Here is a 144,179-nt window from a genome sequence, read left to right on the forward strand (position 1 = left end):
CCCGAGGATGCACATGAAGATGGTCAAGCCCCCAAGTCCACGGAAGAAGAGAACCAACGGAAGAAGGCGAGGACAGCTTCCAGGCCCCGGACATCCAGCCATGGCCCGGACATCCGGCCCCTGGAGATCTACCCCGCAGCCAGGGATCTACAGCCGAAGGTACAGGGCACGGACATCCGGCGTCCAGCCCGGACATCTGGCCCTTCGCCCTGGAAATCCAGCCCCAGCCCGGACATCAGGACAAGCCATCCAGGGAGCATAGAAGGCTGCCCAAATGGCCCGGATGTCCGGCCATCACCCCGGACATCCGGATCCTCCCGAAGCCCCGGACATCCGGCCCCTTTGCCCGGACATCCGGCCCCGCCTATCCAGAGAGCACCGAGGCCGACTCCACCAACCCAGACATCTGGCAACCTAGTCCGGACATCCGGCATCTCGGGAAGGCCCGGACATCCGGCCCAACGCCTGGACATCCGGCCCCCTACCTGCGTGCAGCGCATCCAGGCCGAGGCCCATGTACCCCTTCGCCCCTTAGGCTATATATACTCCCTCTCCACCTACGTTTTAGGGTTAGCGTTGATTTAGCTCATTTGTGAGATAGAGCCTCGCTCATCCATCCGGATCTACTCCTCATGAGGGACCGACACCTCTTCGGAGAAGATCCACCTGGATTCAAGACCTCCATCCGGAGAAGACTATTATCAAGACCTCCTCACGGAGAAGAACCGGTTACCATTTGTATCGTCTCTTGTTGGATTTGGATCTTGTACCTCTCTTGTGTTTCGATGATCTAGCACATGTGTGACTTTGTTCTTGTTGGTTGAGTGATTTCTCGTGTTTTCCTCTTGTTCCCCTCCATGTGTTCTTCGTGTTCCTCGTAGGGATCCTCTCCAAACGTGAAATATTGGCCTCTAGGGTTCTACCCTACATGAGGAACTCTAACGCAGCAATGGGAGAAAACAGAGTGCTCAAGTCAAATCCCATTTTAATTCCCCTGGAAACACCCATTTTGTTCTTGTAACAACTCCATATGATGCCCTCCATTTGTGAATGATCTCACACAACAGAACCATCGGACAGTTTGAGACTAGCAATAGAATTTCTTCTGTGCCTCTCAGTAGCCATTGCATGAAAAAATGTACTTTCCCCACCAACCATTATATATCTGATTGTACCTCTTTTTTCCAATATAAAAATTGCTAGTGCAACAGCTTCTCCACATGCAATTTCAAAAATTTCCTGAAATTGAATTTAGATCTAGAGAGAGGCCTTAACTCCTCAAGTCCATCCAGCAGAAGAACTACTTGATTAAATTATGTAATTAAGTTCTTAAGCTTGGAGATATTCAGTTGCCATTTCTTTAGAGCCAATCTCAAGCCCTTAAACTTGAAGGAAATATGCCCGAGAGGCAATAATAAAGTTATTATTTATTTCCTTATATCATGATAAATGTTTATTATTCATGCTAGAATTGTATTAACCGGAAACTTAGTACATGTGTGAATACATAGACAAAACAGAGTGTCCCTAGTATGCCTCTACTTGACTGGCTCGTTAATCAAAGATAGTTATGTTTCCTGACCATAGACATGTGTTGTCATTTGATAAATGGGATCACATCATTAGGAGAATGATGTGATGGACAAGAACCATCCGTTATCTTAGCATTATGATCGTTACAATTTCATTGCTACCGCTCTCTTCATAACTTATACATGTTCCTATGACTATGAGATTATGCAACTCCCAAATACCGGAGGAACACTTAGTGTGCTATCAAACATCACAACTTAACTGGGTGATAATAAATATGCTCTACATGTGTCTCTGATGGTGTTTGTTCGGTTGGTATAGATCGAGATTAGGATTTGTGTGTTTCGGAGAGGTATCTCTGGGCCCTCTCGGTGATGCACATCACTATAAGCCTTGCAAGCAATGTGACTAATGAGTTAATTGCGGGATGATGCATTACAGAACGAGTAAAGAGACTTGCCAATAATGAGATTGAACTAGGTATTGACATACCGACGATCGAATCTCGGGCAAGTAACATACTGATGACAAAGAGAAGAACGTATGTTGTTATGCGGTTTGACCGATAAAGATCTTCGTAGAATATGTAGGAACCAATATGAGCATCTAGGTTCCACTATTGGTTATTGACCGGAAGTGAGTCTCGATCATGTCTACATAGTTCTCAGACCCGTAGGGTCCGCGCGCTTAACGTTCAATGACGATCGGTATTATGAGTTTATGTGTTTTGATGTACCAAAGGTTGTTCGGAGTCACGGATGTGATCACGGACATGGCGAGGAGTCTCTAAATGGTCGAGACATAAAGATTGATATATTGGAAGGCTATGTTTCTACACCAGAAAGGTTCCGAGTGGTTCGGGCATTTTTCCGGAGTACCGGGAGGTTACCGGAACCCCCCGGGGAGTTAATGGGCCTTAATGGGCCATGGTGGAAGAGAGGCGGAGGAGGCCAAGGTGGAGGCGCCCCCCCAAGCCCAATCTGAATTGGGAGGGGGGCCGGCCCCCCTTTCCTTCTCTCCCTCTCCCTCTTCCTTCTTCTCCTACTCCAACTAGGGAAGGGGGGAAACCTACTCCTGCTGGGAGTAGGACTCCCCCCCTTGGGAGCGCCATAGAGAGGGCCGGCCCTCCCCTCCTCCACTCCTTTATATACGCGGAAAGGGGGCACGCCATAGACACACAAGTTGATTGTTTAGCCGTGTGCGGTGCCCCCCTCCACAGATTTCCACCTCGGTCATATCGTTGTAGTGCTTAGGCGAAGCCCTGCGTCGATAACTTCATCATCACCGTCACCACGTCGTCGTGCTGACGAAACTCTCCCTCGACCTCAGCTGGATCTAGAGTTCATGGGACGTCACCGAGCTGAATGTGTGCTGAACGCGGAGGTGTCGTACGTTTGGTACTTGATCAGTTGGATCGTGAAGAAGTTTGACTACATCAACCGCGTTATTGAAATGCTTCCGCTTTTGGTCTACGAGGGTACGTGGACACACTCTCCCCTCTCGTTGCTATGCATCACCTAGATATATCTTGCGTGATCATAGGAATTCCTTTGAAATTACTGCATTCCCCAACAAAACATATCTGCAATCACAGTTGTAATATGACTTTTCCTAGATGGTTTTTTCCACATCTGCTCAACACACTCCATGAAACCATCCATATCCACCCAATAGTTTTCAAATCTAAACTGATTAGACCTAGGGATGGAAGTTTTAATAGTGACCACACAAGGCATATGATCAGATGTAGTCCTAGCAAGAGGAAGAACCTCAGTCATAGGATAGAAAGAAATCCAATCTGTAGATGTGAAAAACCAATCAAGCTGTTCAAGCAAGGGATTGTCCTGCATATTAGACCATGTGAAGGATCAGCTCTTCAGCGGCAGTTCCAGAAGACCAAGGTGCCTAATAATCTCATTAAAATGAATATATCATTCAAATCTCCACCAGTGAAGTTTCTGTTTTCAATTGATCTAATGAAGTTGAAATCACCAATGAGAAGCCAGTTTTCCCCCAAAGGAATGTTTAGGTTGTATAACCAACTAACAAAATTATCTCTAGCTTCCCCCTGACAAGGCCCATAAACAGAAACCGAAGTCCATTGCTCATTATTTTGTTTGGATGTGAATTGGACCACTACAGCATGCTGATGAACTTCCAAAAGACTTCTCACGAAAACAGATGAATTCCAAACAATTAAGATTCCCCCAGAGGCACTCACTGAAGGTGAGAAGGAAAAACTATCAAATCTTTTGGGGCAGAAAGACCTGATTGATCTAAAATTAGAGGAGCATTTGGTCTCTTGAAAGTAGGCCACAACACATTGACTTTCATCAAATTTTTGTCTGACTACCCTCTGCCTGACATCAGAATTTAGCCCCCTCACATTCCAACACAACACATTCCAGTTCTTACAATGGATACTCATTAAAAACAATGTAGCACGTAGATAATACAACATGACACATAGTATCACACAGACATAGTTCCAAAGAGAAAAATTGAACTTATTACAATATATAGCAAAAGACAATAAAACCCACAGTACAACAGATTAGCGGCCCAGCTAGACCCCTTTGACCAACAATCTATTAATCATCAGAAGGCTTGCTGGTGTTGCTCGGTGGATCAGCCATAAGCCTTTCCACAAACAAGAGCTTTTCCTCAATGCCCAGTTCCTGACCAATCAGCTTAAGTTTCTTGATGGGGGTTAGTGGAGGGACATTGGCAGTATCACCTTTGGGAAAATCTTCAGACACAACTGCAGAGAAAGTCCTTGCCTTGGGCTTATTCTTTTTGGGCTACAAGGGCGACTCGTAAAAAGTGGGTTGAACCCATCTCTCTGAGCAGATCCACGTGTGCACCACCTTAAAGATGTATCAACTAATGGTGTAGGGGCCAAAGTTTTCCTGGGCTTTCTAGCCTTCTTGGTGCACTGAGCAGAGAAAGAGAAACTTTCTTCAACCTGGGAGTTGCCCAACTAACTTTGTGATTCCTTGGCTGCAAATTGTTCTTGCGTAGAAGAAGGACACAAAGCCCTCGCAATAGGACACTGCACAATATTGCTGATAGCACACTCCTTCAATGTCAACCTCGGCACATCCATAGGCTGAAAAGCCAACTCCCACTTCCTCTTTGGTGAAGATTGAATGAACATTGGCAGAGATCGTGGGACTTTAGTGACCATTGCATAATCTAACAGCTTTTCAAATGACTGTTTGAAGACAAGCTTAGGTGGTAGTGATGGTCCATAGACCACCTTGCTAGACACCGTCTCCTGATTGATTGAATTGATCAGAGGCTGATAAACCACCAATGCCCAGTCATTTGGGTTTATACTGCTGATGCTCAACCTCATGATCCATGACATGAGCAATCTCCTGCTGCACCCCCTCTGGCTCTGTCACATTATTCATATTTTGTTGTTCATCATTAGGCACCAAAATAAAGTTCTGGTTCTGAACAAGCTTCTCATCCGAGTCCAACTGCACTGGCTGATCAATAACCATTGATTCTTGATCTTGCTCCGGTTCTTGCACTACTAGTTGTTCCTCTGCCACATTCCAGTTGTTGGTCCCCAATTATCCCCTCCAGCATCATTCTACTCATCTGGAGGCGGCGGAGGTGGGGGCACATCATTCCAACCCATGGGTGGATAGGGCGGCATGATGAACAAGGCAAGTCAGGAAAAGGAACATCAAGCATAGGATGCGGATTGTCATTGATGGGCATCCAGTCCTCATCATGCAGCATTTGCTCAGCGAAATTAGCACCTAAAATATAAATAGGTGTTGTCAAAGAAACTCTGGCACCTCCCCAAGCAGCATAGTCAGTAAAAACCACATCTCTAGGAACCAAAATACCCTCTAGAAAAGGCACAAACAACGGTGATCTGACCAGGTAGGGATCCTCACTACTCCAATGGTGAAATTTACCAAAAGTGTTACTGCAACCCTGATGTTTTCTGTGTTACACAAATCTAAAGGGATGCCCAAGAACATAAGAAATCCTTGGCAAAAGCCCTGCGCCCGTTGGAAACCGTCTCCTTCATCATGCTTCATAAACCTAACAAAATGAACGTTGCCAAGATCTTGTGGAGGTAGCTAAAGAAGGGAGAAATGCACAACTGGATCCCGAACCTCAAATAACCCGACATCATTAATACAGGGTTGCATGGAATGAACCTAAAAACCATGATCCTCGAGCCAATTAGCCACCTCCTCACAAGCTGCTCCAATCTGATCCAGAGGTGGAATCGGCATCACCAGCAAGCATAAATTGCTCATGACAATGAACAATCGGACTGTGTGGTGTCACGAACGTCCATGGCCATCGCGCTTCCCCGCCATTAATGATATGGTGCCCAGCTGGCACGTATTACAATGGGTCCATGGGGAAGTTGGCCATGGCAGCAGGCAACGCTGGAGGAGGGAAAGTAGGCGGTAGAGGTGTCGATGGTGGAATAGTCAAGGGTGTCTTGGGGCCGGTGTTGATGAAATTTGGCGAGGAGGTTAATGGGAGGGAGCATGAGGAGTCCAAGCTTGGTAATGGGTGTGTCAGAGAGATATTCTCGCTACCAACAACCTCGGCCTCGGAAGTCTCAACGTTAACGGATTTGGTTTCCAAACTAGCCCCAATTTCGTTGCAAAATGGGCACAATCCTTCCTACTATGCCCAACCCGAGACCAAGCAAGAGAGATTTGATGTGCAATTAGAAGAAAAATGTCCCTGCTTGAAACAGATCTAGCAAGTGGAAATTTTGTTGACCATATCATCCACCATTTTATCAAAAATATCATTAGCCTCTTGAGAGTTGGGCACAACATCATTAGTGGGCTAAGAAGATCCTGGCTCAGATGGGCCAGCCCGCTGCGCGTCCAAAGGGTTTGACTGTTCAGGCTCTAGAGCACTTGGGTCGGCCTGTTGGGTCACAAAGGAGTCCACATGAATACGATTTGAAGGTCCGAAAATCCCGCCCGACGAAGATGGAGCATTCTTCGTCGGTGCAACAATAGATTGAACTGTCCCAAAAGTGATCGACAGCAATGTCGATATCCACCGGAGATTAATGGAGGATGGGGGATTAACAACCACCCTTTCATGTGGGGGCTAGAATAACCAGCAATCTCAGTGGTATCAATACAATTTTGGGTGGTCGGGTTACGATAGCCTCTGCATGGAGGATACTTTTGCCGTGTTGCAAAAGATAATTTCTTTCTGATAGAAGCATCAGATTTGAATGCTGATTTAGTAGGTTTAGAATGCATAGCCAAAAGACCCAAGGCAGCTCTGTGTTTGGAAGGACTAATAATGATCCATTCAGCATCACATTCCTTCCTCCAAATTTTCAACTCATGAACCCAATTCAGACCACCATTACTCCACAGATGAAAAAAACATTTGAAGTGATCACATGCGTAAGAACGTAAATTGAGTATAATGAGTCCAACCAACTTGCAGGAGACATGGAAGGCAGAACCTTGTCCCGGATAGAAGAAACCATAAAATCAATGGCAGATCCACCAACTGCAGATTCAAGAGCGGCCGCCACAGAATCATCTGTAAGATGAAAAATATGATGACTAAAAGACACAACCATTGTAAAATGCCCGCGTTATCCGAAGGGTGCATCATAAAACCAGTAGATCTAAAAACCTTATTCGTGAAATTCAGACCCTTGGAGAAATCCAAGCCAAGGATAGATCCCCCATGAGAACCCATAAGAGATGGTATAGGGGTGTAGATCAGAGAGCACCGTTGATATTTAGTGGAGACAAACTAGATTTTGGTGGATAGGAGGAGAGATCGCCGGTGAGGTGGAGCGCCGGAGGTGGAGGTGGTGGAGCGCCATTTTCACACTAGAATTGATAAGTTGGAAGAAGTTATTAATAATCTGGGTTCCGTTTTTTCTTCTGTTAAGAATGTTAAAAGGACGACTCCTAGTAAGAATTGCAAGTTTATGTGTGTTCCTAAGAACAAGTGTACCACATCTAGTAATGGGAGTGAGGATCTTAAAATAATTAGTGTTCATCTCGACTTCCTTGATTTAATAAAGGAACCCTCTATGAAAATAAATTCCTCAAATTTGTCCCTAGGAGTGTGTTATTCAACAATATTCATGTTAAGCCTCCTAGGAAGCACGTTTGTGTAATTTAGGAATTGGGAACTAAAGATGATAACACTTGAAACTATGCATTACGCCTAGCTAGGGGCGTAAAACAATAGCGCTTGTTGGGAGGCAACCCAATCGTTATCTTTATTTTTCTTTTTTGTTTTCTGTTTTTGAGTGTGCACACAATTATGATATTGTTATGGTTGTGTTTTGTGTTTAAGTTAGTGTTTATGCTAAGTAAAGCCTTTAGGATGATTAGGTTGATAGTTGATTTGACTGGAACGTGATAAAATTCTGAAGGTTTTACACATGATTGATATACAAATTTCCCATGGTATCCTAACTTTTCAGAACTTTTGGAGTTACATAAGTATAGTCATTGTTCAGATCATTACAGACTATTCTGTTTTTGACAGATTCTATTTTTGTTGCATAGTTTGCTTGTTTTAATGAATCTATGGATTGTATTGGGGGTATAAGTCATGGAGAAGTTAGAATAAAGTAGATATCACGCAATAATAAAATATGAATGGGTTGACAACAATACCAGAAGTATATGATTTTCTTGTTATACTAAGTACTAACGGATTTCACGACTTTTTTGTTGAGTTTTGTGTGCTGAAGTTTTCAAGTTTTGGGTGAGATCGCGATGGGTGAAGGAATAAGGAGCGGCAAGACCCTAAGCTTGGGGATGCCCAAGGCACCCAAGTCAATATTCCAGGACAACCAAGCATCTAAGCTTGGGGATGCCATGGAAGGCATCCCCTCTTTCTTCTACCAACCATCAGTATATTACTTGGAGCTATAGTTTTATTCATCACATGATATGAGTTTTTCTTGGAGTGTCGTGTATTATATGAGTATTTGCTTTGTTTGATTTTTAGTTTGCCACAATTATCTTTGCTACACACACCTTTTGAGAGGGACACACATTTATTCGTGATTTGTTAGAATACTATATGTGCTTCACTTATATCTTCTGAGCTAGGCAGTTGCCCTAGTGCTTCACTTGTATCTTTTAGAGCACTGTGGTAGTTATATTTTAAAGAAATAGTTGCAGTCTCATGCTTCACTTATATCATTTTTGAGAGTCTAATAAATAGCAATAGCAATATGCACAGGTTATGAAATTGGTCCTAATATGATAGGTATTCAAGAGGGATATAATAAAAACTTTCATGTAGATAGCTGAATATGATAAGTTTGATTCCTTGCAATAGTTTTGAGATATAGAGATGGTGATATGTGGGTTGTACTAGTGAGTAATTGTGGTTTAGTAAGAATATTGGTGCTAAGGTTTGTGACTCCCGAAGCATGCACGTATAGTCTCCCCTTATGCTAAGAAGTTGGAGCACGATTTATTATTCAGTGTCTTCCTTTGTGCGAAGGTCAGGGGCACGCGATGGTTAACTCCTACCAACCTCCCTCGTAGGGGCATGCGACATAATACTTTGCTTCGAGGGCTAATAGACTTTCACAATAAGTATGTGAGTTCTTTATGACTAATGTGAGTCCATGGATTATACGCACCCTCGCCTTTCTGGAATTTGCTAGCCTCTTCGGTACCATGCATTGTACTTTATCACCTCGAGATGTGGTGCAAACTTCACCGGTGCCTCCAAACCGCGTGATATGATACGCTTTATCACACATAAGCCTCCTTATATCTTCCTCAAAACAGACACCATACCTACCTATTATGGCATTTCCATAGCCATTTCGAGATATGTTGCCATGAAACTTCCACCGTTCTGTTATAATGACACACATACATCATCATTGTCATATTGCTTCGCATGATCATATAGCTGGCATTGTATTTGTGGCTTAGCCACCCTTCATCAATTTTTATACATGTAATTCTAGATCATTGCACATCCTGGTACACTACCAGAGGCATTAATATAGAACTTCGCTTGTATATTCCGATGATGGGCTTCCTCAAATACCCGAGGTCTTCTAGAGCATGCAAGTTGGATGCACATCCACTTAGTCTTCATTTTGAGCTTTCATACACTAGTGCATCCGTTGCATGGCAATCCCTACTTGTTGCATTGACATCAATTGATGGGCATCTCCATAGCTCGTTGATTAGCCTCGTCGATGTGAGACTTTCTCCCTTTTTTGTCTTCTCCAAATTAATCTCTACCACCGCATTCTATTCCACCCATAGTGATCCATGGCTTGTGCTCATGTATTGCGTGGGGGTTGAAAAAGCTAAAGGGAATTAAAAAGTATGAAGCAATTGCTTGGCTGACACCGGGGTAGTGCATGATTTATACTTTGTGTTAAGAAGATGGAGCATGAAAAGGCTATATGATTTTGTAGGGATAGCGTTCTTCAACATTTATATTTTGAAAGGCATGATTGTTTGTTGGTATGCCTGAGTATTAATGTATTTTTGTCAAATTATGGACTATTGCTTTGAATCTTTCGGATCTAAATATTCATACCATAAAATAAAGATTACATGATAGACATGTCAGGTAGCATTCCACATCAAAAACTCTTTTTTTTATCATTTACCTACTCGAGGACGAGCAGGAATTAAGCTTGGGGATGCTTGATACATCTATAACGTATCTATATTTTTTTATTGTTCCATGCTATTATAGCATCAATCTTGGATGTTTTATATGCAGTTATATATCATTTTTTTGGGATTAACCTATTAACCTAGTGCTAGTACCATTGCCATTTGCAGTTTTTGGCTTTTCAGAAAATCGATATCGAACAGAGTCCAAACGGAGAAAAAACTTTGGATTAATTTTTCTGGACCGGAAGGGGCCTTAGAAGGTTCGGGAGAAGACAAGACAAGCCACGAGGGAGCGACAGGCTCGCTAGGCGCGCCCCTAGACTTGTGGGTCCCTCATGGAACCTCTTGACCTAATTCCACCTCTATAAATTCCTAGATATTCCCAATACATCAAAGAGCCACCCGAAATACATTTTCCGCCGCTGCAGGTTTCCGTTCTGCTGCGATCCCATCTTGAGGCCATTTCTGGCACCCTGCCGGATGGGGAATCGATCGCGGAGGTCTTCTACATCATTCTTATTGCCCTTCCGATGATGCATGAGTAGTTTACCACAGACCTACGTTTAGGAACAAAAGTATGTCTAGAGGGGGGTGATTAGACTACTTGACCATATAAAAAACTAGCCTTTTCCCAATTTTAAGTCTTGACAGATTTTAGCAACTTAGCACTAGTCAAGCAAACAACCTACACATGCAATTCTAAGAGTATAGCAGTGGAATGTAAATCATTGCATATGAAGGTAAAGGGGAGGAGTTTGGAGGGAGCAAACGTAATGTAGACACGGAGATTTTTGGCATGGTTCCGATAGGTGGTGCTATCGTACATCCACGTTGATGGAGACTGCAACCCACGAAGGGTAACGACTGCGCGAGTCCACGGAGGGCTCCGCCCATGAAGGGTCCACGAAGAAGCAACCTTGTCTATCCCACCATGGCCATCTCCCACAAAGGACTTGCCTCACTAGGGTAGATCTTCACGAAGTAGGTGATCTCCTTGCCCTTACAAACTCTTTGGTTCAACTCCACAATCTTGACGGAGGCTCCCAAGTGACACCTAACCAATCTAGGAGACACCACTCTCCAAAAGGTAATAGATGGTGTGTTGAAGATGAACTCCTTACTCTTATTCTTCAAATGATAGTCTCCCCAACACTCAACTCTCTCTCATAGATTTGGCTATGGTGGAAAGATGATTTGAGTGGAAAGCAACTTGGGTAAGGCTAGAGATCAAGATTCTTGTGGTTGGATTGGAATGCTCAACACATGAGTAGGTGATTCTCTCTCAAAAAATGAGTAGTGGAAGTGTAGGCAAGTTGTGATGGCTCCCTCACATATGGATAAGGGGGTGGAGGGGTATATATAGCCTCAACACAAAATCTAGCCATTACACACAAATTGCCAAACTCGGTGGGACCGAATGGTTAAACTCGGTCAGACCGACTTGGTTCAAAATGTGAACGTTGGGAATTTCGGTGGGACCGACAACATCAACTCGGTGAGACCGATGCGCTAGGGTTAGGGCAAAACCTCATCTTAGTGAGACCGATCACATGAACTCGGTGAGACCGATTTCAGTAATAAGCAAACAGAGACTTGGTCAGGCAAACTTGGTGGGTCCGATCGCCCACTTCGGTTAGACCGAAACGTTATGAAGGGAAACAGAGAGTTTGCATTCTCATCTCGGTGAGACCGAGATCCCTATCGGGAACACCAAGCTGATTAGGGTTTGTGGATATGGCTGTGTCAAGTGAACTCGGTGGCGCAAGATAGATCAAATCGGTGGGGCCGAGTTTGACTTTAGGTTTAGGACATATGTGGAAATGAGAAAGTGGTTGAGGGATTTTGAAGCATATCACTAAGCATTTCGAGCAAGCAAGCCATTAAGCAACACCTCATCCCCTTTTAATAGTATTGGTTTTCCTATAGACTCAATGTGATCTTGGATCACTAAAATGAAATTGTAGAGTCTTGAGCTTTTGCCAATATGAGTTCTTAGCAGTTTGAGGGGTCCACATCTCTAGTCCATGCCATACCAATCATTGAACTTTCTGAAACATTGATCTTGAAATAGTATTAGTTCAATGAGCTATATGTTGTTATGAATTACCAAAACCACCCGGGGATTAGTTGCACTTTCACTACGGGTCCATAGCTAGTAGCTAGATGGCTTCTTCTCTCTCTTTGATCTTCAATACACTGTTCTACTCAATGTTCTTGGAGTTCTTTCGATGCAATCTTCTTTTGTGGTGTGTTTGTTGGGATCCAATGAATTGTGGGTTTATGATAATATTATTCATGAATATTAATTGAGTCTTCTCTGAATTCTTTTATGCATGTTTGTTATAGCATTGTATTTCTCTCCGATCTATCCATTTTGTTTGGCCAACTAGATTCATTTTTCTTGCAACGGGAGGGGTGCTTTGTGATGGGTTCAATCTTGCGGTGCTCAATCCCAGTGACAGAAAGGGACATGACACGTATTTTTATTGTTTCCATTAAGGATAAAAGTATGGGGTTTATTCATATTGATTGTGTTTACTTTGTCTACATCATGTCATCTTGATTAAAGTGTCACTCTGTTTTTATTAACTTAATACCCTAGATGCATGTTGGATAGTGGTTGATGGGTGGAGTAATAGTAGTAGATGCAGGCAGGAGCCGGTCTACTTGTGTTGGACGTGATGCCTATATAAATAATCATTGCCTTGAATATTGTCATAATTATGCGCTTTTCTATCAATTGCCCAACAGTAATTTGTTCACCCACCGTACTTTATGTGCTCGAGAGAGAAGCCTCTAGTGAAAACTTTGGCCCCGGGGTCTACTTTTATCATATATAAAATCCAAAAATACCTTGCTGCAATTTATTTACCATTATTTTATTTTGTGTTTTATTTTATCTATCTACCACTACGAGATTTGATCCTTGCAAATAACCGCCGAGGGGGTTGACAACCCCATTATTTGCATTCGGTGCAAGTATTTGCTTTTGTGTGCAGGTGCTGCTAACGAGATTTTGTGTGGTTCTCCTACTGGATTGGTAACCTTGGTTCTTAACTGAGGGAAATACTTATCTCTATTGTGTTGCTTCATCCTCTCCTCTTCAAGGAAATCCCAACGCAGCTCACAAGTAGCATCCAACCTTCCTCATGCGACAATATTTGGCCATTTTGTTGCAGTTGAGCGCTGCCGTGCACGAAGAAATCTTGGTGGCAATGGAGTGTGTAAACACTAGTGCTTGGGCGCGAAGATGAGTACGAAGGGCATGAGAGTATAGAGCTCTCTCGCATATCACCTCATCCCTTTTATAGGGAGAGGGAAATGGAATGTTGACAGCCTGGTGTTGCCACGCGGCAACAAATCTCTTCGTTTTCCCATGTTTGGGCGTTAATGGTGTGCAGGGATCGAGAGGTTATTGTTAATCCTCGTGAGGGGAACGACGTGCACTCCCCTCTTGATGGGCATGGAATGAGTGGGCCCCTGACCCACTTCCGCATGTCACATTGACTGTCGGGTTGAGGACGACACGTGGCCATGTGGGCCCCTGGATAAGACCAGTCTAGCTTGCCAGGACCAAACCGGGTAACCTTCGTGGCGTAGCGCGATAGTTCTCCTCGTCAATTGGCTCCAAGGCTAAGACCAGTCGTGCTATGTGACTTGGCACGATTGTAACAAGGACAAGGTTTATTTACCCAGGTTCGGACTCTCCCGGAGGAGATAATACCATATATACTGCTCTTATTGGAGGAGAACCTTATCCTCGTAAATAAACCGGATAACCTACTGAGGGATCTACCGGATTTAGCTCCAATAAGGGGGATATGATGTGGAGCATAGGGTCATTGCAGTAGCTTTGACTCCATCACCGATGAACGTGTGCATCACATGTACCAAGGTGAATTTTTTTCCTTTATATATGTGTTCTTGGTTCTCTGTGGATGGTATACTACTTGACCTTCATTTCCTTTGCACCCAGATTTGAGCCGAATGGCGAACATGCAATGGAAGAGGTCATGCACAAGAGAGCGCTTATACCATCCGTGAGGGAAGCATGGAAGCGGATAAGGAACCTTGAAGGCAAAGGCGAGTTTCAGGAAGCATCGACGGGCGTTCAAGCGAAGACCAACAAGGGAAGCGCTCTCTGGACACCCCATGGCCAAGGCCTCACTGTGTCGAGCTCTTTTGGTACACCGTGCCCACAAGGTCCATAACCTCGTTCCCCCACCCCACACCCCCATTGCCCCGCAGGCATGCATGCGTGCAAAGGATGGGACATGTCCCTTGCATCCTTCACTAACCCCTCTCTTACCCACACCTATATAATTCATACCTCCTCTATTTTCTAGGATTATCAAAGCATAAACTCATTGCTCATCATAGCTCCTCTTAGTAGGATCAAGGCCTCATAATTGGAGAAGAATCCCTTTGGAATATCAAGACCTCAATATCTTTGGAATAGAGAAGACTATCTCTCTAGACCCCATCTCTTCTTCGGATTTGGGAAGAACTACCCCTTTGTCTTCCTTTATTCCTTTTGTTGTTCTTGTTTCAAATATGTTCATCTTGTTATTGACTTGAGATTTGAGGAGTACTTGGTGTGCATCTTGTCTAATAGTGTTATTCTCTTTGTGTTTCTCTTGGTTTTGTGCCTTGTTCTTATGTTTCTTCTCAAATTCATCTCCAATTTGTGTATAACAGTCCACCCCTAGGGTTTGCCCCATATCAAAAAGGGTTACAAAAGGAAAATTTGCGAAAGCGTCCTTCTGCTCCTGGGTGCAAATGCGCAAGTGCACCCACGTCACAGAGTAAAATGCATGAAAAAAAGTTCAAAAAAAACCTGATTGTTCTTTAACGATCATTGTTGACGTTTTACCTGCATGCAAAGTTCCATGATGGAATGGAATTCATGTAAATTTGGGCACAAAACCATATCTATGCTCCAAAATGCTTTGAAAGTAGCATTTTTAAAGCATTGGTTTTTGTTTGTAGTTTTTGTGTATAGAATAGTTTTTTATTACGAAACTTTGCACGCAGCTAAAACATCAATAACATCTGTCACAAAGTAATTTCAGAATTCTTTGGATTTGTTAACCTTTTACTGTTCATCCAGGGAGCAAAAACTCCATGCCCAAAAATTTCATGCTACTCGGTCTTTCTAAAAACGCAAGATAGTATTTTGTTTTTTAACCAATAATTACCATGCTAATACTTGTTATACATGGCATTGATTCACAAACATAAGTATCTATTGACATTATAGTCGCTATATATTACTCCCTCCGTTCCTAAATATTTGTCTTTCTAGAGATTTTAACAAGTGACTACATACGGAGCAAAATGAGTGAATCTACACTCTAAAATATGTCTATATACATCCGTATGTGGTAGTTCTTTGAAATCTCTAAAAAGACAAGTATTTAGGAATGGAGGGAGTACTTTTCAAAGCACGCAAATTTTGTGCCATAGTTTTATAGAAGGCAATGATAAAGTAGAAGAATTTAGGCCACAAGCTCCCACCATAGACTGATGAGAAGCAAACAGCACACCAAATTGAACGCATACTGATAGAGGAAAAGGTGTCCCGTCTTTCGATGAGATGGTGGCTATCATTTTTCTGTGGGAGTCGACCTTGACGATCCGACAATGAACGTGCGAGATGTCGCGCCTTAGCAATCGCTAAACCAACTTCCGAGGGGTTATTGACCACGCCGGAGCACGATTAACCTGACCACGAGGGTCTGTTTTCCTGCGAGCAAACGAAGAACAAGTAAGAAACTGAGATTGCAATCTGGATATTGCGAATATAAGAGGAAAACTTTATTAATGAAGGTGGGGTTATGTGACACCTTTGTCTGGTCGTTGAACACAAACGAAGTATGCGAAGTTGCAGCTATGGCGAACTTTAATCTAAACAAAACCCAAAGTCTAAACGACGCCCTAAGGGTTGTATATATGGAGGAAGAGGGGGGAATTTCGTGGCCCTTGGGGAAGGGGTCCGAAACCAACCCTATCTCTTGTTTCCCCACACATACGGACTTTAAAAACAGCCTATACTCAAGTATTTCGAAAATACATGGGCCTGGCCCAATAATAATGTGATGCAGCACCTAGAATAGCCTCTGGACGAAAGTTATGAAGTAGCATCTTGTATATTTCGTCCAAGGCTTCATGCACTCATTATGGTGGCTTCAACGTCCTGAAATCATCACTTGTAACTCCGCTCTTGTTCCCCTTGCGCATGCCATCATCTCCATGCTTGTTCTTGCTCCAATGTTCATCCTTCTCCAAGCTAGGCCCTTCATTTGTAAGCAAAACAAATGTATCCAATTTAGGCAACATCATATTCTCATGAACATTAGAATCATTACCAAGAAACAAAAGTATCTGGTAATTTAATTGGCGTGTGCGAGATCTAGTAATTGGTCCAATATGTATAGCAGCAGAGGCTGTGGGTGTAACAATGGTATTGATGTCCTCATGAACGTCCTCGAATGAAAATAATGCATCTTTGCACACAAAAGCATAGCAAACAGATTTGCTGAAATCTAACTCATCAATATCAGATTTGGTGGCAAATAAACATGCACTTTTCAATTTAATTTCAGAAGCAACACTAGATGGTTTATTATTAGACTTCATTTTTTGCTCAAATTCTTTTGCCACAATCTGATTTTCACTCTTATTCTTCTCTTGTTTTGCTTTATTAGCTCTATTAATATCATCTTTCAAAATGGAATCAGGAGTCATAGGAAGCAAAGTAATATTTTTATCCATATGAACAAGAGTATACTGATTGTTTCTACCATGGTGTACAGAATTTTAATCAAATTGCCATGGTCGATCAAGTAATAAGGAACATGCTTGCATAGGTACCACATCACAATCAACATAATCAGCATATGTAGAGATACTAAAATGCACACGAACAGTACGTGTTACCTTAACCTTGCCGCTGTTGTTGAACCATTGGATGTAGTAAGGATGTGGATATGGTCTTGTGGTGAGAGATAGCTTCTCCACCATCTCCATGCTAGCCAAGTTGTTGCAGCTCCCTCCATCTATGATGATGCGCACAAAACGTTCCTTCACAGCTCCCTTTGTATGGAACAAATTATGCCTCTGATTTTGCTCAGCTTGTGTGACCTGCACACTCAAAACACGTTGAGCAACTAAACATTCATACCTATCAACGTCTTCAGGAGCCATGTATTGCGTGTCATGATCAGAATCATCTCCACCGTGTTCTTCACGTGTAATAAGAGCCAAAGTCTCCTCATCATAGTCACTACCGGACTCATACCCACCATCCTCAGTAGCAATCATCACACGCTGAGATTTGCTTTCTCTCGCATAATGACCCCTTCCCTTACAATGACGACAAATAATATCACTTGTGTGCCCGGTTGATGCCATGGAAGAAGAAGAGCTCTGTGCAGGTCCGTTAGGTGCGCTCTTGGCAGATAGCGGTGGTTGTGCCTGCTTTCTTGTATCACGGCTGGAGGTGGCACCTGATGGAGGTGCCGGTGTAGTGGAAGTAGAAGATGCACGCTGTAACACCCACGATGCGGCTATATCTCCCACGTGTCGAAGCACGACTTAGAGGCATAACCGCATGGTGGTTTTGTCGCAAGAAGGGTCATCTTCACACAATCCCATGTAATGAACAAGAATGGAATAAAGAGAGTTGGCTTACAATCGCCACTTCACACAATACATAAATTAAGATCATACATCATTCAAATACACTCATAGACCGGCTACGGTCAAGTTCAAATGAAAAGAAGACAACCCCAAATGCTAGATCCCCGATCGTCCCGACTGGGCTCCTCTACTGATCATCTGGAAACGATACATAGTAACGACCAAGGGCCTCATCAAATTCCCACTTCAGCTCAGTTGCGCCAACTGCGCCAGTATCCTCGGCACCTACATCTGTTTTGGTAGAATCAGTGAGTCACGAGGACTCAGCAATCTCACACCCGCGAGATCAAGACTATTTAAGCTCATAGGTAGGTAAGGGGTAATATGGTGGAGCTGCAGCGAGCACTAAGCATATATGGTGGCTAACATACGCAAGTGAGAGCGAGAAGAGAAGCAACACGTCGGTCGAGAAGCTAGAAGCGATCAAGAAGTGATCCTGAAACTACTTACGCCAAGCATAACACAAACCGTGTTCACTTCCCGGACTCCGCCGAGAAGAGACCATCACGGCTACACACGCGGTTGATGCATTTTAATGAAGTCAAGTGTCAAGTTATCTACAACCGGACATTAACAAATTCCCATCTGCCTCATAACCGCGGGCATGGCTTTCGAAAGATTATATACCCTGCAGGGGTGTCCCAACTCAGCCCATCATAAGCTCTCACGGTCAACGAAGGATAAACCTTCTCCCGGGAAGACCCGATCAGTCTCGGAATCCCGGTTCACAAAACATTTCGACAATGGTAAAACAAGACCAGCAAAGCCACCCGATGCGCCGACAAATCCCGATAGGAGCTGCGCATATCTCGTTCTCAGGGCACAACGGATGAGCAAGACGTCGGGTTGGTATAAACCCTGGTTGCCCAGGGGACGCCGGACATCGCTCAGGTTGGACCAACACTCGAAGGAGCACTGGCCCGGGGGGGGGAAATAAAGATGACCCTTGGGCTCGCGAAAACCCAAGGTAAAAGGGCTTAGGTGGCAAATGGTAAAACCAAGTTTGGGCCTTGCTGGAGGAGTTTTATTCAAAGCGAACTGTTAAGGGGGTCCCATAAATCACCCAACCGTGTAAGGAACGCAAAATCAAGGAACATAACACCGGTATGACGGAAACTAGGGGCGGCAAGAGTGGAACAAGTCACCAGGCATAAGGCCGAGCCTTCCACCCTTTACCAAGTATATAAGGTGCATTAATTTAAAACAGGAGATATTGTGATATCCCAAAATATCCGCGTTCCGACCAGGAACAAACTTCATCTTCACCTGCAACTAACAACGCTATAAGAGGGGCTGAGCAAAAGCGGTGACATGGCCAAACAACGGTTTGCTAGGACAGGTTGGTTAGAGGTTTGACATGGCAATAGGGAGGCATGGTAAACAAAGGCAGGTAGAACTAACATAGCGATAGAGCGAGTACTAGCAAGCAAAGATAGAAGTGATATCGAAGGTATGATCATCTTGCCTGCAAGGTTCTCAGAGTTGTCGAAGGCTTGATCCTCGTTAGCGTACTCAACAGGTTCCTCGTGCACGTACTCGTCTCCCGGCTCTACCCAAAGCAAGAACACAAGCAAGGAACCACAATAAATCACGGTGCAATGCACAAGCAACATGATGCAATACATGTCAAGATATGCGAGATGTGGTATGCAATGCATATGCGTGCTTCGGAAGGAAAGATGATGAACAAGGCATCAACTTGGCAAACCAAGTATGCCGCTGGAAAGATGAGATGATTTCGGTTGAAATCGATATAAAGATCACCGGAAACGGATGCACGGTTTGCAAATGGCGAGCAAAACAAGAATGGTAACGACGGCGAATAACTGGCGGACACCTGGCACATCGAATCCGGGGCATTACAACACTCCTCCACTAACAAGAGATCTCGTCCCGAGATCTTAGGACCGAGACGGAAGGGAAAAGGGATGAGGTGAAACAAGAACTCAAGAGAAGAAGCAAAGAATCGAGAGCACTCGAGAAGAAGGGAAGAACGACGAGAATGACGAGAATCGAAAGCTTACGGAATCAGATAGACGATGAAACCACTCCAGTTAGAACGAGATGAGAAACAAATAGGACTAAAAGGATTTAGGCAGCACTCCGGCTGAACAAGGAAAGAATAGAACTAGAGAGGATGGAATGATACTTGATGCAGACATGACACAAAACCTCCGAAAAGAATTAAAAGAGTTGAATGAAAAGAACGGAGAAGAAAATGACAACTTGTGCCACGAATGAAATAGAAATTAACCTTAGAAGAAAAGATTGAATGGAGTTGTTGAGAAAATTCAACAACGAAAAGAATACGCTTGGCGTGGACTTATGGATAACATCTCAAAATTATGAGGTGATAACCGACCCCAAACGGAAATGATTGGATAGCTTAGAAGAACGAAGAAAAGCAAAACTCCACTTCAAAAGAATACGGAGAATTAATTGCACTTCGAGATGCGAGAAGAAAAGATACTTGAACTCCACCAACAAGAATCTTGATGAACTCTTGAAGAATGAATTAAATCATGAAGAACCACCATGGAGAACTCCGGTTACAAAAGGATGATGAGCTAAAATTGAAGGATGAAAGAATAAGATTAAAGCTTGCGATGATTTAGATGGAGGTTCCGATGAAATGGCCGAGGAAATTGAGCTCCGGAAAAGAAAAGATGGAGAACACTTGGAAGTAGAATTTATTCATCAAGAACAAACTCCGAAGGAAGGGATTAATCACTTGGATGAAATAAGAATAAGATTTATTGTATGCTTATCCTTCATCAAAATTAAATTGATGACAAGCAATGGATTTCGCCTACTACTTATTCTTCTTGAAAAGGATTGAGAAAAGACATGTCGCAAACTTGAGAAGGTCTTCATGAACCACCGGTAGAATTGAAAAGAACGAATGAAATTGAAATGATAATCAAAGACAAAGGAATCTGAAGGAACCACCGTAAGAATTCGAAAATGACTGACGAAAGAGAGATAATCACCAGAAGAATTAGAAGAACAAATATGCTTGAGGGGATTTAGATGCAGAAGAACAAAGAGATCATGATCTGATTAAAGAATACTTGAACGAAGCACCGGGATAAATAGAGAATGATAACTGGAATGATGGCCTCCGGTGAAACGAAAAGAAATCAACTCCTGAAACACTCCGGATGGGTAAGAAAAAGAATATCTGACAAATGGAATAAATCGAGAGGATAGCACGAAACTAGAACCACGAGTCTTCGAGAGAACGGACAAGATTTAGAGGAAAACTCTTCTGCGATCTTCAAATGACGACGAGAAACACCACCAAAATTACTGAGATACTCCGGTATAATGAAAAGCAGAGAGGTTGAGTCAACAATGAAATGATTTGAAATCGATCTTGGAAAAGCATCTGACTGATGAAATACATTCTTACGTCACCCTTCGAAAAGAATTGGGAATAGCTTCGGGAAATTAGAAGAGTCAGGTAAGATCCTGGAAAAAGACCTGTGGGTTAGGGCCCACTAAAGAGATAACACCGTTGGAAAGGATTGTTGAACAGATAGATGCAGCACCGGAACAATTGAAATATTTGAATGAGGTGACAACCTCAAATCAATTCAAACACAGATGAATCTCCTGAGATGTCTTGAACACTCCGGAATGACAATCTGGCGGGAGGCAAACGAGCAGGGAAAACACTTGAGCTGAGGGAAAGAATATGATCATTACCGAAGATGGAATTGAATCCAGCGGAGAAGAAAAGAGATGAATAATGACGAACGAGACGAGAATTCACCGGTTGAAATAATTGACGAAAGACTAAAGAGGCTCCACACAAATGAAATAGATGGTCGAGAGAGAGTCAGACTCCGGGAAGAGAAAGGGTGGGAGGGCGGGAAAACAAAGGCAACTTGGAAGGGGGAACTGACGAATAACTTGAAGAGGAACACCGGTTGAAAGAAAGTAAAGGCTTCGCACGAGTAGGATGGATACTCGATTACGGACTCCGGCTTCGAGAAGAAAAGGGTGGGCGGGTGGGAAAAGAAAACAACTAAGGATTGAACTTGGCAACGATGAAGAGGCTCGAGTCGACTTGACGAGAAATGCACCGGATGAAAACAACTGAGAGCCATCGATCGGAAAACCAACTGCGTGATCCTAAAGAAAAATTTGAATGGGAAGAGAAGTAATTCAAAACACCTACGTCAAGATTCCTTACCAGAGCGATGAAGGGGACTAAGGAGTAAAAAGAATTCCTACTCTCCGATATAACTAGACTCCAAAAACAGTTTTCTTCTAGACTCAACAACGGCCAAACTACACGATCAATCAAGGGGGCTCCTAAGGTCGGTCGAGGCTCTGATACCAACTTGTAACACCCACGATGCGGCTATATCTCCCACGTGTCGAAGCACGACTTAGAGGCATAACCGCATGGTGGTTTTGTCGCAAGAAGGGTCATCTTCACACAATCCCATGTAATGAACAAGAATGGGATAAAGAGAGTTGGCTTACAATCGCCACTTCACACAATACATAAATTAAGATCATACATCATTCAAATACACTCATAGACCGGCTACGGTCAAGTTCAAATGAAAAGAAGACAACCCCAAATGCTATATCCCCGATCGTCCCGACTGGGCTCCTCTACTGATCATCTGGAAACGATACATAGTAACGACCAAGGGCCTCATCAAATTCCCACTTCAGCTCAATTGCGCCAACTGCGCCAGTATCCTCAGCACCTGCATCTGTTTTGGTAGAATCTGTGAGTCACGAGGACTCAGCAATCTCACACCCGCGAGATCAAGACTATTTAAGCTCATAGGTAGGTAAGGGGTAATATGGTGGAGCTGCAGCGAGCACTAAGCATATATGGTGGCTAACATACGCAAGTGAGAGCGAGAAGAGAAGCAACGCGTTGGTCGAGAAGCTAGAAGCGATCAAGAAGTGATCCTGAAACTACTTACGCCAAGCATAACACAAACCGTGTTCACTTCCCGGACTCCGCCGAGAAAAGACCATCACGGCTACACACGTGGTTGATGCATTTTAATGAAGTCAAGTGTCAAGTTATCTACAACCGGACATTAACAAATTCCCATCTGCCTCATAACCGCGGGCACGGCTTTCGAAAGATTATATACCCTGCAGGGGTGTCCCAACTCAGCCCATCATAAGCTCTCACGGTCAACGAAGGATAAACCTTCTCCCGGGAAGACCCGATCAGTCTCGGAATCCCGGTTCGCAAAACATTTCGACAATGGTAAAACAAGACCAGCAAAGCCACCCGATGCGCTGACAAATCCCGATAGGAGCTGCGCATATCTCGTTCTCAGGGCACAACGGATGAGCAAGACGTCGGGTTGGTATAGACCCTGGTTGCCCAGGGGACGCCGGACATCGCTCAGGTTGGACCAACACTCGAAGGAGCACTGACCCGGGGGGGTAAATAAAGATGACCCTTGGGCTTGCGAAAACCCAAGGGAAAAGGGCTTAGGTGGCAAATGGTAAAACCAAGTTTGGGCCTTGCTGGAGGAGTTTTATTCAAAGCGAACTGTTAAGGGGGTCCCATAAATCACCCAACCGTGTAAGGAACGCAAAATCAAGGAACATAACACCGGTATGACGGAAACTAGGGGCGCAAGAGTGGAACAAGTCACCAGGCATAAGGCCGAGCCTTCCACCCTTTACCAAGTATATAAGGTGCATTAATTTAAAATAGGAGATATTGTGATATCCCAAAATATCCGCGTTCCGACCAGGAACAAACTTCATCTTCACCTGCAACTAACAACGCTATAAGAGGGGCTGAGCAAAAGCGGTGACATGGCCAAACAACGGTTTGCTAGGACAGGTTGGTTAGAGGTTTGACATGGCAATAGGGAGGCATGGTAAACAAAGGCAGGTAGAACTAACATAGCGATAGAGCGAGTACTAGCAAGCAAAGATAGAAGTGATATCGAAGGTATGATCATCTTGCCTGCAAGGTTCTCAGAGTTGTCGAAGGCTTGATCCTCGTTAGCGTACTCAATAGGTTCCTCGTGCACGTACTCGTCTCCCGGCTCTACCCAAAGCAAGAACACAAGCAAGGAACCATAATAAATCATGGTGCAATGCACAAGCAACATGATGCAATACATGTCAAGATATGCGAGATGTGGTATGCAATGCATATGCGTGCTTCGGAAGGAAAGATGATGAACAAGGCATCAACTTGGCAAACCAAGTATGCCGCTGGAAAGATGAGATGATTTCGGTTGAAATCGATATAAAGATCACCGGAAATGGATGCACGGTTTGCAAATGGCGAGCAAAACAAGAATGGTAACGACGGCGAATAACTGGCGGACACCTGGCGCATCGAATCCGGGGCATTACAACACTCCTCCACTAACAAGAGATCTCGTCCCGAGATCTTAGGACCGAGACGGAAGGGAAAAGGGATGAGGTGAAACAAGAACTCAAGAGAAGAAGCAAAGAATCGAGAGCACTCGAGAAGAAGGGAAGAACGACGAGAATGACGAGAATCGAAAGCTTACGGAATCAGATAGACGATGAAACCACTCCAGTTAGAACGAGATGAGAAACAAATAGGACTAAAAGGATTTAGGCAGCACTCCGGCTGAACAAGGAAAGAATAGAACTAGAGAGGATGGAATGATACTTGATGCAGACATGACACAAAACCTCCGAAAAGAATTAAAAGAGTTGAATGAAAAGAACGGAGAAGAAAATGACAACTTGCGCATCGAATCTGGGGCGTTACACACGCGGTGTTCATGATGAAGGTCGACCTGCAGAAAAGTTAGTTCGCGCCAATGCTTGTCGATCCTGCACTTCACGTTCAGCTTTACAAGCAAGATGGAATAAACGAGTGATATTAGTATACTCCTTATACTCTAGAATGGTCTGAATCTCTCTATTTAATCCACCCATAAAACGTGCAAGCATAGCTTCATTCTCCTCAACAATACCACATCTAATCATGCCAGTTTATAATTCCTGATAATATTCTTCTACAGAATTTTTTCCTTGTCTTAAACGCTGCAATTTTTGAAGCAATTCACGTTGATAATATGGTGGAACCCAACAAGTACGCATAGCAGTTTTCAAAGCAGCCCAAGTAGCTGGAATAGGATATAATCTACAATGTTCAGACCACCATACACATGCAAAACTAGTGAAAGCACAAACAGCAGCAGCAGCAACCCGTCTCTCCTTGGGATATTGTAAACATGTAAAACGTTGTTCAGTTTCTAACTCCCAAGTAAGATATATATCAGGAACATATCTACCCTCAAACGGTGGAATATTCAATTTCAGTTTAGGAATATGGTCATTATCTGGTGCAGGCCTACCGTTGCGAATATATACCTGAGGTCGACCTGCTGGTGGTGGTGCTGGTGGTTGCACGTAGTTCTGATTTTGATCAACCTCATCCTCGTAATAGTCCTCCACCTCTGCAGTAGCAGCAGGAGCTACAGAAGGACCAACAGCAGTAGCAGCGACACCAGAATTTTGTCCTGGCTCAATAGGAACACGCTGTGCTCGCCCTACTGTATCACGACGTAGAGCTGGTTGTGGGAGACGTTTGAGTAATTCATCAAACTTGGCGTCCAACTTGGTGTCAATTGACTTCTCAATGTCATCCATCTTCTCCATTGCCTTTCAAAAGCTAACCATCACGTCTTCCACCTATTGACCCAACATTTGATGAAACTTATCATGAAGCTCATTGTTCGTCATGTTCACCCAGTCAATCTCGTCGACTTGTGTTCCTGCCATAGTTAGCAGCAATAGAAACAGACAAGAATATGATCCTACAGACTGCTGGAATATGGTGGTGGTGGGGTGTCACAAATCCGTCAAGCGAATCTCAAATTCTTACCAGTTCTTACCCAGCAGCAGGTGGTGATCGGCAACCGTTGTAGTCAAAACTCTCAAAGCTTGGATAGAGCGATTACCAGGGAGAGTCAAACGCACAACGTATATGTATGTGGAGCCGGGAAGGCTTATAATATGGTAGCAAAAAGGGTCAGCAATAATCAATTCAGAGATGCAAAGTTGAATAAACGCTCAACGACGATACTGTGCTGGTCCTAGGCTAGATCGTGCTAGAGACGCGAGCCTAGAACACTAACAAAATCACGGCACTGCACGTAAACAAGGGAGGAGCACACTCTGAATTTTTTTCCTCTTTTTTTCACTTTCTTTTGCACTTTTTTTTTGCACTTTTTTCGTTTTTTTTTGCTCCGCAACAAATTTTTTTCGGAAAAGTTTACAAATGGTCTAGAAACTGCCTAGCCAGAATTTTCTAGACTTAGTTTTTTAAAAAACTGGAACTATTTTTCTACTGTGGGTAACACGGAAGTTCGGGAGTCCTTCTCTGTCACGACTCGTAGTATGGCGTGATCTCGAAATCCAAAATAGAGTAACAAAATACTGGACTCGGACTAGGACTGATAGCGAAGATGAATCTGGTGGAACTCACACTGGTGGCGGAGATGAATCTGGTGGAACTCGGACTGGTGGTGGATATATGTTGCAGGTGGACTCGGATTATCGTGATGGCGGTGGAGATGTGGTATATGGCTGCGGTGATGACGTTGGTGGTAGATGGCAGCGGTGATGACGATGGTGGTATATGGCAGCAGTGATGACAATGGTGGTATATGGCAGCGGTGACGATGATGGTGGGTATATGACAGCGGTGACGATGATGATGCGGCGGCGGCGTGACAACTTGTGAACAGAACTCGAAACTCTAAAGGACTAGACACTAAGACCAGCAACCGCAAATTCAACAATGCAAAACCCTAAAAAGATTATGCAAAGGCTCAGATTGGTTCGGATATAAGGAACTAACCCTACTTTTTTTTGGCTTTTTCGTGGACTGTAGGTATGAAGAACAGACTCGACCTAAACTACGAAAAACTGTAAAATCTCACCGAGCAACCTGGAAATCTGATACCACTTGATAGAGGCAAAAGTGTCCCGTCTTTCGATGAGATGGTGGCTATCGTTTTCTGTGGGAGTCGACCTTGACGATCCGACTACGAACGTGCGAGACGTCGTGCCTTAGCAATCGCTAAATCAACTTCCGAGGGGTTATTGACCACGCTGGAGCGCGATCAACCTGACCACGAGGGTCTGTTTTCCTGCGAGCAAACGAAGAACAAGTAAGAAACTAAGATTGCAATCTGGATATTGCGAATATAAGAGGAAAACTTTATTAATGAAGGTGGGGTTATGTGACGCCTTTGTCTGGTCGTTGAACACAAACAAAGTACTCGAAGTTGCAGCTATGGCGAACTTTAATCTAAACAAAACTCAAAGTCTAAACGACGCCCTAAGGGTTGTATATATGGAGGAAGAGGGGGGAATTTCGTGGCCCTTGGGGAAGGGGTCCGAAACCAACCCTATCTCTTGTTTCCCCACACATACAGACTCTAAAAACAGCCTATACTCAAGTATTTCGAAAATACATGGGTCTGGCTCAATAATGTGACACAACACCTAGAATAGCCTCTGGACGAAAGTTATGAAGTACCATCTTGTATATTTCATCCAAATCTTCATGCACTCATTATGGTGGCTTCAACGTCCTAAAATCATCACTTGTAACTCCGTTCTTGTTCCCCTTGCGCATGCCATCATCTCCATGCTTGTTTTTGCTCCAATGTTCATCCTTCTCCAAGCTAGGCCCTTCATTTGTAAGCAAAACAAATGTATCCAATTTAGATAGCATCATATTCTCATGAACATTAAAATCATTACCAAGAAACGAAAATACCTAATAATTTAATTGGCGTGTGCAAGCTCTAGTAATTGATCCAATATGTATAGCAGCAGGAGCTGTGGGTGTAACAATGGTATTGATGTCCCCATCACATACAATACAACTCGCCCAAAGAGCAACATCTCCAAATAACTCCTTGTATCAACCATCCTTGATCGCCTAAAAGAGGTGGCAGGTGGATGGCAAGACTCGAACTAATTTACCAAGGACTTGTAACCAAACAAAATAAACCTTATATTTCCCGACATATTTCGGTGATAAATTACGGGGATTTCTTTTAAGAATCGGAGTACAAACTCAGTTGATCACATACCCATAAATTCACTTGTATGAACATATACACATTCTATCCGTATGAGCATATACGGAAGACTGAGTCCACGAATCTTAAGATTGACAAAGACAAAGACACAACAAGCACCTCGCTATTAACAAGAACATCGTCTCACATTCAAAGAATATTTCGCTTTTACGAGACACAAGCATCAGAACAATTTGATTCTTTCTTTTGCCTCGGGTCCACCGAGGCACATTCCGCTGCGACGACAAACTGAAAGGAGATTGACGGAAGGCCATTGCCTTGTTCATCAATTAAGACTTTAATACATCCTGTCAAATGACACTTACGGAGATATATGTACAAATGAGGTTATCAGGTAAGAGCTACTCCCTCCGTTTCAAAATAGATGACTCAATTCTGTACTCCCTCCGTCCCAAAATTCTTGTCTTGGATTTGTCTAAATACGGATGTATCAAGTCACGTTTTAGTATTAGATACATCCGTATCTAGACTAATCTAAGACAAGAATTTTGGGACGGAGGGAGTACGAAGTTAGTATAAAGTTGGGTCATCTATTTTGGAATGGAGGGAGTACAACTCGAGCATATACACTTGCAACAACGAAACCTCCGTCACCTACAGTTTTTCCATGGAATAGAGACCAGTACAATTTAAAACCAATGGGAGTACAGCACGCAAGATGCAGTGCTGCAACACAGACTCTGTGCAAGCAAGGCTCGTGGAAGAATATCCTCTCGATTTGAACCAATGCAGCAGCACAACCAGAAATGGGCTAATATATTGGAATAATTTACCTCACTAAGTACTCCAAAAGTTTATGTTATCTCATTTTCTTCTTTTAGCTGCAAGGAAGAATCTGATGTATGCACTGCTGCTCTGGGCAACACCCGTTGGCTACTGGATGCTGCCTTCTGCCCTCTATGTAGTAAGCTAATGGAAGAGGATGCATTGGCACTGGCAGCAGCAGCCACGCTGCTCCTAGCTGCTGGCACATCATGGCTATGCTTGCCTTCATATGTAGTTATCACCGCCGTTGGGTCTTGCGAACATCTTTCGATATGCTTCTTTACACCGCAACCCTGGTACGTGCATTTGTAGTAACTCCTGTACAGTGCACAACTAGAGTCAATATGTCATGAATAACTTCAGAAAGAGAACAACAAAAAAGGGGGGATTACTAAACAGTGCAAACTGCTAGCTAGATATCATTTTGACAGCAGCAAACTTGCCCAAAAGAACCATAGCAAAAAAATATCCAAATGTTCTGTATATCGCTAAACAAGCAAAGTCAAACAGACTATGCCATAAAAATAATTCAACCGAATAAAGGGAACAGGCAGGTAGCATACGCAAGGGATTATTCATTCAATCTCTGACTAATTTCCTCGGAAAAAAAATTCTCTTGACTAATCAGCAGCATGGTCCATTTGATTATTTTCTGTGCTTAAAACTAAACCTTGTGGTTGTCAGTATGTCTAGAAGTCTAGGGCAGCCCAGTGCATGTAGCTCCCGCTTGCGCGGGGTCCGGGGAAGGGTCCGACCGCTTTGGGTCTATAGTATGCAGCCTTTCCCTACATTTCTGTAAGAGGCTGTTTCCGAAATACCTGATATCAGGTAAAAGCCTCTTACAGAAATTAGTACGCAGCCTTTCTCTATGTATCTATAAGAGGCTGTTTCAGATGACACTTGCGCAGCCTTGTGGTTGTCAGTATGTCTAGACGTCTATCTGTTTGAAATTTTGAGCTACGACTTAAATCTGTCGCAACCTCTGTTTGTAAAGCGTCCCTAAAGCGTCGCTTAAGCGACGCTTAAGCGTTAGAGCGCCCTCCAGGCTCAAAGCGTCCAACTCGCTTTAGACATGTGTCTAAGGCGTCCGCCTTAGACACTAAAGCGTCTGAAGCGCCTGCTTAGGCGTCCTGATTGGCGCTTTAAGGCAGAGAGGACGCCTTAGACTTGCCAGGCAGGGTACAGAGATTCCTGGCAGGGAAACAGGGCTGGGCTCACATGTGAAACAGTTACAGGAGGGGAAAGAAAGAGAGAGAACCAAAACCAGAGCGTGCAAATATCCAGGCTTTCAGCTCTTTCCTCTCTCCTCTGGCAGCAGCTTCCTCAGATCTGCACCAGCCTTTTCTGCTCTGTTGTGTGTTATGCTATGCACAACTCCTCTGCTGTTAGGTGCTACTGCCTCTCTTATAGCAATTGGCTAGTTGCTTACTGCTTAGTGGATGGATCAGAATATATGGGCTCACTGGTGGATTAGAATCAACATATATATGTCTCACTAAATGGTGCTCTATTATACTGCCCATCAGGTTCAGAGTCTGTGTAAAGCGTCGCCTCGCTTTACGCTTTATCGCTTAAGCAGTGAGGCGCCCCCCTAGCGCCCCGCTTCGCTTTACCGCTTTATAAACATAGGTCGCAACTCCGTGCAGAAGCAAAATTGTCCAGCCAATCAATAGTATTATCAAGTAGTCATGGTTAATCAGAGCTTCATACATGTATGTTTGATAATTCTGACAACAGTAGGAGTTCCACTATCTCCAGTAAGTTCATCATTGCCCTCCTAGCTATCACTTGAGAAGGACATTTGCTCACCTCCCAGCCCCTCTGCCGTAGACAACCAGAATGCGCAAGGGACATTTGCTCACCTCCCAACCCCTCTGCCCTTGACAACCAGAATACAACAAGGGGTGTGGAGGTGAGAAAGGTCCAAAATTCCAGGATGAAAGCTAGAATCCACTTTTTCAAACACCATTCTGAAAATTAAGATTCAAGTCCTCCAGTGCCAGTAAGAAGTTCCAAAAGATCTTATTCCAGTGGAAGGTTTACATATATTCTGTGTCTACAACTAACAAACAGTAGTCTTCTTCATAGTTAGTGATAAATTACATAGAGATGCAGGAAAATGTGGCATTATCTAGAGTTGGTCCCAATATGGTCCAATGTGCTTGCGCCACCGAGCAGAATGTGGTCCAATATGGCCGGGACTCAGAGCAGAACGGATAAAGATAGAGGGCAGCAGAAGGATTACCTTGGATGAGGATTCCCTTTTACCACTTTCTGCCCGTACTTGCGCCACCGGTAGCCATCATCCAAAAGATCAATTTCACTGGTTGTTTGCACGATGATTCTTTGAGCTGGCACCGGCACATGCCTGTCCAGTGAAACTAGCATTTATAGATTGAAGCTTCAAAAAATACTACTAACAAATTTTTATTCACTACATGAACCACCTTTTGTTTGCATTCACAATACCAGCATCTCCATTATCATCACCTGCTTCATCATTGTCCTCCTCTCTATCACTTGAGCCAGACGATTGATCACCTCCGTCTCTCCTCTTAGACATTGAAAGCCCTGTGATGCCATCATTTGATACCTCAACTTTTCCAGAATGATCTTGAGAGCCTGGTTCTGATCGAGTCAACGCGTCTCTGTTCTCAGGGAAATCATCTTCATTTAGTAAATTGCCACCATCTTTGGACCTCCTTTTTGGTGGACGCTGGTGGTTATGCTGGCCTCTATAAATTATTTGAGTAATCTGTCCATATGCTGAGTGCTCCACTTTCTTCTTAACTGGACAGCTCGCATGGGTGCATTTATAGTAGCTCCTTGGATACTCTCCACCCTGAACTGCCTTCTGGCCATACTTTCGCCAATTGTACCCATCATCAGCAGGTTTATCCACGGTGAGGGCCAAAGTTTGGAATCCTTGTGAAACCTCATTTGACTTAAGGTTATCATTAACTGTATGCAGTGGCAGAGTTGCTGTCTCCTTCATTGATGTCACATTTGCAGAAGATTTGATGAACTGTGATGTCAAAGCTGATGTTGCCGATGAGAAAGGGAGTGAGTAATCTGCTTGACTGCCAACAGTATACTGAGAATGGACTGCTTGTGCTGTTACTTGGGCTAACGCTTGCTGATGGGACATTTCAAAATTCCCCTGTAGAAATAAATGTATTAACATCTCTTCTTTTTTCAAAAAGAAAAGTGGGAAGAACCCCTGGCCTCTACATCAATTGATGCACACAGCTATATATATTATCTATAAGTTCAGACATGAACAGATCTTTGTCTGCCAATATAATATCTAATAAGTAGCACCAGAAATAAACACAGTGAATGATCTTCAAGAAAACTCGAGACAAAAACACACAAACTAGCATCATTGCCATTACTTCACGTTATTTAAAATATAATAATACAGCATTTGGTCAGAATTACTTGCCATTTTAGCTTCATGAACACACAAGGAGTAAGTTAACACTTAGTTTTTGACATAGTTCTTGCTATTTCTGTACACCATCTGTCTAAAACCACTACAAATAAGCAATTAGTACGGGTATGGAAGGATCTACTACTGACAACCCTAATTACTGAGGAGTAGATAAAAGTGTCTCTGCTTTATTGAGATGGGTCGGTCCCTTTATATAGTATACAATGCTTGACCAACAAGCCGGTAAATCTATTCAAACTATAATACGATCTCTAAACTTACTGGACCCTTTTCTAACAAAGTTTATTGATCAACTAGGACTCTAATTAAGGCCTCAGACTCCATGCTTGATGGCTGGCCCACATAACATCTCTCCCTTCCTTGAAAAACAGCTTGTCCACAAGCTGTAGATTGTCAATTGCCTCCTAGGGGGCCTTGGGTGCTACCAGTCATCAGACTCGACGAAGAAGAGCCACACGCAACGGTGACCCTGAACATATATCTCGCCGCAGTTGACGCAAAGGCCCCGACAACAACGTTCTTCCAACTCAGCTGGAGTCAGGTGCCGAATCTGCCGTGACGGGGTTCGCTCTGGAGTGGTTGATGGCAAAACAGGTGCTAGTGGTGCTGGCTGGAAGGTATTGTAGCTGCGCTGACAGAAGGAGGTGTTAGAGTATACGTAGTGTACCTGCGTACGGATTGTGTATACGGCACGACCTCTGGTCTGTGCGTGCGTGAGAGTGGTGGGCATGCTGTTAGCCCACGATCGCATGGTAGTGGCACATGAACCTCTGTAAAACTGTATATAACCTCAGCCTGCAGAGCTAATGAACGTGTGTTGAATCCCATCGCTTCTCCCTCTTCCATCATGGTATCAGATACCGTCGACCAGGCAAATCCCTTTGCTCCGGTCGTCGATCCCGCTTCCGCCGCCATGGGTGACAACCCCAGCCCTCCTCCCTCCCCTGCTGCTAGCGACTCTGGCGCTCCCGTCGCTCCTGCCCCACCTCCAGCGCTCCTCTCCGCCGCACCACCGGCTGCTCCCGCTCCACCCGCCGCCCTCGCGTCGGCGCCCGTGTCCCCGCTCCCCTCTTCGTTGCTCCAGACCATCGACATACGCCGCCACGTCCCCGTCACTCTCGATCTCCTCGCCGGCAACTACGCGCAGTGGCGCCGTCATTTCGACACGGCGATCGGCATGTTCGGGCTGCGCGCTCACCTTGACGCTGCGGCAGTGCCGCGCTTCGACGATCCCGAGTGGGCGATGGCTGATCATGTTGTCGTCCACTCGCTCAACACCACTGTTGCGCCCAATCTGCTGGACGCCGTGATGCAAGAGGAGGACACAGAGCTCTCCGTATGGACGTCGATCGACGGCGTCTTTCGCGACAACCAGCTCGCCCCGGCGGTCTACATCGACGCCGAGTACCATGCCGTGGTGCAGGGCGACCTGACGATCATGCAATACTGCACCAAGCTGAAGACGTACACGGACCAACTGCGCGACCTCGGCCAACCGGTGAAGGAGACGCGCCAAGTCTTCCATCTTCTGCGTGGGCTCGCGCGCCAGTACCATGGCGCCATCCCGCACATCACTTCGTGCAACCCTCTCCACGCTTCTTCAGACGCGCTCCTTCCTCCTCCTTGAGGAGCACCGTGCCGAGCAGACGGCGCGTCTCCAGGGCGCGCACGCGCTTGTCGCCGGGCGCGGCACTTCACCACCAACCGCTCCGCCTGTCGCCGCTCCCCCGCCGCTCCCGGGCATGGTGGCCGCGGGCGTCGCCGCGGGCGTCGCCGCGGGCGCGGCTCTGGCAACGGTGGCGGCTCCGGCTCCAGTGGTCTCCCTCAGCAAGCGCCTCCACGCGTCCCCGGCTTGCCCGCACCCGTGCCCGGCGCCAACTCTTGGACGGGCCTTGTCCAAGCGTGGCCCATGCCCTGGCGCGCTCCGGGTTCTGGCGTCCTTGGACCCCGGCCCGGCACTCCACCACAGAAGGCCATGTATGCTGCTCCTGCGCCCCTGTTTCCTGGCGCGTACGGCTACGGCGGCTACGCACCGCCCGGCTACGGGCCCGTGCCCAACTACACCACCGTGCCCCCGGCCTCCCTCTTCCATCAGGAGGATTGGACGGGCACAAGGGCCTAGTCCCAGAAGGCTGGTGTGGTAATGTTGGAGGAAAATGCCGCTGCTCATAGGCCTTGAGGAAGGAGATGGCGGTGTGGAGGTCAGATGGTCGTTGAAGCTCGACGTCAATGCAAAGATCACCGGGCAGCCTTGCTGTGTACAGAAACCGCTGTTGGGATGGTGTTAATAGCTCATTGTTGCGGCACACGAGCGCTACAAACCTGCTGGTATAGTCTGCTACCGAGGAAGTGAACGGCAGACATGCCAACTTGCCGAAGGGATTTGCGCAAAGTGACAGCCCAAACTGAACATGGCAAGCCTCCTTGCTCCCATGTCGGCATGCCAGAATCACGCTCGAGCTGTAAGTACCAAAATTGAGCATCATTGGTGAGATGGTAGGCTGCAGTCTAAACCTTGTCGGCCTCATCCATGCGCTGTCCACGAAAAAACTGCTCACACATATTAAGCCAACCAACAGGATCGACCAAACCATCCTATGTTGGGAAGTGAAGCTTGTGGAAGCAGGGCATGCCGGAACCCAACCTAAGCCAAGGTGATGGGAGAGGTGGATCCATAGATGGGTTGTGGAGGGGACCACAACCATAACAACATATGAAATCGGTTGGCAGGTGGAGTCATGAAGGCGGCGGCTATTGAATTCATGCTCCAGCCAACTCATCCAAAAGTCCGAACTGATGAAGAGAGGCCAGCAATATATTTGAACACTCCCCCTCACGTCTAGGCTATTTTAGTCCTTAGACGTGATCGATGTAGGCCGCAGAATTATTTTTTTAATATTGCGTTGGCAGGGTCTTGAACTTGAGACCTCTTGGCTCTGATACATATTGAAGTCATGCTCCAGCCAACTCATCCAAAAGTCCGATTTGATGAAGAGGCAGGCAATATATTTCTACAGCGGCAATCTGTTGTTGCTGCTAGTAAATCTGCTGATGGCAGGGCTGCTGCTGGTTGGTGGGCAGCAAAATTGGGTAGGGATTTGTGTTAAAAGTACTCCTTTTGTCTGTAATTCATGTAATAGGAAACTAGCACAATATCCCATCGAATATTGTTGTATGATTCGGTTGAGGATTTGCTTTCATTCACCTTGATTACCAAGGCATGTAATCCTGTATATTTAGTATACAAAGGCCGCCCCAAGTGTGGCGTGAATCACACAATCCTACTTTGTTTCTTGGTATCAGAGACTACCTACGATCCTCCCTGATCACCCCGCTTGCTCCCTGCCCCTCGCAGCGCAGTCCAGCCATGTCCACCACCCCCAACACCAGCTCCTCCCTCGCCTCCTCAACCCTCCCCGCCTCCATGAACTCCACCAACGGCAACCTGATCACCGCCATCATGCCCGCCGCTGCATCCACCGCCGTCAACGAGTGTCCACACTCATGTCCCTGTGACACTGGACCTCCACGCCTCCAACTTCACCAAGTGGAGGATGCTCATCAGTGTGCTTCTCGGCAAGTATGATCTGCTCTCCCACGTCAACACCGCCACTGCCGAGGCGGACCGCACCGCACACTGGTTTCGCGAGGACTATATTGTCCGCTCGTGGCTCTATTGGGTCCATCTCGGACGAGATACTCGGCATAATCATGGCGGAGGACGAGACGGCACAAGAAGCTTGGACGCTCATCAGCAACCTTTTCCTTGATCATCAGATGACCCGCACTGTTTATCTTGAGGCGGAGTTCCGCGGCCGCGTCCAGGGCGAGCTCTCCATCACACTGCCTACTGCCACTGTCTGAAGGCACTCTCCGGCGCCCTCAGTGACGTTGGCATCCTCATCTCCGACCAGACGCTCGTCCTCAATTGCCTCTGTGGCCTCAATCCGCGTCTCTCGGACATCACGACAATTGTCACCATGCAGAACCCCCTTCCCTCGTTCAGCCATACGAGGTCGCCGCTGACCCTCCGCGAGACCCAGCTCGCGAATTCTGTCGCGATAGGACACCAGGCGGCACTATATGGTGGTGCGCCTCCCCATGGCGCCAGCGGCTTCACCTCCTCTGGTCAGCTCCGCGCACCTAACCATGGCGACGTCGCTCGACACGGCAACGACGGCCCTCGGTACGGCAACACCTCCGGGGGCGACTCCTCCGGCGGACACCGCAACAGCGGCAACTGGTAGAAGGGCTCCGGCAGCGGGAACGGCAGCGACAAACGCTCCAACTCCCACGACAGGAACTTCCAGCGCAGGGCGCCCTCGTTCGTTGGTCCCTGGGTCTGCTTCAACCCCCATACGGGGCAGGCCCATCAGCTGCTTCAGGCGCCCCCAACAGCGAGGCCCAACGCCATTGCTGGCCTGCTCGGGCCGCGACCCCCAGTCCTTCCGCCGGCCCAGGCCTTTACCTCCCTCGCCCCGCTACACGGCCAGGCTTTCGGCACCAACGCGCCACCCACTTCTAGCTACGGCGGCATTACGGCGTGGGACTGCTCCGCCCTCCTGCTGCACTAAACAACACCTCAACTCCATCGACAGTGAGTGAATGGATAATGGACTCCGGAGCCATAGCGCACATGGCCTTCGACCCCGTATGATTCAACATCTCACGCACTCTCCCTCCTCCTCTGTTGTCACCATGGGTAATGGCTCCACCTTGCCCATATCCCACACTGGACACACCTCTATACCCGCTTCAACTCGTTCTCTTTTCCTTCGTAATGAATACTCGTTCCTCATATCGTCAAGAATTTACTTTCCGTTCACCGCTTCACCATTGATAATAATTGTTCTATCGAGTTTGACCCCCTCGGTTTTTCTGTGAAGGATCTTTGCACCAAGGCTGTGATTCTTCGCTGCAATAGTCTCGGCGACCTCTACGTCTTCCCATCATCGGTCATCCACCACAACGCCCATGGACTCCTCGCCGCAACCTCCACCGAGCTTTGGCACCGTCACTTAGGTCATCTGGGACGCGACGCCATGTCCCAACTTCATAAGAACTCCTTTATGTCATGTAATAAGGCAGCCTCGCATATTTGTCATGCTTGTCAACTTGGCAAACACGTGCGCTTGCCCTTCGCTAGGTCCACCTCAATAAGCGTCAAACCATTTAAGTTGATCCATTGTGATCTTTGGGCTTCTCCAATTTTGAGTAATTCCGGTTTCAAGTACTATCTTGTTATTGTTGGCGATATTTCTCTTTTTATGTGGACCTTTCTTCTCCAGAAAAAGTCCGACACCGCGGCTATTCTTCTTAACTTTGTTGCCTACATTCGCACACAATTTTCACGTCCTCTTGTAGCCATGCAAGCCGACAACGGGACCGAGTTTATCAACTCCACGTTCACCTTCTTCTCTACTCATGGTATTCACCTCCATTTTCCGTGCCCCTACACGTCCGCCCAAAACGGCAAGGCTGAACGTGCCATCCGCACGATCAACGACGTCACTCGCACTCTCCTCTTCCAGTCCTCCATGTCGCCCTCCTACTGGGCGGAGGCTCTTGCCACGGCAACATACCATGTCAATATACGCCCCTCACAATCCATTGGTTTTTTGATTCCCTACTTTCGTCTCTACGACACAAAACCAAATTATGGCGCTCTTTGTGTCTTTGGTTGCCTCTGCTATCCCAACCAATCTGCTACGGCCAAGCATAAACTCGCTCCTCAGTCCACTGATTGCGTCTTCCTAGGATACCCGTCCAATCACAAGGGTTACCGTTGCCTAGACATCTCTACACGCCGAGTCATTATCTCTCACCATATCATCTTCGACGAGACTGTCTTTCCATTCTCCTACTCGACTAATCGCCCCACCAACCCCCCTGGTCGCGCTCGATTTCCTACTAGACATGGCCGCCACGCAACACACACCATCAAACCCTAATCTACCCAACATGCATACGCATGCCACACCCCTTAACTCACCCACCCGAACCCCACCAGCCTCATCCCCACCGGCCCGAACCCACTCCCAACCAGCCCGCACCATGTCGCCTGGCTCTTCTGCACAACCACCCGTCTGGCTTTCGTGCGTGCCTGCAACCTGCCATGCATGCAGACCCGCCACCCACCATGCATGGCTCCCCATCCACCCCTACGTCGGACCAGTCCAGCATCTCTCCTGGGTCACTGACTCCCTCCTCGCCCGCGACCACGCATGCAACCCCGCCTGGCCCGATGCCCTCCCCTTCCTCGGTGTCCACGGACTCCTCCCCGTCGGTCGTGGTTCACCAGCCGCCATCCCCGTCCAACACCCACACCATGGTCACTCGTGCTAAGCGTGGCCTCTTCCAACCCGTCGACCCTCTTAATCTTTCTGTTACTCACTCCACTCCCTCTCCTATTCGGAAAACATACCGGGGTGCACTCCATGACCCACACTGGCGTCGTGCTATGACCGAGGAATTTGATACTCTTGTCACTAACGGGACGTGGTCTCTTGTCCCACGTCCTCCTCGTGCTCATGTTGTTTCGGGGAAGTGGATATTCAAACACAAGTTCCACTAGGATGGCAACCTTGCCCGGTTAAGGCTCAATGGGTGATACGAGGCTATTCTCAACAACAAGGCATTGATTTCGATGAGACATTCAACCCCGTTGTCAAGCCTGACACAATTCGCATTGTCCTCAGCCTTGTCGTCTCTCGGTCGTGGCCGATGCACCAGCTTGACGTCAAGAATGCCTTCCTCCATGGCAATCTTGACGAGGAGGTCTACTGCCAGCAGCCTCCCGGTTTTGTTGACGCTCGCTGCCCGGACTACATGTGTCGGCTACACAAGTCTCTCTACGGTCTTAAGCAGGCTCCGCGCGCTTGGTACCAGCGGTTCACTCTCTTTGCACATCGGCTTGGCTTCGTCGCCTCCAAGTCGGATGTGCCCCTCTTCATCTACAGGCACGGCACCGACCTTGCTTATCTACTATTGTGTGTGGACGACATTATCCTCACTGCCTCGACGGATCTACTCTTACGTCACCTGACATGGCAGCTCCACTCAAAGTTCGCCATGAGAAACCTCGATGCCTTGTCATTCTTCCTTGGCATCTCCATCACTTGGACATCCTTGGGCATGGTCCTCTCTCAGCGACAATATGCCTTGGAGTTACTTCACCATGCTGGCATGGTTTATAGTAACCCCTCTGCCACTCCGATCGGCACTAAGTGCAAGCTTTCAGCTCAAGATGGTCCTCTTCTCTTCGATCCCACCGAGTATCAGAGCTACACCGGTGCCTTACAGTATTTGACGCTCACAAGACCGAATATCGTGCATGCAGTTCAGCACGGCTGTTTATACATGCATGCGCCCAGAGAGCCCCATATGCACTTGGTTAAGCGCATTCTCCGGTACATCAAGGGCACCCTCGACCTCGGCTTGCACCTCTCGAGCTCCTCCTCCGCGGCACTTACAACATACTCTGACGCCGATTGGGCTGGGTGCCCTAACACCCGACGATCTACGTCCGGCTACTGCATCTATCTTGGTGACAACCTTGTCTCTTGGTCGTCTAAACAACAGACCACTGTGTCTCGCTCGAGTGTCGAGGCAAAGTATCGCGCGGTTGCTCATGTTGTTGTTGAGTGCTGTTGGATCTGTCGGCTCCTTGGGGAGCTCCATCACCCTCCGACGTCTGCCCCAGTTGTCTTCTATGACGACGTTAGTACTATCTACATGGCCTCTAATCCAGTCTAGCATCGTCGTACCAAGCACATTGAGATTAATATCCACTTCATCCGAGAGGTATCGCTTGGTGAGGTCCGAGTTCTTCATGTGCCATCCTCGCATCAGCACGCTGACATTATGACAAAAGGATTGCCCTCACAACTCTTCTTTGAGTTTCATTCCAGCTTATGCTTGCTTCCGTATGACGCACAAGCTAAAGGGGGATGTTAAAGTATTCCTTTTGTCTATATTTCATGTAATAGGAAACTAGCACAATATCCCACCGAATATTGTTGTATGATTCGGTTGAGGATTTGCTTTGATTCATCTTGATTACCAAAGCTAGGCAGAGATCTAGAGATAGAGATATTAAGGAAGGGATAGGAATACAGCCTACTTCCAAGTTGTAGCTAACCAAAGGAGGAAAACCATGGTCCACACCCTGGATGGCCCGAATGGTCCCACCTCTGATCATAAGGAGATGCTTGATGTAGCTGCTGGCTACTACAAAAATTTGTTTGCTAAAGAGGATAGAGAAGGCTTTTCTCTAGATGACCACTTCTTTAGTAACCAATCATGTGTGACTGCTGAGGACAACGAGGTGCTTGACTCTCCTTTCTCCGAGGAAGAAATCAAGAAGGTAGTCTTTGATTCTTATTATGATGGTGCCCCTGGCCTAGATGGCATCCCTTTCCTGTTCTACCAAAAGTTCTAGGATCTAGTGAAACCTGACATCCTAGCTATGTTCAAGGACTTTCATGAGGGAAAGCTGGACATTTTTAAGCTAAACTTTGCTATGCTCACCCTTATCCCAAAAGAACATGATGCCACAGTCATGAAGAAGTTTAGGCCCATGAGTTTGTTGAATTGTATTTTTAAGATCTTTACCAAAGTCCTCACTAAGAGGCTAGCCAAGATTATGGATAAACTCATTTCTAGTAACCAGTCTGCCTTTATCAAAGGGAGATACATTTTGGAAAGTGTGATGGTGGCACACGAGGCCATTCACTCCATATCCAAAACTGGGAGTAGTTCTTAAACTTGATTATGAAAAAGCTTTTGATAAAGTAAACCTAAACTTCTTGGAAGAGCTGCTCAAGAAGAGAGGTTTCTGATGAGGACATGGCTACCACAGTTACACCCACAACCCCTGCTACTATACCTATTAGACCAATTACTAGAGCTCGCGCACGCCAATTAAATTATCAGGTACTTCCGTTTCTTGGTAATGTTTCTAATGTTCATGAGAATGTGATGCTGCCTAACTTGGGTATATTTGTGTTGATTACAGTTGAAGGGCCTAGCATGGACAAGAAGGATGAACATTGCAGCATGATCAAGCATGGAGATGAAGGCACGCGCGAAGGGAACAAGAACAAAGTTTCCAGGGAAGATTTCTGCACTTCGAAGCCACCATGATGACATACAAGATGGACGAAATATACAAGATGCCCGTTCATAAAATTCGTCCATAGCTTATTATAGGTGCCGTGCCACCTTATTTTTGGGCCAGGCCCATGTAATCCCGAAATACCTCTTATTAGGCTGTTTCTAGAGTCCGTATTGTAAGGGGGACGACTCACGAGGTGTTTTAGTCCCACCTTGCCAAGGGTGGACGAAATTCCCTCTCTTTTCCCCTATAAATACACCCCTTAAGGCACCGTTTAGACATGGTTTTTGATGCGGAGCATCCTTTGGTCATCCCCATGGACCTACCATCGTCTCATCAAGTACCAAAAGGACCTATGACACAAGCACGAGCTAGAGCTCTCGAGACCAAGGTGACTTCCTTCCTTAGTGATATTCCACATGATCCACTCGAGACATGGTTACTACCTAAGTCCGGAATGTTGTGCATTATCAGGTACCAAGAAGGCTCTCTCGAAGATGCATGTGAAGACGGACAAGCCCCCAAGTTCACGGATGAAGAAGAACGACGGAAGGAACCGAAGAAGTCCCCAGGACCCGGACATCCAGCCCCAAGCCCCGGACATCCGGCCCCTGGAGCATCTACCATAGCCACCGCCCAGCAGAAGCTACAGGACCCGGACATCCGGCCAAGGGCCCGGACATCCGGCTCTTCCCGAGCCGCCGGATATCCGGCCTCCGGCCCGGAAATCCGGACACGGCCTATCCAGAGAACACCGAGGCCGACCCCGCCAGCCCGAACATCCGGTCCCGCGTGAAGGCCCGAACATCCGGCCCGATGCCCGGACGTCCGGCCCCGACTATCTGCGCACAGTAAAGGGCCGAGGCCCATGTACCTCTTCGCCCACCTAGACTATATATACTCCTCTTCCTTTCTAGGGTTAGCAAAGGATTAGCTCATTTGAAAGATAGAGCTTTGCTCATCCACTTGGTTACTTCTCCATTGGAGTCCACGCCCTCTTTAGAGAAGATCCCCCAAGCGAATTCAAGACCCCTCACGGGAAGACCCCCCTCAAGACCTCCTCACGGAGAAGAACTTGCTACTTGTATCGTCCTTTGTTGATCATGGATCGTGTATCTCTTTGTGTTTCGCGGATCTAGCACATGTGTAATCGAATCTTGTTGGTTTGAGTGACTTCTCTCATGTTTTCCTCGTGTTCTTCGTAGGATCCGCTCCAATCGTGAAAGATCGGCCCTAGGGTTTCCACCCTACATCATCTTGGTATCATGAGCCTTGGTTGATCACGAATTTGGAGCCCCTACCCTTGTTTTCTAGCCTTGTTTTTGTTGATTTTGTCCCAAATTCGAAAATCCCCACAAAAATAGCCCAGCCAATTTTTTTTGTGATTTGTTGGTGTGATGAAGTTTTGTTGGATTTGATCCGCGGATTTCATGTGTAGCAGGTAGATCTAGCTTTCCCCGTCTTTTCCCCAATTTCCATCCACAAAATCTCCCAAATTTTGCCCCGAATTTGTCTTCTCACCGCGAGTTCATCGAGTTCGTCCACGGATCCAGAGCCTGGACATCCGGCCCGTGACCCCCGGACATCCGTGTCACGTCCCCACCAGTGTTGGTGTCGACGGACAACAGACAAGTGGCCCCGGGTCCCACTGTGCAGAGTCAAAAGGGTGTAAGGCGTGGTGTGTGTCTGACCGTGGGTCCGGCTGGTAGCGTGTTCGATGTGGTGTGGTTATATTGTAGCTACAGAACTCTAGAGAGGCATGTTGTTTAATGTATAGTATCTGAATCTCATCTCTCCCGTGTTCCTCTCCTCCTCCTCTAGTTCCCCCTTTCTCCTCCCTATTCTTCCTGCTCCCCTCTCAAATCCTGTTGTTGATCCGTGAGACGGGCCTCACAATTGGTATTCAGAGCCTAGATCGCGACCGCTTGCGCTCTCAATCCCTCGATCGGGCTGTAAAATTCCACCGCGAAGGGTGCGAAAATTTGTTCCACAAATTGTCGCCCAAAATCCCTAGCGGGGTTAGCCTGATTTGGGGCAAGCAGCAACGGCGCCTTCGAAGCAGTCGCTTCCGTCGGCGCAGACCAAGATCGTTCTAGCCACCATGGGTGAGAATTCGGAGAGCATCCAGTCGACCTTGGCCGCGCTGCTGACCAAGTTCGAGGCCATGGATCTGCAGATGGCGAATTTGGGAAAGCAACTCGAGGCCACGCAAGAGAACGTTGACACAATTCGTCCTGGGCAGGCTGAGTTGGGCGCGACATCGACGGGATCGGGCGTGACGGAGCAGGGCGCGACCTCGACCGTTCGCCCCGTTCCGCGGCTCGCCAACCTGCATCCTCCGCTTCTGGGAACACCGGAAGAGCGTCCAGAAGGTCAGGTGTTCACTACTGCACCCCCCCCCCCCTCACCCATTGAGCAGCCATCAATCGGGATCAACCACCGGTGCAGCGTCAGGAGTTCAGACACGCGTGGGAGCCTATTCCAGAGCAGCGTCGGGAGTTTGCTGCGGCACAGGAGCGGGCGTAGTACATCAAGCCGCCTAAGCACAATTTTCCCCGTTTCGCTGGTGAGAACCCACGACTTTGGTTGGATTTGGCTGTCACTTATTTTGAGATGTACCAAGTTCAGCCACATCAGTGGGTAGCGACTGCAACTTTATATTTGGAGGGACATGTTGCGTTGTGGTGGCAAGCGTTCAAACGCCACCGCCGGTTGTGGCCCTGGGATGATTTTGCAGCCGAGGTTGCACTGGAGTTTGGTTAAAAGGAGTTTGAATCTCACATGACTCGTCTTCTGCAACTAAAACAACAGGGCACAGTGACTGAATACAAGTCTGCATTTGAGACAGCAATGTACCATTTGATAGCATTAGATCCTTCCCTAAACTCGAAGTTTTTCATATCTCAGTTTGTGTTGGATTGAAGGATGAAATTCGTGCTGCAGTCAGCTTACAGGCACCCACTAGTGTAACAAGGGCAGTATGCTTAGCTAAGATCCAAGAGGAAGAACTGGAGTTACAAAAGACTAAACTACGGTTTCCACGTCACATGCAACACCAGTCAATTCCGGCTACAATTCAGCCTATGCAACAAGGCAACAAGAAAGCAGCGGATGATTTTGGTAGGGAGCGTCAGCTGAGAGACTTTAGGTGTGCTAATGGATTATGCTATCAGTGCAAGAAGCCATTGCAACTGCTGACAATCCAGTTGGGAGAGCATGGTGAAATTTTAATTGAAGATGCAGTGCAAGCTTTGGAATTACTAATTGAACCCACCACAGCTGAGAGCTGTCAGATTTCAGCCCATGCTGTTTCAGGAGCCGACAATACAAAAACCATTCGCATAAGAGCATTGGTGGGCAACCAAGTCATGTTGGCACTCGTGGACTCGGGCAGTAGTCACAGTTTTGTGGATGAAACTTTTGCCAAGCGTGCTTCATTGGATTTGGTCTCTGTTCCAGCAGTGGAAGTTACAGTTGCAAATGGTCAAGCTATGGAATCCAAGTTTCAAATCCCTAATCTGACCTGGTGGGCGCAGGGTCACACTTTTGTGACACCAATGAGAGTGCTACAACTGGGGCCTATGATGTAGTGCTGGGAATGGACTGGCTTAAGTGTCACAGTCCGATGATTTGCGATTGGGAGGGCAAATCATTACAATTTGCACATGGTGATACTACCATCTCCCTTCAAGGTGTTCAGACTGTGTCTACTATGCAATTGCAAGCTATGTCAGTAGAGCAATTGGACAAAGCTCTACATGGCAATGATATTTGGGCTATGGTCGTGGTTGATCCTTCTTCAAGTGATGTTGTTTCGACGCCTGGCTCATATCCAGAAGATCTAAACTGCAGTTTTAACAGACTTTCAGGATGTGTTTGAAACCCCAACTGGCCTGCCTCCACATAGAGTGTATGATCATGCAATCACCTTGGAAGTGGGTCATAACCCTCCTAACTCTCGCCCTTATCGATACTCGCCACAACAAAAGGACGAGATTGAACGACAAGTGGTAGAGATGATCAAGGCAGGGATTGTGAAACCTAGTATGAGCCCGTATGCATCGCCAGTACTTCTGGTTAAGAAAAAAGACGGTAGCTAGCGTTTCTGCATGGATTACCGCAAACTCAATGCCATCACTGTGAAGAACAAATTCCCACTGCCTATGGTCGACGAATTACTTGATGAACTGGCAGGATCAAAAAATTTCTCCAAGCTGGACCTCAGGGCAGGTTATCACCAAATCCGTATGCACGAACCGGGTGAGGAGAAGACTGCATTCAAGACACATTCAGGACACTTCCAATTTCGTGTTATGCCACTTGGGGTGACCAATGGACCACCAACATTTCAGTGCTTAATGAACAACATTTTTGCAAGTATGTCATCACATTTCTGGACGACATTCTAGTTTTCAGCACCACTTGGGAGGAACCTTTGGAGCATCTCCGCTCGGTACTGCAGACCTTGCGCGAGCATCAGTTGTTTGTGAAGTTTTCCAAATGTTCTTTCGCGCAGACTGAAATCCAATACTTGGGTCATGTGATTTCTTCCGAAGGTGTGGCTACAGATCCAAAGAAGACTATGGCGATGGAACAATGGCCTCAACCTATCAACGCTACTGAATTGCGTGGGTTCCTTGGATTGACCGGGTACTACCACAAGTTTGTCCGAAATTATGGTACTATGGCCAAGCCTTTGACTCAATTACTGGCTAAGAAAGGTTTTGTTTGGACAGAGCAAGCAACTGTAGCTTTTCAGACATTGAAAACAGCTATGACTAGTACTCCTGTATTGGCTCTACCGAATTTCAGTCAATCTTTTGAAGTCGAAACTGATGCTTTTGCTATAGGAATTGGAGCCATACTCTCACAGAATAACCATCCTATTGCTTATCTGAGCAGGGCTTTGGGTGCGGCCAATCAAAAGTTGTCTGTCTATGAGAATGAATTCTTGGCTGTCATTATGGCCATTGATAAGTGGCGCCCTTACCTTCAGAGGGATCCCTTCACTATCATTACAAACCACCGAAGCCTCTGTCATTTACAGGATCAACAACTCATTACTGATCTTCAGCGCGAGGCCATGGCTAAGATGGTGGGCCTACAATTTCAGTTTAAATATCGCAAAGGCTCGAAGAACAATGCCGCAGATGCATTATCTCGTGTGGGTCATTTGTACACAATCACAGCAGTCTCGACTTGCCAACCAATGTGGATGCAGGAGGTTATGAATTCCTATCAACCTGATCAATCAGTTCTGGACCGATTGGCGCGTCTGGCAATGCATAGTCCGGATGAACACGGTTATTCACTTGATCAAGGACTGATTAAATATCAAGGACGCCTGTGGATTGGTAATAATTCTGCGCTGCAAACAAAACTAATCAGTGCTCTGCATTAAAGCGTTGTCGGGGGTCATTCAGGCGTCAGGGCCACTTATTACCGTGTGTCCAAATTATTCCAATGGTCTGGCATGAAACAACAAGTTGATGACTAGGAGAAGCAGTGTCAAGTTTGTCAGCAAGCAAAAAACGAGCACACACATCCGGGTGGTTTGCTGCAGCCTTTGCCAGTGCCTAGGCGCCCTTGGAAGGACATTACCATGGATCTCATTGATGGGCTTCAGAAATCAGAAGGATTTGAGGTAATCCTAGTGGTGGTCGATTGACTCACTAAATACACCCACTTCTTTCCTCTGAAACACCCGTATACAGCTCAGTCCGTAGCCACAGTTTTCATTGATAATGTGGTTCGCCTTCATGGAGTTCCGGCATCGATTGTTTTCGACCGAGATAAGGTGTTTACCAGTTTTTTTGGAGGAAGCTCTTCAAGGAGATAGGCACCAAGTTATGCTACTCTACGGCCTATCATCCCCAAACGGACGGGCAATCCGAGCGTGTTAACCAATGCTTGGAACAGTATCTACGTTGTACCGTTCATGACAGCCCGGCAAGGTGGAAACGCTGGTTACCAACGGCAGAGTTTTGGTATAATTCCTCTTACCACACGTCACTTGGCAACACTCCTTTTAAGGCATTATATGGCATTGATCCTAATTTTGGTACTATGCCGATTGACACTGGAGAATTACCGGCTTCCCTGGCAGAGCTAGCAGCAGATCGTGAAGATTTTTTGGCTCTGTTACGTGCCCACCTCTTGCGTGCTCAGCAGAGAATCAAGTCGCAGGTTGATAAGCATCGTACAGATAGGGAATTTGCTGTTGGCGAGGCAGTTCTGGTCAAACTCCAACCATATGCACAATCTTCGCTGGTCAACCGTCCCTGCCACAAGCTCGCATTGAAGTTCTTTGGTCCATTTCGTGTCACTGCAAGAATTGGTGCTGCTGCTTATCGTTTAGATCTTCCGGCTACCAGCCTCATACATCCTGTCTTTCATGTTTCTCAATTGAAGCCATTTACTGCAAACTACTCTCCAGTGTTTGCAGACTTGCCCGAGCCACCAGATTTGTCTGTTGTTACATTGCAGCCCGAAGCGATCCTTGAACGACGGATGGTAAAGAAAGGTAACTCAGCAATCCCTCAAATCAAGGTCCAGTGGCGCGGCATTGCTGCAGGTCATGCAACCTGGGAAGATTATTATGTTCTTCGGGCTCGTTTTCCGGCAGCTTCAATTTGGGAGGAGCCTACATCTCAAGGAGGGGAAAGTGTCACGTCCCCACCAGTGTTGGTGTCGACGGACAACAGATAAGTGGCCCTAGGTCCCGCTGTGTAGAGTCAAAGGGTGTAAGGCGTGGTGTGTGTCTGACCGTGGGTCCGGCCGGTAGCGTGTTCGGTGTGGTGTGGTTATATTGTAGCTACAAAACTCTAGAGAGGCATGTTGTTTAATGAATACTACCTGAATCTCATCTCTCCCGTGTTCCTCTCCTCCTCCTCTGGTTCCCCTTTTCTCCTCCCTACTCTTCCTGATCCCCTCTCGAATCCTGTTGTTGATCCATGAGACTAGCCTAGGGCCTCACAATCCGGCCACCCCGGATATCCGGCCCTCAAGCCCGGACATCCGGCCCCTGACAGCATCACTTCCATCCACCGCTCCGATTCCCGCCTAACTCTCGTCAATTTTTGATCGGGCATACCACCATCACTTCCGCATACCACCACCGCTTTCCGCAACCACCATTGCTTACCCGCTTCGCACTCCGACAAATTTTGACACGTTTTTTTCCTTGAAGAATTTGAGTTGCGGTTTCCGTTCCTAAAGTGTTTCGGCTACTTAGGGACGGTTCGACTTCGCAATCACCGCCGCTCATCTTCGTCATCGACCTCTCAACAATTTTGACACCTTCAACCGTAAGCAAGGACGGTAACCTCGATGACACTTTGTGTACTCCTTGCCATTGCATTGATAAACCGATAGACCATTTTGTGTACCTTACCTATCGAGACTAGCCATTTGAGTATTGCCGGCAATGTCACTTGTGCACATCAATGATCATAGCTCCCACTGCATACATACCATATCATCTTGGTACATATCTTGGTATCATCTCTTGTGTCACCAGGTTGTCATAGCATATACACAATTGCTAGCTTGGTTCGTGAAGTTTTGCATAAGTGGCCATCAAAAGAGCTCAAACGAGAAAGAGCCAAACAAGCTTTTAAGCAAACGAGAAAGATAAGCAAAGAGCTTTTAAGCAAGAACCATAGCATCATACAACATTAAGATTGTCATACTCGATCATCTTGGCTCATATCATAGGAATACCATACATATAGCATACTTGGGATAGAAGTCGTTGCATTTTTGCTTAGTAGGTTGTGCACAAGTCTCGTATCTGCCTATTGTGCAATCGTGCTAGCGTCTCTCTAGTGTTGTGCAACAAGAGCATTTTCTGTGGATTCCACATTTTTAGCTCATTTTTGGTTGCACGACCCCATTTATCTATTTGCGTGTGTTTCCGTGTGCCACATATTGCTATTGGTCTACTTGTTGCATTTGCAAATTTGCGAATCCTTTTCAATATCATTGAGTCTTACTAACAATTGCATCAAATTTTGTGCCACCATCCTCACCAGGCTCCACGCAAAGGCTTTATTTGTGTAGGTGTGAGAACCAACAAGAATTGGTACAAATTGTGCTATTTCCTTGTTACACATTTGAGTAATCATTGATCCATCTTCAACCTTGGTCAAGGTACATTTGGTATAGTTCTTCTCTTTCTCCCACTCATATATTTTGCTTGGAATGATGGATAGGCCAAGTTCCTCTACCAACCCACTCTTGATCGAGCAAGACGACGACTCGACCTCCTACGTCACCAGGAGCCACCTCTTCGGTGCACAAAGAGCTTTCCATCAAGAACAACAAGCATTGAGCGACCGCATTGACAATCTCGCACCCACTTGCGCCTCTCCGAGCAACGTACAAGAGACTACTTCGACAACAAGCTTGACGAACACAAACAAGAGAACGATGCAAGAATGGACGAGATTCGTGCCTTGTTGGTCAACCGCTCTTCTACCTCGTCGTCCTATTCAAGACGGAACCGCTCGAGTCGACACTCCGACGACACCATCTCCGGCTCAAGTACACCGACATCGAACACTCTACGTCGAGCCGCGCGCCAAGACCGTCAAGCAAACCGCAATCCTCTACACGGAACCGATCCTCAAGAGCAACTTCTAGCGCAAGAACATCGACATCATCAAAATCAAGCTACTCCTGCGCAAGCACAAGAAAGGCAACGCCTACGACAACAAGAGGAAGAACGAGCGCGCCAACACCAAGACGAGCAAGATGCCAAGGCTCAACGTCAATAACAACAACAACAACAACAACGTGAAGCCCAAGCACTTGAGGCGCAACATGCCCTCCACGACACGAGTCGCGCCGTCGCCGACCACAACCGACATACGCACGAACAAGAAGCACTTCGCAAAGAAGTTCAAGAGAGGAACTATCAAGCTCGATTGCCCCGACATGTTCCCCAAGCTCCACCACGCTCGACAAGAACCCCAAGTTCGCCAAGAGCAACATGAGGTTGACAATCCTCCATGCAAAGAGCAACATGAGGTTGACAATCCTCCACGTCAAGGGCGTCATCATCATCCTCGACCCCAACACAATGAAGAGCAACAATACGGCAAGCTCAAGTTCACCATGCCCAAGTTCACCGGAAGCAATGATCCCGAAGAGTACCTATCATGGGCATTGAAGGTTGACAAAATCTTTCGTTTGCACAACTATGAGGAAGAGAAGAAGATCGCCATGGCATCCCTTGAGTTCCAAGACTATGTACTCATATGGTGGGAGCAAGTCATTGAGCGCCGTGAGGCAAGAGGTGAACCACCCATCACAACTTGGGCGCAAATGAAGGATGTCATGAGAGCACGCTTTGTGCCAACCTACTACAACCGCGACTTCTTCAAGAAGCTCCAACTCAAGCAAGGAACAAAGACCGTTGAAGAGTACTACAAGGAAATGGAGATTGCCATGATAAGAGGCAATGTCACGGAAGATGATGAGCAAACTATGGCACGTTTCTTGAATGTGCTCAACCACCCTATCAAGAAGATCGCCGACTTCCAACCCTACTCCAACCTCATCGAGCTAGTGCATCAAGCTACCAAAGCGGAACATCAAGTGCAAGATGACTTCAAGTATGCCAAGTTTGCTTCCAAGACCTACCGCTCCTACAACCAAGCTTCAACGACTACGACGACTCCTACCTCGACAAAAGTTTCACCAAGCAACGGCGACAAGTCAAATTACAAGAAGACTTCGACAACTTCAAATCACCCTCCTACTACAAGCAACTTCAAGCCAAGGGCTTCATCATCTACAACTCCATCGGATGAGACCATCAAGATAAGTTCCATCAAATGCTTCACATGTGGCGACCTAGGCCACAAGTCTTTCGAGTGCACCAACAAGTGCACCATGATCCTCAACGACGATGGCACATACGACTCCATGAGTGAAGAGGAAAAATTAGCCATTGAGCAAGTCGCCATGCGAAGGGGAGCCTTGGCGCAGTGGTAAAGCTGCTGCCTTGTGGCCATGAGGTCACGGGTTCAAGTCCTGGAAACAGCCTCTTACAGAAATGTAGGGAAAGGCTGAGTACTATAGACCCAAAGTGGTCGGACCCTTCCCCGGACCCTGCGCAAGCGGGAGCTACATGCACCGGGCTGTCCTTTTTTTTAGCAAGTCGCCATGCACCGACGCGTGAACGAAGATGAAGATGATCAAGTCTTTTGTGACGAAGATATGAGCCCCGCTCTTGTTGTCTCCAAGGTTTTGACTCTTCAACATCAACAAGACGAAGACCAAAGATGACATATCTTCCACACCAAGGTCGGCATCAATGGAAGGTCCGTGAAGGTCATCATCGATGGAGGGAGTTGCCAAAACTTGGCGAGTGAAGAGCTATGTTCCAAGCTCCAATTGGTCAAGATGAAGCACCCACACCCCTACAAGGTCCAATGGCTAAGCGACTCCAGCACTATCCAACTCGAGCATATGGTGCAAGTTTCCTTTAAGATCAGAGCATATGAAGACACTTTGGAGTGTGATGTCGTTCCAATGTCAGTTTGCCACCTCCTTGGACGACTATGGCAATTTGACCGAGGCGTCATCCACAACGGGCGAACCAATCACTATAGCTTCAAGATGAAGGGAAAGGAGTACGTGCTACGACCAATGTCTCCAAGTCAAGTGATCGCCGACAAGCAAGCCACCCATCATGGAGAGAATAGTGAGCCACCCAAAAGGGAATGAGAGCCACAAGCCCAAATTGAGTGCCTCCACGATGAGCGATAAGAAAAACTTAGTGCTATTTGCCACCAAAAGTGAGATGAGAAAAGTGTGTGAGAACCCATCAAGTGTTATGCACTATGTCCTCTTGTGCAAGGGAGGCACCTAAAACTAACACCTCACACGATCTACCTTTAGTGTTGTCTTCTCTATTGCAGGAGTTCCAAGATGTATTCCCCGACGAGCTACCTCCGAGACTACCTCCTCTTCGAGGCATCGAACACCACATCGACCTCATCCCCGGAGCACCCCTTCCTATCCCTACCGCGTCAACCCCAAGGAAACCAAGGAGATCCAACGGCAAGTACAACAACTCATCGACAATGGCCATGTAAGAGAAAGCTTGAGCCATGTGCCATACCAGTAATCCTTGTTCCTAAGAAAGATGGCATCTACCGCATGTGTTTCGATTGTCGTCCCATCAATGGTATCACCATTAGATATCGTCACCCCATTCCACGCTTAGATGATATGCTAGATGAGCTTAGCGGGGCCACAATCTTCTCTAAGATTGGTCTTAAAAGTGGCTATTACCAAATCCACATACAAGGTGACGAATGGAAAACCGCATTTAAGACCAAATTTTGCTTATGAATGGCTTGTTATGCCAATGGGTTTATCCGAAGCACCCGGTACTTGATGGATAAGTCTGTGTACTAGGGTCCTTGTGGGGCTGCAGCACATGGTCCTTGTGGCAGTTAGGAGGATAAAGTCCTGGACCATCAAGGACTGGCTGTTAGGATAGAGTTCTGTTCTTGACCATCAAGGACTGTCAGTTAGCATCTTAGACTAGCATCTTAGACTAGCATCTTAGACTGGCATCTTAGCAGCATCTTAGCATATGCCTTGGCTGGCTAGCAGCCTATAAATATGTATCCCCAACCCCTCAGGTGGGCATGGCATTGTGTGAGAAATAAACCAACGAAAATTGTCCCAACTCTTCTAGTGTCATCCACAACTATCAATGCTCAGGTTGAAAGGTCTAACAAGTGGTATCAGAGCCAGGTTAACCTGCACCCTGAGCATTTCCTGTGAGCAGCCCAAGTCGGTAGCAGCAGCTGCTCCGTCTGCCTCTGGTTACCTTCCTCCCTCCGGACTGTCGAGCAGCAGCTCGTCTTCATCAGCCTCCTCTTCACGCAACAGCCCCCCTGCAGCGAGCCATGTCTGCAGGTCGCTCTCAGCACACGGCTACCTCGAGCATGCGGCGCCGGCAAGAGGCCGAGCGCGCCGTGGCAGATGAGCGTGAGCGAGCGGCTGTAGCAGCGGCTGCTGCGGCGGCAAGAGTGTCGAGGCTGGCTGCAGCGGAGCTGGCAGCAGCCAGAGCGGAGGTAGAAGCAGCCAGGGCGGAGGTAGAAGCAGCAGCAGCAGCAGAAGCAGCCCGTGAGGCTACGGCGGATGCCAAGGCACTCCGCGGCAGCCCCGGCAGCTCCAGCAGCTCCGCGCCTGCGGACGACGGCGCCGACGCAGATCGCGCCAAAGTGGCGCAGGAGCGGACGGCGCAGTGGGCAGCCGAGCACGCCCGCGCTCCAGGTGGAGGCGCGCACCGCGACGGCGGCTGCAACGACCAGGACCGCGGCCTCTACGAGGTCCGGACTGTGGTCAGGGATGTTGGTTCCAGTGTTGGGTGGCCTACCCTCACTAAAACCAACTACGTCGAGTGGGCCGGGATCATGAAGGTCAGGCTCCAGGTGCGGCGCATGTGGGAGGCAGTCCAGGACAGCAACGTCGACCACCTAGAGGATCGACGGGCGCTGGACGCCCTCATCGCCGCAGTCCCGCCCGAGATGCAGTTCTCGCTTTCCAACAAGCGGACTGCCAAGGAGGCTTGGGACGCCATCGCCGCAGCACGCATCGGCAGCGACCGTGCTCGCAAGTCCACCCTGCAGGCACTTCGTAAGGAGTGGGAGAACCTGGGCTTCAAGCCAGGTGAGGACGTTGATGACTTTGCTCTCCGTCTCAACACTCTGCTGCAGAAGATGGTGAAGTTTGGCGATGCCACCTACACCGAGGAGAGAGCTGTCGAGAAGCTTTTTCGGTGCATTCCCGAGAAGTACAAGCAGATGGCTCGCTCGATCGAGTCGTTGCTGGACCTCTCCACGATGACGATCGAGGAGGCGATAGGTCGACTCAAGGTCGTCGACACCGACGAGCCACAGCCCCCCTCGGGGCCCGTCACCACCGGCGGGAAGCTGCTCCTAACTCGGGAGCAGTGGGATCCCAGCCTTGGTGACAAGAAGAAGGGGGAGCCTTCCTCCTCGACGGGCGGCCGCAAGCGTGGCAAGCAGCGTAAGGCGCGAAGAGGCCCCCCGGGCAGGGCACAAGGACGTGCCGAAGGTGACGCCCGCGGAGGCGCCAAGGACGGCGCCGCTGGCAAGCCCAGGCCGGCACAAGACAACAGTTGCCACAACTGTGGCCGGTTTGGCCATTGGGCCAATGAGTGTCGGCAACCACGACAAGGCCAGGCTCACGTCGCACAGGCGAAGGAGGAGGAGACGGCTCTGTTCATGGCGCATGCAAGCATTGAGCTACCCTCGGCGACTCCAGTCGCAAAGGCTTTCATCCACCTCGATGAGCCAAAAGCACACGCTCTTCTCGGCGATGGCTCCGGGAAGGACAAGGCTACGGGGTGGTGCCTCGACACCGGCGCCACCCACCACATGACCGGTCGAAGGGAATTCTTCGCCGAGCTCGACTCCGATGCGCGAGGCTCCGTCAAGTTCGGGGATGCCTCCGCTGTGGAGATAAAGGGCGTCGGCTCCGTCATCTTCACCACCAAGATGGGAGAGCACCGGCTGCTCACCGGTGTCTACTACATCCCCGCGCTAAGGAATTCCATCATCAGCTTGGGACAGCTGGATGAGAACGGCTCACGCGTGCTGATTGAGCATGGGGTCCTACGCATCTGGGATCGCCAGCGTCGCCTTCTCGCCAAGGTGCCCAGAGGTGAAAATCGACTCTACGTCCTTGATGTGCAGGTGGCACAACCGGTCTGTCTCGCTGTCCGTCGAGACGACGAGGCGTGGCAGTGGCATGAGCGCTTTGGGCACCTTCACTTTGAGGCCCTGAAGCGTCTAAGTGCCAAGGAGATGGTGCGAGGCCTGCCATGCCTCGACCATGTGGAGCAGTTCTGCGACATCTGCGTACTGACAAAGCAGAGACGACTCCCCTTTCCCCAACAGGCGAGTTTTCGGGCTAAGGAGAAGCTGGAGCTCGTGCACGGAGACCTGTGCGGCCCGGTGACGCCAGCCACACCAGGAGGTCGACGCTACTTCCTGCTGCTCGTCGACGATCTCTCCCGCTACATGTGGGTGATGATCCTCGGCAGTAAGGGAGAAGCGGCGGACGCCATCAGGCGCGCGCAGGTTGGTGTGGAGGCGGAGAGCGGCCGCAAATTGCGCGTGTTGCGCACTGACAACGGCGGCGAGTTCACGGCGGCTGAATTCGCGTCGTACTGCGCCGATGAGGGCATCCAGCGCCACTACTCCGCGCCGTACAGCCCGCAGCAAAACGGCGTCGTCGAGCGGCGCAACCAGACGGTTGTGGGGATGGCTCGGGCTCTCCTCAAGCAGAGAGGGATGCCGGCTGTCTTCTGGGGAGAGGCGGTGCTAACGGCCGTCTACATCCTCAACCGCTCTCCTACTAAGGCACTCGACGGCAGAACTCCGTACGAGGCCTGGCATGGGCGGAAGCCGGCGGTCTCTCATTTGCGGGTCTTTGGCTGCCTTGCGTTCGCCAAGGAGCTCGGCCACATCGGCAAGCTCGACGACAGGAGCACTCCGGGAGTCTTCATCGGCTACGCGGAGGGCTCAAAGGCCTACCGCATCCTCGACCCAAAGACACAACGTGTGCGCACAGCGCGAGACGTCGTGTTCAACGAAGGGCGAGGGTGGCAATGGGACAAGGCGGTGGACGACGGCTCGACGCCGACGTATGACGACTTCATTGTCGAGTACGCTCACTTCAAGGAAGCTGGGGGAGCAAGCAGCTCCTCTTCACCGGGCACGTCTACCCCGGCCCCCAAAACTACATCGACTCCGGCGCCTGCTACACCGACGACACCACAACCGGCGACGCCGCATACTCCAGCCCCGGCGGTCGCCACTCCGGGCTCGTCTTCATCAGCACCAGCTCACGCAGAGCACAACCCGATGAAGTTCGCTTCCCCGCTCACTCACGACGAGGAGCGGGTCGACGCATGGTATGGAGGCGAACCGCTGCGGTACCGTACGATGGATAATGTGCTCGGCGACCAGCCGGTGCCAGGACTGGTGCCACGTGACCTGGAGGCGCAGCTACAGCTCGTGTGTGAAGACGGCGAACCACGGTCCTTTGCAGAGGCCGAGAGAGACGCGGCATGGCGCGCCGCGATGAAGTTGGAGATGGATGCGGTCGAGCAAAACCGCACCTGGGAGCTTGCTGATCTCCCTCGAGGTCACCGCGCAATCACCCTTAAGTGGGTGTTCAAGCTGAAGAGGGATGGAGCCGGCGCCATCATCAAGCACAAGGCTCGTTTGGTGGCCCGAGGCTTCTTGCAGCAGGAAGGAGTCGACTTCGACGACGCTTTCGCTCCCGTGGCACGGATGGAGTCCGTGCGACTTCTCCTTGCGCTGGCTGCCCAGGAGGGCTGGCGTGTCCACCACATGGACGTTAAGTCGGCATTCCTCAACGGCGACTTGAAGGAGGAAGTCTACGTGCATCAGCCACCGGGGTTTACGATTCCCGGCCAGGAGGGCAAGGTGCTCCGCCTGCGCAAGGCTCTCTATGGCCTGCGGCAGGCACCCAGGGCGTGGAACGCCAAGCTGGACTCCACGCTGAAGAAGATGGGTTTCGAGCAGAGCCCGCATGAGGCTGCCGTCTACCGACGGGGGAGTGGAGGAAATGCCCTGCTGGTGGGCGTCTACGTTGACGACCTGGTGATCACCGGCACCAAAGATGCAGAGGTGGCGGCGTTCAAGGAAGACATGAAGGCCACGTTCCAGATGAGTGACCTGGGGCTCCTCTCCTTCTATCTAGGGATTGAGGTGCACCAGGACCACTCCGGGATCGCGCTTCGACAGTCCGCCTACGCCAAGCGCATCGTTGAGCTAGCTGGGCTCACCGACTGCCATCCAGCTCTCACTCCGATGGAGGAGAGGCTGAAACTAAGTCGCGACAGCACGACGGAGGAAGTGGATGCTACGCAGTACCGACGCCTTGTGGGGAGCCTTCGCTACCTCACTCACACACGGCCGGACTTGGCATTCTCCGTCGGCTATGTCAGTCGGTTCATGGAGCGACCAACGTCGGAACACCAGCAGGCAGTGAAGAGGATCGTCCGCTACATAGCAGGGACCCTCGACCACGGCCTCCATTACCCTAGGTGCCCTGGGGCGGCACACTTCGTCGGGTACAGCGACAGCGACCACGCCGGCGACATCGACACCAGCAAGAGCACGAGCGGGATCCTCCTCTTCCTCGGCAAGTGTCTCGTGAGCTGGCAATCAGTCAAGCAGCAGGTGGTGGCCCTGTCCAGCTGTGAGGCTGAGTACATAGCGGCCTCCACCGCCTGTACTCAGGCGCTCTGGCTTGCTCGACTGCTTGGTGATCTTCTCGTTCAAGACACCAGAACGGTGCAGCTCCTGGTGGACAGCAAGTCCGCCCTGGCCCTGGCAAAGAACCCCGTGTTCCACGAACGGAGCAAGCACATCCGACTGAGGTATCACTTCATCCGCAGCTGTGTGGAAGAAGGGAGCATCGAGGCGAGCTACATCAACACCAAGGATCAGCTCGCAGACCTGCTCACCAAGCCCCTTGGGAGGGTCAAGTTCCTCGAACTTTGCTCCAGGATTGGGATGATTCAACTCTCCCACAAGACGACGTACAAGACTTAGGGGGAGAATGATGGATAAGTTTGTGTACTAGGGTCCTTGTGGGGCTGCAGCACATGGTCCTTGTGGCAGTTAGGAGGATAAAGTCCTGGACCATCAAGGACTGGCTGTTAGGATAGAGTTCTGTTCTTGACCATCAAGGACTGTCAGTTAGCATCTTAGACTAGCATCTTAGACTGGCATCTTAGCAGCATCTTAGCATATGCCTTGGCTGGCTAGCAGCCTATAAATATGTATCCCCAACCCCTCAGGTGGGCATGGCATTGTGTGAGAAATAAACCAACGAAAATTGTCCCAACTCTCCTAGTGTCATCCACAACTATCAATGCTCAGGTTGAAAGGTCTAACAGTACTTTCATGCGAGTCATGGATTTTGTTCTTCGCCCCTACATTGGCATATTTGTTGTGGTCTATTTTAACGATATTCTTGTCTTCAGCAAATCCCTCAAAGATCATGTCACCCATCTTAGAACCGTTTTGCAAACCCTTAGGAAAGAGCGCCTTTATGCTAATATGGACAAATGCCTTTTCGGTGTTGATAAGCTTGTTTTCTTGGGTTTTGTAGTATCTTCTAAGGGTGTGCATGTAGATGAAGCTAAGATCAATGCTATTAAAACTTGGCCCCAACCCACAAACTTGCAACAAGTGCGTAGTTTTCTTGGCCTAGCCGGATTTTATCGTAGATTTGTGAAGGATTTTAGCAGCCTTGCTTTACCTTTACATGCTTTGAGTAAGAAAAACGCGCCCTTTGTGTGGGGGCCATCCCAAGACACCGCATTTAATGAGCTTAAGAATTTGCTTACACATGCCCCTTTGCTTGCATTACCCAACTTTGATAAACCGTTTGAGATACATTGCGATGCTAGCGGTTATGGCATAGGAGGCGTGTTAATGCAGGAGAAGCGCCCCATAGCTTACTTTAGTGAGAAACTCTCCGGAGCGCAACTCAATTACCCTATCTATGTCAAAGAGCTATATGCTTTAGTTCCAGTATTGCATGTTTGGGAGCATTATCTCCGTCCTCATGAGTTCATTCTCCACACCGATCACGAAACACTCAAGTATCTTAAGGGCTCTGTTTTCGAGTCGAGCGACTAGTCGACGAGTCGCAAGAGCAGGAGCGACTCAGGCTGGCGACTCGACTCCTCGCATGAGTCGAGCGACTCGAGCGACTAGTCTCGACTAGTCACGACTAGTCGCCATAAGTGAGTCGAGCGACTCGAGCGACTAGTCTCGACTAGTCACGACTAGTCGCCATAAGTGAGTCGAACGACTCAGTTATTTTGGGCCCCCAACAGTTTTTTGTCTTTTAACAGTATTTGCTTGGCCCATCAGCCCATCCCAGACCAGGAAATATATAGATCGATCCATCCCCCCCTCACCCTGACCTAACCCTCTCCCTGGCGGCTGCCTTCCCTCCTACCCTGCCTTCCTTCCTCCTTTGGTTGCTGCTGCTGCTGTGCTCTTCCACTCCTCCCCTGGTTAATGCTGCTGCTCTTGTGCTCCTCCACTCCTCCCCTGATTGCTGCTGCTGCTGTGTGCTCCTCCCCTGGTAAGTACTGTTTCTGCTAGTTAGCTTAGGGCTTGATTTGGTGAGAAAAACAACTAAGTGGAGTTATCTTTCCTTCTATCATAGATTCACACCAAGCACCATGTCCTCCCAGCCAAAGATATCCCAAGTTGTTCGATCAGCTCAAGCTAATAGAATCAATTCTGTGACAATCAATAACATTTTCATAATTTATACTGAACTCATTTTGCAGCATCCATGTCTTCCGGTGACTATTTAATGGAGAAAGAACTACAATGATATAACGTGATTGTGATATACTCCCTCCGTTCCAAATTACTCGTCGTGGTTTTAGTTCAAATTTGAACTAAAACAACAACAACAACAACAACAACAAAGCCTTTAGTCCCAAACAAGTTGGGGTAGGCTAGAGGTGAAACCCATAAGATCTCGCAACCAACTCATGGCTCTGGCATATGGATAGCAAGCTTCCACGCACCCCTGTCCATAGCTAGCTCTTTGTCGATACTCCAATCTTTCAGGTCTCTCTTAACGGACTCCTCCCATGTCAAATTTGATCGACCCCGCCCTCTCTTGACATTCTCCGCACGCTTTAGCCGTCCGCTATGCACTGGAGCTTCTGGAGGCCTTCGCTGAATATGCCCAAACCATCTCAGACGATGTTGGACAAGCTTCTCCTCAATTGGTGCTACCCCAACTCTATCTCGTATATCATCATTCCGGACTCGATCCTTCCTCGTGTGGCCACACATCCATCTCAACATACGCATCTCCGCTACACCTAATTGTTGAACATGTCGCCTCCTTAGACTAAGCTCGAGGAAATTAATATGGACCAGCAAACTTACAAAAGCAGAATATAACATAATTATATTGCAGAGTGTACTAACATAATTATATTCTGGATTAAACTAATAGCACAACAATTTACAGGGTTATAATGCAGTGCACATATATATCTTAGTGGCGCAAAAACTATTTAGCCAACTTCACTAACAATGTAGAAATTGGCTTCAGTGTACTAACATAGTTATTTTGGATATAAGCAATCAGCCACAAATTTGAACTAAAACCATGACAAGTAATTTGGAAGGAAGGGAGTAGTATGAATACATGACAGCGACAAAGCATAGACACATTGGCCCACTTTTACCAGCCCGGTCTAGACAATAAGAAAGGATAGCTACATCAAAGTGTATGAAGCTCGGTTTTTTGGAAATGCAGCTGATCCAGATTATCAATTGTGAGCTAAAAAGCACGGACACGCCAGGAATCGCCGAATTGCCGTCCTGATACGGCGGGATACGGGGATACGGCGGGATACGCGAATTTTGGAGTATCCCCGAAATTCGAATTAAAAAAAAAGAAAAAACGACTGGGATACGCCGGGATACGTTAGGGATACGGCCTGGCCCAAAAACACACCCCCGGCCCAGCCACGGCCCAATATGTAACCCTATTTTGCAGGGTCTCCAGCGTGCCATACGAGCTGCTCCCTGCCTCCCAGCTCGAACAGAAGGAGCCGCCACCTTCTGGATCGAAGTTCCCACCACCTGGACTCGCCGCCGCCGGCACTGGCGACTCCTGGATTCGACGGCGACTCCTCCATCCAGCACCAGCACCAGCAGTCTCTCTCTCTCCTCGCCTCCTCGGCTCCTCGCAGCTGTAGCCTGTAGGTAACCCAGCAGCTTCTACATTCTTCAACCTCTTCCTCTTTTATTCTTCAGATTCAGATTTTGTTCCATTATTAAGGGATTAAGCTACTGGGTCTGGATGCTTGCTAGCTTGTTGTTGACTTGTTGTTGCTACCTCTCTGCTTGTGCTGCTGCTGTTTGTTATGCTGTTGCTGCTCGCTTGTGCTGCTTGGGCTGATGCTGCTGCTGCTAGCCTGCTAGTGCTATTGCCTATTTCTGAATTTAACAGCTTTTGTTGCTGCACACTTGTTGATAGGTAGCAACTAGCAAGTGGCATGGCATCTGGGAGCGCCACAACTGGTAGCCAATTTGTGTTTGATGTGTTTTGCAAGATGCGACTTACAATGAGATGGGGGGACGAGGATCGATCAAGCACTTGATAAAAGAGACACCAAATGGGGCAGTACTCTAGTCTATTCTTTATTTTGATCTATTTCTCTTTAATTTTCTGTCTTAACTCTATATTACATGGCATATTTTTATTTTATTTTATATATACTCGCCGTATCCCCGAATGGCTGTTTTTGGAAAATCCCGTATCCCGTATCCCCGTATCCGTATCCCCGTCTTTCCTTCCCCGTGTCCGTGCTTTTTAGATTTGTGAGTACTAACTAGGGACTCCCCTAGACTTCATAACAAATTGAAAAAATAAAATATTGATCTGGTACCTTGACCAGCAGGTCATCTTGACTAAAGATACTTGAGAAACAAATTGGCGGGATGCACCAAGTGTTGCTTCCGTGGCAATGAAGAGTCGATTCAGCATCTATTTCTTCATTGCCCACTTGGCACTTGCTAAGTTACTATGGCAATCGGTCCATATAGCCTTTTTCTTTGCTTTCTGAGCAGCCGTATTTCTTCATTGCCCACTTGGCACTTGCTAAGTTACTATGTCAACCACTTCTTCTTTGCTTTTTGTGCAGCCATATGTGACATTTTATGTAAGTTGATCTTGTTTGACCTCCGATGACAATAATTAATAAAAAGGTTGTGTGCATCACTCAATGCAGAGGTCAAGGGAATCCCCCTCTTTTCAAAGAAAAATTAGACTTCATAACATATTTTCCACAACACAATTGCTAAGGGTCTAGAGCAATCCATCACATCCTGCATGAGTGCACAACTAAACACTGTGAGTTACAGCACTCTTACCCCTCCGCGATGGTTCTACGCCCCAATCTCGTCACTACTACCCAGTTCAGGCACTATCATTGTACTACTAATCTAAAAAATACGCAGTACGAGTTGAAAGTAGCAGGATAGTATCTGCAACTTTAACAAACTAGCACTCTTAACGCACGAGCTGGAAACCTAAACAACGGCAAGCATGGTGCAGGAGCAAGTATAGTAAGGTTGGAGGAGTTACCATAGGGGAGAAGAGCGAAGGGGGGCCGACGAGAGCGGTGGGGCTGAGCCCCGGTGGCACGGCGAACGGTGAGGGAGGGAAAGGGGGTGCGGCTGGGGAGCCCATGGCGCCGACAAGGAGCTGGGTGAAGGAGCCGTGGAAGGCCGAGGAGGGCATGTCCGGGAAGAGCGCGGCGGCGAGGGTGACCGGTCCGGGGCTGGTCTCGGCAAAGGACGCGGCGGTGGCGCCAGAGCCGAAGAAGGATTCGACGGCGGAGCGCGGGGGTAGCGAGAGCGCGGGGCGCGGAGGAGTGCAGCGCGCACCCTCGCCGCCGCCGGCAGAGGCCTCGTGTGCCGCCATGAGAAAGGAGAGATGGTGGGCGGAGCACTTGCGGAGGGGTCTTTTTGCGGGGTTTGTGGGGAACCAAAGATACGGCGAGTCCACGGCTTTAGGGGAGACACCTCTTTTCATTTTTCAGAAGGGAAGAACAACCTCTTGATCGTCTCTCTTTTTTCTTTTCTTTTTTACAGTACAACCCCTTTTTTAGACGAAACAACATTTTTCGCAGATACGCTTGAGAGCGTATTATTACGTTGATAGAGGAAAGCAAATGGGCGCTGATCTGCGCCGGCGCACCGGCCTAAATTTGGGCCGGTCGCATCTGCGCCGTACGATGCAAGGCATCTCATCCGCCAGATCAACTTCCCTGCTTCGTTCCCCCACCCATCGTTCCAAGCGAGCAGGAGAAAAATTCCCCTCGCCCCATCAAATCGACCCGCCATGCCCCACCTGCCCCGCACCACGCAGGTCGCCGCCCCCGCCGTGGGTCGGAGTTCGCCGTCGCTGCGTCTCCACTCCCCCCCCCCCCCTCGTCTCCCCCGTGTCCATGCCCTGCAACCATGCACCTCCTCCTCCCCCTAATCCTTCGCATGCTTCTACTGCAGCGCCGGCCAACTCGTCGGCGGCAGCCCGACGATGCCCCCACGGTCGCAACTCTGAATGTGGTGCCAAAAAATAGAACATGGTGGAAGCAAAAACAATGACAGGATCCAGCAAAAATAGAATATGGTGGAAGCAAAAAAGTAGACTCGGCTGAATATGGTGGAAGCAAAAAAGTAGACTCAGGTGGGGATTCAGTGGTCGATTGTAGCAAAAAAGTAGACTAGTTCCAGCAGAAAAAACAATGACTGTAGCAAAATTAAGCACCGGTTCCAGCAGAAAACAAACTCGAACTGGGAGAGATTCAGTGGTTGATTGTAGCATAAAAGTAGACCAATTCCAGCAAAAAAAAAGCCAATGGTTGTAGCAAAATTAAGCACTGGTTCCAGTAGGAAACAAACTCGAACCGGGAGAGATTCACTGGTTGATCGTAGCAAAAAAGTAGACTAATTCCAGCAAAAAGAACAATAGCTCCAGCAAAAATAACGCACCAGTGGCGAGGGGGCATCCGGTTTCAGCACCCTGCCCACCGCTCATCTCTCGCAGCTCCGACTGGTTCGCGGGTTGAAGCTATTCCAGACCACGCTTGCAGCTCGCCGACATGTGCTTGTAGCATCTTGCATGCCCGCGTCTGCCATCCAGCAAAATGCATGGCCGCTTCCAGCAAAATGCATGGCCACTTCCAGCCAAAACCATGGTCGCTTCCAGCGTCTACCAGGGTCGGCTGTAGCAAAACGCCACCTCCGTCCCCACACCCGCCATGGCTGGTCGAGGTCGCATCTTCTTGAGCACCGGTGGTGCCCCCTCCCCCCGTGACGCCGGTCGAGGTCGTTGCAGCTCCAGCGGCCGACATCTGCAGCATCCACCGCCGCCGGTTCCAGCATCCCCGTCGTTGTCGGTTCCCACCTCCCCGTCGCAGCACCGTGGTCGTTGGTGGGTGTCGTTGTTGCCGCCGCTTGAATTGGATTGAGAGAGAGAGAGAGAGCAGGCGGTGGGGAACGAAGTGGGTGGGGATGAAAACGGGTCACGTGAAGAGATAAGATAGGTGGCCAGCGGTGGTCAAAAAGCTTCTGCACGGGTCCCACATGCCAGCGCCTCGCGCGACGAAGCGACCGGCCGAAACCCGGCCGGTCGACCGAAGGGAAACGTTTCCCAAAGCAAATACAGGGTAGTGCCCAGCCACATACAGAGATTGACATGGTCAGGACACCCAATGAGCAGAAGAAAAAGGGGGTGCTTAACCCCAAGAATGCATGTCGGGTTACAGGAATAACTAGTCTTAATCTTTGACTTCGTATTAGCCCAAGAGCAAGCCTCCTCCTTGATCACGTTGATAAGGGTGAAGGATGGCGGCGTTATCTTTTCGAAGATGATGGCGTTGTGGTGTCGCCAAATAGATGTCACGCCCAATATGCGACCCTATCCAAAAGGAACTCGAAGGTCCCACCTAGACCCGCATATTGAAACGCTTTTGCAAGGTGGATATCATTACATCAACATTACATAATAGATGGGGATACATAAATAAGGCATACAATGCCACACGAATACAACATAACAATACATAAGAGTATCATCCGACTACGGATGAAACACAAACAGAAACTCAAACGACATCCACCCTGCTAGCCCAGGCTGCCGACCTGGAACCTATCCCCTGATCGAAGAAGAAGCAGAAGAAGAACTCCAAAACAAGTCAAAATCGCTCTCGCGTCATGATCATCGTATAAACCTGTACCTGCAGCTGTTGTTGTAGTAATCTGTGAGCCACGAGGACTCAGCAATCCCATTACCATGGGTATCAAGACTAGCAAAGCTTAAAGGGGAGGAAGGGGTAAAGTGATGAGGCTGCAGCAGCGACTAAGCATATATGGTGGCTAACATACGCAAATAAGAGCGAGAAGAGAGCAAAAAGGAACGGTCGTCAACTAGTAATGATCAAGAAGTGATCCTGAACTCCTACTTACGTCAAACATAACCCAGAAACCGTGTTCACTTCCCGGACTCCGCCGAAAAGAGACCATCACGGCTACACACGCGGTTGATGCATTTTAGTTCGGATCTGGTGTCAAGTTATCTACAACCGGACATTAAAAAATTCCCATCTGCCTATAACCGCAGGCATGGCTTTCGAAAGATTATACCCTGCAGGGGTGTCCCAACTTAGCCCATGATAAGCTCTCGCGATCAACGAAGGATATACCTTCTCCCACGAAGACCCGATCAGACTCGGAATCCCGGTTTACAAGACATTTCGACAATGGTAAAACAAGACCAGTAAAGCCTCCCGCTGTGCCGACAAATCCCGATAGGAGCTGCACATATCTCGTTCTCAGGGCACACCGGATGAGCCAGATGTCGGGTTGGCATAGACCCTGGTTGCCCAGGGGGCGCCGGACATCGCTCGGTTTGGACCAACACTTAGACAAGCATTGGCCCGGGGGGGGCTAAAATAAAGATGACCCTCGAGAGGGCGACTCCCAAGGGAAAGGTAGGCGGTGGTGAGGCAAATGGTAAAACCAATGTTGGGCCTTGCTGGAGGAGTTTTATTCAAAGCGAACTGTCAACGGGGTCCCATAAATCACCCAACCGCGTAAGGAACGCAAAATCCGGAAACATAACACTGGTATGACGGAAACTAGGGCGGCAAGAGTGGAACAAAACACCAGGCAAAAGGCCGAGTCTTCCACCCTTTACCAAGTATATAGATGCATTAATAATATAAGAGATATTGTGATATCCCAACCAAAATCCTGTCCACCATGGAGCAATCTTCAACTTCACCTGCAACTAGCAACGCTATAAGAGGGGCTGAGCAAAAGCGGTAACATAGCCAAACAACGGTTTGCATAGGAAAGGTATCAAAGGTTAGAGGTTCATGGCAATATGGGAGGCTTGATAAACAGGTGATAGGTAGCGCAGCAAAGCGATAGAACGAAGCAACTAGCATAGCAATGATAGTAGTGAGATCCAGGGTAGCGGTCATCTTGCCTAAAATCCCGCAAGGAAGAAGAACAAGTCCATGAAGAAGACGAACGGATGAAGCCGAACCAAGCGTAGACGAACGAATCCTCACGGTCGCAACGAAACAGGAACTATCGAGAAGAAGCACACAACACGGTAAACACACCACACATGATCAAGACATGATGCACAAACAAGCATGATGCATGACAAAGGCTACATGAAGTTACTAATGGCAAGAGATGATGCAAACAAGAGCAACACATCAAAGCAAGTTTAAATGAGGCCGGGAACAACATATAACAATTTCGGTAAGTCCTCATATGCAAATTTCGAAATTGGTCCAGATCTGAATAAACCTTATGTTCAAGTTGTTAAACAGCAAGTTAAGATGCACAAAGATGATCTACACGAAATTCTAGTCAAGTTACATATAAAGTTCATTATATTTGGAGCTACGGCCTAGAAGATATGAGCAAAACAAGTTAAACATGTCATTGATGCAAAATGCATACAAACATCAAGCAAACACACCAAAACAAGGATGCAACATGATAATATGAAGCTATATGCAATTCTAAGCAAGTTTCATATAGAGCACACTCAAAACGGAGCAACGGTGCAACACATACACATGAAACAAGTTTAAAGGACAAGCTGTCCAAAACAGCAACTAGGCATCTTGCAAGCATCAAAACAACATGCTACAGGACCTCAACAAGAAAACAAAAAGCATAGGCATGATGTACAGGTAAAGCATAACAAAACATGAACACTGAGCTATCTCCAGAAATCACTAAAACATGCTCAAACACACATGGCAAGATTGCAAGTAATAACAGTTCAGACTTTGCAGAAAATAACATCAGGTTGCAGTGTTTAGAGCTATCAAACAACATGTTACAAGAATTTATCATGGCAAACAAAGGCATGGCATGAATCTCCTAATTACATAAAACAAAATTCCCTTACTGACCATGAGCCAAAAAGGATCAGAAGAAATGATGGCACCCATGTAAACATGGCAAGTTATATGACAGATTCAAACATGGCAGGAACAACGATAAGAAGGCATGTTTGTGAGCTTGTACCACTCACCACAGAGCAATACATGGCATGGCAAGGCAACCAACAGTAAGAAGACATATTTATGAAGCTAAGCATGGCAAGAGCAAGTTCATAGGTTACATGGAACACTAGCAACAATCATGGCAACAACTGAACTTAATGTTAACAGGCTGACAGCAACATTATTTAGCAACTTTGGAGCAAGTTTACAACAAGCTACAGCATGCTATAAATGCAACCAGGGGCATTAATGGATAGAGCATGACATGCAGAACAAAACACCCTTAGTGAACATCTCCAGATTATGCATAGAATGACTAGTAGTAGCAGGTTTACATAGCATCACGGAATAACAGATTCAGCCTAGCAAAACAGCAACAGCAAGTACGCTACTTAACAAGCTCGATTCACTCACCACAAGTCATTGCATGACAAGATAAGCATAGCATCAGCAAGAAGACATGTTTATGAAATAAACCAAGGCAAGAACAAGTTCATAGCATGCAAGGATCAACTACAACAACCTTGGCAAAATTGAATAACATGTAAACAATCTGCCAGGAAATATTTTGTAGCAAAAGTAGAGCACGAAAATGACATGCTAGACTACTCCATAATTTCAACCAGGGGCATGAATGGCTAGAAGATAACCATATGTTCAAAACATCCTTACTTAAGTATCTCAAAATATGCATGGATCTCTCTGTAGCATCAAGTTTACATGGCATCAAAATAACAGCAGAACAGGGACTAAAATCAGCAACATCACGAAGCCTACTTTGCATGCTTGTGATAGTCACCACATTGATCACAAAAATACATGGCAAGCACCTCTGTAAATAAGACATAGCATAGATCAAAACACATGTAGACATCAACCTCATAGGATGCACACATCAATCATGGCAAAAATGACAAATGAGCATGTTCTGTTAACAGACAGCAGACAACATTATGAAGCACTCTTGCAACAATGATTCAGGCATCAAGATGAGCTCAAATGAACATGATGCAATGGAATGAAATGAAGTACTCGTTGAGGCGAACAATTTGACATATTACACACATGAAACGGAGCTACGCATGCAGAGATATGATGCGATGAACATGGCATAATTATGCAAAAATATTCGGGACTTAGAGGAAAAATCACCTCCGGATCCGGGGTTGACCCGGACGTGGATTTCGAGGCAGATCCGGAGCTCGCCGGAGAAGACGACGGGGAAGGCGGTGCCGGAGACGAGGAAGGGGGCCGGAGATGGGGCCGAGGCGCCGGGGATCGCCGGAGGAGGCGGGGCGGCGCGGCTCTGGCGCGGGGCCGCGGCAGCCGGGCGGAGGCACGCGCTCGGGCGCGGCATGGCCGGCGACGAACTCCGGCCGGCGAGCGGGGAGCGGGGTGGCGGAGACAGCGCCCTGCGCGACGGAGGCGGCGATCCGGGCGCGAGAGGGCGGGCGACCTGGGCGGCGGCGGATCCGGGCGGGGAGGCGCGCGGGGCGGAGGGCGAGGCACGCCGGCGACGAACGGCGGCGGAGGCGGGCGCCGGCGAAGGTCGGCGCGACGGCGGACGGGCCAAGCGGCGGGGCGCGGGGAGCTGGGCCTGCGGGCGCGACGACGCTCGGGCGCGGGCCCGGGGAGGGCCGGCGATGGGCCTCGCGGGCTTCGGCGGCGCGTGGGATGGGCGGCGGTGATGTGGCGGCGTGGGAGTGGCTGAGGCGGCGGAGGAGGTGACGTGGCAGGCCGCGATTGGCCGGAGCGAGGTGGAGGCTGGACATGTCCGGCGGGGTTGGACATGTCCGGCGCGCGAGGGGAGCGGGGCTAGGGTTTGATCTGCGGGATTTTCGGGGAGAGCACATATAAATAGGTAGAGGGAGTTAGGAGAGTCCAAATGAGGCACGGTTTTCGCCCACACGATTGTGATCGAACGACCGAGAGCATGGAGGGGAGTTAGATGGGTTTTGGGCCAGTTTGGAAGGGTGTTGGGCTGCAAAGAGAAGGGGGGTTTCGGGCTACGCGGTTAACCGTTGGAGTATCAAACGACCTCCAAGTGGCACGAAACTTGACAGGCGGTCTATCGGTGCTATACCAAGGCCGCATGGTAAGGCTCGGTCCATTCCGAGAACGTTTAACACCCGCTCACAACGAGAGACAAAAGGGGAACGCCGGAGGACATAGGAGCGCCGGATTGCAAAACGGACAACGGAGAAAATGCTCGGATGCATGAGACGAACACGTATGCAATGCAATGCATATGATGACATGATAAAATGCAACACGCAATCAAATGACATGGCAAAGACAGTGAATAACTGGCGGACACCTGGCGCAACAAATCCGGGGTGTTACAATAGACCATGCAGCGAGCGCGGCGATGAAGGCTAGACCACGACGTAGGGGTGTCGGGGTAGCATCAATGGTCGAAGTCCACCCGTCGAAGAAGCCCAAGGAATCGTCCGGCGGGGTAACTTGAGGGCAGCGCCATGAGAGGATTTCCTGCCAAACCACTCTAGCGAAGGCGCAACCGTGTCTCTTGTTCCTGCGAACAAAGAAAGCAGGTTGGCTCATGGGGTAGGCCTCGGTAGGCCAGGCGATCGGAGGACCAACACCGGTTTAGGGATGCCAGCCAAAGGAAGAACTAAACAAGAGGGGAGCCCAAGTCTTCCAAACCAGCCGCCAATGCTCGGAAGCAGAAGAGCCCAAGAATAGTGCTTGGTAGCACGATGTCACCGAGTAGATACCGTTCTCCATCCAATGCCAACGGATCACACCCGGTCATGGAGTGAGAAATACATGCTGCACGCGGTGCCATAAGTCGACATACTCGATGGTGGTCGTCGGTCCTAGCGCTCCCTGGATGTCGAGAATCCAAGCGTAGTCCTACAGAGCCTGCACGACCGAGCTCGTACGCCTACGCCGGCATGGCACCATGGTAATCAGGGTTCGTGCAAGGTTGGAGATGGAGTTCCCATCAAGGGGCGATCTAGGTATGCTAGGAGGTGTCATTGCCAACATCCCACGTGGTGGATGCCCTGAAGAATTGCAGCACCTCAAGGTCAGAGGAAGGTTGTGTCGAAATATGCCCTGGAGGCAATAATAAAGTTGTTATTTATCATATTACCTTGTTCTTGATAAGTGTTTATTCTCCATGCTATAATTGAATTAACCGGAAACTGAAATACATTTGTGGATACGCAACAAATATTTTATCTGTAGTAAGCTTCTACTAGACTAGCTCATTGACTAAATATGGTTAAGGTTTCCTAACCATGGGCATGAGTTGTCTTTAATAATAAGGTCATATCATTAGGAGAGTGATGTGATGGACAGACCCAATCATAAGCTTAGCATCTGATCGTCTCACTAAGTTTAAATTGCTACAACTTTCTTAATGTCAAGTATATGTTCCTTAGACCATGAGATCATGCCACTCGCTAGTACCGGAAGAATGCTTTTGTGGCCATCAACCGCCACTTCGCAACTACGCGATCAAGCTACTAGTTGGGTTGCATCGATCAAGACTGAGATTTGTCACTCCATGTGATGGAGAGATATCGTTGGGCCCTCTCGGTAATACAACATCCTGAGTAGCTTGCAAGCATGTGACTATGTGTTTGGTCACGGGGGTATTTTATTACGGAACGTGTAAAGATAATTTGCTGGTGACGAGATTGAACTAGGTATGGTGATTCTGACGATCGAATCTCAGGCAAGTAACACATCGCCAGACAAAGGGAATTGTATACGGGATTATCTGAATCCTTGACATCGTGGTTCAAATGATGAAATATCTTCATGGAATATGGTGGAACCATTATGGGCATCCATGGTCCCACTATTGGTTATTGATCGAAGAGGGATCTTGGTCATGTCTCCATATTCTCGAACCCGTAGGGTCAAACACTTAACGTTCGGCGCCGCTAAGGTTTGATGAAGATAATAAGATGATGTTATCAAATTTGGATTTGGAGTCTCAGATGGGATCCCGGACATCACTAGGAGCTTCAGAATTGTAAGGAGACAAAGAAAACATAAATGGAATATATTTTCAAGGTTACCAGAAAAGTTCGGGATATGTTGGTAATGTACCGGGAAGGTTCTAGAAGGATTCGGGGTGGGACCCACCTGCATGGAGGGGCCTACTTGAACGTGGATGGTGGGCCAAGGTGCCACACCTCTGGTTCATACGCACCAAAATCCCCCCTAAAAGGAATTGGATCAAATCTCAAAGGGATAAGATCAAGATCCCTCAAAAGGAGGGATCGCGGTCGGTAGGCAAGGAAGGATGTGACGCCCCCGATTCAATCGTACACTAATCATGCACGCAAATGTGTACGATCAAGATCAGGGACTCACGGGAAGATATCAAAACACAACTCTACAAATAAAATAAGTGATACAAGCATCATAATACAAGCCAGGGGCCTCGAGGGCTCGAATACAAGTGCTCGATCATAGACGAGTTAGCGGAAGCAACAATATCTGAGTACAGACATAAGTTAATCAAGTTGCCATAAGATGGCTAGCACAAACTGGGATACAGATCGAAAGAGGCGCATGCCTTCTGCCTGGGATCCTCCTAAACTACTCCAGGTCGTCATCAGCGGGCAGCACGTAGTAGTAGGCACCTCCAGTGTAGTAGGGGTCGTCGTCGACGGTGGCGTCTGGCTCCAGGGCTCCAGCATCTGGTTGCGACAACCAGGTAGAAGGGAAGGGGGGAAAAGAGGGAGAAAAGCAACCGTGAGTACTCATCCAAAGTACTCGCAAGCAAGGAGCTACACTACATATGCATGGGTATATGTGTAAAGGGCCATATCGGTGGACTGAACTGCAGAATGCCAGAATAAGAGGGGGATAGCTAATCCTGTCGAAGACTACGCTTCTGGCAGCCTCCGTCTTGCAGCATGTAGAAGAGAGTAGATTGAAGTCCTCCAAGTAGCATCTCTAAGTAGCATCTCCAAGTAGCATCTCCAGTGGCATCGCATAGCATAATCCTACCCGGCAATCCTCTCCTCGTCGCCCTGCGGAAAAGCGATCACCGGGTTGTCTGTGGAACTTGGAAGGGTGTGTTTTATTAAGTATCCGGTTCTAGTTGTCATAAGGTCAAGGTACAACTCCAAGTCGTCCTGTTACCGAAGATCACGGCTATTCGAATAGATTAACTTCCCTGCAGGGGTGCACCACATAACCCAACACGCTTGATCCCATTTGGCCGGACACACTTTCCTGGGTCATGCCCGGCCGCGGAAGATCAACACGTCGCAGCCCCACCTAGGCAAAACAGAGAGGCCAGCACGCCGGTCTAAACCTAAGCGCACAGGGGTCTGGGCCCATCGCCCATAGCACACCTGCATGTTGCGAGGGCGGCCAGAAGCAGACCTAGCCTAGTAGGCATTCCAGTCCAATCCGGCGCGCGCCGCTCCGTCGCTGACGTCTGAAGTGCTTCGGCTGATACCACGACGCCGGGATACCCATAACTACTCCCGCGTAGATGGTTAGTGCGTATAGGCCAGTAGCCAGACTCAGATCAAATACCAAGATCTCGTTAAGCGTGTTAAGTATCCGCGAATGCCGAACAAGGCCAGGCCCACCTGTCTCCTAGGTGGTCTCAACCTGCCCCGTCGCTCCGCCACAAAGTAACAGTCGGGGGCCGTCGGGAACTCAGGCCCACCTCTACCTGGATGGAGCCACCTGCCCCTTCAGCCCCCATCTCCAAACAGTATCACCAGTAATGTAACAGTGTAAAGTATATAGTATATGCCCGTGATCACCTCCCAAAGTGATCACAGCCCAGTAGTATAGCATGGCAGACGGACAAGAATGTAGGGCCAATGATGGAACACTAGCATCCTATACTAAGCATTTAGGATTGCGGGTAAGGTATCAATGACTGTAGCAGCAATGACAGGCTATGCATCAGAATAGGATTAACGGAAAGCAGTAACATGTTACACTACTCTAATGCAAGCAGTATAGAGAAGAGTAGGCGATATCTGGTGATCAAGGGGGGGGGCTTGCCTGGTTGCTCTGGCAAGAGAGAGGGGTCGTCAACTCCGTAGTCGAACTGGTCAGCAGCAGCGTCGGTCTCGTAGTCTACCGGAGCGAAGAGGGGGAAGAAATAATGAATACAGAGCAAACAAAGCATCACAAAATATAACAAGGCAATACGCGGTGTTCGGTGTGCCCTAACGCGGTAGTAGGTGATACCGGTGAAGGGGGGAAAACATCCGGGAAAGTATTCCCGGGGTTTCGTGTTTTCGGGCAGAGGAGCCGGAGGGGGAAAGTTGCGGGTTTGATAGGTTAGGGGTGTGTGGCGGACGAACGGGTTGCGTATCCGGAATCGTCTCGTCGTTCTGAGCAACTTTCATGTTGAAAATATTTTAATCCGAGTTACGGATTAAAAGATATGATTTTCTAAAGATTTTATTAATTTCTGGAATTTATTTAATTATTTAATTAATTCGGAAAATGGATTTATGACGTCAGCATGACGTCATGCTGACATCAGCAGTCAACAGGGGTTGACTGGGTCAAACTGACGCGTGGGTCCAATGGGACCCACCTGTCATGCTCTGTTAGGTTAATTAGGATTTAGTTAAACTAATTACTGTTTAGTTAGACTAACAGGTTAATTAGATTAATTAAGCAGGATTAATTAACTTAATTAATTTAGTTAATTAATTAATTAACTATTTATATATATATATGTTTAATTCTTTTTCTTTTTCATTTTTTTAAAACGTTCTGGGGGGCGTGGGCCCCCCCGTTCAGTGGCACAGAGGCCATTCAGGGCGCGGGCGACGGGTAACGGGCGCGCCCCGTTCGGACGCACGCCCAGGGGCATGCGGGCGTGGGCGGCGGACCTGGCAGGTCGCCAGGCCGGCGTGGGCGAGGCCAGCACGGGCCGGCCGGTGAGCGAGCGGCGGCGAGCACGGCCCCGTGTGGGCGGGCGCGCATGAGCGCGCGGCAGGGCTGCAGCAGGGAGGCCGCGCACGGCGAGGATGACTCGGGCGCGGGGGGGGGGGGGCTCGGCGCAGAGGGCGCGCGGGGCACGGTGAGCGCGTGCGGGCGCCGGCGGGCCGGCGTGCCGGAGCGCAGACGGCGCGGTGAGCGAGCGAGGGGGAGAGAGGAGAGGTCGGGGCTCACAAGGGGGAGTAGGGAACGGGGCAGTGTGCTCGACGGAGTTAGGGGAGGTCCGACGAGGAAGATATGGCGAGGCGGCGGCAGTCCGGTGAGGGAGGTCCGGCGGAGAAGCTCCGGGCGGCGGCGACGGGGTCGGGTCGTGCCCCGATCCAGATCGGGGGCGGGGCGTGGACGGGCGCCGGGGCGACTCGGGGTGAGGCGAGGAGGCGTCCAGCGAGGGGGGAGGGTGACGGGCGACGCCGGCGACGCGGGATCTGGCTCCCCTGCCTCGATCCAGACGAGGGAGAGAGAGGAACGTGGGAGGCGCGAGTGGGGGGGAGTGGACGAGTGGGGTGGCGGCTAGGGTTGCGGGGGGGGTAAGGAAAGGAGTGGGGTTGGCCGGTTGGGCCTTTGGCCGGTTGGGCCGGCCAGCTGGGCCATTCGGCCTAGTGGAGGGGGGCTTTTCATTTTCCTTTTGTTTTCTATTTTGTATTTTCCTTTTCTTTTATTATTTTCTATTTTATTTCAAGTTCCCTTTTATTTCAGTTTTATAAAAATAAACACTAGCACCTAAAATTGTATTTATAAATATACTACCGCCACCTTAATTCTCAACCCAAGATAAAATAGTTTAATATTTTATAAAATTCAACAGGCATTAATTTAACTGTTTTTAGCTACTGTTTTAATTATCTTAGAGCCTTTACATTCTTTCAAAGTTTGGTTTCTCCACCTTAATTACCTAAGTATTATTTGGTTCACTTAGAACATTTAAATTTTAATATTTGAAAACGTTTATTGTTTGCTCGATTTTGAATTGAATTTAAATCGGTTTCGAACTAACGCGATATTGACAATAGTAATCGAAGTGACATGGCATCATTAGCAGAGGGCTTCTGTAGCTTAATCATCCGGGCGTCACAATTCTCCTCCACTACAAGAAATCTCGTCTCGAGATTTAAGAGGTAGTGAAAGGGGGGAAGGTTTGGTAACGAATCTAGCGGGTCTTCTCATTGTGGCTTGCTCTTCTCGAAGAGACCGGTCCAATACATTGATGTCTTCATTCCCTTGCTTCCGGCCATCATGATGAAGTCGACGTCCTTTCTTCGGGATCTTCATCGTACTTACGAATAGGTAACGGGACATTCCGGAAGAACAGACCTCTGCAAGGTCGACTATCTGGTCGATAACATCGAGGAAGGTGGCGGAAGTACTCTCGAATTTAAACTTAAGAAAATATCGAGAGCAAAGTAAGGAGGTACCATGAGAAGTTTCAAACGGATAGGCAAGCGTTTGATGCCTAATCAGAAGGTGAAAGGGGTTCAGAGCAACGAGAATAAGTATTGCGTCTGATACCAGAACTGATGATCTCATCGGTAGGTGGCTCATGAATTTCATACGAGTTCACGCGCGAGGAAAAACTTTGGAAACATGAGGGTGTACAGGAGAGTCAGGTTTCGATCCTGGTGGAACTGTGGGTTATGGGCCCACCATGTGGGTGAAAGTAGGAAGGGGGCCGACACCTTGCACGGTCACGATAGTAAGGCGTGTTAGAGGGTAGCCTATCAGTTATGTCGGCAACAACATCGATACCAAGGGCGAGGGACGAAGAGAACCATTTTCCTGCTCGTTGAACGAGGCGGGCCAATAGGCAAAGTTCTCGTCCATCGGTGGTTACCGGAATGTTTTCAACAATAGTAACAGGGTCTTGCTGACAGAGTTGTACACCGAGGTGTTTACATAAGCAGGAGAACATTACTGCTTAGATCATATAGATCACAAGAAAGGTTAAACAAAACAATGGAAAGGAAAAGGTGATCATCAGATCAAATAGAACAATGGAATGGAAAATATGTTTAAACACATATTTCGAGGGTATATCCTTCCCAAGGACAAGCAGAGCAAGATATCCATGACAGGATATAAAGTAGAAAACCATTTAGGTAAGGGGGAAGGAATCTCATGATATTACTCACACAACGGTGTTAGGATAATTGATAATTAAAATATAGCATCGTGCTTCAAACGTGCCAGTTGAAAATCGGAGTACCATTGACATGCTTCGAGATAGCGGTGACATGGTCTTCAGGTGAAGATCAGACTTTGGATACACCAATGATCCATCAGGAGTAACTTATAAAATAAGTCCTACCACTTCCTCCAGGAGGAATGGTTATCCTTGCAAAAGAAATCATAATGATAGGTCCTCCAGCCAGGGGGGTGCTAGGCATGACATCATGTTACCGGGTTATCAAAGGACAAACAACATAACTCCTGGAAAGTTGTCCCAACCATCATATCTGACCGAGATTCAGATCCGATTGGTGTCAGGATACCTCAGACTTAGGATACCTGAGAAGAAAAGGTGCAATGCAAATTGACGAGATGACATTGTAAGATTCTCGGGGAAATGAACTATGAAGTGATTTCCGTTAACAAGATTCCATCATTAACCCAAGGAGAGGACAAGGAGGTGTCTGGTGAACTCAACGGCAATTCACCGATATTCCCAAAAGATGGATTTCCACCATTAGGTGAACAAGGAGATAACATTTGTCAGATCAAATGATATAAGGAAGTATGCTCGAGGAAAACATACACAATTAAACATTGGTTGAAAGGTGCGCCCGAAATGTGGATTGGGTTGCACGACCAATGTTAGAATGGTGATTCAATTAGCGAAGGACTTAGAATGAACTATCGCCCATTCACTTCAAAGCAATAGGGTTGCTAGAAGTTTTGAATTCACACGTCTTAGCTCCATTGTCGGTATTCCGGTTGAAAACAATACGGGGACCAAGGAATGAACGAAGATGGCAAGAAGTATTAAGATATCAAGAATTATTAAGAGGTGGTGAAATTCTCACCACATTCTTGACAAAAAGTGATGGTAATACTTCCGAGGTAAGGAAGATCAACTGCTGGGTAGCAGTGATCTCAAGGTTTACACAAAACGCGAACAAGTTGTGTTGAACGGAAGGCAATAAAGTGGTCGATGAGAACAGGAATCATCGAGGGGCAAGGATGGTATTACCCATCATGAATTCAATTGAATTCCTGGAAGAGCTCATAAGGTTGAAGATGATCATGACACAATTGTCGAGAGATTTCATGCAGATGTAGTCAATCAGCGACGACATCAAGTCAAAGGAATGATGAAGCAAGAGGTTATTGGAACCACCGTTACGACACAAACTCTAAACCAAGCTTGTTGTTCAAGGCGAAATGATATGACGATGATGATCGACGTAAGGTTAGTTCATCGTCGAAAATTGTGCTCCGGGAAGAAGGACCGGGTAGCACAGTTAAAATTAGCTCGATAATGATATAGCCGATCAGGCTAGGAATGACTTGAAGGATTAATAAATTTGTAAGCAGTGATGGGTTCAAATACTTGTTGAATCGCAATGCGAACTCGATTCAGTTATCGGTGTCTTTGAGTGTATAATAACTCAGAGCCCGTGAAAAATTGGAATCAGTGGAAAGGTAGCACTTGATGAAGAACTCATAAGAAGTTATGCAGTTCCATGATAATCTTGAGATACCAGGGGGTAATACTCGACGACAGATCAAACTAGAAGTTGAACTGGGGTATTGCTCTATAGAAGACAAGTGCTTAAACTTGCACAGGACATGATATTAAAGGAGAACATGGTCAGAACCACGATTGCAAAAGGCCAGATCTCAGATATAAGATGAACTTATACCAAGGGAATAATTGATTTTAAAAGAAACTTCGATGAGAAGATGTACATCGTGTCCATGGGCATGAACACAAGTTCAAGGTCGACTCCCACTTCCTCAATGCATAATCTTCCATTCACCTCTCGTATTTCGAAGATGACATTAGTTGTTGAAAGTTTTACCTGGTGCAATACCAGATAAGTATGACTCGTGAAAACTTTCGGGTTCACACGGTTTAGAGAAAGCATATGTTCAACCCATAGGGGCTTCTTAGAAACATATACCACAAGTTTCCAGAGTAAATAACACAAGCCCGAAAGCAGAGCATGGTTGGCCAAGCAGAGGATACAACTTAACAAGGGCATCATGTATAAGGGGAAGAACTCACAAAGTGTTCAAATGTGAAGGACACTGTCGGATAACAATCCAACAAAGGACTTGATAGTCCACAAAGGATCTGATACGAGTAGCGGTACTCAACTAGAGGAAGAAGAATGCAAGGAGATCAGATTATAGAAACAACTAACTAACTCAATTGTCAAATGCAAAGGAATTATGATTTCCAAATCAAGGGATCAAAAGCAATGCTCTGATTAGGGATGGATAAGTTGAATAGCCTTAGGGTACAATCAATGACAATTGGATTGGTCGAGAACCAATTCCAGTTAAAAGAATGGCAGCTTAGCCGGAGAAGTAATTTATAAGGATCAATGATGATTGCGTGCATTCGCAAACATATTGAGTCAACAGACTCAAAATGATAATGACAAGGAATGTCATTAAGACTACGAGACTTATGGGATTAACCATAATGCGAGCAAGCAAGAATTTCAAGAGCCAAGGCTCCAGAGGATTTCCGGAAGATCGAATAGTATTTTGAAGACTTTTGTGAAACACATGAACAACTGGGGATGAGCGGATACTCGACAAGTGCGGGATTATTACCGTAGGGGTATTCATGTGACAAAGAACAGCAAGGCAGTAAGCTCAAAGGATTATCGAAACAACGACGAGTTTTTCAGGTTATCTTGTAATAACAAGACCAACTGGGGATGAATGTAAGAATAACAACTGCAAGTAGTTATCCATAAGGGTTTGCGGTGGAAGGGGGATTGCAAACGCGATGAATACAAGTTCTCGGGTTAACAGCGGAGAGTATCTTCAGGGTCTTCTGGTGCAGCAGACGATCATCAGTAACAAGGGGCTCTCCGGGTGAAAGTGATAACGAGATCCTATTGTTAGATTTATTAAACTTCATTTAACCCGAAAAGAGGAGAGATCAGAGTCCCTGAGTAAAGGACGAGGAGTAAAAGATCCTACTACCACCCAATGGCGACGTGTGCCCATAAGACACACAACCATGTTAGTGAAAGTTTTGCAATGTCTAGACTCGACTTCGGCCAAGGAGTTGGAAGGGGGATTCCTACAGGCAGTCGGCTCTGATACCAACTTGTGACGCCCCCGATTCAATCGTACACTAATCATGCACGCAAATGTGTACGATCAAGATCAGGGACTCACGGGAAGATATCAAAACACAACTCTACAAATAAAATAAGTCATACAAGCATCATAATACAAGCCAGGGGCCTCGAGGGCTCGAATACAAGTGCTCGATCATAGACGAGTCAGCGGAAGCAACAATATCTGAGTACAGACATAAGTTAAACAAGTTGCCATAAGATGGCTAGCACAAACTGGGATACAGATCGAAAGAGGCGCAGGCCTCCTGCCTGGGATCCTCCTAAACTACTCCAGGTCGTCATCAGCGGGCAGCACGTAGTAGTAGGCACCTCCAGTGTAGTAGGGGTCGTCGTCGACGGTGGCGTCTGGCTCCTGGACTCCAGCATCTGGTTGCGACAACCAGAAGAAAGGAAAGGGGGAAAAAGGGGGAGAAAGCAACCGTGAGTACTCATCCAAAGTACTCGCAAGCAAGGAACTACACTACATATGCATGGGTATATGTGTAAGAAGGCCATATCAGTGGACTGAACTGCAGAATGCCAGAATAAGAGGGGGATAGCTCATCCTGTCAAAGACTACGCTTCTGGCAGCCTCCGTCTTGCAGCATGTAGAAGAGAGTAGATTGAAGTCCTCCAAGTAGCATCTCCAAGTAGCATCTCCAAGTAGCATCTCCAGTGGCATCGCATAGCATAATCCTACCCGGCGATCCTCTCCTCGTTGCCCTGTGGAAAAGCGATCACCGGGTTGTCTGTGGAACTTGAAAGGGTGTGTTTTATTAAGTATCCGGTTCTAGTTGTCATAAGGTCAAGGTACAACTCCAAGTCGTCCTGTTACCGAAGATCACGGCTATTCGAATAGATTAACTTCCCTGCAGGGGTGCACCACATAACCCAACACGCTTGATCCCATTTGGCCGGACACACTTTCCTGGGTCATGCCCGGCCGCGGAAGATCAACACGTCGCAGCCCCACCTAGGCACAACAGAGAGGCCAGCACGCCGGTCTAAACCTAAGCGCACAGGGGTCTGGGCCCATCGCCCATAGCACACCTGCACGTTGCGAGGGCGGCCGGAAGCAGACCTAGCCTAGTAGGCGTTCCAGTCCAATCCGGCGCGCGCCGCTCCGTCGCTGACGTCTGAAGTGCTTCGGCTGATACCACGACGTCGGGATACCCATAACTACTCCCGCGTAGATGGTTAGTGCGTATAGGCCAGTAGCCAGACTCAGATCAAATACCAAGATCTCGTTAAGCGTGTTAAGTATCCGCGAATGCCGAACAGGGCCAGGCCCACCTGTCTCCTAGGTGGTCTCAACCTGCCCTGTCGCTCCGCCACAAAGTAACAGTCGGGGGCCGTCGGGAACCCAGGCCCACCTCTACCGGGATGGAGCCACCTGCCCCTTCAGCCCCCAACTCCGAACAGTATCACAGTAATGTAACAGTGTAAAGTATATAGTATATGCCCGTGATCACCTCCCAAAGTGATCACAGCCCAGTAGTATAGCATGGCAGACGGACAAGAATGTAGGGCCAATGATGGAACACTAGCATCCTATACTAAGCATTTAGGATTGCGGGTAAGGTATCAATGACTGTAGCAGCAATGACAGGCTATGCATCAGAATAGGATTAACGGAAAGCAGTAACATGTTACACTACTTTAATGCAAGCAGTATAGAGAAGAGTAGGCGATATCTGGTGATCAAGGGGGGGGGGCTTGCCTGGTTGCTCTGGCAAGAGAGAGGGGTCGTCAACTCCGTAGTCGAACAGCAGCAGCGTCGGTCTCGTAGTCTACCGGAGCGAAGAGGGGGAAGAAATAAAGAATACAGAGCAAACAAAGCATCACAAAATATAACAAGGCAATACGCGGTGTTCGGTGTGCCCTAACGCGGTAGTAGGTGATACCGGTGAAGGGGGGAAAAACATCCGGGAAAGTATTCCCGGGGTTTCGTGTTTTCGGGCAGAGGAGCCGGAGGGGAAAGTTGCGGGTTCGATAGGTTAGGGGTGTGTGGCGGACGAACGGGTTGCGTATCCGGAATCGTCTCGTCGTTCTGAGCAACTTTCATGTTGAAAATATTTTAATCCGAGTTACGGATTAAAAGATATGATTTTCTAAAGATTTTATTAATTTCTGGAATTTATTTAATTATTTAATTAATTCGCAAAATGGATTTATGACGTCAGCATGACGTCATGCTGACATCAACAGTCAACAGGGGTTGACTGGGTCAAACTGACGCGTGGGTCCAATGGGACCCACCTGTCATGCTCTGTTAGGTTAATTAGGATTTAGTTAAACTAATTACTGTTTAGTTAGACTAACAGGTTAATTAGATTAATTAAGCAGGATTAATTAACTTAATTAATTTAGTTAATTAATTAATTAACTATATATATATATGTTTAATTCTTTTTCTTTTTCATTTTTTTTAAAACGTTCTGGGGGGCGTGGGCCCCCCCGTTCAGTGGCACAGAGGCCATTCAGGGCGCGGGCGACGGGTAACGGGCGCGCCCCGTTCGGACGCACGCCCAGGGGCATGCGGGCGTGGGCGGCGGACCTAGCAGGTCGCCAGGCCGGCGTGGGCGAGGCCAGCACGGGCCGGCCGGTGAGCGAGCGGCGGCGAGCACGGCCCCGTGTGGGCGGGCGCGCATGAGCGCGCGGCAGGGCTGCAGCAGGGAGGCCGCGCACGGCGAGGATGACTCGGGCGCGAGGGGGGGGGGGCTCGGCGCAGAGGGCGCGCGGGGCACGGTGAGCGCGTGCGGGCGCCGGCGAGGCGCCGGTGTGCCGGAGCGCAGACGGCGCGGTGAGCGAGCGAGGGGGAGAGAGGAGAGGTCGGGGCTCACAAGGGGGAGTAGGGAACGGGGGCAGTGTGCTCGACGGAGTTAGGGGAGGTCCGACGAGGAAGATATGGCGAGACGGCGGCAGTCCGGTGAGGGAGGTCCGGCGGAGAAGCTCCGGGCGGCGGCGACGGGGTCGGGTCGTGCCCCGATCCAGATCGGGGGCGGGGCGTGGACGGGCGCCGGGGCGACTCGGGGTGAGGCGAGGAGGCGTCCAGCGAGAGGGGGAGGGTGACGGGCGACGCCGGCGACGCGGGATCTGGCTCCCCTGCCTCGATCCAGACGAGGGAGAGAGAGGAACGTGGGAGGCGCGAGTGGGGGGGAGTGGACGAGTGGGGTGGCGGCTAGGGTTGCGGGGGGGGGGTAAGGAAAGGAGTGGGGTTGGCCGATTGGGCCTTTGGCCGGTTGGGCCGGCCAGCTGGGCCATTCGGCCTAGTGGAGGGGGGCTTTTCATTTTCCTTTTGTTTTCTATTTTGTATTTTCCTTTTCTTTTACTATTTTCTATTTTATTTCAAGTTCCCTTTTATTTCAGTTTTATAAAAATAAACACTAGCACCTAAAATTGTATTTATAAATATACTACCGCCACCTTAATTCTCAACCCAAGATAAAATAGTTTAATATTTTATAAAATTCAACATGCATTAATTTAACTATTTTTAGCTACTGTTTTAATTATCTTAGAGCCTTTACATTCTTTCAAAGTTTGGTTTCTCCACCTTAATTACCTAAGTATTATTTGGTTCACTTAGAACATTTAAATTTTAATATTTGAAAACGTTTATTGTTTGCTCGATTTTGAATTAAATTTAAATCGGTTTCGAACTAACGCGATATTGACAATAGTAATCGAAGTGACATGGCATCATTAGCAGAGGGCTGCTGTAGCTTAATCATCCGGGCGTCACAAAGGAGGGGATTTCCTTCCCGCCCCCTTCGGTGTGCAACCCCCAAAGGCTTGGAGGAGGGGCCAAGCTCCTCCCCCACGCCTATAAATAGAGTAGGGAGGGGCTGGCCGCACCACCCGACATGTCGGTTGCTGGCCGCCTTCCTCTCTTTCCATATGTCCCTCATCTGCACATTTCTTAGCGAAGCTCTGCCGGATTTCCACCATACTTCCGCCACCACGTCGTCGTGCTGTTGAGATCAACCTCATCCACCTCTTCCCCTTGCTTGCTGGATCAAGAAGGAGGAGGCGACATCAAGCTGCACATGTATGCAATTCGGAGGCATCGTTCGTGTGGTGCTACATCAGATTGATTCGACGAAAGTACGACTACATCACCCACGATCTCTAGATCGTTAAACACGTGTGTTCTACAAGGGTATGTAGACCTTTTCCCACTCATTGCTAGCATATAATAGATTGGATCTTGGACTTATTCGTTCTCTCATAGGAAGTTTTTTATTTTCCTTGCAACGAATCCGTTCAGTGGTATCAGATCCTCGTTTATGCATAGATTCTATGCACGAGTATAACACAATTTTGTTGTAGGCGTTGATGTTCATGTTGCTACCCTCCCTTGTTTTTTGAATTTGGTGGGATAGTGGGATGAAGCTGCTCGCACCAGCTTTACTTGTCCATGCACAAGAGACCAGTTCCGCACTTGACATGTAACTTGTATTTAATAAGCGGTTGGCGGGTGCCTGTTTCTCCCACTATAGTTAAAATCTGATTTAACAACGACGGTCCTGAAAAAGGTCAAAGGCAACTTGTATATCACCATTGTGGCTTTTGCGTAGGTAAGACAGTTCTTATACGTTGCCCTTAGAAGCCACATAAAAGTTTGCAAGAACAAAGTAGAGGACGTCTAACTTGTTTTTGCAGGGCATGCGATGTGGTATGGCCAAGATATATTGTGATATATGTGATGTGTGAGATGATAATGTTTTGTAATCTTTCACGACTTGCATGTCGATGAGTACGGAAACCGGCAAGAGCCATTTGGTTGTCTTAATATTATTGTATGACATGTGTGTCAATGTTTAAGTACCATGTAATTGCTTTACTTTATCGCTATGGGTTAACAATAGTTGTAGAAGCAATAGTTGGTGGAGACAACTATATGACGACACCAAGGACCTAGGTGCCATGCTAGAGGTGATGGAGATCATGCGGGTGCTTTGGAGATGATGATCAAAGGCGTAAGAAGAAAAGGCCATATCATGTCACATTATACTTGCATGTGATGTTTGTCCTTTTATGCATCTTATTTTGTTTAGATCGCGATGGTAGCATTATAAGATGATCCCTCAAACTCAACATCAAGATAAAAGTGTTCTTGCTTAGTATGCACCATTGCGAAAGATCATCGTTTTGAAGCACCTCGTGATGATTGGGTGTGATAAAGTCTACGTTCACATACAATGGGTGTAAGCCGTTTTACAAATGCGAAAATAATTTGGTTAACTTGACTAGCCTAGCATGTACAAACATGGTCACGAAAGACATCGAACCTAAAGGTTAAACATGAGTCATATGGATGACATGATCAACATGTTGGTGTTCACCATTGAAACTACTCCATCTCACATGATGATCGGACTTGGGTTAGTGAATTTGGATCATGTATCACTAAACAACTTGAGGGATTTTGATTTACGTGGGACTTCAGTAGTAATTTCATTAAATTGAACTAATTATCATGAAAAGAGTCTAAATGTCTTTGAAAATATGTTGTGTATCAATAGCTCATGATGTAGCTCCGCTCAATTTTAATGCATTCATAGAGAAAGAATAATTGAAAGATAACGGAAGCAACTTTACGGACTAGCTCCATAATTTGAGGATTGTCTTCACTACTGCACAGAAGGCGTATGTCCTTGATGCACTACTAAGTGCGCCACCCCTTCCCAGGACACATATGGATATTGTGAATGCTTGCCAAACATGTGTAAATAACCACTCGATAGTTATGATAGAGGCAAAGGTGTCCCGTCTTTCGATGAGATGATGGATATCGCTTTGGTGGCAGTCGACTTTGACGATCCGACTACAAACGTGCAAGGACGTCGCGCCTTAGCAATCGCTAAACCAACTCCGAGAGGTTATTGACCACGCCGGAGCACGATCAACCTGACCACGAGGGTCTGTTTCCTGCGAGCAAACGAAGAACAAGCAAGAAACTGAGATTGCAATCTGGATATTGCGAATATAAGATGAAAGCTTTATTGATCAAGGTGGGGTTCTGTGACGCCTTTGTCTGGTCGTTGAACACAAACGAAGTACGCGAAGTTGCAGCTATGGCGAACTTTAATCTAAACAAAACCCGAAGTCTAAACGATGCCCTAAGGGCTGTATATATGGAGGAAGAGGGGGGAATTTCGTGGCCCTTGGTGGAGGGGTCCGAAATCAACCCTATCTCTTGTTTCCCCACACATACGTACTCTAAAAATAGCCTATACTTATGTATTTCGAAATTACATGGGCCTGGCCCAATAATAAGGTGACGCGGCACCTAAAATAGCCTCGGGACGAAATTTATGAAGTGGCATCTTGTATATTTCGTCCAAGGCTTCATGCACCCATTATGGTGGCTTCAAAGTCCTGAAATCATCACTTGTAACTCCGTTCTTGTTCCCCTTGCGCATGCCATCATCTCCATGCTTGTTCTTGCTCCAATGTTCATCCTTCTCCAAGCTAGGCCCTTCATTTGTAAGCAAAACAAATGTATCCAATTTAGCCAGCATCATATTCTCATGAACATTAGAATCATTACCAAGAAACGAAAGTACCTGGTAATTTAGTTGGCGTGCACGAGCTCTAGTAATTGGTCCAGTATGTATAGTAGCAGGGGCTGTGGGTGTAACAATTGTATTGATGTCCTCATCATCCTCCCCTTCTTGAAATGAAGTCGTCCTCGACGGAAGTTCATCTTCCTCACCCAAATAAGGCTTCAAATCTGCAATGTTAAAAGTGGGACTAACCCCAAAATCTGCAGGCAGCTCAAGTTTATATGCATTATCATTTATTTTCTCTAACACCTTAAAGGGACCATCACCACGTGGCATTAACTTTGATTTGCGCAAATCAGGAAATCTATCCTTACGCAAATGTAACCAAACAAGATCTCCAGGTGCAAACACAACATGTTTTCTACCCTTATCTCCAGCAAGTTTATATTTAGCATTCATACGCTCAATGTTTTCCTTAGTTAACTCATGCATTTTTAAAATCAATTCAGCACGTTGTTTAGCATCAAAATTAACCTTCTCCGAAGATGGAAGAGGCAACAAATCAATAGGTGCACGAGGTAGGAAACCATACACAACTTCAAAAGGGCACATCTTAGTAGTAGAATGCAATGAACGATTATAAGCAAATTCAATATGAGGCAAGCATTCCTCCCACATTTTCTTATTATTCTTCAAAACAGCCCTAAGCATAGTAGACAACGTTCTATTGACTACTTCAGTTTGTCCATCAGTTTGGGGGTGACAAGTAGTACTAAAAAGCAGTTTAGTCCCCAACTTAGCCCATAAACATCTCCAAAAGTGGCTAAGAAATTTAGTATCACGATCTGAAACAATAGTATTTGGCACACCATGCAAGCGAATAATTTCACGAAAGAACAAATCAGCAACATTAACAACATCATCGCTTTTATGACATGGTATAAAGTGTGCCATTTTCGAGAATCTATCCACGACAACAAATATGCTATCCCTCCCCTTCTTTGTTCGAGGTAAACCTAAAACAAAGTCCATAGATATATCCTCCCAAGGAACACTAGGTACAGGCAAAGGCATATATAAACCATGAGGATTGAGTCGTGACTTAGCTTTTTGACATGTAGTGCAGCGAGCAATAAAACGCTCAACATCCCGTCTCATCTTTGGCCAAAAGAAATGTGTAGCAAGTACGTCCTCCGTCTTCTTCACGCCAAAGTGTCCCATTAATCCTCCTCCATGCGCCTCCTGCAACAACAAAAGACGAACGGAGCTAGCTGGAATGCATAGCTTGTTAGCACGAAACACAAATCCATCGTTAACGACGAACTTGTTCCACATTCTTCCTTCTTTACAATTCTGCATTACATCTTTAAAATCAGCATCATGCACATATTGATCTTTGATGGTCTCCAAACCAAATATTTTGAAGTCAAGTTGTGAAAGCATAGTATAGCGGCGAGACAATGCATCAGCAATAACATTTTCTTTTCCCTTCTTGTGTTTAATGACATAAGGAAAAGTCTCAATGAATTCAACCCATTTAGCATGTCTACGATTCAGTTTAGCTTGACTTTTAATATGTTTCAAAGATTCATGATCAGAATGTATAACAAATTCTTTGGGCCATAAATAATGTTGCCATGTTTCTAAAGTCCGAACAAGAGCATATAATTCTTTATCATAAGTAGAATAATTCAGACTAGGCCCACTCAATTTTTCAGAAAAGTATGCAACAGGTTTGCCATCTTGTAATAACACACCTGCCTAATCCAATTCCACTAGCATCACATTCAAGCTCAAAAGTCTTATTAAAATCAGGAAGTTGGAGTAAAGGAGCATGTGTCAACTTATCTTTCAATACCGAGAAGGCTTCTTCCTGTGCGGTACCCCAAAGAAAAGGCACATCTTTCTTTGTAAGCTCATTGAGAGGTGCAGCAATGGTGCTGAAATCTCTCACAAAACGCCTATAGAATCCAGCGAGGCCAAGAAAACTCCTCACTTGTGTGACCGTTTTGGGCTGCGGCCAACTCTCAATAGCTTCAATCTTGGCTTTATCAACTTCAATTCCCTGTGGAGTAACAACATAGCCAAGAAAAGATACTCGGTCGGTGCAAAAGGTGCACTTCCCAAGGTTACCAAACAAACGTGCATCACGTAGAGCAATAAAAACAACACGTAAATGTTCCAAATGTTCTTCCAAAGATCTGCTATAAATCAATATGTCATCAAAGTAAACTACCACAAATCGTCCAATGAAAGCACGTAAAACTTCGTTCATTAATCTCATGAAAGTACTAGGTGCATTAGTTAACCCAAAAGGCATGACTAACCACTCATATAATCCAAACTTAGTTTTAAATGCTGTTTTCCATTCATCTCCCAATTTCATACGAATTTGATGGTATCCACTACGCAAATCAACTTTGGAGAATATTGTAGAGCCACTCAATTCATCAAGCATATCATCGAGCCTAGGAATAGGATGACGATAACGAATAGTAATATTATTAATGCCTCTACAATCAACACACATACGTGATGTACCATCCTTTTTCGGCACTAGAATAATAGGAACAACACAAGGACTAAGGGATTCGCGTATATAACCTTTGTCGAGAAGCTCTTGTACTTGACTCATAATCTCCTTCGTCTCCTCTGGATTGGTACAGTATGGTGCATGGTTTGGCAGTGAAGCACCGGGAATTAAGTCAATCTGATGCTCAATCCCTCGAATAGGCGGTAATCCCGGTGGCACGTCTTGTGGAAAGACATCAGCGAACTCCTGCAAAATGTTAGTGACAGCAGGAGGCAAAGAGGAAGGCACGTCCTCGAATGAAAATAATGCCTCTTTGTACACAAAAGCATAGCAAACAGATTTGCTGAAATCTAGCTCATCAATATCAGATTTGGTGGCAAATAAACATGCACTTTTCAATTTAATTTCAGAAGCAACACTAGATGGTTTATTATTAGGCTTCATTTGTTGCTCAAATTCTTTTGCCACAATCTGATTTTCACTCTTATTCTTCTCCTGTTTTGCTTTATTAGCTCTATTAATATCATCTTTCAAAATGGAATCAGGAGTCATAGGAAGCAAAGTAATATTTTTATCCTTGTGAACAAGAGTATAGTGATTGTTTCTACCATGGTGTACAGAGTTTTTATCAAATTGCCATGGTCTACCAAGTAATAAGGAACATGCTTGCATAGGTACCACATCACAATCAACATAATCAGCATATGTAGAGATACTAAAATGCACACGAACAGTACGTGTTACCTTAACCTTGCCGCTGTTGTTGAACCATTGGATGTAGTAAGGATGTGGATGTGGTCTTGTGGTGAGAGAAAGATTCTCCACCATCTCCATGCTAGCCAAGTTGTTGCAGCTCCCTCCGTCTATTATGACGCGCACAGAACGTTCCTTCACAACTCCCTTGGTATGGAACAAATTGTGCCTCTGATTTTGCTCAGCTTGTGTGACCTGCACACTCAAAACACGTTGAGCAACTAAACATTCATACCTATCAGCGTCTTCAGGAGCCATGTATTGCGTCTCATGATCAGAATCATCTCCACCATGTTCTTCACGTGTAATAAGAGCCAAAGTCTCCTCATCATAGTCACTAGCGGAATCATATCCACCATCTGCGGTAGCAATCATCACACGCGGAGATTTGCATTCTCTCGCATAATGACCTCCTCCCTTACAACGACGACAAATAATATCACTTGTGTGCCCTGTTGATGCCATGGAAGAAGAAGAACTCTGTGCAGGCCGAGCAGGTGCGCTCTTGGCAGATAATGGTGGTTGTGCCTGTTTTCTTGTATCACGACTGGAGGAGGCACCTGATTGAGGTGCTGGTGCAGTTGAAGTAGAAGATGCACGCGGTGTCCATGATGAAGGTCGGCCTGCAGAAAAGTTAGATCGCGCCAATGCTTGTCGATCCTGCACTTCACGTTCAGCTTTACAAGCAAGATGGAATAAACGAGTGATATTAGTATACTCCTTATAGTCTAGAATGGTCTGAATCTCTCTATTTAATCCACCCATAAAACGTGGAAGCATAGCTTCATTCTCCTCAACAATACCACATCTAATCATGCCAGTTTGTAATTCCTGATAATATTCTTCTACAGAATTTTTCCCTTGTCTTAAACGCTGCAATTTTTGAAGCAATTCACGTTGATAATATGGTGGAACCCAACGCGTACGCATAGCAGTTTTCAAAGCAGCCCAAGTAGTTGGAATAGGATATAATCTACAATGTTCAGACCACCATACACATGCAAAACTAGTGAAAGCACAAACAGCAGCAGCAACCCGTCTCTCCTCGGGATATTGTAAACATGTAAAACGTTGTTCAGTTTCTAACTCCCAAGTAAGATATATATCAGGAACATATCTACCCTCAAATGGTGGAATATTCAATTTCAGTTTAGGAATATGCACATCATCTCGTACCTGAGGTGGTGGTGCAGGCCTACCATTACGAATATATACCTGAGGTCGACCTGCTGGTGGTGGTGCTGGTGGGTGCATGTAGTTCTGATTTTGATCAACCTCATCCTCATAATCGCCCGCATACTCATCATCCTCCTGGGTACCAGCAGCAGCAGTAGCAGGAGCCAAAGAAGCATCAATAACAGGAACAGCAGCACCAGAAGTTTGGCCATCCTCAATAGGAACATGCTTCGCTCGTCCATACTGATTTGGAAGGATGCATTGTTGTTGGTGTTGCAGAGGTGCGATAGGTGCAGCCGGTGGTGGTGGTGGTAAACGCGCGAGCAATTCATTAAACTTGCTATCAAGCTTTGTTTCGAACGTCTTCTCCATGCCATCTATCTTCTCCATGGCCTCGTCAAATCTGTTTAGCACATCTTGCACCTGTCCACTCATCATTTGCTGAAAATTATCATGTAGTTGTTTGTTCATCAGGTTCTCCCAATCAGTCTCATCGGCTTGTGATCCTACCATGGTTAGCAGCAAATAGAAATACACAAGAATATGATCCTACAGACTACTAAGAAGTGTTGGTGGTGTATCACAAACCCGTCAAGCAAAACTCAAATTCTTACCAGTTCTTACCCAGCAGCAGGTGGTGATCGGCAACCGTTGTAGTCAAAACTCTCAAAGCTTGGATAGAGCGATTACCAGAGAGAGTCAAACGCACGACGTAGATGTATGTGGAGCTGGGAAGGCTTATAATATGGTAGCAAAAAGGGTCAGCAATAATCAATTCAGAGATGCAAAGTTGAATAAACGCTCAACGACGGTACTGTGCTGGTCCTAGGCTAGACCGTGCTAGAGACGCGAGCCTAGAACACTAACAAAATCACGGCGCTGCACGTAAACAAGGAAAAAGCACACTCTGGAATTTTTTTTCGCTCTTTTTTTGCGCTGCTTTTTTTTGCGAAAAATCACTATAATGGCGAGTGTCTCAAAACTCTTCCTAGGTCAAACTGACAGGATGGGCATGAAATTTTTTCGACCAAATTATTTTTTTCGTTTTTTCGACTGCCTGGACCCAAAAACTGGAAAACGGGTCAAAAAAAACTTCCTATAATGGCACCTGTCTCAAAACACTCAGAAACACCTAAAAATAGGATAGCCAGAATTTTTTTCGAAAAATGCATTTTCGAAAAAATTTGGGCCTAAACGGAGGGTGGTTTCCGGACTCTTTTTTTTTCCGAAACCTACTCCGGCAAGGAAAACACGAATCGGAATCTAGATGGATCTCAAAAACACACCTAATATGCAAGGAACTCGGATTGGTGGTGGATATATGGTGGTGGTATATGGCAGTGGTGGTGGTATATGGCAGCGGTGGTAATATATGGATATGGATCGGTGGTGGTATATGGATACGGATTGGTGGTAGTATATGGATACGGATTCGGAGCGGTGGTGGTAGGTGACAGGGCCGATGATGATGGTGCGGTGGCGGCGTGACAACTTATGACCAGAACTCGAAACTCTAAAAGACTAATGCTAAGACCAGCAACTAGACACGACGATGCAACCGCAAATTCAACAAAGCAAAACCCTAAAAAGATTATGCAAAGGCTCAGATTGGTTCGGATATGATGAACTAACCCTAATTTTTTTGGCTTTTTCGTGGACTGTAGGTATGAAGAACAGACTCGATCTAAACTACGAAAAACTGTAAAATCTCACCGAGCAACCTGGAGCTCTGATACCACTTGATAGAGGCAAAGGTGTCCCGTCTTTCGATGAGATAATGGATATCGCTTTGGTGGCAGTCGACTTTGACAATCCGACTACAAACGTGCGAGGACGTCGCTCCTTAGCAATCGCTAAACCAACTCCGAGAGGTTATTGACCACGCCGGAGCACGATCAACCTGACCACGAGGGTCTGTTTCCTGCGAGCAAACGAAGAACAAGCAAGAAACTGAGATTGCAATCTGGATATTGCGAATATAAGATGAAAGCTTTATTGATCAAGGTGGGGTTCTGTGACGCCTTTGTCTGGTCGTTGAACACAAACGAAGTACGCGAAGTTGCAGCTATGGCGAACTTTTAATCTAAACAAAACCCGAAGTCTAAACGATGCCCTAAGGGCTGTATATATGGAGGAAGAGGGTGGGAATTTCGTGGCCCTTGGTGGAGGGGTCCGAAATCAACCCTATCTCTTGTTTCCCCACACATACGTACTCTAAAAATAGCCTATACTTATGTATTTCGAAATTACATGGGCCTGGCCCAATAATAAGGTGACGCGGCACCTAAAATAGCCTCGGGACGAAATTTATGAAGTGGCATCTTGTATATTTCGTCCAAGGCTTCATGCACCCATTATGGTGGCTTCAAAGTCTTGAAATCATCACTTGTAACTCCGTTCTTGTTCCCCTTGCGCATGCCATCATCTCCATGCTTGTTCTTGCTCCAATGTTCATCCTTCTCCAAGCTAGGCCCTTCATTTGTAAGCAAAACAAATGTATCCAGTTTACCCAGCATCATATTCTCATGAACATTAGAATCATTACCAAGAAACGAAAGTACCTGGCAATTTAGTTGGCGTGCACGAGCTCTAGTAATTGGTCCAGTATGTATAGCAGCAGGGGCTGTGGGTGTAACAATTGTATTGATGTCCTCATCAAGTTATGTGCGCCATTCTGTATGGTTTGGAATCAAGGCTCCAAAACATGTTTAGCGCCACGAGGCATATGAGTTGATTGAGGAACTGGAAATGGTATTTCAAACCACCCCCGTGTGGAGAGGTATGACTGTTGGAAATATGCCCTAGAGGCAATAATAAAATGGTTATTATTGTATTTCCTTGTTCATGATAATTGTCTATTATTCATGCTATAATTGTATTGACCAGAAACCGCAATACATGTGTGAATACATAGACCACAACATGTCCCTAGTGAGCCTCTAGTTGACTAGCTCGTTGATCAACATATGGTCATGGTTTCCTGACCATGGACATTGGATGTCATTGATAACGGGATCACATCATTAGGAGAATGATGTGATGGACAAGACCCAATCCTAAGCATAGCACAAGATCGTGTAGTTCGTTTGCTAAAAGCTTTTCTAATGTCAAGTATCATTTCCTTAGACCATGAGAATGTGCAACTCCCGAATACCGTAGGAATGCTTTGGGTGTGCCAAACGTCACAACATAACTGGGTGGCTATAAAGGTGCACTACGGGTATTTCCGAAAGTGTCTGTTGGGTTGGCACGAATCGAGACTAAGATTTGTCACTCCGTGAGACGGAGAGGTATCTCTGGACCCACTCGGTAATGCATCATCATAATGAGCTCAATGTGACCAAGTAGTTAGTCACGGGATCATGCATTACGGAACGAGTAAAGTGACTTGACGGTAACGAGATTGAACGAGGTATTGGGATACCGACGATCGAATCTCGGGCAAGTAACATACCGATTGACAAAGGGAATTGCATACGGGATTGCTTGAATCCTTGACATCGTGGTTCATCCGATGAGATCATCGTGGAACATGTGGGAGCCAACATGGGTATCCAGATCCCGCTGTTGGTTATTGACCGGAGAACGTCTCGGTCATGTCTGCATGGTTCCCGAACCCGTAGGGTCTACACACTTAAGGTTCGGTGACGCTAGAGTTGTTATGGGAAATAGTATGTGGTTACCGAAGGTTGTTCGGAGTCCCGGATGAGATCCCGGACATGACGAGGAGCTCCGGAATGGTCCGGAGGTGAAGATCGGTATATTGGACGAAGGGTATTGGAGTCCGGAATTGTTCCGGGGGTACCAGGTGATGACCAGCGTGTCCGAAAGGGGTTTTGGAGGCCCCGACAAGCATTGGGGGGCCTGATGGGCCAAGGGGAGAGGGCACATCAGCCCACTAAGGGGCTGAGCGCCCCTCCCACCCCATCTCACGTAACCAGGAGAGGTGGGGGCGCCACCCCTAGGGCAGCCGCCCCTCCCGGCTTGGGGGGCAAGTTTCCTAGGGGGTGGGGGCGCCCAAACCCATCTAGGGTTTCCCCTATGGCCGCCGCCCCTCCCCTAGGGAACCCTAGGGCGCGTTCCCCTCCTCTCTTCCCCCTATATATTGTGAGGGAGAGAGAGGGCAGCCGCGCCCTTCCCCTGGCGCAGCCCTCTCCCTCCTCCAACACCTTATCCTCCTCCGTAGTGCTTGGCGAAGCCCTGCCGGAGAACCACGAGCTCCATCACCACCATGCCGTCGTGCTGTCGGAGTTTTTCCCTCAACTTCTCCTCTCCCCTTGCTGGATCAATAAGTAGGAGACGTCCCCGGGCTGTACGTGTGTTGAACGCGGAGGCACCGTTCTTCGGTGCTTAGATCGGATTCGGCCGCGATCTGAATCGCTTCGTGTACGACTCCACCGACTGCGTTCTTGCAACGCTTCCGCTTAGCGATCTTCAAGGGTATGAAGATGCACTCCCTCTCTCTCTCGTTGCTAGTCTCTCCATAGATTGATCTTGGTGATGCGTAGAAAATTTTGAATTTCTGCTACGTTCCCCAACAGTGGCATCATGAGCTAGGTCTATTGCGTAGATTCTATGCACGAGTAGAACACAAGTTGTTGTGGGCGTTGATTTTGTTCAATATGCTTACCGTTACTAGTCCTATCTTGTTTCGACGGTATTGTGGGATGAAGCGGCCCGGACCGACCTTACACGTACACTTACGTGAGACAGGTTCCACCGACTGACATGCACTTGTTGCATAAGGTGGCTAGCGGGTGCCAGTCTCTCCCACTTTAGTCGGATCGGATTCGATGAAAAGGGTCCTTATGAAGGGTAAATAGCAATTGGCATATCACGTTGTGGTTTTGGCGTAGGTAAGAAACGTTCTTGCTAGAAACCTATAGCAGCCACGTAAAAACTTGCAACAACAATTAGAGGACGTCTAACTTGTTTTTGCAGCATATGCCGTGTGATGTGATATGGCCAAAAAGGATGTGATGAATGAAATATATGTGATGTATGAGATTGATCATATTCTTGTAATAGGAATCACGACTTGCATGTCGATGAGTATGACAACCGGCAGGAGCCATAGGAGTTGTCTTTATTTATTGTATGACCTGCGTGTCACTGAATAACGCCATGTAATTACTTTACTTCATTGCTAAACCGTTAGCCATAGTAGTAGAAGTAATAGTTGGCGAGACAACTTCATGGAGACACGATGATGGAGATCATGATGATGGAGATCATGGTATCATGCCGGTGACGATGATGATCATGGAGCCCCGAAGATGGAGATCAAAAGGAGCAAAATGATATTGGCCATATCATGTCACTATTTGATTGCATGTGATGTTTATCATGTTTATGCATCTTATTTGCTTAGAACGACGGTAGTAAATAAGATGATCCCTCATAATAATTTCAAGAAAGTGTTCCCCCTAACTGTGCACCGTTGCGAAAGATCGTTGCTTCGAAGCACCACGTGATGATCGGGTGTGATAGATTCTAACGTTCACATACAACGGGTGTAAGCCAGATTTACACACGCGAAACACTTAGGTTGACTTGACGAGCCTAGCATGTACAGACATGGCCTCGGAACACAAGAGACCGAAAGGTCGAACATGAGTCGTATAGTAGATACGATCAACATGAAGATGTTCACCGATGATGACTAGTCCGTCTCACGTGATGATCGGACACGGCCTAGTTGACTCGGATCATGTATCACTTAGATGACTAGAGGGATGTCTATCTGAGTGGGAGTTCATCAAATAATGTGATTAGATGAACTTAATTATCATGAACATAGTCAAAAAGGTCTTTACAAATTATGTCGTAAGCTCGCGCTTTAGTTCTACTGTTTAGATATGTTCCTAGAGAAAATATAGTTGAAAGTTGATAGTAGCAATTATGCGGATTGGGTCCGTAAACTGAGGATTGTTCTCATTGTTGCGCAGAAGGCTTATGTCCTTAATGCACCGCTCGGTGTGCTGAACCTCAAACGTCGTCTGTGGATGTTGCGAACATCTGACATACACGTTTTGATGACTACATGATAGTTCAGTAATGTTAAACGGTTTAGAATTGTGGCGCCGAAGACATTTTTTGAAACATCGCGGAACATATGAGATGTTCCAAGGGCTAAAATTGGGATTTCAGGCTCGTGCCCACGTCAAGAGGTATGAGACCTCCGATGAGTTTCTTAGCCTACAAACTAAGGGAGAAAAGCTCAATCGTTGAGCTTGTACTCAGATTGTCTAGGTACAACAATCACTTGAATCGAGTGGGAATTAATCTTCCAGATGAGATAGTGATGTTTCTCCAAAGTCATTGCCACCAAGCTACTAGAGCTTCGTGATGAACTATAACATATCAGGGATAGATATGATGATCCTTGAAATATTCTCGATGTTTGACACCGCGAAAGTAGAAATCAAGAAGGAGCATCAATTGTTGATGGTTAGTGAAACCACTAGTTTCAAGAAGGGCAAGGGCAAGAAGGGATACTTCATGAAACGGCAAATCAGTTGCTGCTCTAGTGAAGAAACCCAAGGTTGAACCCAAACCCGAGACTAAGTGCTTCTGTAATAAGGGGAACGGTCACTGGAGCAGAATTACCCTAGATACTTGGTAGATAAGAAGGCAGGCAAGGTCGACAGAAGTATATTGGATATACATTATATTAATGTGTACTCTACTAGTACTCCTAGTAGCACCATGGTAATAGATACTGGTTCGGTTGATAAGTGTTAGTAACTTGAAATAAAAGGCTACGGAATAAACGGAGACTAGCTAAAGGCGAGGTGACGATATGTGTTGGAAGTATTTCCAAGGTTGATGTGATCAAACATCGCACGCTCCCTCTACCATCGGGATCGGTGTTAAACCTAAATAATTGTTATTTGGTGTTTGCGTTGAGCATAGACATGATTGGATTATGTCTATCGCAATACGGTTATTCATTTAAGGAGAATAATGGTTACTCTGTTTATTTGAATAATACCTTCAATGGTCTTGCACCTAAAATGAATGGTTTATTGAATCTCGATCGTAGTGATACACATGTTCATGCCAAAAGATATAAGATAGTAATGATAGTACCACCTACTTGTGGCACTGCCATGTAAGTCATATTGGTATAAAACGTATGAAGAAGCTCCATGTTGATGGATCTTTGGACTCACTCGTTTTTTGAAAAGTTTGAGACATGCGAACCATGTCTATTGGTATGTACGCATGAAGAAACTCCATGCAGATGGATCATTTGGACTCACTTGATTTTGAATCACTTGAGACATGCAAATCATACCACATGGGCAAGATGACTGAAAAGCCTCGTTTTCAGTAAGATGGAACAAGAAAGCAACTTGTTGGAAGTAACATATTTTGATGTGTGTAGTCCAATGAGTGCTGAGGCATGCAGTGGATATCGTTATGTTTTTACTTCACAGATGATTTGAGTAGATGTTGAGTATATTTACTTGATGAAACACAAGTCTGAATTATTGAAAGGTTCAAGTAATTTCAGAGTGAAGTTGAAGATCTTCGTGACAAGAGGATAAAATGTCTATGATATGAATATCTGAGTTGCGAGTTTGGTACACAATTGAGACATTGTGGAAATTGTTTCACAACTAACACCGCCTGGAACACCATAGTGTGATGGTGTGTCCGAACATCATAGATGCACCCTATTGGATATGGGGCATACCTTGATGTCTCTTATCGAATTACCACTATCGTTCATGGGTTAGGCATTAGAGACAACCGCATTCACTTTAAATAGGGCACCACGTAATTCCGTTGAGATGACACTGTATGAACTATGGTTTAGAGAAACCTAAGCTGTCGTTTCTTGAAAGTTTGGGGCTGCGACGCTTATGTGAAAAAGTTTCATCCTGATAAGCTCGAACCCAAAGCGGATAAATACATCTTCATAGGACACCCAAAACAGTTGGGTATACCTCCTATTTCAGATCCGTAAGCAAAAGTGATTGTTTCTAGAAACGGGTCCTTTCTCGAGGAAAAGTTTCTCTTGAAAGAATTGAGTGGGAGGATGGTGGAGACTTGATGAGGTTGTTGAACCATCACTTCAACTAGTGTGTAGCAGGGCACAGGAAGTTGTTCCTGTGGCACCTACACCAATTGAAGTAGAAGCTTATGATAGTGATCATGAAACTTCAAATCAAGTCACTACCAAACCTCGTAGGTCGACAAGGATGCGTACTGCTTCAGAGTGGTACGTAACCCTATCTTGGAGGTCATGTTGCTAGACAACAATGAACCTACGAGCTATGGAGAAGCGATGGTGGGCCCGGATTCCGATGAATGGCTTGAGGCCATAAAATTCGAGAGAGGATCCATGTATGAAAACAAAGTGTAGACTTTGGCAGAACTACTCGATGGTCGTAAGGCTGTTGAGTACAGATGGATTTTAAAAGGAAGACGGACAATGATGGTAAGTGTCACCATTAAGAAAGCTTGACTTGTCGTTAAGATGTTTTCCGACAAGTTCAAGGAGTTGACTGCGATGAGACTTTCTCACTCGTAGCGATGCTAAAGAGTCTGTTGGAATTATATTAGCAGTTACTGCATGATTTATGAAATCTTGCAGATAGGATGTCAAAACATTGTTTCCTCGATGATATTCTTGAGGAAAGGTTGTATGTGATACAACCAAAAGGTTTTGTCAATCCTAAAAGATGCTAACAAGTATGCAAAGCTCCAGCAATCCTTCTAAGGACTGGAGTAAGCATCTCGGAGTTGGAATATACGCTTTGATGAGATAATCAAAGATTTTGGGTTTATACAAAGTTTATGAGAAACTTGTATTTCCAAAGAAGTGAGTGGGAGCACTATAGAATTTCTGATGAGTATATGTTATTAACATATTGTTGATCAGAAATGATGTAGAATTTCTGGACAACATATAGGGTTATTTGAAAAGTGTTTTTCAATGGAAAACCTGGATTAAGCTACTTGAACATTGAGCATCAAGATCTATAAGGATAGATCAAAAACGCTTAATAGTACTTTCAAATAAATACATACCGTGACAAGATTTTGAAGGAGTTCAAAATAGATCGGCAAAGAAGGAGTTCTTGGCTGTGTTATAAGGTGTGAATATTGAGTAAGACTCAAGACATGACCACGGCAGAAGAGAGAGAAAGGACGAAGGTCGTCCCCTATGCTTCAGACGTAGGCTCTATAGTATGCTATGCTGTGTACCGCACCTGAAGTGTGCCTTGCCATGAGTCAGTCAAGGGGTACAAGAGTGATCCAGGAATAGATCACAGGACAGCGGTCAAACTTATCCTTAGTAACTAGTGGACTAAGGAATTTTCTCGATTATGGAGGTGGTAAAAGAGTTCGTCGTAAAGGGTTACGCCGATGCAAACTTTGACACTAATCCGGATTATTCTGAGTAGTAAACCGGATTCGTATAGTAGAACAGTTATTTGGAATAGCTCCAAATAGAGCGTGGTAGCTGCATCTAGGAGATGACATAGAGATTTGCAAAGCACACACGGATCTGAAAGGTTCAGATCCGTTGACTAATAACCTCTCTCACAAGCGAGATATGATCAAACCCCATGGGTGTCGATTCATTACAATCACATAGTGATGTGAACTAGATTATTGACTCTAGTGCAAGTGGGAGACTGTTGGAAATATGCCCTAGAGGCAATAATAAAATGGTTATTATTGTATTTCCTTGTTCATGATAATTGTCTATTATTCATGCTATAATTGTATTGACCGGAAACCGCAATACATGTGTGAATACATAGACCACAACATGTCCCTAGTGAGCCTCTAGTTGACTAGCTCGTTGATCAACAGATGGTCATGGTTTCCTGACCATGGACATTGGATGTCATTGATAACGGGATCACATCATTAGGAGAATGATGTGATGGACAAGACCCAATCCTAAGCATAGCACAAGATCGTGTAGTTCGTTTGCTAAAAGCTTTTCTAATGTCAAGTATCATTTCCTTAGACCATGAGATTGTGCAACTCCCGAATACCGTAGGAATGCTCTGGGTGTGCCAAACGTCACAATGTAACTAGGTGGCTATAAAGGTGCACTACGGGTATTTCCGAAAGTGTCTGTTGGGTTGGCACGAATCGAGACTGGGATTTGTCACTCCATGAGACAAAGAGGTATCTCTGGGCCCACTCGGTAATGCATCATCATAATGAGCTCAGTGTGACCAAGTAGTTAGTCACGGGATCATGCATTACCGAACGAGTAAAGTGACTTGACGGTAACGAGATTGAACGAGGTATTGGGATACCGACGATCGAATCTCGGGCAAGTAACATACCGATTGACAAAGGGAATTGCATACGGGATTGCTTGAATCCTTGACATCGTGGTTCATCCGATGAGATTATCGTGGAACATGTGGGAGACAACATGGGTATCCAGATTCCGCTGTTGGTTATTGACCGGAGAATGTCTCAGTATGTCTGCATGGTTCCCGAACCCGTAGGGTCTACACACTTAAGGTTCGGTGACGCTAGAGTTGTTATGGGAAATAGTATGTGGTTGCCGAAGGTTGTTCGGAGTCCCGGATGAGATCCCGGACATGACGAGGAGCTCCGGAATGGTCCGGAGGTGAAGATCGGTATATTGGACGAAGGGTATTGGAGTCCGGAATTGTTCCGGGGGTACCAGGTGATGACCAGCGTGTCCGAAAGGGGTTTCGGAGGCCCCGACAAGCGTTGGGGGGCCTTATGGGCCAAGGGGAGAGGGCACATCAGCCCACTAAGGGGCTGAGCGCCCCTCCCACCCCATCTCACGTAACCAGGAGATGTGGGGGCGCCACCCCTAGGGCAGCCGCCCCTCCCGTCTTGGGGGCAAGTTTCCTAGGGGGTGGGGGCGCCCAAACCCATCTAGGGTTTCCCCTATGGCCGCCGCCCCTCCCCTAGGGAACCCTAGGGCGCCTCCCCCTCCTCCCTTCCCCCTATATATAGTGAGGGAGAGAGAGGGCAGCCGCACCCTTCCCCTGGCACAGCCCTCTCCCTCCTCCAACACCTCCTCCTCCTCCGTAGTGCTTGGCGAAGCCCTGCCGGAGAACCACGAGCTCCATCACCACCATGCCGTCGTGCTGTCAGAGTTTTTCCCTCAACTTCTCCTCTCCCCTTGCTGGATCAAGAAGGAGGAGACGTCCCCAGGCTGTACGTGTGTTGAACGCGGAGGCACCGTTCTTCGGTGCTTAGATCGGATTCGGCCGTGATCTGAATCGCTTCGTGTACGACTCCACCGACCGTGTTCTTGCAACGCTTCCGCTTAGCGATCTTCAAGGGTATGAAGATGCACTCCCTCTCTCTCACGTTTGCTAGTCTCTCCATAGATTGATCTTGGTGATGCGTAGAAAATTTTGAATTTCTGCTACATTCCCCAACAATGATGTCTCGGACAGATTCTTTAACTATAAGATGGAAGAGAACAACTCCGTTAGAGCTCACATACTCAAGACGTATGGGTACGTTGATCGCCTAAATCAACTGGGAATTAACATTCCTGATGAATTAGTGATTGAAATGGTTCTCCAGTCACTACCACCAAGCTACAAGGGTTTTGTGATAAACTATAACATGCAAGGGATGAAGAGGTCACTCCCTGAGCTTTTCGTTATGCTTAAAACCACGGAAGTGGAAATCAAGAAAGAATATCAAGTGTTGATGGTCAAAAAGACCACCAGTTTCAAGAAGGCTAAGTTGATACTACCATGAAGAAGGCAAAAGCTGGACCTAAACATGACACTAAGTGTTTTTATTGCGAGGGGAATGGCCACTAGAAGCGTAACTGCCCCAAGTAAGGCTAGCAACGTTAACAAGGTATGTTTGATATACATGTTATTGATGTGTACCTTACTAGTGCTCGTAGTAGCGCCTGGATATTTAATACTCGCTTAGTTTCTAATATTTGTAACTCAAAATAGGAGCTACATAATAAATGAAGACTATCAAAGGACGAGGTGACAATGTGCGTTGGAAATGGCTCCAAGGTTGACGTGAACACCGTTGGCACGCTCCATCTAAGTCTACATTCGGGGTTAGTTTTAAACCTAAATAATTGTTATTTGGTGCCTGCGTTAAGGATGAATATCATAACCAGATCTTGTTTATTGTGAGATGGTTATTCATTTCAATACGAGAATAATGGTTGTTCTATTTATATGAGTAACACCTTTTATGGTCATGCACCCAATGTGAATGCTTTATTCTTGTTAATCTTGATAGTAGTGATACACATGTTCGTAATTTTAATGCCAAAAGATGCAAGGTGAATATTGATTATGGAGGTGATGAAGAGCTCAGCATAAAGAGTTACATCGATGCTAGTTTTGATACTAATATGGAGTAGCTCCAAGTAGAGCGTTGTAAACATAAAGGTTTGCAAAGTTCATACATATCTGAATGTTGCAGACCAGTTGACTAAACCTCTTCCATGAGCAAAACATGATCAGCACCAGAACTCCATGGGTGTTAGATTTTTAACAATGTAAGGTAGATTATTGACTCTAGTACAAGTGGGAGACTATTGGAAATATGCCCTAGAGGCAATAATAAAGTTGTTATTACCATATTTCCTTGTTCTTGATAAGTGTTTATTCTCCATGATATGATTGCATTAACCGGAAACTCAGATACATGTGTGGATACATAAACAAATATCGTGTCCCTAGTAAGCCTATACTAGACTAGCTCATTGATTAAATATGGTTAAGGTTTCCTACCCATGGACATGAGTTGTCATTAAGACTAGCCACAATGGTAAGTAACATACACTAGTAACATACACATATCCCTAGACTATGTTACTACCTTCATAGTGGGTAGTAACATAAGTGTGATAACATGCAAAGCTTCATTTATTAGGTTATAGACTCATATTGTATTGGGACATGTGATGTTACAGTAACTAGCTAAGTTACTATAACTACATCTCTCCTCATTAACTCACTGCCACATAAGCAAATTTGCTGAGTTGGACTCGATGTTACCGCCGAAGTTACTCCCATTGTGGCTAGTCTAATAACAAGGTCATATCATTATGAGAATGATGTGATGGATGATAACCCACAAGTGTAGGGGATCGTTTGTAGCCTTTTTAGATAAATAAGAGTGTCGAACCCAACAAGGAGCTAAAGGTAGAACAAATATTCCCTCAAGTTTTATCGACCATCGATACAACTCTACGCACACTTGACGTTTGCCTTACCTAAAACAAGTATGAAACTATTTTGCAAGAATAAAACTACGAGTATGTAACGCCCCGAGACCGATGTGACAGGTGTCTTGCAGTTATTCGCCGTCGTTGCCATGTCATTTTCTTGCGTGTTGCACTTTGCCATGTCATCATCTGCATTTGATTTGCATGTTTTTCAAAACTTGCATCCGTTCGGGCTCCCCCGGTTCTCTCCGTTGTCCGTTCTGAGCACAGACACACTCGCACGTGCCCGCCGCACCTCCCAGATCTTGTTTTGTGAGCCACAGAAAAACGTTCACGGAATGGGACGAGAGTTGACGAGTGGTCTTGGTACATCACCGTAGTCCGCCTATCAAATTTTGTTCCATTTGGAGGTCGTTTGATGCCCCAACGGTTAACCGCGTTAACCGTCAGACCCCTTTCTCCTTACAGCACAACACCCCTCCGCAACAGCCCGCTAGCCCATCAAACTCCCCTCCGTGCTCTCCGCCATTGGATCACGATCATGTGGGCGAAAACCGCACCTCATTTGGACTCTCCTAGCTCCCTCTACCTATAAATAGGCCTCCCCCGTCCAAAATCTCGGATGAATCCTACCCTAACCCTAGCCTTCTCGCTCCTCGCGCCACACGTCCGTTCGCCACCGGACATGTCCGTGCAGCCGCCCCCGTCCAACCCCGTTGTACCACTTCGGCCTGGGGCCCAAGGCCGGCCCGCCCCGGGCAGAACCGGGCCGCGCCCCGCGCCCGCCGCCGCCCAGCGCCCCGCGCCCTCCACTGCCTCTCGCGTAGCCCGCTCCGCCGCCGGTGCGCCTCGCCGCCTCAGCCTCGCCGGGGCCGCTGCCCGTTGTTGTCGGAACCGCCGTATCCTCGCGCCACCTCGCCGTTCGCACTAACCCGCGCCTCCAGCCGCTGCCCGCGTGCGTCGCCCGCTTGTCGTCGTCGTCCACCGCTCGCTGCGCCGCCCACTCGCCGCCTCCTGCGCGCCTCCATCGTCGCCGCCAGCTCCGCCCCGCCGGCCTCCGCATCCATGGCGTGAGCCGCCGCCCTCCGACACCAGCTCGCCGCCGGCCTCGCCCTGCGTCCGCTCCGGCTAGATCCGGTGAGGGCAGGCCTCCCCATCGTCCCCTCGTCGTCTCTAGCGAGCCCCATCGCCAGAGGTGCCATCCCTGAGTTCGCCGGAGCTCCTCCGGTCGGGATCCACCGCGGGTGGACGAGATCCACCCACCTGGCAAACCAAACACGCACCCCGTCCTGGCTCCGCTTGTCCCAGAACCGCGCCGTCCCATTTTTCCCCGAGGTGAAATTTGGCCAAGTCCCAGAAAAATTCATATCATGTGTGCATGTTCAACTGGGTGTAACTTCATGCATATTGCTTCGTTTTGCCTGTATGATATGTAAAAATGTTCATCTCTTGATGCTATGCATGATGGAGTAGTTTGCATGCATGTTACTATTCATATTCATGCCTTAATCTTCGTTGCATAACTACTAAGTGATATAAGCTGCTGAAAACTGCTGCAAGTTAACTTCATTTAGGTGTTTTGTGAGTGGTGCAACTTTGTCTGTGTTGGTCCTATGGTGATGACCTTGATATGCAAATATTCTACTCTTTGTGCTCCACATGTTGGTGTGATTTGCATTCATGTTAGGGTGCCTCTTGACATGTTAATATCTGTTGCAAAAGTGCATGCTGATGTTAACTGCTGAAAACTGTTATAAATTGCCCATTTTGTCATTTTTATATCTTTTTGTGTGATTTTCTTTTGAGCATCATGTCTACATGTTTTAGAAGCATAATTATTTCATATTTATAGTGTAGCAATCCATGTTTTTTTATATGCCCTGTTGTGAGTGCATCAAGCTTGTGAAGTGGGCTACTTGCTGTTAACTTTTTGTCAAGTCCGCTTCTATCATATCATGATGCCATGTTTGCTTGATGGTACCAGTTAATCCATGCATATTCTGGAGATTCTTAGTTGACATGTTTTGTTATACATTTTATGATCCATCATGCAATGCCTTTTTATGCCTAATATATGTCCTGCAGCATACGATTTTATTGCCATGAACTTGCCTAAATGATGTTCCAGTTATCTGTTAACTTCATGATGCCATGTTGTGAGCTTGATATTGATTAATATGTGCCTCTTTTGGAGATGCTCCAATTACATGATTTGAAGTATGCTATGATTACTCTGGTCACATGCCATGTTTGATAATTTTGGATATCATATGACCTATGTTCCATGATTGCAAACATGCTATGCTGATGTTACTGTTTTACACGTGCTGAAACTGTTTTAACATTCAATCTTGTCATGTTGGTTCCCACTAATCCATGAGTCATATGCATATGATACCTTAATGTTAATTGCTCTTTGTTATGTGTAATTTGGTTCCATGCCCTTTTTTGCTATGTATAGTTGTTGTAGCGTCTTTGTTTCATGCCTCCAACATGCCATCATATTAACTCTGCTCATGTATATGTCCTTGTGTTATAAAGTTGCTTTTTGCATTGATCATCTTGGATTAATATTGGTGCCTATGAACCTGAACCTTAATGATATTTGAAGTATGTTATCTGTAGATGAAGTGCATGTCAAGTTTGTGCTCATATGGTTCCTGTAGCATGTTGTTTTGATGATTGCAACGTGCCTACTTGCTGTTTTGGACAGCTTGTCCTTTAAACTTGTTTCGTGTGTATGTGTTGAACCGTTGCTCCATTTTGAGCATGCTCTATATGAAACTTGCTTAGAATTGTATGTAGTTTCATAATGTCATGTTGAATCCTTGTTTTGAGTGTGTTTGCTTGATATTTGAATGCATTTTGCATCAATACCATGTTTAACTTGTTTTGCTCATATCTTCTAGGCCATAGCTCTGAATTAAATGAACTTCATATGTAACTTGACTAGAATCTCGTGTAGATAATCTTGGTGCATCTTAACTTGCTGTTTAACAACTGGAACATAAGGTTTATTCAGATCTGGGCCAATTTTGAAATTTGCACATGAGGACTTATCAGACTTGTTATATGTTGTTTCCGGCCTCATTTAAACTTGCTTTGATGTGTTGTTCCTGTATGCATCATCTCTTGCCATGAGTAGCATCATGTAGCCTTGTCATGTATCATGCTTGGTTGTGCATCATGTCATGTTTATGTTTTGTGTGTTTACCTTGTTGTTTGCTTCTTTCCGGTTGTGCTCCTTCTCGATAGCTCCTATTTCGTTGCGATCGTGAGAATTCGTTCAACTTCGCTTGGTTCAACTTTGCCCGTTCGTCTTATTAATTGAATTGTTCTTCTTCCTAGTGGGATTTCAGGCAAGATGACCGTTACCCTGGATCTCACTACTATCATTGCTATGCTAGTTGTCTCGATGCTATCGCTATGTCGCGCTTCCTACCACTTGTTATCAAGCCTCCCATTATGCCATGAAAAGCCTCTAACCTTTTCCACCGTCCTAGCAGCCGTTGTTTGGCTATGTTACCGCTTTGCTCAGCCCCTCTTATAGCGTTGCTAGTTGCAGGTGCAGTTGCAGGTTGTTCCTTGTTGGGACATGGTAATTATGGATCTTGGGATATCACAATCTCTTATTTAATTAATGCATCTATATACTTGGCAAAGGGAGGAAGGCTCGGCCTTATGCCTGGTGTTTTGTTCCACTCTTGCCGCCCTAGATTCCGTAATACCGGTGTTATGTTCCTTAATTTTGCGTCCCTAACACGGTGAGGGGTATGGGACCCTCTTGACAGTTCGCTTTGAATAAAACTCTTCCAGCAAGGCCCAACATTGGTTTTACCATTTGCCTAATAACAACTAAAAACTTGCATAGGGACTTGCCGGCCCCTGAGGTCCCTTAATCAACCCCCCTGGCCAGTGCTCCTCATGAGTGTTGGTCCAACCTGTCAACTGCTGATGGCCGCCAAGGGCAACTCTATGATTGGCCTACCAGAAGTTTGGACAATCCGGTCGTGGCCTGAGACGAGATACGCGCGGCTACTATCAGGGTGTCGGCATGCCGGGAGGTCTTGCTGGTTTTGTTTTACCATTGTCTAAATGTCTTGTGCACTGGGATCCCGAGTTTGATCGGATGTCCCGCGATGGAGGATTGTCTCCGCAGATCATGAGCTTGTGATGGGCTAATTTGGGACACCCATGCATGGTTTAAACTTTCGAGAGCCGTTCCCACAGTTATGTGGCAGATGGGAGTTTTTAATATCCGGTTGTAGAGAACTTGACACCAGACTCGAATTAAAATACACCAACCACGTGTGTAACCGTGATAGGCTCTTTTCGGGTGAGTTCAAGAAGAGAACACGGTGGGGTTATGTTTGAACGTAAGTAGTATAGGATCACTTCTTGATTATTACTAGTTGCAACTGTTTGCATTGCTTCTCATCTTACTCTTGTACTCGTAAGTTAGCCACCATATAATGCTTAGTCGCTTGCTGCAACCTCACCACTTATCCATTCCATACCCATTAAACTTTGCTAGTCTTGATACCCATGATAATGGGATTGCTGAGTCCTCGTGGCTCATAGATTACTACAACAACAGTTGCAGGTACATGTAATTCCATGATCATGATGTGAGAGCAATGCTTGCTTGTTTTGTGTTCCTCTTCTGCTTCGTCATTCAGGGGATAGGTTCCTAGTCGGCAGCCTGGGCTAGCAGGGTGGATGTTGTTTGAGTTTCTGTTTGTGTTTCATCCGTAGTCGGATGTTGCTCTTGTGTATGGTATTGTTGTATTCATGTGGCATTGTATGCCTTTCGTATGTATCCCCAACTATTATGTAATGGTACGATGTAATGATATCCACCTTGCAAAAGTGTCTCCAATATGCGCTTTTATCCTTGGTGGGACCTTAGAGTTCCTTTAGGATAGGGTTGCATATTGGGCGTGACAGAGTACTTTGCGAGAATAAAACTATGAATAAATTGCAAGGTAATATAAGTAGATAGCTTTTGCCAACAGGAAAGTCATTTGTCCCTAAGCAATTGATAACTAGACCGGTAATCATTCTTGCAATTTTACATGAGGGAGAGGCATGAGCTAACATACTTTCTATAGGATAACCACATATCATTGGGAAATAATATATAGCGTTGAGCACCATGTTTAAGTAGTGGCTATGACAGGGATAAGAGGTGTTACACCGCTGCATAGAGGGGGAGAAAGTTGGTGTTGATGGTAGCAAGATTGTTGATGTAGGTCGCCATCACGATCCTTGCCCCGGCGGCACTCCAGCGCCACCGGGAGAGAGGATGGGAGTTCCCCCCTCCTTCTTCTTCTTCCTTGGCCTCCCCCCTAGATGGGAGGATAGTTCCCCCTCTGGTCCATGACCCCCATGGTGGCGGAGGGGCGGGAGCCCCTCCGAGATCGGATCTCCCTCTCTGTTCTCTTTTGTTTTGCTTTCCTGTTTTCTGGCCCTTCACCGTTTATTAAATTCTAGGGATCTGTAACTCCATTGCACTGAAATTTTTACATGATTTTTCCCCATAAAATATCTTTCTTGCGCTCGAAGAAGGGTGCCAATCGACTTACTGGGAGGGCACAAGACACTTGGGTGCGCTAGGGGGTGCCCGACGCGCCCTGGTGGGTTGTGGAGGCCCTGGACCTCCGTTAGTATTGATTCCACCTCCCAAAATTGACATATATTCCAAAATAATTCTCTGTAAATTTTTATCGTGTTTGGAATTAGTTTGATATGGATATTCTGTGAAACAAAAAACATGCAACAAACAAGAACTGGCAGTAGGCATTGGATCAATAGGTTAGTCCAATAAATCATATAAAATGTTGCCAAAAGAATGTGAAAGTTGTATAATATTGCCATGAAACAATAAAAAATATAGATATGACGAAGACGTATCAACATCCCCAAGCTTAATTCATGCTCGTCCTTGAGTAGGTAAATGATAAAAAAGATAATTTTTGATGTGGAATGCTACCTAGTATAATCATGATCATATGTCTAATCATGGCATGAATATTAAGACACGAATGATTTAAAGCAATAGTCTATAATTTGACATGAAGACATCAATACTCAGGCATCCCGACAAACAATCGTGTCTTTCAAAATATCAACGCTAAATAATATATCCCTACAAAATCATATAGTCTTGTCATGCTCTGTCTTCTTAACACAAAGTATTTATCATGCACAACCCCTATGACAAGCCAAGCAATTGGTTCATACTTTTTAACGCGCTTCAGCTTTTTCAACCCCCATGCAATACATGAGCGCAAGCCATAGATATAGCACTACGGGTGGAATAGAGTATGATGACAGGGGTAAATATAGAGAAGACAAAAGAATAAGAAAGTCTCACATCGACGCACCTAACCAACGGGCTATGGAGATGCCCATCAATTGATATCGATGTGAGGAGTAGGGATTGCCATGCAACAAATGCACTAAGAGATTTTAGTGTATGAAAGCTCAATATGAAAACTAAGTGGGTGTGCATCTAAGTCTACAATGAAAAATTCCCACTAGTATATGAAAGTGACAACATAGGAGACTCTCTATATGAAAAACATGGTGCTACTTTGAAGCACAAGTGTGGAGCTAGCATGCCCCTTCTTCCTTCTTTCTTTCATTTTTTCCTTTTCTTTTCTTTTTCTTTTCTTTTTCTTTTCTTTTTCCTTTTTTTCTTTTTTTCTTTTTTTTCTTTTGGTCCGGAGTCTCATCCCGACTTGTGGGGGAATCATAGTCTCCATCATCCATTCCTCACTGGGACAATGCTCTAATAATGAATAATGATGATCATCGCCCTTCTATTTACTTACAACTCGATACCTATAACAAAATATGACTCTATATGAATGCCTCTGGAAGTGTACCAGGATGTGCAATGATTTAGCGTAACATGTATAAAAATGATGAACGGTGGCTGAGCCACAACTACTATGTCAGCTATATGATCATGCAAAGCAATATGACAATGAATGCTCAAGTCATCAAAACGTAAGCGGTGGAAGTTGCATGGCAATATATCTCGGAATGGCTATGGAAAGGTCATAATAGGTAGGTATGGTGGCTGTTTTGAGGAAGATATAATAAGGCTTATGTGTGATAGAGCATATCATATCATGGGGTTTGGATGCATGGGCGAAGTTTGCACCCACTCTCGAGGTGAGAAAGGGCAATGCACGGTACTGGAGAGGCTAGCAAATTGCGGAAAGGTAAGAGTGCGTATAATCCATGGACTCACATTAGTCATAAAGAACTCATATATGTATTGCAAAAGTTTATTAACCCTCAAAGCAAAGAAGTACTATGCATGACCCTAGGGGGATAGATTGGTAGGAAAAGACCATCGCTCGTCCCCGACCACCATTCATAAGGAAGACATCAATTATAAATCATGCTCCAACTTCATAGCATAACGAGAGACTATACGTGCATGCTTAGGGAATCACAAACCTTAACTTCGATATTCTTAATAATCAGAACCGTTTACTAGTACCTCCCACATATTCCATCTCTATATCACAAAACTATTGCAAGGAATCAAACACATCATATTCAGTGATCCACAAGTTTTATGTAGGATTTTGTGACTAACCATGCAAATGACCAAATCCTATTGACTCTCTAAATAGATATAAGTGAAGCATGAGAGTTTAATTCTTTCTACAAAAGACCATGCTCTAAAAAATATAAGTGAAGTAGAAGAGCATTCTACAAACAACGGTTTTGTGTGTGAAGAGAAACATGCAATCCAAACTTCAAATGATATAAGTGAAGCACATGAAGCATTCTATAAAGCCATACTCAAAAGATACAAGTGAAGTGCAATGATAATTATATAAATCAAACATGGACTATCTCATACTAGCATGGTGCATAAAATAAAATTGAAAACTAAACACAAAATACGCTCCAAGATTTACGCATATCACACAAACAAAACGAAAATGAAAACATACCGATACTTGTTGAAGAAAGATGGGATGCCTTCCATGGCATCCCCAAGCTTAGACGCTTGAGTCTCCTTGGATATTTACTTGGGGTGCCTTGGGCATCCCCAAGCTTGAACTCTTACCTCTCCTCCTTCTCCTCATATCGAGATCTCCTCGATCTTTGATCACTTCATCCACACAAAACTTAACAGAAAACTGGTGAGATCCGTTAGTATAATAATGCAAATCAGTACTCTAAGTACTGTTGCAAACCCATTCATATTTTGTTTTTGCATTTTAGCTACTGTATTGTAACTTCTCCCTGGCTTATACCACTGATAAAATCGATAGTTCCATCAAAACAAGCAAAACAATGCATCAAAAACAGAATCTGTCTTAAACAGGACAGTCTGTAGCAATCTGAACATCTACCATACTTCTGTAATTTCAAAAAAAATGAAAAATTAGGGACAGATAAAAAAATTGTATAGCAATACTGTGCAATTTTTTTTAGATACTTTTGACGTTCTAGTAAAAAATGTAAAATCGCGCAATATAGCCAAAGTTTCTGTTTTTGCAACGCATATACCAACAAGCAATCTAATCATCCTAAAGGCAAATCTTGGCACATTATTTTTATAATACAATGGATTTGTACAAGGGGATAATTAATTTTGTGAGAAACTTCCATGAAAATTTTACGTTGTTTAAATGAGCATGAACACAAGTGTTCAAGGTCGACCCTCACTTCTCCAATGCATCACCTTTCAATCGCTTCTCTTTAGAAAAAAGGTTTTTAGGTTCCCCTCTATATGTATTTGTTTTTAAATTTTATAAAAACACTCAACAGAAATTAATGACTCTCTAAAACTTTTGGGCTGTCTCCCTGGGAGGGCTTTCTTTAAAACCATTAAGCTAGGCATAAAGTTCTCAAGTAATGGATCCACCCAGATCCCAAGGTATATCAAAGCCAATTTTAGTTAGCAATGATTTATAATTTAGTAGTGAGCACAAAGCAACATATATCATGTAATGAGGAAGTCTAACTCTCTTCCTATGCACCGACATATCATACAAGAACAATTCATGCACATCAAGTAAATGCCAATGCATAGTATAAGCAATTTCTTGCAATTCCATCATGTTGGAAACATAGAGAGGCGGAGATGTAGTTCCTCTCTCATAATAATTGCAAGTAGGAGCAGCAAGCACATGCACATTATATTCATCAAAATCATCATGTGTAGTGGTAGAACGCAACCCATCATTGTAATCCTTAATAAGTGCAAACTTCTCCGATATAGTGTAGTTTGAAGAATTCAAAAAGATAATAGGACTATCATGTGTGGGTGCAATAGAAACAATTTCATGTTTAACATAAGGAACAATAACAAGTTCATCTCCATAAGCATAATTCATATTGGCATCTTGGCCACAAGCATAGAAAGCATCAAGTTCATCAAAAAGGGATATTTCAAACGAATCAATGGGATCATAGCAATTATCATAACATTCATCCTTTGGTAAGAATGAAGGGAAATTAAACAATGTATGAGTTGAAGAGTTACTATCATTAGAAGGTGGGCACGGGTGATCAATCCGCTCTTCCTCGTTTTGTTCTTCACTCTCCTCATCATCTTTTTCATCCAATGAGCTCACAGTTTCATCAATTCCTTCTTCCATAGACTCCTGCAAAATATTAGCATCTTCTTTGACAGCGGAGACTTTCTCAATAAATGCATCAATATCAGAATTGTATTCATAATTCTCATAGAAGTATTTAAGTATAGCAAAATTTTCAGGTCTATAAACATCATCATCAAAAGCTTCATATTTTTCAAAAAAAGATTTAATTTCATAAGCACCCTTAAAAGCAACAAGTTCTTTTATTCGTTCCACATCATAATAATCATATCTACCATTAGCATAAGAAGCCAAGGTTTAATTATCGCTAAATTCACATGAAAAGGGAAGGTGTGGAGCCTTCATCCTAGAGAAACAAGCATAATCATACCTAGAGCATAAATCCCGAGCATACCAATGCAACATATGCATTTAATCCCATAACTGTTTCCCTTTTTGAGTCAAGCAACAATACCTAAAGTATTCATGTTGATCCAACGTGTCTCCCATTCTCAAGCTGAATAGGGTTTTCTCAGGATTATCAAAGTAGTGTTTAATATTTTTCACATAACGAGCATCGAGGGTTTTAGGAGGTTTCCCATCTCCATGAGTAACAACTACAACTAATTTTTTTGGTGTTTCGTGTTCCATCACTACTGCAGGATGCTGCTAACGCGGCACTACGATCAGAGACCCTTCGACGAAACTGTGTGCGATGCAATAATCGCAAACGGTACTATGAAAAACCGTCAAAAAAGGTGCAAAATGTTTGCGACGGCGGACACATCAAACACGGTTTAGATTTTGGTTACATGTGCGATGCTACACATACAGTTGATCCAACAGAACTATTTGCGATGAGGAAGAACAACAGAAATGGGGAGCCATATCAATGTGTGTGCGATATACGACATATAGTTCCCTCCGATGAACTATGTGCTATTAGGGAATGCAATAGAAACGGTCAGCCAGATCAATGTGTGTGTGATATACGACAAATGGTTCACTCGGACAAACTGTTTTCGATTAGGCAAGATAACGGAAATGGTTCATCTTAAGAAGATGTTTGTGATATGCAGAATTTGCCATCAGCCAAAAGAACACAAATGATTCATGTAAACCAGAAGTGTGTGATACGCAGCAAACAACCCACTTGGATGAACTGTTTGGGATGAGAAATTATAACACAGATGGTTACTATAGTAAGTCCGTGTGTGATTCTGTTCGTACAAAAAACTTCAAAAAACGCAAACTAGTTGCTTGCGGTGGCTAGGAGTATCGCACATGATGCGTCTGCGAGTACCCGTGTGTGATGATTAGTAAGTTACACATAATGAACGGCCGGAAGGGTGATATGCTGATCATGGAGTCCGAGAAGACCGTCGTCGGAAGGTCGCCGCTCAGCTTTTTAGCCTATATTTAGTGCACAAAACTCACTAGCAATTGGTTCATCATAATTGGATCTCTTAAAAAGATTAGCAAGCGGATGAGTATCCATAGATCTAGCTTCTTTGTTTAGTAATAAATACACAATTATTCCAACCAAACTAGCAAACGAGCCAAGTAAGACATTAAGGTAAACGAAAAGGCGAACGGAAAAAGGGCGAATAAAACGACAAGGGTGAAGTGGGGGAGAGGAAAACGAGAGGCAAATGGCAAATAATGTAATGCGAGGGAGATGAGTTTGTGATGGGTGTCTTGACTTGAGCGAAGACCTCCCCGGCAATGGCGCCAGAAATCCTTCTTGCTACGTCTTGAGCTTGCATTGGTTTTCCTTGAAGAGGAAAGGGTGATGCAGCAATAGTAGCGTAAGTATTTCTCTCAGTTTTTGAGAACCAAGGTATCAATCCAGTAGGAGGCTCCTCAAAAGTCCCACGCACCTACACAAACAAACAAGAACTCGCAACCAACGCAATAAAGGGGTTCTCAATCCCTTCAAGGCCACTTGCGAAAGTGAGATCTGATAGAGATAATATGATAAGATAAATATATTTTTGGTATTTTATAATACAGATCGGAAAAGTAAAGATGCAAATAAAAGTAGATTGAAAGCTTATATGATAAGAGATAGACACAGGGGCCATAGGTTTCACTACTGGATTCTCTCAAGATAGCATAAGTATTACAGTGGGTGAACAAATTAGTATCGAGCAATTGATAGAAAAGTGAATAATTATGAGATTATCTAGGCATGATCATGTATATAGGCATCACATCCGTGACAAGTAGACCGACTCCTGCCTGCATCTACTACTATTACTCCACACATCGATCGCTATCCAGCATGCATCTAGAGTATTAAGTTCATAAAGAACAGAGTAACGCATTAAGAAAGATGACATGATGTAGAGGGATAAACTCATGCAATATGATATAAACCCCATCTTTTTATCCTCAATGGCAACAATACAATACGTGCCTTGCTGCCCCTGCTATCACTGGGAAAGGACACCGCAAGATTGAACCCAAAGCTAAGCCCTTCTCCCATTGCAAGAAAGATCAATCTAGTAGGCCAAACCAAACTGATAATTCGAAGAGACTTGCAAAGATAACTTAATCACACATAAAAGAATTCAGAGGAGGTTCAAATATTTCTCATAGATAAACTTGATCATAAAACCACAATTCATCGGATCTCGACAAACACATTGCAAAAAGAGTTACATCGAATAGATCTCCAAGAAGATCGAGGAGAACATGGTATTGAGATTCAAAGAGAGAGAAGAAGCCATCTAGCTAATAACTATGGACCTGAAGGTCTCTGGTAAACTACTCACAACTCATCGGAGAGGCCTTGGAGATGATGTAGAGGACCTCCATGATCGATTCAAGCGGAGCGCCGACGAAGGCTCCAAGATGGGATCTCGCGAATACAGAAGGTTACGGCAGTGGAAATAGTTTTTCGTGGTCGCTTCTGATGTTTTCAGGGCACATGGGTATATATAGGAGGAAGAAGTAGGTCGGTGGACTCCCGTGGGGCCCACGAGGGTGGGGGGCGCGCCCAGCCCTAGGGGGCGCGCTGGGCACCCTTGTTGCTGCCTCGGTTGTTTCTTGACTTCCACTCCAAGTCCTCTGGATCATGTTTGTTCCAAAAAGATCGCTCCCGAAGGTTACATTCCGTTTGGACTCCGTTTGATATTCCTTTTCTTCGAAACACTGAAATAGGAAAAAAAACAGCAATACGGGCTGGGCCTCCGGTTCGTAGGTTAGTCCCAAAAATGATATAAATGTGTAAAGTAAAGCTCATAAACATCAAAAACGGGTAATATAATAGCATGAAACAATAAAAAATTATAGATACGTTGGAGACGTATCAGTGGCAGCCCCAACAGAGATGTCCCGGCGCACCGCGGAGCCCTCGAACAAGCTCTCACGGGCACACGAGGGCTCTCACAAGCGCACTCGCCATGTCGGCGATCGCGACGAGCTGGCGCTGCTGAAGTCCTTGGCCGGTGATGACGACATTCTCACTGGCCTCAGTAAGCAGCATGAGTTGGTCGACGACTTGACGAAGCTGTTCGAGATCAACGATTCCTCGATTGACAAGGCTATCGGCCTCGTCGAGCAACTCATGGGTGACAATGCGAAGCTCCTCAAGGCACTCACCGAGAAGGAGGAGGAGGCCACCGACTGGAAGATGCTGCATGAGCAGAGCAGTGCCTTGGGGATGACGCTGATAGCGGTCGTCGAGGAACTGATGGGTGACTTGAGGAAGATTCGGATCAAGCACAAGCAGGAGGTGAAGGAATCCGTGGCTTCTTTCAAGCAAAGCCGTGAGGAAATGAGGAAGGAGCTGAAGGATGTCATCGCCCAGTGATCCATCAAAGAGTAGATGTAGTAGCGATCTAGAATGTTGTCTACGATTTCCTTCTTCTCTTGCCCCTGTGTTTTCCGAACTTTGCCGCATGTGGCATTTAAAATTATCCGAAATATGTAAGACAATTATTATCTACGCCATTGTAAATTTGTCGCCGTACTATCCGTTGCCATTTTATTTGTCGTCGTATTATCCGTTGCCCTATGTGGCAATTTAAATTAGGCCGGAATACTAGTTGAAAACACGAACAAAGCAAATGCTGCCATGGGATCACAACCAAACACCCTCCGTCCACCCCTAGAAAAAACCCTCCGTCTAGGCGCTTTAATTAATTCATTAATGGCGAAGTTTTGAGCGAGGCGGGCGGCGTCTGGTGCATGGAGGTCAAAGAGCTCGCTTGCCGGTGAGCATGGGCGGCCTTGCTGCTCGCACGTGTCCTGTCGAGCCTGCGAGGTGGACAGGATGCACGCATCCCGTCGAGCCTGCGCGGCAGACTGCTCGCATGCGTCCCGTCGAGCCTGCACGGCGGACTTCTCGCGCTCGTCCCGTCTAATCAAACAGTTTCACGCAGGCCACTGAGTATGGTTAAATATTGACACGGTTCATATAATACAACCTTTTGTGATATTAACATGTCAGCTTATAGTTTCAAAAAGGACTTCATTGGCTACTAATGTGTGAGCCTCTTCTCAAACTGGACGATTTTTTTACCACGACATATATGTGCCATGTCATGAAACCATGCCAAGTTTCATGTTTTTTGGGTGAGTTTTTTATTTACAAGGATTTAAAAACTGAGATTCTCAATGTTTCAGGACGACGACAAGTTTGTAGTTCATTCCCATTCCTTAAATAAGACCTAAACATGCACCCAATGACACATGTACGATTTCCCACCCATTTTGTGCTTGTAGTTCTAATTGAATTATGGACTACATTTAATGCGTAGAAAACTTAATTAGTACTCCCCCGTCCCATAATATAAGAACGTTTTTTACATTAGTGTAGTGTAAAAAACGTTCTTATATTATGGGATAGAGGGAGTAATATATACAATGGCCAAACGAACCCTAAACATGCACCCCAAGGACAAATGTACGTTTTTTCTAGCCATTTCGGTTCACTGAAGCATGTATTTGTAGTTCAGATTTGAATTATGGACATTAAATGCCTACAAAACCCAATTAATGAATAAAAAGGGTCAAACGAACCCTGAATAATTTCAAAGTTCAGCGCGAATCTCCCGTTGTTCCATACATGTTGCATGTAGAAAAAAATGCGAGGCTAGAGGAGGGAGCGATTATCGTTTGGCCCACAAGGGGACATGTTTCCCTATCGAAACCACGAGGGTTCTTGCAACAGGCTTCGGTTTGTAAGAGGTTTGTAGTAAAGCTTGGCCCAAATTGGCAACGTTTTTACCACGACATATATGTGCCATGACGTGACACCATGCCACCTTTAATGACTTTCTGGTGAGTTTTGGATTTATGGGGATTTAAACACCGAGATTCCAAATGTTTGAGGACGAGCCAAGACACCAGTCAGGTTGTAATTCGTTCCCATTCCTTGCATGGGACCTAAACATGCACCCAAGGACACGTGCATGTATAATTTTTCTAGCCATTTTGGTGAACTGGAGCATGTATTTGTACTTCAAATTTGAATTATGGACATTAAATGCCTAGGAAACTCAATTAGTGTATAAAAAGGCCAAACAAACCTTGAATAAGTTTAAATTTCAGGATGGATATCATGTAGTTCCATGTTGCCCGTAGAAGAAAATACAAGGCAAAAAGAGGTCGTGATTACGTTTCGACAACAAGGGAAACATGTTTCCCTATCAGAACCACAAGGCTTCTTGTTGAGAGAAGCTCCGGTTTGTAAGAGGTTTGTAATAAAGCTTGGACCAAATTGGCAATGTTTTTACCACGACATATATGTGCCATGACGTGACACCATGCCACCTTTGATGACTTTCTAGTGAGTTTTGGATTTTATGGGGATTTAAAACCCAAGATTCCAAATGTTTGAGGATGAGCCAGGACGCCGGTACAGTTGTAATTCGTTCCCATCCCTGGCATGGGACCTAATTAAATATGCACCCAAGGACACATGCATGCACAATTTTTCTAGCCATTTTGGTGAACTTGAGCATGTATTTGTAGTTCAGATTTGAATTATGGACATTAAATGCCTAGGAAACTCAATTAGTGTATAAAAAGGCCAAACGAACCATGAATAAGTTTAAATTTCAGCATGGATATCATGTAGTTCCATGTTGCCCGTAGAAGAAAATACAAGGTGAAAAGAGACCGTGATTACGTTTCGACAACAAGGGGAACACGTTTCCCTATCGGAACCACAATGCTTCTTGTTGAGAGAAGCTCCGGTTTGTAAGAGGTTCATAATAAAGCTTGGCCCAAATTGGGCAATGTTTTTACCATGACATATATGTGCCATGACGTGATTGTCCATTTTGCACACGAAGTGCATCCAGTTTTTGCCTTAACCCTCTCAACTTTTTAGAACATGCTATGTGGGTGAAATGATGATACCATGCCAACTTTCAACCTTTTCAGAGTTCATTTGAAGTGCTTTTCAATTCCAGGGTCATTTAGCTCAAAAAAATCAGTAAATGCATGGAAGATACCAAATAAAGTCAGAAAGGGTTGAAAATTGATGATGTGGCTTTGAATGGTGCATTTTGAACACACAAAAACTCTGGAGTTCAAATAAGTTCAAAAAATGAAATCCCTTTGTAACAGATGAGTTTTTGTTCGAAACCCTGATACTTCATAAGAGATTGTCCATTTTGCACACGAAGTGCATCCAGTTTTTGCCGTAACCCTCTCAACTTTTTAGAACATGGTATGTGGGTGAAATGATGATACCATGCCAACTTTCAACCTTTTCAGAGTTAATTTGAGGTTTGTAATAAAGCTTGGCCCAAATTGGACAATGTTTTTACCACAACATATATGCTCCATGACGTGACACCATGCCAACTTTCATGATTTTCTGGTGAGTTTAGGATTTACGGGGATTTAAAAACCGAGATTATAAATGTTTGAGGACGAGCCAGGACGCCGGTACAGCTGTAATTCGTTCCCATTCCTGGCATGGGACCTAAACATGCACCCAAGGACACATGTATAATTTTTCTAGCTATTTTGGTGAACTGGAGCATGTATTTGAAGTTCAAATTTGAATTATGGACATTAAATGCCTAGGAAACTCAATTAGTGTCTAAAAAGGCCAAACGAAAGCCGCGTGCCTACCAAACTGTGGCCGATGCCGCCCGCGATCTGAGTCGTGCATTCTGATTGGCCAGAACCCAAACCCCATGGATCGTACGTCTGTACCGTTGGATGCTCCCAGATCGAACGACAACCCTCAGCCCTTTCGATAGCACATGAAGTACATGGGTAAGCACTGCATGCGTGCGTCGTGCTAGCTCACGCTTCTTTCTCTTGTATGTTTTCGAAACAGGCTACCGTTTCCCGCCACTCCTCTCATCAGTTTCCCGCCTCTTCTCCCATTGGTTTCCTGCTACCAGTGTTAGTGCTCATTGAAGGCTAGGCGGCGACACACCAGCCATCGCACACAGTTTCTAAAAGAACAAATGTGCGTGATAGGAGGGAGTTGGTCCCATAGGGTGACCATCATGAGAAAAATGGTGCAGGTACTGGCTTAACCATGTGTGACGCAAGTGCGCTGTAAAATCAGCATGACCGCGTAAGCGCAAGCAAATGGTGGAGGTACTGGTTTAACCATGTGAAATGCAAGTGCGCTGTGAAATCACCACGACTGCACAAGCACGAGCAAAATGGTACATGTACTGGCTTAACCGTGTGCGATGCAAGTGAGCTGTAAAATCACCACGACTGTGCAAGCGCGAGCAAAATGGTGCAGGTACTGGCTTAACCGTGTGCGATGCAAGTGCGCTGTAAAACCAGCACGACTCCGCAAGCGCGAGCAAATGGTGGAGGTACTAGTTTAACCGTGTATGATGCAAGTGCGCCGTGAAATCACCACGACTGTGCAAGCGCGAGCAAAATGGTGTAGGTATTGGCTTAACCGTGTGCGATGCAAGTGTTGTAAAATCACCATGACTGCGCAAGCGCGGACAAATGGTGGAGGTACTGGTTTAACCATGTGCGATGCAAGTGCGCTGTAAAATCACCACGACTGCGCAAGCACGAGCAAAATGGGGTACTGGCTTAACCGTGTGTGATGCAAGTGCACTGTAAAATCACCACGACTGCGCAAGCTAAAGGCGGGTGAGTTTATTTAGAAATTATGATGAACCGTGTACGATAGACCAGCTAGCTAGAAATATAAAAACAAACTACCCGCCTTGAGCGTTGCAAAAATTGGCGGTTCCGCCACTTTTTGTTATTATCATACACGCATATTCTTATTGAACCGTGTGCGATCTTGGGCACTCCCGCCCCGCATCAATTCCTTTACCCAAATTTTAGTAGCCGTCGTACTTCAATCGTCGCCCACACTCCTCGAGCACCGACCTTATAGTAAAATTGCATTAGCCGAGGCATTTGAACCGTCGCCTTCCCTCGTCCACCACCATCCCCGCCCACCATTACTAAAATTTTCAGCAGCCGTGGCATATCCTCAAACACCACACCCCCCCTCACCACAATCCCCCACCCGCCCCTTCCCCCTAGAACCCTAGCTCGCGGACGCCGCCGGTGCTGCCGCCAACCCATGCCGGTCTGCCCGTTCCTCCTAGCTTAGATAATAAAGTTCAGGTTACCCAACAATTCCCATACCGTCGGCCCACTCCCCTGAGTTTCTAGATGAGGCATGCGGTGTCCCTCCCCACCAGATCCACATCCCTTGCTCCAGAATGTCGCAACCTATGCTCGACCACGTATCCCGGGGAGCCTGCTATGTCTCAAACGTATCTATAATTTTTGATTGTTCCATGCTATTATATTATCTATTTTGGACGTTTAATTGGCTTTATTATGCACTTTTATATTATTTTTGGGACTAACCTATTAACCGGAGGCCTAGTGCAAATTGTTTTTTTGCCTATTTCAGTGTTTCGCTAAAAAAGAATATCAAACGGAGTCCAAACAGAATAAAACCTTCGGGAGAATCATTTTTGGAACAAACGCAATCCAGGAGACTTGGAGTGGATGTCAAGGAAGCAACAAGGCGGCCACAAGGTAGGAGGGTGCGCCCCCACCCTCGTGGGCCCCTCGTGGCTCCACCGACCTACTTCTTTCGCCTATATATACTCATATACCCCTAAAACATCCAGGAGCACCACGAAACCCTATTTCCACCGCCGCAACCTTCGGTACCCGTGAGGTCCCATCTTGGGGCCTTTTCCGGCGCTCCGCCGGAGGGGTAATCGATCACGGAGGGCTTCTACATCAACACCATAGCCTCTTCGATGATGTGTGAGTAGTTTACCATAGACCTTCGGGTCCATAGTTATTAGCTAGATGTCTTCTTCTCTCTACTTGATTCTCAATACAAAGTTTTCCTCGATCTTCTTGGAGATCTATTCAATGTAATACTTTTTGCGGTGTGTTTGTCGAGATCCGATGAATTGTGGGTTTATGATGAAGATTATCTATGAACAATATTTGATTCTTCTCTGAATTCTTATATGTATGATTTGATATCTTTGCAAGTCTCTTCGAATTATCAGTTTGGTTTGGCCTACTAGATTGATCTTTCTTGCAATGGGAGAAGTGCTTAGCTTTGGTTCAATCTTGCGGTGTCCATTCCCAGTGACAGCAGGGGCAGTAAGGCACATATTGTATTGTTGCCATCGAGGATAAAAAGATGGGATTTATATCATATTGCTTGAGTTTATCCCTCTACATAATGTCATCTTGCTTAATGCGTTACTCTGTTCTTATGAACTTAATACTCTAGATGCATGCTGGATAGCGGTCGATGTGTGGAGTAATAGTAGTAGATGCAGAATCATTTCGATCTACTTGTCACGGACGTGATGCCTATATACATGATCATGCCTGGATATTCTCATAACTATGCGCTTTTCTATCAATTGCTCGATAGTAATTTGTTCACCCATCGTAAGATATGCTATCTTGAGAGAAGCCACTAGTGAAACCTATAGCCCCCGGGTCTCTTTTCCATCGTATTATATCTCTTTTATTTACATTGCATCTCGTTTACTATTTTGCAATCTTTACTTTTCAATCTATACAACAAAAATACCAAAAATATTTATCTTATTATCTCTATCAGATATCACTTTTGCAAGTGGCCGTGAAGGGATTGATAACCCCTTTATCACGTTGGTGGGAAGGTTCTTATTTGTTTGTGTAGGTACAAGGTGACTTGCTTGTAACCTCCTACCGGATTGATACCTTGGTTCTCAAAAACTGAGGGAAATACTTATGCTACTTTGCTAGATCACCCTTTCCTCTTCGAGGGAAAACCAATGCATGCTCAAGAGGTAGCAAGAAGGATTTCTGGCGCTGTTGCCGGGGAGGCTTACGCCAAGTCAAGTCAAGATTTGATCTCTCGACAACTCGCTGATTTCTGGCATCGTTGTCGGAAAGATCTATGCACAAGTCAAGATATACCAAGTACCCATCACAAACTCTTATCCCCCGCATTACATTATTTTCCATTTGCCTCTCATTTTCCTCTCCCCCACTTCAACCTTGCCGTTTTATTTGCCATTTTTCCGTTCGTCTCTTTTTGCTTGCTTCTTATGTGTCCGTGTGTTAGATCACTTGTTTCGCCGTCATGGCCAGTCCTTCTATCATTGTTAGTACTCCCGAGAATGAAGTTCTTAATTTTAAACAAAGGGAGGGAGAAAATTTAAAAGATGCTTGGTACAGAATTTGCAATGCTCAGAATAGATCCACTAGGAAGCAATCTACTTCCGTTCTTCTTTGCAATTTTTATGTATGCATCACTCCTTGGAACATATATATTCTTGACACCATTACCGGAGGGAATTTCTTGGGTAGCCATACTTTTGATTCTTATAATGCTATGACAGATTTGTTTGGCTCACCACCTCTTTTGGTTAATGGAACTATTTTAACTTTGGAACACGTGATGCAAAGGCTTTAAATTATTGAAAATAAAGTTGCCATTGTGGAGTTGATCGAGAATTTGGATTAAAATATCCACAACAAAATTACCCAATATGGATCTAAGGTAGGAGTTACTCTGAAAAGTTTTAAAGAAAAAGAACCCATAGTTGACGGAAAATTAGATCAAGATTCCACTAGAATTGACAAACTTGAGGATATTATTACCAACTTAGGTTCTGCTTTTTCTGCCGTGAGAAATACTTCAAACCCTCCTACTACCAAAGTTGCTAAATTTATGTATGTTCCTAAAAATAAGGGTGAATCTTCTAGTAAAGAAACTATGGATCTCAAATCAATAAGTGTTCACCCCAACTTTTTCGCTATCATTAAGGAACCTTTTGCTACAAATGAATTTCTTGATTTCTCACCTAGGAGTTTGATCATTAATAAAAAGAAGGAAACTCCTAAGGGTTATAAGTGTTCAATTGAAGAATTTCCAACTAAAGATGGTAATACCTAGATCTATTCTTGTGTTTATGCCTAGCTAGGGGTGTTAAACGATAGCGCTTGTTGGGAGGCAACACAATTATATTTTTGTTCTTTACTTTTTTTTCCTATTTAGTAATAAATATCTAGCCTCTGGTTAGATGTGTTTTTGTGTTTTAATTAGTGTTTGTGCCAAGTAAAACCTTTAGGATAACCTACGGTGATAGTTAATTTGATCTTGCTGAAAAATAGAAACTTTTGCGTGCACGAGATTAATTTTCAGAAACGTGATTTTCAGTTGATTATTTTTGCATAAGATTAATAAACAAATTACCTAGGACTTCCTAATTTGGTAGAATGTTTGGGGTTCCAAAAGTATTCGAGTGTTACAGATTGCTACAGACTGTTCTTTTTTTGATAGATTCTGTTTTTCGTGTGTTGTTTGCTTATTTTGACGAATCTATGGCTAGTATCGGGGGGTATGAACCATAGAGAAGTTGGAATACAGTAGGTTTAACACCAATATAAATAAAGAATTAGTTCATTACAGTAACTTAAAGTGGTGGCTTGTTTTCTTGCACTAACGGAGCTCATGAGATTTTCTGTTGAGTTTTGTGTTGTGAAGTTTTCGAGTTTTGGGTAAAGATTTGTTGGATTTTGGAATAAGGAGTGGCAAGAGCCTAAGTTTGGGGATGCCCAATGCACACCAAGGTAAAATTCAAGGATAACCAAAAGCCTAAGCTTGGGGATGCGTCGGAAGGCATCCCCTCTTTCGTCTTCGTCCATCGGTAACTTTACTTGAGGCTATATTTTTATTCACCACATGATATGTGTTTTGTTTGGAGCGTCTTGTATGATTTGAGTCTTTGCTTTTTATTTTATCACAATCATCCTTGCTGTACACACATTTTGGAGACACACACATGAATCATAATTTATTAGAATACTCTATGTGCTTCACTTATATCTTTTGAGCTAGACAATTTTGCTCGAGTGCTTCACTTATAACTTTTTAGAGCACGGTGGTGATTTTATTTTGTAGAAATTATTGATCTCTCATGCTTCACTTATATTATTTTGAGAGTCTTTTAGAACATCATGGTGATTTGCTTTGGTTATAAAATTAGTCCTAATATGATGGGCATCCAAGTTGGGTAAAATAAAAACTTTCATATGGAGTGCATTAAACACTATGATAAATTTGATACTTGATAATTGTTTTGAGATATAAAGGTGGTAATGTTAGAGTCATGCTAGTTGGGTAATTATGAAACTGAGAAATACTTGTGTTAAAGTTGGCAAGTCCCGTAACATGCACGTATGGTGAACGTTGTGTGACAAATATGAAGCATGGGGTGTTCTTTGGTTTCCTTCCTTATGAGTGGAGGTCGGGATCGCACGATGGTTAACTCCTACCAACCCTTCCCCTAGGAGCATGCGTAGTAGTACTTTGCTTTGATGGCTAATAAACTTTTGCAATAAGTATATGAGTTCTTTATGACTAATGCGAGTCCATGGATTATACGCACTCTTACCCTTCCGCAATTTGCTAGCCTCTACGGTACCATGCATTGCCCTTTCTCACCTTGAGAGTTGGTGCAAACTTCGCCGGTGCATCCAAACCCTGTGGTACGATACACTCTATCACACATAAACCTCCTTATATCTTCCTCAAAACAGCCACCATACCTACCTATTATGGCATTTCCATAGCCATTCCGAGATATATTGCCATGCAACTTCCCACCGTCCCGTTTATTATGACACACTCCATCATTGTCATATTTCTTTGCATGATCATGCAGTTGACGTCGTATTTGTGGCAAAGCCAACTTTATAATTCTTTCATACATGTCGCTCTTGATTCATTGCATATCCCGGTACACCACCGGAGGCATTCACATAGAGTCATATTTTGTCCTAAGTATGGAGTTGTAATTCTTGAGTTGTAAATAAATAGAAGTGTGATGATTTCCATTATTAGAGCATTGTCCCATGTGAGGAAAGGATGATGGAGACTATGATTCCCCCACAAGTCGGGATGAGACTCCGGACGAAATAAGAAAAAAGAAAAAAAAGAGGCCAAAGAAGCCCAAATAAAAAAATGAGAGAAAAAGAGAGAAGGGACAATGTTACTATCCTTTTTCCACACTTGTGCTTCATAATAGCACCATGATCTCCATGATAGAGAGTTTCTTATTTTGTTACTTTCATATACTAGTGGGAATTTTTCATTATAGAACTTGGCTTGTATATTCCAATGATGGGGTTCCTCAAAATGCCCTAGGTCTTTGTGAGCAGGCAAGTTGGATGCACACCCACTTAGTTTCTTTTTGATGAGCTTTCATACATTTATAGCTCTAGTGCATCCGTTGCATGGCAATCCCTACTCCTCGTATTGACATCAGTTGATGGGCATCTCAATAGCCTATTGATTAGCCGCGTCAATGTGAGACTTTCTCCTTTTTTTTCCTCACATAATCCATATCATCATACTCTACTCCACCCATAGTGCTATGTCCATGGCTTACGCTCATGTATTGCGTGAGGGTTGAAAAGGCTGAAGCGAGTTTAAAAGTATGAACCAATTACTTAGCTGAAACCGGGGTTATGCATGATGGGAGCATTTTGTGTGACGAAAATGAAGCATGGCCAAACTATATGATTTTGTAGGGATAAGCTTTCTTTGGCTATGTTATTTTGATAAGACATAAACTGCTTGGTTAGCATGCTTGAAGTATTACTATTTTTATGTCAATATTAAACTTTTATCTTGAATCTTTTGGATCTGAACATTCATGCCACAATAAAGAGAATTACATTGAAAATTATGTTAGGTAGCATTCCACATCAAAAATTCTGTTTTTATCATTTACCTACTCGAGGACGAGCAGGAATTAAGCTTGGCGATGCTTGATACGTCTCCAATGTATCTATAATTTTTGATTGTTCCATGCTATTATATTATATGTTTTGGATGTTTAATAGGCTTTATTTTGCACTTTTATATTATTTTTGGGACTAACCTATTAACCGGAGGCCCAGTGCAAATTGTTGTTTTTTTGCCTATTTCAGTGTTTTGCAGAAAAGGAATATCAAACGGAGTCCAAACGGAATAAAACCTTTGGGAGAATCGTTTTTGGAACAAATGCAATCCAGGAGACTTGGAGTGGACGTCAAGGAAGCAATGAGGCGGCCACGACGTAGGAGGGCGCGCCCAGGGGGGTAGGTGCCCCCACCCTCGTGGGCCCCTCGTGGCTCCCCCGACCTACTTCTTTCGCCTATATATACTCATATATCCCGAAAACATCCAGGAGCACCACGAAACCCAATTTCCACCGCCGCAACCGTCTGTACTCGTGAGATCCCATTTTGGGGCCTTTTCCGGCGCTTCGCCGGAGGGGGAATCGATCATGAAGGGCTTCTACATCAACACCATAGCCTCTCCGATGATGTGTGAGTAGTTTACCATAGACCTTCGGGTCCATAGTTATTAGCTAGATGGCTTCTTCTCTCTCTTTGATTCTCAATACAAAGTTCTCCTCGATCTTCTTGGAGATCTATTCGATGTAACTCTTTTTGCGGTGTGTTTGTCGAGATCCGATGAATTGTGGGTTTATGATCAAGATTATCTATGAACAATATTTGATTCTTCTCTGAATTCTTATATGTATGATTTGATATCTTTGCAAGTATCTTCGAATTATCAGTTTGGTTTGGCCTACTAGATTGATCTTTCTTGCAATGGGAGAAGTGCTTAGCTTTGGGTTCAATCTTGCGGTGTCCTTTCCTAGTGATAGCAGGGGCAGCAAGGCACATATTATATTGTTGCCATTGAGGATAAAAAGATGGGGTTTATATCATATTGCTTGAGTTTATCCCTCTACATCATGTCATCTTGCTTAATGCGTTACTCTGTTCTTATGAACTCAATACTCTAGATGCATGCTGGATAACGGTCGATGTGTGGAGTAATAGTAGTAGATGCAGAATCGTTTCGATCTACTTGTCACGAACGTGATGCCTATATACACGATCATGCCTAGATATTCTCATAACTATGCGCTTTTCTATCAATTGATCGACAGTAATTTGTTCACCCACCGTAAGATATGCTATCTTGAGAGAAGCCACTAGTGAAACCTATGGCCCTCGGGTCTCTTTTCCATCGTATTATATCTCTTTTATTTACATTGCATCTCGTTTACTATTTTGCAATCTTTACTTTTCAATCTATACAACAAAAATACCAAAAATATTTATCTTATTATCTCTATCAGATCTCACTTTTGCAAGTGGCAGTGAAGGGATTGACAACCCCTTTATCGCGTTGGTTGCAAGGTTCGTATTTGTTTGTGCAGGTACAAGGCGACTTGCGTATAACATCCTACTGGATTGATACCTTGGTTCTCAAAAACCGAGGGAAATACTTACGCTAATTTGCTGCATCACCCTTTCCTCTTCAAGGGAAAACCAATGCATGCTCAATAGGTAGCAAAGCCCGACGAGCGTTCGGCCAAGAAGTGGTTTATCATGGCCTCTTCGGCGAACGTTGGCGAGGTGGTCATCGTTCGCCCCGACATGTCGATCCCGGAGCAACACGTCACTGCTAAAGCCGGCGAAGACTTTGACTACGTTGCCATGTCGAAGGCTTCATGTCAGCGGGCTTGCGTATTACTGTATCTCGGGAAAGCTGGCTACGACATCAAGCTCGTCGACAATGACAGCTTCACATGGGCCATGTCACAGGTTACGTGGTCCATCCCCAACCCCTCTGGTTCAACCGCCATCGATATCTTCGATGGCCCTGCCGCTGATCTCCTCCACCAATCGGTCAAGGATTTGTGATCCTTATACGCCATCGAGCCCATTTTGTCATTTCCAAAGGACACATTCTATGGCGGCAGCTTGGAATCCTCAATTGCCAAGTGAGATCTCATCGACCACGACCACGACCATGAGGAGGGCACCCGCAAAGGTTCTTCCACCATGGGTCTGTGCTCTTCTAACTGGAAGGACCCCATCCATGAAATGTGAGGCAACATCCTATCAGCAAATCTTACCTTTTCTAGCTTGCCAGCCCGTACCCTTTGTTGTAGTAGCATTTGCCGTGCGGTGCTATAACTGTGCCGTGTTTAATTATTTCAGTTATGCAAAAATGTATTGTTCAATAGGGCTATGTGATGTTTAAGTAAGAATTGTCCACTTCAGTTTCACGAATGGCTATATTTGGTTGTTTATAGTGAGTAGATGCCTTGTTTATTTGTGTTAGGTTGCTAGGTTGGTTGCAGTGAGCATTTTTCCAGTTATCAAGCCGATGCCTTGTTTATATGTATTTTGTCTTAGTTTGGTTGCAGTGAGCATTTGTCCAGTTATCAAGCAGATGCCTTGTTTATCTGTATTTGGTTGTTAGGTTGATTTTTTAGCATTTGTCCAGTTTTCAAGCAGATGCCTTGTTTATCTATATTTGCTTGTTAGGTTGGTTGCAGTGAGCATTTGTCCAGTTTTCAAGCATATGCCCTGTTTATCTTTATTTGTTTGTTAGGTTGGTTCCAGTGAGACCATGTCTAGTTTTAAATGGCTATATTTGGTTGCTATACTGATCATTTATGCCTTGTTTATTTCAGTCATTCACAATGTGTTGTTCATTATGTTAAAGTCGGAATTGTGCCGCTCGACTGCATCAATACCAGTTTGAACGGCTATATTTGGTTCAAGTTATGCCTGGTGTAGTTAACACATGCCCTTTGTTTTAGTTTTACACATTTATCCAGTGATGTTTAAGCATTACCTACGTTCTATTCATTTTAAACAATACCTGTTTGAATTGCAATATTTGATGGTTGTTAAGCCTGTTGCCGGTAATATTGCCTTCCATTTTATATATGCTTTAACAACATGCTGAAACCAACACATTCAAGCTATCATTTGGAGATGATATTGTTTACCTTTGCTATATTTGTTTGATGTTAAGGTTGCCGTACTTATCATGCCTTTCCACTACTTATGCAGGACAACAATGGGTGTGGCCACCATTTTCCGCCGAGGTTAGCTTCATCCCTTTGTACTCCCCCATCGTTCCATAATGTAGTGCATATAGATCCAGGCCTGGACACTTGTTAGCTTCTAATATTGACTTGTTGTTTGTAGGTACATATGCCCTTGGCAAGGATCCATGCATCGACCCTTTTTGCGTATGGGGCAATGAGATATTCATGAACAAGCATCAAGTGAGGAAACTGATAAGGATTATTAGCAAAAAGTACGAATGGTGGCAAGCAAATTATTTGTTTATGCTCTATCCAACACAAAGGTGAGCTATAGGATGGTAACTACAAACTCTGTAGCCTTCTCTTTTTACTGCCCATAATGAGTTGTTAGACAACAATATCTGAATCTTTTTCGTTCACAGTGGTTCCCAAAGCATTTCACTCAAGATTACCTCGCAAAGTACATGATTGGTGGACACGCAATGAAGGTTAAAGTATTTCATCTAGACTACAATGAGCATCGAGAAGTCTTAGTGAAGACAGTGAAGGATGGACGGGTAGCCATCACAAGGGGTTGGCCTAGAGTCGTGCGCATTACACATGGAGGAGGGCACAATATGGGCATTCCGCTTCAGCTTCTCCAGCAACCAGAATGTCTTTCGTCTCTCTCTTTACAGTCTTTAGTACAACTATGGTTCATCATTCTTTACTTGGTGCTTCTGTAGTTTTCAGTATATGTACTGGTGCATCGAATTATGCATTCGTGGTTGAACCTATATTTGTAATAAACCTGGTTGGATGTGAAATAAGTGATTGCCTACTTTCAAATTCAAAAAGGTGATTTTTAAATTAGGGATTAACTAGGGTTAATTAGAGATTACACTGCACATGGTTTGCAAAAGCGAAACGTCTGCGATAGATGTGGAAATCAGACACGTTTCTAGGATCCACTACGTGTGCGATCAATCTCCACCGCACACACGATCAGCAAGGAAAAAATGTGTGCGATCAATCTCCACTGCACACACGATCAGCCAAGAAAAAACGTGTGCGATTAACAACAGCATCGCACACAGTTCTTTCTTATTAAATGTTTGTGATAGTCACCTTATCACACACGCTAATTATTGACTTTTTGTGATGTTGTGCGCATCGCAAACGTTTGGTACTTCTTGGATTAACTATGTGGGATGTACATACTAACGGATTGGATGGATTATGTGGAATGTACATACGAACGGAAACGTTTAGCGGGGGCTGACTGTGTGGGATGTACTTACGACCGGAAATGATTTCGCATGTATAATTGTTTTTTAGCACTACTGTATGTATACCGTATTTGCTCGCTTGCCGGTCGCACACGACCGCATTTTGCCGAGTGTGTGTGCTAGGAGGGAATATCCTCAACGGTTTCTGGGTCGTGTGGGAAGGACCCCCCTATCGCCCACACTCACTTGGCAACGATTCCAAATGCCGTCGCGGAAAGGGGTTTAAAACCGTTTGTATAGCACCTATGCGTACCAGTGCATATCCATAGCTAAATATAGAGAACAACTTATAACAGAAAATAAAAAACTACTTAGTGATAAAGCAAACAAGCACACACGAGGATATTCAACACACGAGAATATTCAACCCGACAACGGCGCCAGAAAAAGGTCTTGATAACCCACAAGTATAGGGGATCGTTTGTAGCTTTTTCGATAAATAAGAGAGTCGAACCCAACGAGGAGCTAAAGGTAGAACGAGTATTCCCTCAAGTTCTATCGACCACCGATACAACTCTATGAACACTTGATGTTTTCCCTACCGAAAACAAGTATGAAACTATTTTGCAAAAATAAAACTACGAGTACTTTGCAAGAATAAAACTACAAATAAATTGCAAGACAATAAAAGTAGATAGCTTTTGTCAACAAGAAAGTCATTTGTCCCTAGGCAATTGATAACTAGACCGGTAATCATTCTTGAAATTTTACATGAGGGAGAGGCATGAGCTAACATACTTTCTCTACTTGGATCATATGCACTTATGGTTGGAACTCTAGCAAGCATCTGCAACTACTAAAGATCATTAAGGTCGTAAAAACCAACCATAACATTAAGTATCAAGTCCTCTTTACTCCCATATGCAATAACCCACTTATCCATGTTCAGGCTTTTGTCACTCTGGCAACCGACAATAAGATAATTATGAACGAATTGCAACACCCTACATCGGGGACCCCCCACGTTTGTGCGAGACGGAGGGCACCGTAGGATAGCACCATAGTAAAATATACACTCAAACCAACCATGCTCATCAATTAGCCCATAGGACAAAACGGATCTACTCAAACATCATAGCATAACCACATATCATTGGGAAATAATATATAGCATGGAGCACCATGTTTAAGTAGAGATTAGAGTGAGGAGAAGAGGTGTTACACTGCTGCATAGAGGGGGAGAAAATTGGTGTTGACGGTAGCAAGATTGTTGATGTAGGTCGCTGTCATGATCCTTGCCCCGGCGGCACTCCGACGCCACCAGGAGAGAGGAGGGGAGAGCCCCCTCCTTCTTCTTCTTACTTGGACTCCCCCCTAGATGGGAGGAGAGTTCCCCCTCTAGTCCATGGACTCCATGGTGGTGAAGGGGCGGGAGCCCCTCCGAGATTGGATCTCCCTCTCTATTCTCTTCTGTTTCGCATCCCTGTTTTTTGGCCCTTCACCGTTTCTTAAATTCCTAGAGATCCGTAACTCTATTTGTGCTGAAATTTTTACACGATTTTTTCCATAAATTATCTTTCTTGCGCCCGAAGAAGGGCTCCAACCAACTTACACAGAGGACACAAGACACTTGGGTGCGCCAGGCGGTGCCCGGTGCGCCCTGATGGGTTGTGGAGGCTGTGGGCCTCCGTTAGTGTTGATTCCACCTCCCAAAAATCACACGTATTCCAAAATAATTCTTCATAATTTTTTATCGTCTTTGGACTTTGTTTGTTACGGATATTCTGTGAAACAAAAAACACGCAACAAACAGGAACAAGCACTGGGTACTTGATCAATAGGTTAGTCCAATAAATCATATAAAATGTTGTCAAAAGCATGTGAAAGTTGTATAATATTGGCATGAAACAATCAAAAAGCATAGATACGATGGAGACGTATCAATGGATAGACCCAATCATAAGCTTAGCATATGATCGTGTCACTAAGTTTAAATTGCCACAACTTTCTTAATGTCAAGTAGTTGTTCCTTAGACCATGAGATCATGCCACTCCCTAGTATAGGAAGAATGCTTTGTGGGCATCAACCGTCACTTCATAATTGGGTGATGATAAAGGAGCTCTCTAGGTATCTTGGATGGTACTGGTTGGGTTGCATGGATCAAGACTGGGATTTGTCACTTGATGTGATGGAGAGATATCTCTGGGCCCTCTCGATAATACAACATCCTAAGTAGCTTGCAAGCATGTGACTGATGTGTTTGGTCGCAGGGGTATTTGATGGAACACTAAAACATGGGGTATGCTCGATATGTTGTGGATACGCGCCCGCTCGGCTATAAACCTATTTAGAAATACCCTAAAATGTAAATTATGGCACCATGGTAAAAAGAGGAACTCAGAGAAATTAATATGCATGTATTAAGAAAAGGAGAAACAACCATAGAAGATCCCTGAGGAGGGCCATGACGTCAACCATGATGCATTCGGGGGTTGCCTCCCCGATCTGACATGATACATGTTGACCAGAGGAGCTGGCCTTGCGGTGCACTCCACCGACCAGGCATTAAATGCCTGGCCAGAGTAGCCCAGCGCAGGGCTGTGTCTAGGGCCATCATCACGACGACCCGAGGGGCACGAGACAAGACAGGACGCCGACGTGCAGTAAAGAAGCAGAAGGGCGGTGCGCGCATCACGTTGGGAAAGACACTCAAGTACCTAACACAACATAGTGTCAGGTTATCTACTGACCGCTCGGTAGAAGCAAGTGCACTAGATGGACCGAATATCTCTTTGTACATTACTTTGTATTTATTAAGCAAACCAAGTGTGGTGCCCCCGGATCAATATAACGGGAGGGCCATGGTCGAATGGAGGATAAGCAACACTACACACACCTACCACTCCACTTCCACGCTCAGGGATTATTAGAAGAGAGAAGGAAGAGATAGAGATAGGAGTGATCAGACACTCTAGTTAGTACCCCAACCACCACTTTTCTCACTCCGGAAACCTCTTTTTGTACACCCAAGCACTTGTACTCCCAAGTTTATATGCAATGCCAACAAGACGTAGGGTTTTATGCCAAGATGGCAGCCTGAACCCGTATAAACCCTCCAGTGTTCACACTTTCCTTGCCTGCCTTTTAGTGTTGATTGACTTGGTGTTTTAGCCCCTGACCGAACTAACAAATATGGGGTATCACTACAAAAGAAGACACATCCATGACATTACGACCCGAACGATTTTTTTCTGTCATGCCTATGACACTTCTATGACGATAACTGTGACAAAAACACATATCATTATAGATGTGGTGGGCTCCTACTTCTATGACAAAAAATCATGACAGAAATTGGGCTTTTCGCCCTGGGTGATCTGGACACGCACCTGCATGACATTCTTTGGGCCGTCCATGACGGAAAAAATCATGGTAGAAGCAAGGGCGAGGAAAATATCGGGGAGTTCTCGGTTACAGTGGGTGGTCGGGGTCGAGCGATGCACTGTGGTTTGCGCGTTTCTCTCATACGCACGTGTGTGCGAGGCATTGGCTATCTAAAACCGAGCGAGGCGTTCTCTTACTGAACTCGAACAATTGCACTAGCTACGTCACTAAACCCGAGCGATCTATCTCTTGGTTGTTAACTGAACCAGAGAGATTCCTTCATTGCTGACTGAACCCGAGTGATTTCTTCTCTACTACTGCTAACTAAAGTCGAGCGATTGATCGCTAGTTGCTGCTGCTTACTGAAGCCGATCGAACCCCTGTGTGAGATGTCACTGGTACAATGAGGTGCTATACAAACAGTTTTCAACCTCTTTCCGCGATGACGTTCTGAACCGTCACCAAGTGAGTGACTGCGATAGGGGGGTCCTTCCCACATGACCTATAAACCGTCAGGGATAGGCCCTCCTGGCACACATGCTCGTCAAAATGTCGTGTGCGACGAGCGATTGATCAAATACGGTTATATGTATAGTTGTGCTCAAAAAATACAATTATACATGCCAAATCGTTTCCGGTCGTAAGTACAACCCACACAGTCAGTCCCAGCTAAATGTTTCCGTTCGTATGTACATTCCACACGGTCAATCCAAGGAATATGTTTCCGTTAGTTTGTACATCCCACACAGTTAATCCAAGAAGTACGTTTCCGTTCGTATATACATCCCGCAAAGTCACTCCAAGGAAAACATTTCCATTCGCAGGCACATCACACACAATTTCCCCCAAAACCGTTTGTGATAGCGTTGCCATTGCACATGATATTAACAATTTTATTGTTTGCGTTATTGAATTCATAACACATGGTGCATAGAAGAAACTGTGTGGCAAAGGTTATCCATCACACACACTTTTTATGTGGTAAACGTTTGCGCAAGGTGGCGTAATGCAAATAGTTTTCAAGAGGATGTCGTGTGTGATTGTTTATTGATCCAACATGGTTTATTCCTAGAAACTGTGTGCGTTGCCTGAGGTCAACACCCACGGTGTTTTCTCAATAACCGTTTGCGGTAGAAAAACCCAATTAGCAGGCTAATTGGCCGTTAGCAGGCTAATTACCCTATTATTAATAATCCATTTATTAATCTAACTGACATTTCATATTAACCACACAATATATTTCATTTTCATATTAAGGAAGCATGATTTCATAATTGAAATATGTCAGAGTACAACATCATATAGCTTCGGCACTCAGCTACCCCATTACACAACTGCACTAGCACCAAGTTTCACATGCAACATCTATAAGCTTTCAAAATTAGCATCATAGATGGTACATAGACAGATGGATCTCATCTGGAAAACTGCTAAAGCGGAAGGTGAATATTGAGCCTTGATTGATGTTGAAGGTCTTTGCAACTTTAGGCCAGTGCATGTCCATCCTTCATCCTCTTCATGAAGACTTCATATTGAACTGTGGGTGTTGTGTGAATACCTTCCTCGCCTCCTGACCATACATGTGGTTTGAGAGGTAATCATCAGTGAACTGCTTTGGAAAGGAAAGGCCTGAAAAAAGGATATGCATAAATATCTTCTCTAGATTTGAAATGGCGCAAAGGAATTAAAAGGACAAGGTATAACAATTAGTACCATCCCGTAGTGAACTGGTGTTTTCTTCATTGTGCAGATAAAGATCTTGTTGTTTTTGTAGCTAATTTCTTTATCATAACAATCTTTCTGAGTTTCTTGACTTGACTGATATTCATGGACAACTCATTTCCACATATGCAAAAAGGGTCAAACAGTGGGTCAAAACCTCTAATAGCAGGACCTACATGTGCAAGACCAAATTGTTAAAAATCTAATATTTAAAAATAAGAAGTGGAAAGGTGTGTTATTAACTGCAAGAGGCCTAATATTTAAAAACAAGCAAACATAGTCATTCAAACTTGTATTGTGCAGGTCTAAGTACACTAGTTATTGGCCCTATTTGGATCCATGGGCTAGAGTTAGTTTGAGCTAGTTTGGGCTCAAATAGCCCTAAAGTACCCAAACATGAGGGCTAGTTTGAGCTAGTTGCGTCTAACCCACCCAAAACAACTACCCCACACAATCTCTCTCTCTCTCTCTCTCTCTCTCTCTCTCTTCCTTTTAACTGTCATGAGCTAGAAACTAACTCTAATCTCTAGCTAAGTTAGAGTAAACAGTCCCATTGTTAAATCAAATGGAAAAGCGTGTTAGATACTCCCTGTGGTCCTTTTTTACTCTGCATATAAGAATTGACTAAGTCAAACTTCATAAAGTTTGACTTATTTATGTGAAAAAAATATAAACATCTACTAGCTAAAGTTATACAATATGAAAATTTAATTCATGACACATGTACTGATATTTATTTCATATTGTGAATGTTGGTATTTTGTTCTCTAAAGTTGGTCAAACTTTACGAGGCTTGACTTTAGACAAATCTTATATGTGAACTAAAAAGATTCAGAGGGAGTATAACATGCTTAACAACAATCAAATATAGTCATTCATAGAGTTACTGTTAAAATTGGTATTGATGAAATTGAATTGCATAGTTCATACTAGCACATATAGAACATCGCACTGTTAATAGCTGAAATAAACAAGGCATACTACGAACAACCAAAGAAGGCAATTGAAACTGGACATATGCTAACTACAAAGAACCGAACAACGATAAACTATAGAAATAAACAAGGCGTAATGCAAACTACCAAATATAGCAATAAATACCGCACATGTTCTCACTACAAAAGGGGTTCGAGAAAACAAATCATGGGTTTCCTCACTTGTCACAGATTGGCTCCTCCTCATGGTCGCTGTCGATGAGGTCTGACTTGCCAGCTGAGGATCCCAAGCCAGCATTGCACAATGTGTCCTTCAGAATTACAAAAGGGTCTCCATGGCGATGAAGGATGGCAAATTTTTCATAACGAGCCGCAGGAGATCAGCGGCAGGGCCATCGATGAGATCGACGGCTGTCGAACCCAAAGGATTGGGGGTGGGTGCTACTTCTTGAGCTTGCCTTGGTTTTCCCTTAAAGAGGAAAGGGTGATGCATCAAAGTAGCGTAAGTATTTCCCTCAATTTTGAGAACCAAGGTATCAATCCAGTAGGAGACGACGCACAAGTCACCGAATACCTGCACAAACAATCAAGAACTTGCAACTAACGCGATAAAGGGGTTGTCAATCCCTTCACGGTCACTCGCAAAAGTGAGATCTGATAGAGATAATAAATTAATATTTTTGGTAATTTTGATGTATAGATTGGAAAGTAAAGGTTGCAAAATAATAGATCGGAAACTAGTAAGATGCAAACGAGATTCAATAATATGGAAAAGAGACCCGGGGGCCATAGGTTTCACTAGTGGCTTCTCTCGAGATAGCATGTTTTACGGTGGGTGAACAAATTACTGCCGAGCAATTGATAAAAAAGTGCATAATTATGATGACATCTAAGGCAATGATCATGAACATAGGCATCACGTTCGTGTCAAGTAGACCGACTCCTGCCTGCATCTACTACTATTAATCCACACATCAACCGCTATCCAACATGCATCTAGAGTATTAAGTTCATAAGAACGAAGTAACGCATTAAGTAAGATGACATGATGTAGAGGAATTAACTCAAGCAATATGATGAAAACCCCAACTTTTTATCCTCGATGGAAACAATACAATACGTCCCTTGCTGCCCCTACTGTCACTAGGAAAGGACACCGCAAGATTGAACCCAAAGCTAAGCACTTCTCTCATGGAAAGAAATATCAATCTAGTAGGCCAAACTAAACTGATTATTCAAAGAGACTTGCAAAGATATCAAATCATGCATACAAGAATTCAGAGAAGAACCAAATAATATTCATAGATAATCTTGATCATAAATCCGCAATTCATCGGCAAACACACCGCAAAGGAATATTACATCGAATAGATCTCCAAGAACATCGAGGAGAACTTTGTATTGAGAATCAAAGAGAGAGAAGAAGCCATCTAGCGAATAACTATGGACCCGAAGGTCTGTGGTAAACTACCCATGCTTCATCGGAGAGGTAATGGTGTTGATGTAGAAGCCCTCCATGATCGATTCCCCCTCCGGAAGATCGCCGAAAAAGGCCCCAAGATGGGATCTCACGGGTACAGAAGGTTGCGGTGGTGGAAAATTGGTTTCGTGGCTCCCCCTGATGTTTTCAGGGTATAAGAGTATATATAGGCGAGAGAACTAGGTCGGTGGAGCTACGAGGGGCCCATGAGTGTGGGGGGCGCGCCCTCCTGCAATGTGGACTCCTGTTGCGTCACTGACTTCTTCTCCAAGTCTTCTAGTTTGCTTTCGGTCCAAGAAAGATCATCGCAAAGGTTTCATTCCATTTGGACTCCGTTTGGTATTCCTTTTCTCCAAAACTCTAAAATAGAAAAAAAAGAAGCTGACACTGGGCCCCCGGTTAAAAGATTAGTCCCAATAATAATATAAAAGAGCATATTAAATCCCATTAAACATCCAAAACAGATAATATAATAGCATGGAACAATCAAAAATTATAGATACGTTGGAGACGTATCTGGGCAACTTAACTTGTGACATAACCGGCGTCAATCCATCGGTGTCGACGACCTCGATGTCGTAGTTGGTGTCTGCGACATGCCAGTATACTCTAGTCCACTGATTGAAAGGCTCAATCCAGGTCCACTCATCATCGTCAGCTTCCTTGGCGGCCACCTCGCCGACGTCGGGCGAAGAGGCCGTGGTAAAGCTCTTTTGGGCCATTCGCTCCTCGAGCTCCTCGGGAAGCATAGTCGGGCTTAGGATGCAACGCTCTAGAGTGAGGGAGGGGGTGGGGATGGGGATCTTTAGGAAAGGGGGCGTTTCACAGGCGTCATCTAGAAACTCAAGGCGGCGAGGGTATGTATATCGGTGGGTAAACTGCATGGGCAGACCGGCAGAGGTTGACGATGAAGGTGGCGCAACGACGATGGTGACCTAGCTTGGTTTGGAGCGAGGGAGGGGTGTTGTCTATGTGTATGAGCGGGGGATTTGGGGTGATCAAAGGATTTGGGATGTGTGTCTGGAGGTGGTCCAAAGTGGTGTTTGAGGAAATGTCGCGGATACTGAAAGATTTACTAGGCAGGAGTAAAATGGCGGGGCTACCGAAAATTTGGATCAAGGGATTGAAGCAGAGCGGGGTGGGAGTAATGAACATCACACACGGTTAAAACATAATAATCATGTGCTATCAAACAGAAAAATACTCCAGTCGAGCAGATATTTTTGATATTGCAAGGGATGCAGACGGGAGTAAAATGTCGGGGCTACTGAAATTTTGGATCTACTGATTGAAGCAGAGCGGGAGTAACAGACATCACACATGGTTCAGACATACTAATTGTGTGCAATCAAACAAAAAGGCGATCTACGCGGGTAGATATTTTTGAGATTGCGAGGGAGTAGATATTTTCGCGAGGGGGAGGGAAGCCTCGTGGAGCCCAATCACTGTGATCATGTGGGTGATAGGGGCAGGGGCGCGTCACACACGTAGTCCTAGGGAACTATGTTTGTTTAGTACCCGATCGCAGATGGTTGCTGCGTCCGACTCGTCTGCTGTTTATAAATTTGGCCAAAAAACGTAGGAAAGGGTCAGAACAAGAACACACTTGCATGTGGGCCAAATATATGTATGAAAAGGGTGGTTTGAGGTTCAAATACCCAATGCACAACTTTGATGTGGCACTTATCGCACAAAGCACATGTTATTATTGCTAGCCCCCCCCGCCCCCACAAACACACACACACACACACACACACACACACACACACACACTTCGTGTTGCCTGGAGGGGAATCCTAGCTTTGAACGAATTCCCCCAAATAGCTAGGTCTGACATCTCACCGCACCATAACACAAAACCGAAAGGAGTGCAACATGGTCACCCCTCCCCCCTTTGCTTCTGATCAAATGTGGACCGTGTGCGGGCCCACATATGTGTTTTTCTGGTGTTAGATGGTTGCGACCACATACAAACCACACTTGCGGGTGGCTCAATGTGTGTGTGTGTGTGTGTGTGGGAAAACGATGTGGTATGATATTTAAATAACCAAATCACAAATTTGATGTGGCACATGTGCATTGCAAATTAACCGGGCATCCCTGACCCCACGGAGGTTCATCTAGTACGAAGTAGTACTGTTCCCCCACACACTTTGAGTCGGTGGGAGGGGGCATCTCACCAAGGCGTATTGTAAGACTGACCAAGAAGAATCACCACCTTGGTCGTATAACCTCTCTGGTTTGTTGGGTCAAAGTCATGCATTGACGTTCCACACGTGGCCCCACAAAATAGGCTAGCTTGTCACCGATAACCACGCGAGGGAGTGCCTGAAGACAACCATTGCGTGCATGTGGCCCAAACATATGTATGAAGTGTCATGTGGTGTTTGAATATACCCAATGCACAATTTTGGTGTGGCAGCGTGCTTTTGGAACCGGAAAGTCCCCACACGGAGCAAGGGTTCATGATGCGTAGTATACTATATATATAGGGATTCATGTGTATGCGAGCTTCGAGCTTAGGTCTCGAATCTCACCATGATCGACATATGACTGTATGATAACGCGAACCAAGAGAAGAAGAATCCACTGGTAACCTCTCTTGCGTTGTTGGTCAAAGTGATGGATGTCCATGCGGGCCCACGAATATATAGGCTGTCAATGGTAACCAAGTGAGGGAGAGTGTCCAAAGACAACCACTGCATGTATGTGCCCCAAACATATGTATGGACATGCGTGATGCATGCATATATGTTTGAATACCAAAAGCACAACACTTTGATGTGGCGCATGCATGCATCGAAAACCGCACAGTCCCCACACAGATTTTGTTCATGATGCGTCGCGTGCTCGCCCCCCCCCCCCACTTCGACCCGGTGGGAGGGATTCGTGCGTACACATGCGCACGAAGTATAGTTGCATGTACCAAACCATATAAGATGAACCAAAATTTAATCCCCTCCTAATTATAAGTCAAATTAACCTCTATTGTTGTGGTCAAAGTGATTGACCAAGCGGGCACACAGAGATGAAAGAAGCATCTCGCCGATAACCCCGTGAGTGAGTGCTAGAGGACAACCTCCGTCGCTTGCCTGTGGGCCAAACACATTTATGGAGATGTGTGGTTGTGATGTTTGAGTACCTAATATATATGCAGAACTTTGATGTGGCACATACCTCGGAAACCTTTAAGTCCCCCACATGAACTGAGGTTCATGACACATAGTATATACATGTTTCCCCTCCCCTCTTTGACGCATAATATATACTCCTACGTACCATAACACAACCCAAAAATAATCCTCCTTGTTCGTTAAATTACCTTTCTCGTTGTGTCATATATTATATGGATCACGACCTCGCGGGCCCATGGAGGGAAGAGTCGCAAGCGAATGAGTGACAACCATTGTGTGCACGTGGCCCAATGTGTTGTTGATTTTTAATACCCAATATGCACAACTTCTTTGCGGCACCTGCCTCGCAAACCGAAAAGTCCCCACATGGAGCGAGATTGATTCATGACGTGTGTGTAGTATGTGCTGCCCCGGCCCCCTCCTCCCCTCTTCGACGCGTACTATATACTCCTACCGCAACACAACCCAAAAAAAACCTTCTTGCTGGGTCAAAGTGATGGAGGACAACCTCGTGGGCCCATGGATGGAAGCATCGCACACGAGTGAGTGTCCTATATGACGCGTTGTATTGCCCCAGCCACCCTCTTCAACGCGTACTATATTGTCGGTGCAACAAACCCTGGTGTGCGTTGCCCGGACTGTACACAGGCTCAAGGGCAAAGTTACAACATCCAAGACAAGGCCAAGCAGAAGAGAAAACTCTTTGAGAAATCAAAGGGCGGATCAAGAAGACCAAGACAAGCCAAATAAGCAAGATGTCACTAAGAAGAAACCTCCCTTGCCGCGCAGGCGAGCCTGGCAGGGTCGATGTCACCCCGAAGACAAGTCTCAAGACTCCCTCGGCAAGCTTGCCAGGGATGCCGAGGGCGGATTACCAAGCCAAGACGCCACCGCTCCACCTCACAGCGACGCAAGTGACTTATCGGTGCGGTGTCGAGCCCCCTGGTGATTAGGTGGCTATTTTTAGCACGTGGTAGCCATTTCTGAGGAAGATCACCACCAAATGACAGCCATCCAAGGGCGTGTCACGCAGGCAGGCAAGAAGGTGGATAAATAGCACGACAAGGCTTGCCGGACTACCCCCACGATGTGACACTAAGTGGTGCATTTAATGCACCTTGTCATGTCTGCAGAGTTAGGTATGGTAGCACTGTGGTTATCTAATCACTGGATAATGACTGTTTTGCCATTATGGTAACCCCTTGATCTATAAAAGGAGGGCCGAGGCTACCTTAGAAAGGATTCAGACCCTTGTACGCTCATACGCGCGTAGCTGCTCTTGTCCCAAGGCGACCTTGCCGGGCTAGAGCGCTACGTCTCCACCATGGTCCATTCATCAATCCACCAAAGCTAGAGTAGGGTTTATGCCTCGTGGCAGCCCGAACCTAGGTAAAAAGTGCTTGTGTCATCGCTGCCATGCTGCTCTACGGTCTCCTCTCTTTGTGCAAAACGCCCTTCCCCCTTGCCGAACCAC

The 144,179-nt window shown here is 45.8% G+C and overlaps 1 protein-coding gene and 1 long non-coding RNA gene across 4 annotated transcripts; one reads left to right on the top strand and one right to left on the bottom strand.

Annotated features, from left to right (window-relative positions):
- Positions 1 to 28,116: 28,116 nt before the first annotated feature.
- Positions 28,117 to 62,976, bottom strand: LOC123092158 (probable WRKY transcription factor 3). Of its 3 annotated transcripts, none has more exons than XM_044513850.1 (5): positions 62,551 to 62,976; positions 31,201 to 31,913; positions 30,999 to 31,121; positions 30,563 to 30,632; positions 28,117 to 29,071 (listed from the first exon to the last, which is right to left on the bottom strand). In XM_044513850.1, exons 1-5 carry the CDS (start codon positions 62,887 to 62,889, stop codon positions 28,979 to 28,981), a joined length of 1,338 nt encoding a protein of 445 aa, XP_044369785.1. In that variant the 5' UTR covers positions 62,890 to 62,976; the 3' UTR covers positions 28,117 to 28,978. The 3 variants fall into 3 exon arrangements, with proteins under 3 accessions (XP_044369785.1, XP_044369784.1, XP_044369786.1); XM_044513851.1 differs by having other exon boundaries at positions 28,726 to 29,071; positions 30,563 to 30,627; XM_044513849.1 differs by lacking the exon at positions 30,563 to 30,632.
- LOC123092159 (uncharacterized) lies at positions 60,886 to 61,716 on the top strand. Its single transcript, XR_006444356.1, has 2 exons — positions 60,886 to 61,166; positions 61,441 to 61,716. It is a non-coding gene; the product is annotated as an uncharacterized lncRNA (long non-coding RNA).
- Positions 62,977 to 144,179: the final 81,203 nt, after the last annotated feature.

Source organism: Triticum aestivum, chromosome 4B (genome assembly GCF_018294505.1).
Source record: "Triticum aestivum cultivar Chinese Spring chromosome 4B, IWGSC CS RefSeq v2.1, whole genome shotgun sequence".
Lineage (NCBI taxonomy): Eukaryota > Viridiplantae > Streptophyta > Magnoliopsida > Poales > Poaceae > Triticum > Triticum aestivum.

What these genes read in the sequence shown, in the direction of transcription:
- LOC123092158 (XM_044513849.1), bottom strand. Translation starts at nt 62,889, where the DNA reads ATGGCGGCACACGAGGCCTCTGCCGGCGGCGGCGAGGGTGCGCGCTGC. An exon ending in CTTCGCTCTTCTCCCCTATG is followed by an intron (nt 31,914 to 62,550) that starts GTAACTCCTCCA and finishes TTATTTCTACAG; the next exon opens with GGGAATTTTGAAATGTCCCA. An exon ending in ATTGTGAATGCAAACAAAAG is followed by an intron (nt 31,122 to 31,200) that starts GTGGTTCATGTA and finishes TTCACTGGACAG; the next exon opens with GCATGTGCCGGTGCCAGCTC.